We start from the raw sequence: 144,179 nt of genomic DNA, 5'->3' as shown, positions 1-144,179 counted from the left end.
TCCATGCACATAAGCAGCTGGCAACCCCAAAGCATATGGTGCAACTTTCCATGGCTCCGAATTACCTCCGCAGCATTTAGAATCCTGGCCCAGCCTAGCAGCTTCCTTCTGGTCGTCAGAAATGATATAGTCACAGTTATGACAGGTGGGGGTGGGGAGAGCCATATGTTGCCTCCTGATGTATATATATAGAACAGCCGCTACACACAGAGAATGGTGTAGTATTATGCAATGAGATGAAACACAGCACCAACTTGCAGACTGTGGCATTTCCCAGAGACCTGGGAACTGCCATGGTAAGGGGCTTAGGAGGCCTTTCTCAGCCTGGAGTTAGTCCACTTAGAACATGGAGCTGGCCAACTCTTTTTAAGGAGGGAAAGCCTGGAGTGGTCTGCAGGGCTCATTCAGGCTACAGGAGCCCAGCTCTGCCTCAGCCGGCTGATCTCTGTGGCTCAGGGTGCATCTCTGAATCCCCTCAACTCTCCTTCCTTTCACCAGCATCATCCACGGGAATGCTTTTTGTTGTTAGCCAGGAACATCTGAGTCTTCTCAAACAAGATTTTTCTTTGTTGGTGGGGATTTTTTTTCTCAACCTTTTTTTCCCTTGTAGAGAGCCTGAGGGGTGCAGAGCACCCCCTCCAGCTGCCCCTCCCCTGCAGCAGGGCTCTGCTAGCTGCACCGGTGGGCACCAGGGCCTGCAGCCCTGGGAACCAAAGCAGCCATCCTGCAAGTGACAGAGAACATGACTCCAGAGCCTGTGATGTGTTTGGGATACATCCCATTCTGAGCCCTGTTGGTCTCTCTGATACTCAGGTGAATGTGTTTTTTTTTCCCCCACACACAGTCTATATTGGAAGTGGAAGCAAGCCAGAGGGAAGAAGCAGTTTTGGGATTCAAGTTTTGGTCTGGATGATCCTCAAGTTGAAGGACAGTTTCTCCTAAACTCACCCTCTGCCTCACAGGAAGTCATCCACCTGGAGGAAAGCCCAATGCCCAGTCTTCACTGAAGAGATGAAGGTCTCGGACTATAAAGGAACAATCCTCTATCCTCTATGGGCCCATTTTCTCATTTAAAAAGATGACGAGCCAAGGATAAATACCAGAGTCTAGTCAGACACAGTGTGACCCACCAATACATATACAGCTTCTGACAGGAAGTCTTAGAAAAGCACCAGGACACCTCACACCCTCTGCTTGAGAGGCATCAAAAGCCGTGAAATCTCCCTTCTTGGAAATGAAGGAAGCATATGCGCCTGGAACTCTCAAACAACACACACAGCATTAAGAGTCACGCTTGAATGTCAGCCTCCCCTCGCCCCTTACAGTTCATGGCAGGAAGGAAAAGACAAATTCAGATCTGAGCAACTCTCCAGCTACTTTGGGATCATTTCTTTTTTGGGTGGTGAGGGGTCATTTCTAATTTGGATCTGAATTGGCTTTTACACACAGACCCTAATCTGGGGGTGAAGCCAGTGAGGAGCGGTCCTGGACAGAAGTCAATCTTGCCAATTCCTGAAGGGTAGGCTTCCAGAGAGCCAACACTTCCAGGATGCACTGTGACATCAGTTAGGCTGGCTCCATGAGCCACCCTTCCCAACCCCGCCACCCCTTCCTCCATCTGAGCGACAGCTGCAGTCCCACTGAAGGGACCGCATGTTCAGAGGCACACGTGTTTTCAGGGCAGAAGTCCTCTAATGGGACCTAGAAATGAAGTTTCAGGTCTGTCCCTTTAAAAGAAGGAAAGATTAAAAGGCATCCAATTAGAGATGTCACCTAGGCAACGGGAAATAACTTGGGGATCTGAGCCATCCAGAGGGAAAGCAGACATCCCCGTGACAGAGATACCTAGACCACGAGGACTTAACAACAGGCAAAACAGCAGCCTACCCAGAAAGGTGAGCCCCAGGAACAGCACAGAAAACTTAAGACACAGTCATCAAGGCTGCTTGAGCCACGCAGGCTAGAAGGGGTGTCCAGCAATCCTCTGACCGCGAACAGAACCGCACAAAATCCCATCCCCACAAGAGGGAACAGGATCTGCCTCCAGAGAAGAAAAGCTCGCCACCTTCCTTGGCAGTCTTCTCTGTCACCGCTGCTCCCTAACGTCTCTTCTGGGTTGCTCATGCTGCAGCCTTAGCTGTTTTCACTTCTTTTCCTGTGCTTTGGCTTTGGAAGGAGGCAGTTGCAGACAGCTTGAGCACGCTTCTGAGGGAATTGAAAGCATCATTCAAGGGAGCCAGGAAAGGGACCTTTCCTCCTCAGTAACCTCCCAGAGAAACACCAGTCCTCTAGTGTACAGCGGCAGATCAGGGCTCAGTGGTATGCATGTACTTTTGTTCATGTTCCCTTAGTCTACTCCCCACTTCTCAATAAACATTGTCTTTCACCTCAGGCCAAAGGGCTCAGTGCGCCAGATGTCAGGGGCTGCTTCCCTTGGAAAAGCCAAACTCGCAAGGTCAGTGGGATTGTCGGAGCCTAGACCCAGAGCTAAAGGGCTTGTTTTACATCCTGCTTGAGGGCAAGCATCGAGAACTAGACCTGCCTGACAAGCTGGGATGGGTCTTCCTGTCATTTCAGGGTTATAGACATTACTAGGGACCCCTTATTTGGTGCAGGTTTCTGAACCCCTGGCTAAGAAAGTGCTCCATTCTCTTAGATGCTGTGGCCGCTCCCACCACATGGGGGGTCTCTGGTCTGACCCACAGCTGGCAGCTCACAGTGCCCTCAGGCTCCAAGAGTTGCTTCCTAACCTTAGGCCCACACTCACTCCTCTCGTGCTGGGGCTGCAAGGCTCCTGTAAAGACAGCATGGGCTCTAAGAAGCCCTTGTCACCCAGCTGTGGCCACACAGAGGCCAGAATCCTAGACAGGAGCCCAGCCTTCTCAGAGCCGAGCAGGCAAGGGCACGCCTTGGTGCCGTGTTCAGTAAGAAGACCAAGTAGTCTGGCTGGCCCTTGTGTTCTCTGTCTGAAGCTAGTGCTTCTGTCTGGGTCTGGCAGAGGAGGCAGAAGGCTCAGGCAGCCTTAGGCCCTCAGCTTGTGGAAAATGCCAGGCAATCCTGGGCTTTTGCCAGGAGTGTCACATATTGCAGCCTCATGCATGCACACACACACACACACACACACACACACACATACACACACACGTGTCAGCTTTATAAAGAGCTACTAGCCCCTTTCTCTAAAGCAAAAAAAAAAAAAACAAAAAACAAAAAACAAAAAACCCAGTCTGGGCTACCTTAAGAAGGATTTTTGCATTTTTAGCTCCTTGGAAATCTGCAAGGGCCTGGAAAATTCCTCCCTGTCTTGGGGGAGTTTCATGAACACTTTGCACAAATCTGTGTTCTATACAGAAGCCAGCGACCAAACCCAAGCCAAACCCTGGAAAACAGCTGCTGAATGTACTCAGGCTCCTCCATCCCTCAGACAGGCCTCCCAGCAGAGCCCTGCTTCCTGCGCGCCCCCTCCCAGGTGGGTGAGGAGCAACCTGGCACAGCAGGAGCCATGGGCCAGACGGCTCCATCTTACTGTAACTTTTTACATTTTTCACAAACAAAAAGCACAATTGCACGTGCTCACTGTCTGGAAAGCACATTCAGACAGACTGCTTGAGGCACTTCTGAGTCCAGAAGAGGCATTGGCTGGGGCTCATTTCTTTGTTGAAACAGTTGTTAGAAAATGTGCTGCTTGCTGCTGCCAAAGGCTCCCTACTCTGTGGGGTGGGGGAGAGGAGGAGAGGGCTGCTGACAGCACTCCTGACCCCGAGGACAGGGCCCTCAGCATGGACTCTGGCCCCTGGAGCAGCTCTGACACCTCCAGGCACCGTGCCCACCCAGCCAGGCTCCACACTGAAGTGGTGAGATTTCTGCACCAACCTGACCCAAGACCCTTCCCTTCCCCTTGCTGTCAGCCTCCTCCCCTTCCACCCCCAACCCTGTCCCCGCCTTCCACCCTCTCTTCCCTAGGGAAGCTCCCCTCTTGCTTTACAGATCATTTTCTATGCTCCCTGTTCTCTTAGGAGGGACTTAGAGCATGCGGGGCCAGTCTGCAGGATTTCTTAAACAATACATTTATTTTTTCGAGCAGCACTCCAAGAGAGGGTTTGAAGGGTGTTGAAATTAACGATGAATAAAATGCAGCCTGCCACCCCTTTGAGCTGTTTGCTTTCTGTCTGTCAGAGCCGCCTGCCTCTCCACCTCCCTGATCACACCTCCTCTCAGGGGGCCCCAAGAGACATCGGCTCTGAGGACTGGGCCTGGGTGGCAGCGTCCTGGGGGAGTCACTCTGGAAAACAACAGTGACATTCATGTGAGCTAAGGGCACCAACAGACATCTTAGGCAGCTTGGCCAAATGGGCCAAGATAGAACCTGATAGCCAGGCCCAGAAAGAAGGTAGGGGTGTGGAGGAACCAGCACTGGGGAAACAGTCCCAACTGTGCCCAAGGTCCAGTTCTGGCTGTGCATTGGCTTTCCAAAGGGAGCTTTGAAAGATACTGATACCCCAGCCCCATGCCCTGATTCTGATTTCAATGGTTGCAGGAGGGAAGCAGGCAGGCCTTGGAATTTTTTTGGCAGCTGCCCAGGTGATTCTGAAGGGCAACTGTCTTAAACCTTAAACCTTGTCTAAACACAGTGCTCGCATTGTGGTGTGGTGGAAAGGCCACCCATTCAGAAGCTAGGAAGGCTGGATTCTCATTCTGCATCTGGCAGTCAGCTTTCTCAGATCCTCAGTCTCCCCATCTGCAAAATGAGATAATGATCTCACCCCTCCCCACACCTCCTAGGAGGCTTGGAACACCGAAGTGTAAATGCTCCACATATACAATATCACTGTTATAGAAGCATTTCATGATAAGAGACCAGGGAGCTCCTACGGCTTCTGCAGCAGGCCCTCTGTGGTGCCAGCTAGGAAAGAAAGTGCATTAGTCGCTTAGTCACATCCAACTTTTTGCAACCCCGTGGAGTGTAGCCCGCCAGGTTCCTCCATCCTTGGGATTCTCCAGGCAAGAATACTGGAGTGAAGGCTGCAACCAAATGATTTCTTCTGCCCATGATGCCTTTGCAAACCTCTCCTTTTTTACCCTTCTTTAATCACCATCTCCAATTCCACTGAGGCTTCCTCTCTCCTCCTCAGCCTCCTCCCCAGGTTATCTTTATCCTTCAGTTTGCTCTAGAGATGAGAAGTAATTGATAGGTCACTCAAGTACAGGCCCTGCCCGCCTCAATCTACAAAATCACTCCCTGGCTCCCCCGAACCCCAAAGTTCCCTTATAACTGCAATGATACACAGTGTACTATTTTCCATTCTGGTTTGTTTTGTTTTAATGCTATTAAATTGATTTCCTGATCTGCCTAGGAATCATACCCAACTTTGCAAAACTGTAGCCTGTGGTGTTTCTGGAAAGAGGCCTTCCCATTCCCCTGCTTCCAGCAGAGACCTACCAGCTAGCTGTTGCAGTGGAGGAGCCTGCCCCATGGTCACCCATCAGCCTTCCTCTGTCTTTGGGCCTCTTTCCCCAGCTGTATAATCAGCTCAGGTGGGTGTTTCAGCTGCATGAAGTGGTCCTTACCTTCCTTTCAAGCTCTAAGGCCTAAGATTCCTATGATGTTTGATCAATAGATCTCCACCCAGCCATCCCAGATGGATTGCCAACACTTCCCTTCTATGGTCAGTTACCTTTCTGTTTTCCTTATGAAAAGTGAGAGGTGCTCAGTTATGTCAGACTCTTTGTGACCCCACGGACTATACAGTCCATGGAATTCTCCAGGCCAGAATACTGGAGTGGGTAGCTATTCCCCTCTCTAGGGGATCTTCCCAACCCAGGGATCAAACCCAGATCTCCCACATTGCAAGCGGATTCTTTATCAGCTGAACTACTAGGGAAGCCTGATAAGAAAATAACATATTTGCCAAGCCAGGCTCTTGGACAAGGGATTTGTGTGTTTATCTCAATCTCCTACCAACCCTGGGAGTTTGGTACTTTTCCCGTTTAGGTCCCAGATCAGAGGGGATAGGTCATTTGTTTAGTTTGGGGCCAGCAACCTCTTGCCATGCTAGGGCCTGGAGACACAGGCTAAGAAAGACACCACAGCCCTTACTCCAGGCTTGTGGGAGGCCGATAGCAGAGAGGGCCTGGCAGCTCTGCAGGATGAGCATTCCACATCCGTGGGCCGTCTGGGCTGCCGGGAGCACCCACGGAGAGGCAGCCAGCCCACCAGGCAGTTGGGGGAGCCTCCCAGAGGCAGGCTGTCCAAGCTGAGCGCAAGAGGGGCCCAATGAGCTGGCTGCTGAGGGGTAGAGGTGTCCCAGGCAGAAGGAACCGGGTGTGGGAAGAGAGGGAAGGGACCTGTGTGCAGTCCCCTGGGCCTAGAGCTGGCACAGAACTTTCTTGATTGTAAGAAGTGGAGTCTGGGCAAAGAAAAATACATTTGTGGCTCTTTCCGATTCCACTTTAAGAGAAATGTTCACAGAAGAGATGTGGTGGAATCACTAAAGAAAGGTGTAACCATAAGGCAACGAATGCCTGGTGTGAGAGCTCACTTCTGCCTTTCCGGTTTCTATCTCTCTGGCCTGTGGTGAACAGACCTCCCCGCCTTCCTACGGTTCAACTGTCAGCAAAATGAGGGGCTGGCTTTTAGCCTGCAACTCTGAGGATCTGGAGGAGAAATGTCAAAGTGCCACAGGGATTCCTATCAAGAACCATCCTTAGCAAACCTCAGCTGTTTCCCCGACCCAGCTTGGACAGTTTGTCTCAGTTCTTCTTTGTTCATGGACTGCGCTGAGTGGGACCATACATCTGGATGCGGGAAAGAAGGAACTGCGCCCCCACTGAGGTTGGGCCGGCTTCCTGCTGAAAGCTGCAGGCTCAACACACCCCTAACCCTGTGAGAACCTCCATGAGCTCCGGGTCATCCTATTGGTCTGTCCTCTTCTTTACAGCTGTGATGTCCAATGCAGTAGCCTCCAGCCACACACAACTCTTTAATTGTAAATGAATTTAAATTAAATGGAATGAAAACCTCAGCTCTGCAGCTGCATTAACCACACGCACTTGCAGGCAGAAAACAGCAGAAGCATGGGCTCCGCCTCCAATCTGCCTCTCAAATCTGTGCACGTGCATCTAACACGCATTATCCAGACTGGTAGCTGCCCGAGAGTCGGGGATGTGCTGTTTTCAGCCTTCTAGCCTCTGCAGTAAGGACAGCCTGCCACAAGGTGGGTGGGTTAGATGCAAGGGCCTGTCAGCCAGTGACCAAGCCCTTCCTCAGCCGTGTGGAGGGTCTGCCTACAGGAGGGGAGGGAGGCCACTGTGCAGAGGAAGCAGAGGCAGACCGAGGTGCCCACCTGAGCCCGCTGTGCCCCCCGAGGTGCCTACAGGTCTTCCTCCAGATCTTTCTTCACCACTGTGAGCCCATCATTCTGCCTTTGCCTGTGGGCTGACGTTAGGTTACCTTACCCTGCAACTGAAAAAACCTTTCCTGGTGGCTCAAGCAGTAAAAATCTGCCTGCAATGTCAGAGACCTGGGTTCCATCCCTGGGTCGGGAAGATCCTCTGCAGAAGGAAATGGCAACCCCCTCCAGTATTCTTGCCTGGACAGAGGAGCCTTGCCGGCTACAGTCCACAGGGTTGCAAAGAGTCAGACATGACTGAACGACTAACACTAATAGTCTTTTTACCTCAAATAAAATCCTTCCTTGCTCCTTGAGGGGGTCTTTTACAGCAATGGCCACTTTCATAGGAAAGTTCAGTCTTTGCATACATCTCTGGGAGATTGAGTACAGTAACCTTTCACAGTAAAGCATAATGACTGATAGTGGAGCCTGTCTCGGAGACCAGATTCTGATGCAGCAGAGGGAAGGGAAAGCCTTGGCTCCTGGTAGAAGCGATGCAAGATTTACCAAACAGACAAAGGCCACAGAAAGGCCATTGGAGGGCATCAGGGATCAGCCTTGTTGACTCAAGCTGCAGAGAACAGAAGCTGAATAGAAGCCCTAATACTCCTTCTCTTTAAAAACAAATTTCCAGCCATCCCTTGTTTTATTTCTAACAAATGCTCAGTCTCCTGTGTTGACTGAATGTTTATGTGACAGGGTCTCTGCCAGCCCGGCTTCTAATTCTATTAACCAAACACCCCAACATTCACAGGAGTCTCTCAATCTGTCTCCCTCTTCCATGTTCCAACTTCCCCAAATTCTCTCCTGAGCATCCAGAGCTTAGGGCAAGAGGGTGGTGAGAGGGAGATTTCTCCTGGCTAGAGAGCCAGGGAGCATCTCTGTTCCAGAAACTTGTAAGGTCTGCCCCTCCCCAGCCCCTCTAGCCTCACCCCATTCTCCCTAACAAGGAATTTCCCTTTTCATTGGTCAAAGAATCAAAATAGGGCTTCCCTGGTGGCTCAGTGGTAAAGAATTCATCTGCCAATGCAGGAGACACGAGTTTGATCCCTGGTCTGGGAAGATCCCACATGCCGCAGAGCAGCTAAGCCTGTGTACCTCCACTACTGAGCCTGAGCTCTAGAAACCAGGAGCCACAACCACAGAGCCCATGTGCTGCAGTACTGTACCCACATGTGCTGGAGCCCATGCTCTGCAACAAGAGAAGTCACTGCGAGGAGAAGCCTGTGTACCACAACTAAAGAGTCGCCCCTGCTCACCGCGACAGAAAAGCCTGTGCAGCAACAAAGACCTACCCAGCACAGTCAAAAACCAGTCAATCAATCAATAAATTGTTAGCCCATATCCCATATGGTTTTTGCAAGAATAAAAAAGACACAAAGCTTGGAAACAGCACAACTGTTAAGTATAAAATCTCTTTACTCCCCACGTCTCCATCATCAATCCCCACCCACATCTGCCCCAGTGGCCACATCAGGGCCCAGCCCCACCAGTGCTTACCTGCTGCTCCCAGAGAATGAAGGGACCAGCACCCCACCTGAGACATTCAAGAAAACCTGCACCCCCCAGGCAAATCAGCAGCTGCCTCTGGGTTGAGATATCAGGCATCTCTCCTCCAGTTTCACCAATGGTGCCACTTGAAGAAAAAACAATACTTCCCCCCACTCCCAGCTTCCTGATGCTGAAAGTTGGCAAGATCATCTGCTGTAGGATCTTTGAAACAAACATGAGGCTCAGGCCCAGGCACCTTTTGTCAGGGGTCCCCCAGAACCACCCTTAGGATCAATGACTTACTAGAAGAATTCAGAGAACTCAAACAAGCTACTATACTCACAGCTGTGGGTTAGTACAGTGAAAGAATACAGATTACAATCAGCAAAGGACTAAGACTCTGTACTCCCAATGCAAGGGACTCCAGTTTGATCACTGGTCAGGGAACTAGATCCCACATGCCACAACTAAAGATCCCACGTGCTGCAACTAAGACCCAGGGCAGCCAAATAAATAAATAAATCAGTAAAGGACAAAAGCACATAGAACAGAGTCCAGGAAAAACCACGCACAAGCACCCAGGCATCCTTTCCCAGCAGAACCACAGAAACAGCACTTACTTCTCCCAGTAACAACATGTGACAACATGTAATGTATTGCCAATAAGGGCAACTCACTCAAGCTTTGGTGTCCAGGGTTTTCATGGGGGTCAGTCATGCAGGCAGGGAACACCCACAGACGGACCTTAGCTACTCAGTAGTCAGTCTCTCCAGAGAGCAAACCAACACCGCACTGCTCAGGGCCCAGGCGATCACTTTGAACCACATTATTAGGTGCAGCATGGCTCAAGCTCCCAGGTGAACAAAGACGCAGCTATCCAGCAGGATCTTCCCAGGGCTCAGAGGTTATCTCCCAGGAGCAGCTCAAGGGTCAAACCTTTGGAAAGTGCAGGTGTGAGCACCCCAGCCTGCTGAGTCCACCCTTCACTGCACACACCTGCACCCGGCCCCATTCTTCACTGGAAAGCAGCCTCTCCTGCCTGGGTCATTCCAGCAGAGGCCAGTGGCCAAAAGGGAAAGGGGAGCTTGGGAGGGCTTCTCTGGTGGCTCAGTGGTAAAGAATCCACCTGCCAATGCAGGGGACACAGATTCCAATCCTGATGGCAGATCCCACAAGCCACAGAGCAATTAAGCCTGTGTGCCTCAACTACTGAGCCTGTCCTCAGAGCCCGGGAGCCGCAACTACTGAGGCCCATGAGCCCTAGACGAGTAGCCCTGTTCATCACAACTAGAGAAAAACCTGTGCGGCAACGAAGACCCAGCACAGCCAAAAATAAAATACTAAATAAATAAAACAGAAGTGCACGGAAGCACAGCTGGGCTTGGCGTCAGGCCCCGTCCCAGGAGAATCAGCTCCAGATCCCAGCCCCACAGACCCTCTCTTCCTCTAACAAGGACCCAAGGGGATTGATGTGTTCTCTTTGGTGGCCAACCAGGCTTCTGGGAGGACAGGCCCACAACCAAGGTGAAGTAGGCTTCTGAGCCAAACCACAATCATGCTGGGCTGTCACCACCGATCAGTCTCCAGAACCAAATCCAGTCTGGGCTCCCAAACCCCTCTGCCCACTTGCTCCCTGCTGGCTCATCTCCTCTGAGCTCTGCTCCTCTGACACCATCGAGCCCTGGCCTGGGGCTGTTTCCAGGCAGCCCTCAGCTCCTGCCTCTTCTCACTCCTCCTCTGAGGCTTGTCCATTCACTCAACATCTGCTCTCTGCTTTTACACCGTGGGATAAATACTGAGAAGGGGGTGGTCTGCTGCCTGGGGGAAGGCAGGGCTGGAGGACATGGGAGGGAAGGAACAAGCTAGGCAGGGTCAGGTGGCCCAGGCACCCCTTTTTCAGCAAACAGCATTCCAGGACATGCCTGTCAAGGCTGCACCTTTCAGGCTCCTCTCAAACCAAGGAGGGACACAGTCTTCTGAGGCTGATGCAATATGACACCCAGGCCTTTGGGTGGGAAGGGGCAGCTCTTCCCTCAACCCCTACTGCAGACCCTCAGTCAAGCCTGGGCCTACTCCACTTTAAGCCGCATCCTCCTGCTTTCTGAGTCAATGCTCTGAGTAAACAACATCACAAAAGTCAGCTTTTGGTGTCTACTTGGTGCTGGGTTGACTTTTGAGTGTGGTGTCATGTTCTATTCAGACTGACCTAGATGAGGTTCCCATTAAGTGAATTCCTTAACCTCTCTTAGCATCAGTTTCAACATCTTGAAATAGAAAAACAAACCTACCTTACCGCATTGGTGTGAAATGATACTATAAAGTGCCAAACACAGTATTTAGCACAGCTACTCAGTTCCCTTACCACCCTTTATCAATCCACAAATCCTACTTTTCCTATTTCAACCTGTAACTGCAAGAGGCCATCCATCCAACCACTTATCCATTGATGCAGCCATCCACTGCTCCACCCATCTACCTATCCATCTCCCACCCAACTATTCATCTGCTCATCCACGCACCCATCATCTACCCATCCATGAATCCATAGAATATCATTTTTTGAACACCTTCTAAGTACAAGCCACTGTGAGTTGTCCACTGAAGTCGATACAGTAATATACAATCTAGAAGCAAAAATTAAATATTACAACCAAGATATAAATAACTTGGCAGAAAGTGAAAAGTGTCTTCAGGGAAGGACAGAGAAAGTGTTGGGAGATTAAACACTCCCAGACCTCTTTTCAAGCTCCCATAGAAGGCAATTGCCAGGATTATGCCTGATTTGATAAAACATTTCTCTTTCTCTAACGATTGGAGACGACCAGGACTTTTTCCTCCTGCACAAAGAAGACGCCTCAGATTCTCATTATCCTAACCTGGCTCTGGCTTTGTCTCAGCTTTCATTTTACTGTGTTCAGCTCTCAGTTGCTCCACTGAGGACAATGTACAGAGTCCAAATTCCTTCCAAGTTTTTAATTGGACTGTCCATGAGGGATTTTTAAACCAACAAAATAGGCTAAATAAGGAGATGATGGATACATTAAAGACAGCTGCCTCGGGCCAGGCATTCCCTACACAGCAGTCTGCCCGAGAGTCCATTAAGTGAGCGCTCTGCAGCATCAGCAGCCAGCCTCCACCTCCTTAAAAACCTCTCCCCACCACCTGAGTTCTGTCCAGACTTAAGTCAACCCCTGGAAGAATTAGGGGAAAAGTATCTCCCTACGAAAGTGCCAGATTAACAGTGTGGGGCTGTATTTCTCAGCTGATGAAAAGAGGAAAATCTTACAAATTTTGTTGCCGCAGTGAGGCACAAGGACCCATCAACGTGATGAATGCAACACCCCATAATCTCTGCAGGCCACTATCCACCAGAAGTTTGATTGGAAAATTCCTGCAAAGGGGACTTCCCTGGCGGTCCAGTGGTTAAGACTCCTTGCTCCCAAGGCAGGGGGCCTGGGTTTGTTCCCTGGTCAGGGAACTAGATTCCCATATGCAGCAACTAAGAGTCTGAATGCTGAAAGGAAGATGGAGGATCCTGAGGGCCACAAAGAGGACCCAGCGCAGCCAAATAAATAAATACATGAAGTTTTTTTTAAATTCCTGCAAAGACATTGCTGAGTGAATGCTGCCGATGAGGCCAGTGGGGTTGTTTGGTGTTGCAGATTTAAAGACAGAAGACCCAGCTCTGCCACTTACCAGTCCTGCGAGTTTGAGCAAGGCCCTCCAACTCTCCGAATCTGTATTTACTAGCAGGTAAGTCGGGAGAGCACGGGCCTCACCAACCTCTGTCGGCCAGCTTGCTGGTGGCGGTGTGGTCCTCTCCATGAGCCAGCTCACGGGGGAGGAGGCATGGTCACAACCATCACTTGTGAGCTCAGTGGCTGGGACAACCAACGTCCCTTCCCCAAGCCTCCACTTTTGTGTCTGTGTAGGTTACACATTTGCTGCAAGTTAAATGAGATGACATGTGCAGAGTGCGTGGCGCACGCCAGGTTCTCACTGGCCCTCCCCCCACCCTCATCCCTGCAGCCTAGGACAGGAGGCACAGGGCCCCCCAGACACCCAAGCTGAGGTCAACAGAGTACTGTTTAGTGTCTTCTCCTAGGCTGACGTCTACTTGGAAACCAAGCCAGGCTCAGTGGCTTCTTGGTCCTCGAAAATGATTTTCTGAAACCTTTCCTCCTTTCACGCTCCATGCAGCATCATTTACCAGACTTGAGAATTATTTTTCCCAACTCTGGCCATCCTGAGTTCAGGGATTTCAATTCTGTCTCAGCACACAGATCCCCTCCTCCTCAGAGGCCAAGGCTCACTCACGGGGCTCAGGGTACCAGGCACCTCTCTGAGCAGATAAAAGGCCAGAACAGGGTGACTGGTGAAGGCTGCAATGTTGCCCCTTCAGCCACAGGCTGGCCGCCCCCCCGCCGTGCAATGCGCACAGTCGCCACCTCGCTGCTTGTTTCTTCCACTTCCTCCTCCTCTCCCTCCCTCCCCACTCTGCGGACATTATAGCAGCAGCTGACTCTTATTGAGGGCTTGCTAGGAGCCAGAGGCTGTGCCATGTCTCTCTCTTTTTAAATTGGAATATAGTTGTGTTAGTTTCTACTGTATAGCAAAGTGAATCAGTTGTGGGTACATATTTTCCTCCTCATTTTTTGGATTTCTTTCCTATTTAAGTCACCAGAGCATTGAGTCCAGTTCCCTGAGCTATAGTCTGTTCTCTCTAGTTATCTATTATACACTTAGTATCAATAGTGCATATATGTCAATCCCAATCTCCCAGTTCACTTCCCCCGCCTTTTCCCCCTTGGTATCCATACACTGGTTCTCTGTGCCTATTTCTGCTTTGTAAATAAGATTGTCTATACCAATTTTTTCAGATTCCATATACAAGTTAATATATTTTTCTCTTTCTGATTTACTTCACTCTGTATGACAGTCTCCCGAGCCATGCCTCTTTTGATCACACAAGTCTCCATAAAGATGCGGACACATGCCACTTTCCTCAGCCCAACATCCCTTCCTCACTTCCTCGCATCAGGGTACTGCCCCCCATTTCCTCTAGAAAACCCCTCCTCCATGCCACATGGTTCTGGGGGCTGCCCTGGTAGACTTTGCCTCAATCAAAGTGAGTGGAATCCTTCCTGGGACTTTACATGGGGACCCGAAAGAGAGAGATGTTTCTCTGGACTGAGAGATGCAAGGAGATGACCCTGTTACTATTTGTTGGTGGCAGGGTCCTCCTGTCACATGAAGGAACCTGAGGATGAGATCAACACCCAAACAGACAGGGAGGAGGGAGGGAGGGTAGCCAGCCGGCACTGCTCCAGCTTACAGCAGCTCCAACCTCAGATGACTCTTTTTGTATAAGCTGGTATAGGTCGACTTTCTCTTATCTGAAAGCAAAAAAGTTCTGATTATTAGTAGATAGATAGGTACATTAGCTAAATTCTCTTATTATTATCCTCAATTTACAGATGTGGAAGGTGAGGTTAAGATTCTGAGGTCCAGAGGCAGAGCGAAGATGTTTGCATGGATATATTTCATTCTAAATGAGTGCCCAGTGCAGCCATGCGCTGGATACTGTGCAAACACAACAGTGGGGAAACAACTGCTCTCTCAGAAATTACAGCCTGGGAAAGAGGTGCAGTCATGTGTTACTGGTCTAACCCCACTTTATTCAAATCCAAACAGGCAACGCCGTATTTATGGTCTTCAGGATACTGTACAACATCTCACGTCAGAGTTGCCTTAAATAGTGGATGCCTGAATAATTCACAGAAGCACGAGTCTCCTATGTCTCTTTTGAGGCCCATTAGGAGTTGGTTGTCACGGGTTTTCATTTTGGCTCAGAACAAAGTCTGTGCATGAATCATCCAGGGACCCTTTGGTCACAAGCAACAGAAACTGCACTCAAAGTAACTTAGCCAAAGGGAATCGGTTGGCTTGGTGATGCACAGCCCAGGGGTGAAGCTGGCCTTCAGGAAGGAGGGAGGCCAGGGACTCTAACAACATGGTCAGCTTGGTTTTGCACCTTTTCCCCACCACTCTCTAAGAGCTCTCCTCTCTGTTGACTCAAATTTTCCTGCTACTGCTGGGCTCCATGTGATGATGGCTGGTGGGCAAGGAAAGATGAAGGGAGGGGAGGGACATGCCCGTAAACAGTTCCAGGTGAGCACCACCCCAGTGTAAAATCTTGAAGGAGGGAGAGCTGCTCATCTGTGGGAAGCTTGGCTCATTCGCCCACCGCTCTGGCCAGGACAGTGGACCCTGTGACCTGCAGCCCCTTCAGAACTGCATAGAGGGGCTTTGCCAAGAAAGATGCGGAGGGGACAGTGAACACGTATCAGGCATCATCTCACCACTGAAGTGGGTTAGAGTTTGCAAAAGGCTCACTGGAGGACATCCAGTCCAGCCTCCTCCAGCACCCGGGGATGGAGACACACAGGTGTCTTATTAACATGCCCATTCCTGGCAATTCCACTCCATACCGCCCGCATGGCCTTAATTTTCTCAGGTGCTTGAACTTGACAGAGCTGTCTAAAGATCCTCGCAGTCCTGATTATCCAAGGACAGTCCCAGCTATATGAAATGAAATTTCTCTTGGCAAAGGGACCCTTCCCACAGCCTAAGCCTCCACCTGTGCAGGAGTTGGTGAAGTAGCTGAAGTGGGGGCTGGCCAAAGGCAGGGAAAGGGTCAAGGACAGGAGGCGGCCAGCCCTTGGGAAGCCAGATCAGGAAACAGCAGAGCTTCACAATCTTAAAAGATCAAGATGCTTGTGGGTAAGGAAGAACTGCCATCAGATTGTTGAGAGTGGTGAAGGTGCTCCAGGAACTTGGCCCTTAGTCTTCCTGGACTATGGGGGAGAACACGAGGCCAGGATGGCAGGGATCTGGAAGCTCCAGGAAGGAACCAGAGAGGGTGACAGAGCTCCATGTGTAGAAGAAGCAACTCAGCTGCAGGCCGAGGAGGTTGGGCCTTTTCTTACTTGGCTGTTGTGCTGCCCGGGCCCAGGTGGGATGTATCAATACAAGAGAACATCTTCAACCTAGTACGAGTCCCCAGGTCTCCTAGGGGATGGTACCCTCTCTGAGCTGTCACCTGCGACCTCTGGTGACCACAGAATCTAAGCCGGAGTCACCCTGGGACTAGCTCCAGGGGAGATTATGAGGCCTCCGTGTCCCTCACTAGGTAGATAGAATTGCTTGCCAACCCCTGAGACTAGGAAAAAGGGTCTCCATTAAACGCTGTGAAGCCAGCTAAAAACAAATGAGTCGAGGATTCATTTGGAGGAAACGAGATATCTGTGGGTTGATTTCAAGTGATCTGAAAGACAATGTCATTAAGAGAGCTACAAAATCTACTGTGGGAAGTCCGAAGAAAGCAGAAATGGCCTCAAAACACCCTGAGGTGACCCTGGGGCCTCTGTCAGCAAGACTGCTGGAAGGAAGGCGTCTGGCCCATGACTGCAGGTCCTGAACTGGCCTTGTTGCCCCTGGAACCTATCCGCCAGTGACTCTCCTTCAAGCACGATCGGTTCCCCAAAGGGAAGAAGATGGCATTTCCAGCACTGTCCTTCAGAAAGAGAACACAACTCCTAGAAAAATCAAACTATCTTTTTCTCCAGCTTACTTTTCTGGCTTGTCAGTTCTTATACCAAAGGAAAAACCAGGAGAGAGGAGAGAAAAGGATTATCTTAGTAAGTATTACAGTCTCTGAAAAGTCTGCAAACAAGGTACAAGTACAGTAATTATACTTAGATCTGGTGCTCAAAAATCAGTTCAGGTTCATTATTTCCAATGAGTTAGTCAATCCCAAGAGGAGGGGAGGAGAGAAAAAATTTCTGAATACATAAAAATTTATCATCCATTTCCATTGTACTTACTGACCCTGTGCAAAGCGGCTGTCTGAAAATGTCTGATTGAGAAGCTCTATGTCAGAGGTGCTGGACAGTCAGGAGGCTCACCCTCCAGGCCAACTCTGCCACGAACCAGCCATGAGGTCAGTGCCTCCCGCCTCCTGTGGAGGATCATCTTGTTCCACACGTGCCAATGTTCAAGTGCTCCCCTGGCCTTCACAATGACACAGAGAAGCAACCACACTGGGCCCCATTACAGTCCCTGCTCCATGGGTCAGGGACCCATGTCTCCAGGGAGATCACACTGTGCACAAGTCTTTCCTAAGACGCTATGCCTGCTGTGCAGAGAACTGTGGGCAAGACAGACGAGGTCCTGAGTTTTTAGCTTAGTTGGATTCAAGTGGAAACAGGATTACAGAACAGAGTGGAGTCCAAAGAAGCTATTACTCAGGAAAGAGAAAGAACAGAAGCCAAGATATGCTTTGAGAAGAAATAAATCAAATAATACAGGAGTGGCTTGCCATGCCTTCCTACAAAGGATCTTCCAGACCTAGCGATCAAACTTGTGTCTCTTGCATCTCTTGCATTGGCAGGCGGGTTCTTTACCACTAACACCACCTGGGAAGCCCAGTAGTAAAATTAACATTTAGACAAGGTGGGGCTTTGAAGATGGCGGGCAAAGGAAATATCATCATCCCAAAGCACCAAATTAAAAATCCCTTGCCATTCCCAAAACACACTTTTCAAAATGAGTTTGGTCCAAGTGCCCTTATGAGGTAGGGAGGACAGCCAAAAGACTCCATTTCCTGGCTTTCTCAGTGTGGACACATGACTCAATCTAGCCAAGAAGATGTAAGTAGAAGCAATCTGTATAACAATCCAGGATTCCTTAAAGCAAGGAATAGCATCCTTACACAGTCCTCCTTCCTGCTGACTGAAATGTGGGTGCATTGGCTGGAGCCCCAGCAGTCACCTTGGGCCATGAGGGGGTCTTGGGAAGAGAATTTGAGCACAGTGGAGAGACAAACTTGACGAATCGGGGTCCCTGATGCTTGTGGAGCCAACTTACCTAGTCTTCCTCCCTCCAGACTTCCTTTACATGAAAGAAAAATTTGTATCCTAATCTACTCATGTTTGATGATCTTTGGCAAGCCACTTGTCTTCCCTACACCTCAGCTTCCTTGTCTCTAAAATGGAATAATAGTATTTACCTAATACTTTGTGGAGAGTAAACCGTAAACAGAGTAAAATGAGTAAGCCAGACACACAGCCATTATTACATCTTACGCAAGCTATTATTTTTTAACAGCTTTGAGAAAAAAACATACATACTACATAGTTTGCCTAAAGTATACAATTCAGCATATTTATCGTGTCTTTATTATCACCATGATCTCATCTTAGAACATTTTTATCATCCCCCAAAGAAACCTTGTATCCATAATCAGTCACTGCCCATTTTCCCCTCTGCCTCCCAGGCCCTAGGTATGTTTTTTTTCCCAATAGTAAACTCTCTTTAGTCACAATTTCAAGAGTGCTTGAAGATATTTTATAATATTAGATAGTCCTTGATGTAAGATAAGACAGATTTCCCTGTCAACCTTACATTATAAAGCAATTTACTTAGGGCAAAAGTATGAGATTGTGTTTCCTGGGTTTTTCTTAAGAAGTCAACATACGAATTGAATAATATTGTAATTTAAATATACTCTTAGGCAGTTTTCTTTTTCTGTGTTCATTTTCAATTTAATATTGATTTTCTCATTGAAGCAGAAAATACAGTTTTTAAAAAATCAAACTGTAACATCATGAGTTTTGTAATAAAAAATGATAGTCCCTCCCCTCGATGCTGCCCTGGTCACTTTCAGCTCTTAGAATCCTCCAGCATTTATCTCCATGTTTTTTAACATGCTTATTCTACTATTTCTTTATTTTCCAATTTTAGACATTATCTTACAGAAAGAGTGGTAGATTTATTCTCTTAACACTCTTCATTCCAAACATACGTTTTTAAAACTATTTTTCCTTAAATCACTTATTGGTGTTTAACTTATTATAACTAAATGAGGTACATTCACAGTTAAGGGAGGCAGTGTACTATCATGATAGTTTTGATATTTCTGGAGTTAATATTCCCACCCCCTTTCTTCTCAATTGTTTTCCTATCATTAATATTAGCTATTATTAATTCACCCCCACACTCCCTTCATTGCACTCAAACACGACAGGTCCATTTCTTCCTTGCATCCATCCTTCTGGGGATTCCTGTCCTTGATCTGGTTGCTGTCTGGGTTTGCTTCAATCCTGAAAGTTACTTCAGTCATAGTGAATTCTGAAGGAAACAGCCTGCTTTATCTCCTTAGCCCCACTCTCCATAAAACCTAGACATAAGCTCATGGAGCTCAAAGAAGCTTGGAAGTGCCACTTTGGCCTGACCACCTTGCCTTTCCCTTCTCAGATAACCTGACATCCTCACCCCACTCTCTCTGCTTGCAATTCATTGGGCCTTTCCTCTCCATGTCCAATTTGAGTTAAAGGACCACCAAGAAGGTTCAGGGAAAAGCATTATCAATGAATATTTCCAAGCCTCAACAAACTTGGGTGCTAAGATCACAGCTAATAATACAAAATAAAGCAGAAAAGCGCTCTGTTGCTGATTAGAGAATGAGCTAGATTACTGACATGGCCCTCTGAGAAGAAAGGAGGGCAGGTACCACCTCGGGGTGGCTCTCTGGATGCTGGCTTAGACCAAGTGCAACCAAGGCTTATACCCTTTTACAGCACCTATGAAACAAACTATTCATGTAATCAGGAAACATTAGTGGCCACCCAGAGTGCACCAACTGGCAGCCCTAGGGCCAAATCAGGCCTGCACACATATTTTCATGGCCTATAGGGTTTTAAACTTCTCAATGTTTCTAGGTTGGGGCATTCACCTTAACCCTCCTAGTCTCTATATTTTGCATCTGTCTGGCCCTGAAGGTATGGCCTTTGAGACCTGTAACAACCCAACCCCATTAAATTACTGAAGAGGGGAAATCCACAGAGGGGCAGTTTCTAGTCACACAGCTCGGTGGCAAATCAGGGGCTAATCCAGCACAAGCAAGCTTTCTGATGCGTCCCCTGCTGCTCAGTTTAACTCACCCACATCCTGACCTGTGAAGGTCAGCCCTTCACCCACTTACCAACCCTTCACCCACTAAACACGAATTCAGAGCACAGCAATAGAGCAAACTTTCAGGGTTATTCCCCACAAGCTGGATAAAACACTTCTGGCTCAACACAACATATACAACCTCCAAGTCAAGTGATCAAAATATCTGAGTGCACCAGATTGGTGTCCTGCTCCAAACCTGCTGACATTTAACTCCATCTCATTTTGCAAGCTTCTGGCTGACTGTCTCTCTTCTCATTTAAACCTAATCCTGTGTCCAAACAGGGTTCAATGCAACCCCTTGGCTGGATGTCGGCATTTGGTGACTGGTGAACTTGTGAAAGAATGCAGTTGCTGAACTGCTGTTTCCTTTGGGTGATCAAGCCCCAGAGAGCAGCCCAGTAATTTGCCATGAGCCAGATAGACAGCAGTACGCTGGTGGATGCCTCTTGCTGTGTCCACATCACCGAGAGAGAGAAGCCTTCTGTAGGAGAACCAGCTTCCACAAGAGAACTAGAAATAGTACTTCCTAACATCTATACCACATCTCCTATTTTCCTTAACTCCTGCTATGCTGCCTACATCAATCATTCTGACACTAAATAATATTTTCAGTTCAGTTCAATTGCTCAGTCGTGTCCAACTCTTTGCAACCCCATGGACTGCAGCACACCAGGCTTCCCCGTCCATCACCAACTTGCTCAAACTCATGTCCATCGAGTCGGTGATGCCATCCAACCATCTCATCCTCTGTTGTCCCCTTCTCCTCCTGTCTTCGATCTTTCCCAGCATCAGGATTTTTTCCAATGAGTCAGTTCTTCACATCAGGTGGCCAAAGTATTGGAGCTTCAGCTTCAGCATCAGTCCTTCCAATGAATATTCAGGGTTGATTTCCTTTACGATTGACTGGTTTGATCTTCTTGCAGCCCAAGGGACTCTCAAGAGTCTTCTCCAACACTACAGTTCAAAAGCATCACTTCTTTGGTGCTCAATTTTCTTTATGGTCCAACTCTCACATCCATACATGACTAGTGGAAAAACCATAGCTTTGACTAGACAGACCTTTGTCTGTGATGTCTCTGCTTTTTAATATGCTGTCTAGGTTGGTCATAGCTTTCTTTCCACGGAGTAAGCGTCTTTTAATTTCATGGCTGCAGTCACCATCTACAGTGATTTTAGAGCCCAAGAAAATAAAGTCTGTCACTATTTCTATTTTTTCTCCATGAAGTGATGGGATTGGATGCCATGATCTTCATTTTTTGAATTTTGAATGTTGAGTTTTAAGCCAGCTTTTTCACTCTCCTCTTTCACTTTCATCAAGAGGCTCTTTAGTTCCTCTTCACTTTCTGCCATAAGGGTGGTGTCATCTGCATATCTGAGGTTATCAGTATTCCTCCCGGAAATCTTGATTCCAGCTTGTGCTTCATCCAGCCTGGCATTTCGCAAGCTGTATTCTGCATATAAGTTAAATAAGCAAGGTGACAATATACAGCCTTGACATATTCCTTTTCCTATTTGGAAGCAGTCCGTTGTTAAATTTATCACATGTGCACATCTCAGATTCCTAACACTATTTTAAGCCTTTAAAGGGAAGAAAAACAGTACAGATTTTGGAGACATGCTCTTAGGGTTCAGATCCCAGTACTGCCACTGACTGTGTGGCTGGGGCCAGTCACTGAACCTGTGAGCCTCAGTGTTCTGATCTGTGAAGAGAAGGTGACAGAAGTACCCACCTTTCAGTTCTGCTGAAAAGGATGAGTCTTCTGAGGTACCCAGCACCGTACTTTGCCTTCTTCAGATAGCCACAAAGTATTTAATGTTGCCCAATCATTCATCGATGGAAAGCCCTGGTGGCTCAGTGGTAAAGAATCTGCCTGCAATGCAGAAAACTAAGGTTCGATCCCTGGGTTGGGAAGATCCCTGTAGCAGGAAATGGCAATCCACTCCAGTATTCTTGCCGCGAAATCCCAAGGACAGAGGAGCCTGGCAGGTCACAGTTCATGGGGTCGCAAAGGATCTGACACGACTTAGCGACTATACAACATCAATCATTCACCTATTTTGTAATATTAAGGATTCAATGTGAAACTCATTTTCATGGTAGATTTAGCTGAGTCAGACCATGTTTAGCAATAAAACATCACATTAGAATTGATAATAAATATAAAGTCCTGATCATTATGTGAAGAAAAAATTGATAAACCACGTCTTGCTAGATGGGCAGTGCACCATAGAATTTCAGATCAGTGGCTGACCTGAAAGTAGTTCATTGTCTTAGATTTAACTAAACTTTGTTTGGTTTTAAACTATCTCCATTCAAGATTATTCATAAAATTAAACGGACTGCTAATTATAACAGGTAAGTGTCAACAAAATTCTAGGAAATAAATGCAATAGTAATAGTGTGATAACACAGATGTTAATCCCTATAGTCGGTTTCATTTACTGGTTGATTTTAAACACTGAAAAATCCACTGCCATTGTTCTTTTGTTAGAATAAAACATGGTCCAGACAGAATTATCCTTCTTTCTAAATTTAACTTTTAGGGAGTTTATCATTTCTCTTTACCTCTTTGAAGTAAAGCAAGGCAGCAGCAGTCTGGCCCTCTATTTCCCAAGTCTAGAAATAGGATTGTGATGGTCCAGTGAAAGCCGCCTAACACCTTGTAGCGTTCATGCCACTGCTGAGTTGCCCACAAAGCTGGATCAAAGATGTGCGTGGGCACTTCTATTTGGGCAAACCACACGCTGAAGCAAAAATATGCTAACATACTTTGAATTTGGATCACGTTCTGAATGTTGTCTGTCACATGGCACACTGCTGCTTCCAGGAGAGCGGGGAAACTGCTGTGTCAAAGGCAAGACAAGGGCTCCCCAGTTCCCTCCTCAGAGCACAGGAGGCACTGTTACCTACAGTGAGGTGCTCCGCTAGGGACTACTTCCTGTGGAGACCCTGGCTCTCTACCACAATGCTCACAGATACCTGAACGCGGGCCACATAGGTGAATTCCAGAGCAGAACATAAGAGAAACCAGCAGCTCTATCAAGGGAAGGGGAGGGGGGAATGAGCACATCAGGCAGAAAACTACTATTTTAGGGACATCCCTGGTGGTTCAGTGGCTAAGACTCTGCACACAATGCAGAAGGCTGGGATTCCACCCTGGTTAGGGAACTAGATCTTCATGTTGCAATTAAAGATCCCACGTGCTGCAACTAAGACCAGGTGCAGCCAAAGAAATATGTGCAGTATTCTGGGTGCTTTCACCCACCTTCCCTGGCCACACCCTATTCCCTTATCCCAAACACACTGAGCCTAGGAAGGTGATAATAGAAATTTTCTTTGTATATGAAAATTCTCTTTACTCATTTGTTCTTCCCCATAAGCTGATTAACATTAATTTATTTCAGACCAGGCACTGGTTTTCCTTCTGACTATTCTGCACACCATCTTAATCAACAGAATATACTAAGCTTAAAGAGCCACTCAGTACTGAATCAGCAGCTCATACCATATGTTGTGGGTAAAAACATACTTCCCAAAAAAGCTAAATGCAGAAAGACCAAGGATAGAATATATATTTAATACTCATGAAGTCTAACAGGATGTGCTTAGTATGTGGAACACTGAGATTTTACAGGGAAAAAGTTAGTCTTTAAATATATCCTAAAACATCTTTCTTCTGTTCTGTTACAGTTTTTGCCCTCAAAAGAGTATTTTAAGGGAAAAAATCTAATTACAAAAACAATTGCATCTTGGATGGATTCTTGGTGCTAACTTTTTTAAAATGTAAAAAAGCCATGTATTTTCTCAGAAATGTGGTTATGTGGCCAACAGATTTCATGGTAACAGTATGGCTGAGTCCTAAATCTTGGGTAATATTTATAGATTCAGCTTTATTCTGGCATTATCCAAGTTCACATTTGAGTGGAGAAAGAAAACCAAACCACACTGCAATTTGAATTTTAAAATGCCAACTGTCTTTTCTCAGGTCAGAAATTAGTTTATCTTTTGCTTTACATCCACCATTCCAAAAGGAAGGAGACTGGCTGCTTCATTAGCATATTCATGTAATAAGCACAGCTTAAGTCTGAAACATCTTAAACTACAGGTCTATTATGAGCTGCTTCATTTTTCAAAAACATCTTAGAACTAAAACATTAAGTCTCTTTTAGAAAAATGAAAGCACCCTGATTTATCAGAGCTTGAGAGACCACATGTTTTCTTAGAATCAACACCTCACCCCTCGCCCCGTTTCCTGTAGCCCTCACAACTAAAACCATAGGCTGATTTCCATTTTATACATGCTTTTCTGGGCAGCAATCTAAAAACACCTGATCACAGATAACCAAGGGATGAAATATTTCACTGGAATGTAAAAATTGCCTTTTGAATTGTATCAAAAAGTCCTTGTAAGTAGCCACAATATTTTGTAGACCAATAAAAACATACACATCTAAAGCTTTTCTCTGTAAGTCTGCCTTCTCTCCAAGCATTTGATAGCCATAAAAGAAAAACTGATGTCACTCACTCCAAATTATCAATGATGATGAGTAACAGCATGGTAAATTAAGATGAACATTTTAAAGGGCTTATTGGTATTAAATTTTCATGTGTTCTCATATCAAACATAAAGTGCTTAAAACATAATTGCATAGCTTGGTTAATAATCATAAAGCAAGCGCCTGCATAACCACCACTCAAAAAACAGGTCAAAAAACAGAACAAAAAACAGAACACTATAGCACCTCAGAAGTCCTCTAGAAGCCCCTTCCCATCAGCATCCCCAACCACTCTCCAGACTTACACAGTCACATCCTTGCTCTTCTTCGGTCTCACCCCCTTAAGTGCACCATTAAACGGTATTCTATCTATTAATCGTTTTCAACTTCGTATGATTGGGAGAAAAACTGTATTACTTGTTATCTGTCATTTCTTTTGCTTACTGTTTTAAAGATTCCGTTTATTTTATTTTGTGTAGCTGTAGTTTGCTTTCACAGCTGGCTTATTTCCAGTTTGGGTCTATCACAAACATTCTTGTATACCTATCACTGCACAGTATGTACAAGCATCTCTTGTACAGAGTATGCACCGAGGAACAGAACTGCTGGGTCACATGCAAATTTTCTACTTAACTAGATAATTATTCTCACTATCTGTGTTGTGCCACATCCTTATCAATAATTGGTACTGTCACATTTTAAAGGATTATCAGTCTGGTGAGGAGAATGGAGTTGGGAGGGTGTAACCTGGAATAGTCTTTATCTTCATTTTTCTGACTAGTGATAGAAGATTTTTTCATATATATGGATCATTTAAATTTCCTCTTGGGTAAAGTGCCAGAACTTCTTTTAAAATGAGTGTTACTGGAGAAAAGGGTTGTTGGGAATGTAAACTGGTGCACCCATTATGGAAAACAGTATGGATGTTCCTTAAAAAACTAAAAATAGATTTGCCATATGATCCAGCAATCCCACTCCTGGGCACATATCCAGAGAAAACTATAATTTGAAAACTTACATGCACCCAAATGTTCACTGAAGCACTATTTACAATAACCAAGACATGGAAGCAACATGCATCCACCAACAGATGAATGAATAAAGAAAATGTGGTACATATATATACAATGGAATATTACTCAGACATAAAAAACGAAATAATGCCCTTTGCAGCAACATGGATGGACCTAGAGATTATCATACTAAGTGAAGTCAAAGATAAATACCATGACATCATTTATATGTAAAATCTAAAATATAATAAGCTTATATATAAAACAGAAACAGACTCACAGACATAGAAAACAAACATGGTTATCAAAGGAGAAAGGGGACGAGGGAGTGAAAATTACAAGCTGCTATATGTAAAATTGACAAATAAGATCCTACTGTATGTAACAGGGAAGTGAATTAAATACCCTGTAATAAGTCATAATGGAAAAGACTATGAAATAGAACCCACATACATGTATAATGAATCACTATGCTGTACACTAGGAACAAACACAACACTGTAAATCAACTATACTTCAATGCAAGATTTTAAACTTAAAAAAGCTTTTATTGAGATATAATTGACATCATACAATGCACCCATTTAAAGCATATGATTCAATGGTTTTTAGACATATTCACAGATATATGCAACATCACCATTTAGAACATTTTCATCTCAAAAAGAAATCCCATATCTTTAAGCTGTCACCTCCCTAGCCATCCATTCCCAGCCCCCCAGTTCTATGCTGCTGCTGCTAAGTCGCATCAGTCATGTCCGACTCTTTGCGACCCCGTAGACGGAAGCCCACCAGGCTCCTCTGTCCCTGGGATTCTCCAGGCAAGCATACTGGAGTGGGTTGCCATTTCCTTCTGCAATGCATGCATGCATGCATGCATGCTAAGTTGCTTCAGTCGTGTCCGACTCTGTGAGAACCCATAGATGGCAGCCCACCAGGCTCCTCTGTCTCTGGGATTCTCTAGGCAAGAATACTGGAGTGGGTTGCCATTTCCTTCTCCACCAGTTCTATGCTGCTGCTGCTGCTAAGTCGCTTCAGTCATGTCCGATTCTGTGCAACCCCATAGATGGCCTCCCACCAGGCTCCCCGGTCCCTGGGATTCTCCAGGCAAGAACACTGGAGTGGGTTGCCATTTCCTTCTCCAATGCATGAAAGTGAAAAGTGAAAGTGAAGTTGCTCAGTCGTGTCCAACTCTTAGCGACCTCATGGACTGCAGCCTACCAGGCTCCCCGTCCCTGGGATTTTCCAGGCAAGGGTGCTGGAGTGGGGTGCCATTGCCTTCTCCGAGTTCTATGCTAATCTATATTAATACTTTTGTTTCTATAGCTTTCCCTATTCCAGACTTTCACATGAACTGAATCACTTATTACGTAGGCTCTTGAGACTGGCTTCTTCACTAATGTTTCCAAGGCTCATCCTAGCTTTAGCATGTATCAGTCCTTCATTCCTTTTATAGTCAATTAATAGTCTATTGTATGGATATCCTACATTTTGTATATCCATTCATTAATCCGTCCATTAATTGATGGACACTTGCATACTTTCTACTTTTTAGCTATTATAAATAACTCTGCTATTAGCATTTGTGTACAAGTTTTTGTGCAGACATGTTTTTCTTAGATATATACCTAGAAATGGAAATCCTGGGTCATCTGGTAACTTTTAACTGTTAGAGGAAAAATTGTTTTCCAAAAGTGACTACACCATTTTACCCTTTCCCAGCAGTGCAGGAGAGTTCCAATCTCCCCACATCCTCATCAACACTGTTTGTCTGGCTTGATTTTAGCTCTCCTAGTGGTAGCACGACTAAGCGACTTCACTTTCACTTTTCACTTTCATGCATTGGAGAAGGAAATGGCAACCCACTCCAGTGTTCTTGCCTGGAGAATCCCAGGGAAGGGGGAGCCTGGTGGGCTGCCGTCTATGGGGTCGCACAGAGTCAGACACGACTGAAGTGACTTAGAAGCAGCAGTGGTAGCTGACTGGTTTTAGTGTGTACTTCCCTGATAACATTTTGCATCTTTTCATGTGCTTATTGGCCATTTGCATATCTTCCTTGGAAAATTATCTATTCAGACCTTTGCCTTTTAGCTGGGCTGTCTTTTTGTTAATGGGAGGTATTGAGTCATGTCTGTTTAGTGATTTTTATAGTTCTTTATATACTCCGGATACAAATTCTTTGATATTTTATGTGGTACCAATATGTTCTCCATTATGGATCTACAGCTGACCCTTGAACAACACTGATTTGAACTGTGTGGGTCTGTTTATACTTGGATTTTTTTCAATACGTACTGCAATACCATATGAAACACAGTTGGCTGAACCTATGGAGGCACAACTGTGGATATGGAGGGATTGTAAAGTCTTATGTGGATTTTCAACTGCATGGGGGGGGGTGGTCACTGTCTCTAACCCTCACGTTGTTTTTTCACTTTGCGGTATCTTTTAATGAAAATAATTTCCCAATTTCAATATAGCTAAGTGTGTCAAACTTAAGACGGTATTTGACTTAAGAAATCCTTTGCAAAGCCATTTTCATATTTCCCAAATAGTCAAAAAAATATTTCCCTATATCATTTTCAATAGAACTACAACATAAAAAACTTGGTAGTGCTGCTATATACATTTAAGTAGAAAATTCACTGGAGTTGATTTTTATATATGATATGGAATACAGATCCAATTTCATTTTGTTCCCGTATGAATACCCTATCATCATCCTATCACCTTTTATTAAAAAGGCTGTCCTTCCTGCATTCAGCAGGACCAGCCATTAGACTCTTATTAACCTCTCCATTAAATCAGGGTTCAATCTGAAAGAGTTTTTAAATCCAGGTTTCTAAGTCTCATCACAGACTGGGGGTGGGAGAATGCCAGATGGGATGGAGGATCACACCAGGACTCTGGATTTCTAAGTTCCTTAGCTAATGTGCAAGCAGCCAACCTGGCTCCTACCAACAGATGGACACTGCGGAACCCCTGGAAATGAGTCCCATGAGTTCCTTCCAGCTTTAAGATCCCTTACTTTCTTACAAGTCTCTAGGCTACTTGTTTCTTACCATTCAAGAATATGGAAAAATGTGTAAAAGTCTTATTACAAAGAAATACAACACATATCAAATTCTAAAAACTAATACATGATTTTATTTATAATATTCAACATATCGCCTACTATTGCCCATGTCCATTTAGGTATTCCTCAGTTACAGCTTTCATTTTTCAAAATAAAGATTTTTGAAAATATACTCAGGGAGCACAAAGTATACTAAATATTTTACTAATTTGATACCCCATGGGCATCAATTGCCAACAGTATGGAAAAGGGGGTAATATAAAACAATACAAAAGCGTTACAAACAACAGCTTATCAATATTATCTTCAATCCATTAGCAGAATTTACTCACGCAGTTACCTTTATTCGGGAAATGATTTCATTTACAAAACTATTATTCTTTGCGATCACCTCAGCTTTTAGCTGTTTTAACTTTCTTGTGATGCTTTCTTCTGACATTTCAGTAAAGGGCACTTGCTTTACCTTGGATAGAAACTCTTGAATAATTTTTTCACCTTGCTGAAAAAAACACGTGAACATTTCATTAGTCTTTTAAAAATGACTTTTCTAAAAGTCACATTAAATAGTAATGACTTGTTTCATTACAATTTCAATCTAAACATACCACCCAATATTTAAACATTCTTTAAAGTGCACACCATTTAGAATTTATAGCAAAGCCCTCAGTTGACTATTTCTTCATAGCAAGTTATTAAAAGGATATTTTCAGCTGCTAATGACAAAGCGGCTGAATATTTTAGTAGTTTCCAAATCCCTCAGTTTTGTAATTGATACTTAACTTAGCCTTCTGGGGAAAAAAAGAACTCAAGGTTTACGAATACTGTGAGGCATAAACAGTCACTGAAATTTTAGTAATCATACACATACACACGGGATGTTTCTTCTGTATTTTACTGCCTAGTTATTGCCGTTCTAAAGAACATGGTTGTTACTTGCTGTGTGAACCATGGGGAAATTCCTTAACACATATTCCTCATCCATAAAATAGGGACAATAATATTATGAGCAACACAGGGCTGCTGTGAGAATTAGAGTTAGTATGTGCACAGTGCTAAGAACAGTGCCTGGCAAAAGGTATAATGTTCATCACTACGTTTGAAACCGAACTAAAGTCCGCTACCAGGGAGCCAGTTGGCCATATATACCTTAAAGGTGAAAGGCAGATAACCCAAATGAGAAGATAAAGAACTACATCTCTGTTAAATAACCAGTGCCTTTCCCCCCAATAGAGTAAAATCTAGACTGAGTAACATTGATAATTCTATGTTATATGTCTCCCTTAAGAATTTTTTAAAAATTCATTTTAAGTAACGTTATCAAAAGTACATGATTTCTGTTCTAATTGGAACCAATTACATAAAGGAGTCTACCTAATCCTGGATCGTGGATAGCTGTGGTGCTGATGATACTAAGACCATTTCACATCCAGAATGGCAATCTTCCCTAGGTAAAACTATTAACAAGTTATAATACATTTCTCCTGCTTGTACAGACACAACAGATAAAATCTTCAAAAACCATACACATCATCTGTTATTGTAACATCCAGCCAAATAAGAACAAAAATTTCACTGGGTAAAAGCTAACAATGTGCCAAGAAGTTGTCACAATGCATTATCACAGTAAATGCTGCCAGAAGTAAACTAAGATTCTTTTGTTATTATGGAAAACTATGAATAATAATCCTTTAATTTTTTAAAAATACACCGGGAAAATAAATGCTTATACCTTTCTGTGTGAACACCTCAACTTCACCCACCACTCAGAAGGTCCAACTTAAGATCCACTTCTCCCACAAGAACTGAAAAGCCTGCCCACAGACAGCTTTCCTGAGTAAACACCTGTCACATTCTCTATGACATGTTCACTATTACTACGTCCCCAACTAGTTTCTTAACAACTGGAGGGCAGGAGCTGTGTTTATTTATCATCTTTTTTTTTTTTTTTTTTAAACTTTACATAATTGTATTAGTTTTGCCGCATTATTTATCATCTTAACTAGTAAGCATTTGAGTAAATATGTAATTTAACTGGACTTGATCTATTTGTTTATAGGTAATCAAAGATGTGTGTGGACTTTTATAACTCCTCTGAATTACATATTTTAAACCTACACTAATATTCCTATCCTCCTCCTTTTGAAATCTGGTACTTGAAATGATATCTTTTGATTGTGCAGATATGTGTAGTGGTGAAACCAAAATGATACAGATGGATTAGTTGCCATGCAAAGAAATGTTAGTAGAAACCAATAATGAATGATCAATAATTAAATAGAATCATACAGGGGGAAAAATAACTACAAGAACAATCTGACAAACCTCTCTTTCCAGATAGCATCTCTTTGCTGCTGGTTCCATTTCATCACATTCCTGTGGTTTCCCAATATTCTGAAACTCCTCCAACTCCAAGGCTTTCTGTTTAGCACACTCTATTACATGCCTGGGAAAATTAGCAAGCTCAGCAACATGAATCCCAAAACTTTGATCACAGACACCTACAAGAAATTTGGGGAGTAGGAAGAGAGGGCAATGTATGTAAATGGAATTTATTTTTCTCACTGTGTCATCAGGAAACTTAATCTTGCATTTTTCAAATGCATTAGCCAAATGTTTCAGAGTAACTTAAAGAAATTTTAATTAAGCCTCCAATGAAAAGTGATTATGACTTGGCAGTACAGCACTATATTTTATCCTTGACAAATGTAGTAGGAAAAATTATAAAAACAGAGAAAAAAGGCTTGATTTGATAGATAATCCTCAAAGGTCTAGACAAATAACTGAATCTGAAGAAAGATTAATCAACACAATATCTCTGAGGTTTTCTTATTTCAAAAGGGAGGAACTAAAGTACTATGAAAAAAAAAAGAGAGATAAATATAAAGTGTCTCTAATTAGGAGCAACATTTAATTCAAAATATACTTCATATGACAATGAAATTTTTGACCCAAATGTAGACTAGTAAGTTTACCGACTAGGCATGTTATCTTCACCCCTGAGGGTAGAAAATAAACTGACTTAAGATATTCCTTCCAAATGTTTAGTATCAATGATGCTCACAGTGTTATCATAGAGCTCCCATTTTTGACTCAACTGTAAATTTTCTTTTGGCCTAGTAGACATCCCAAGCATTCTGGAGCTGGATATTTTACACATCTTAGAGAAACAAAAATAAAATGGAAGCAAGTGTTTGATAAACATCCACAGTGAAGGACAAACCTGTTCCTATCTTCACCTGATCTTTTTCAATATTTTGAACCCATTTCTTTATCACACAAACACTTTTTAAAACCCAAACCTCAACTTCATTCTATATGCCAGGTCTAACCAAGAGTATCTATATTCTCTATCAACAATAATGATGCAAATAGTAACTCAAAAGGATTCCTACAAACATAAGCAAAAAGAATTAAAAATAGTACCTCATTTATGTGCAACCAACAGATAACAGAAAAAACATGTTTGTGGAAAATAAAAAAGCTATCTAAAAAAGCTATTCTGATGTCTAATGAAATGTTTGAGCAATAAAAACTTTATAATATGTTAATCTCATCAATGCAGTCATCTGATTAGCTGCCAGACCCACTAACAACAAACTTTTCCGAAAGGTTGAAATACCAACAATTTAAGTTGTAACTACCAACAATTTCAAGATCTCTGGAAACCCCAACTTTAAGCTGTTTATATAAAAAGGAGTAGGAAATGGCAACCCACTCCAGCATTCTTGCCTGGGAAATCCCATGGAGAGAGGAGTCTGGCAGGCTACAGGCCATGGGGCTGTAAAAGTTGGACACAACTTAGTGATTAAACCACCACCACAGCTAATTTGACAAGAAAACATGGTGACCTGAGAGGTAGTATAATATCCCTGATGATGTTCAGAGTATAGATCATGCTTTTGGTGACTGTTTAAAATGAATGGTTCTATTATGAGACAGAAATGTAAATAACGTACCCATGTCCCTGTCCCTACACTGTAAAGAGGTAAACGTTTTACAGATCAAACATCAATAATTCACCCTACTGTAGAATAAGGCAATTACTATTGATTCCAAGGGTAGGAACACTGAATTTACTCTACACCAGTGGAATGTGCTCACCTTTCTTCACCTGATAAAGCATAGTTAAAGTCTCTTCAGTAGTTAGTGCTGTGACATGTAGATTATTAACAGTTGGTATCTGATTGGCCAAGGCTGTAAGTTCATGAAAATGGGTTGCAAACATGCAAAAAGCACCGATCTTTGTTGCAATGTATTCTGATATAGCCCACGCTAATCCAAATCCATCATAGGTAGAGGTTCCTCTTCCCAACTCATCTATGATTATTAAGGAATCTTTAGTTGCAGACCTGAAACACATAATTACATGAAAATTTCCCATGACGCAGCATGTGGTAACACAAGAAAAAAAAAAAGGCAATACAATGAGAAAGTGTGCCACAAACATTAACAGATTATAAAAGGAAACAAATGGTGAATAAGTATTTTTTAAATTACCAATCCCACTAGCTTATCTAAGAATTTCCAGATAAAGCATTTCTTGGCAATCAAATCAGTCAAGACTTAAAAAAATAACTACCAAAGAACATGGGACAAGGGTGTGGTGATACTCTCACATACACGGCTGACGGTCACATACATCTCTATGTGCCTGCTACAGCCCTGCCAACACCACTTACTGGCATTTTCTTTTCTCTTTAACCAAATGTAAGAAGGGGAACTTTACCAATTACTCTACAGAACGTCTGTACTGCTTTTATAATTCCCCACAAAGAATAATCAATACATAATTTATTAAGGATCTACTATATGCAGAGTACTTCAGAAGACTCCAAGAAACAGAAGGCATAGCCTCCCTGTCTACAAGGAAGCACCTAAAAATAAAATAAAGACAAGAGATCTCATAACCTCTAAAATAAAAAGCTAATAAATTACAAGCATGTCATAGAGTCTGAAGAAACACTTGTGACCTTAGGCACATGAGACAAAGAAAGTCATCAAAGAAGTAGAATTTCTGTTAAGGGCATGTAAAGACTAGAAAAGGACTTGGTAAACAGCAAGGAAGTGTGTTCAGGCAGTGTGAACAGTGTAAGCAAAAGCATGACAGTGGAGAGACTTATAAGGTGAACAACTACTAGAAACCTTAAGAAGACAACTTTAAAAATCAAAGATGGGCCTTCCCGGGCGGTCTAGAGGTTAAGACTGTGCTTCTACTGCAGGGGGCACAGGTTCAATCCTGGGCTGGGGAACAAAGATCCCGCATGCCACAGGGTATAACCAAAAAATAATAAAAGAAGCTTTCCACAACCATCACCCTTTTATAATATAAAGTGGGACTTCCCTGGTTGCCCAGCAGTAAGGAATCCACCTTGCAATGCAGGGGATGCAGGTTTGATCCCTCATATGGGAAGATTCCTCAAGCCACAGGGCAACTAAGACCCAACACAGAAAAATAAATAAACAAAGAGTTAAAAAAAAATATGACAACATAAAGTACATAAAGCTCACAGGAAAACTATTAAACTAAATAAAAGATTGTAAATGTATCAAAGGACAGAGACATCCATTTCTACTTTCAGGAGATTGGGAACTGTACTCACCTGAGAATAGAAGCAGTTTCTAACATTTCAGCCATAAATGTGGAGACTCCTTTCAACTGACTGTCACCAGCCCCTACCCGGGCCAAGATGCAGTCCACAATGGACACTTCTGCCCACTCACATGGCACAAAACACCCAATCTGGGCCATGAGAACTACCACCCCAGTCTGGCGAATATATGTTGATTTCCCTCCCATATTGGGACCTATAAAACAAATTATATCAATAAGCAAGATTATTAACTTATTTTCGCTAATAGTAATTGACTATTAGTCCCAAGTTGCACATTGATGACTCTCTTGTGATATAACATACGAAAAGCAGACCACAGGCTGCCCAAAGGCATGAACAAAGTTCCTGCCTTACACTAGTCCCTGAAACAATGCCATTTTCTGTTCAGACAAACCTATGCCGTGCCCTTCTTCAAAAGAACCCAAGAAAAATATATCTTACCTGTAATCTGACTATGGTCTAGGAAGACCATATAGGTAACTGCCCCACAGCTCACAAAGCTGCCTGGAGGATAACTTTATGACATTCAGGAAAGCAGTACTGGCCTAATTGATTAATTAACTAAACACTATTAATTCATTAATAATGGATCTAGTAGAGAATGAATCAGTGTGATCAAATCCTTCAAATCACGTAAACTCCACACTAAAACCCAAGGACATGACCCACTTTTGGAAAATGTGAAATTTACCAATTAATGGGTTAGACCATGGGTCCCCAACCTCCGGAAACTAATGCCTGATGATCTGAGGTGGAGCCGATGTAACAACAGAAATAAAGTATACCATAAAGGTACTGGGCTTGAATTGCCCCCAAACCATCCCTTCCCCCACCCTGGTCCGTGGGAAAATCCTCTTCCATGAAACTGGTCCCTGGTGCCAAAAAGGCTGGAGATGATGGGTTAAGTTATATGAACAACTCAAAAATTCAATCAGGGGAATAAAATATAATCACTGACTGTTTCCCAAACACATTTACCCAAAGACTCCTACCACCCCCGACTCTAACACTTTTATTTTCTAGAATCTGGTTAAGATCTCTCAAAATGCTTTAGTCTGAGACCTGCTACATTGGTCTACACACAAATCTACTTTTTTTAGTTTCACATGAATATAGTATTGTGTCTTTAAAAGAACTGCTATCCTGAGCTGAAGTCATTCCAGCAGCTACTTCTGCTTGACCTTCAATGACTTCACTACTGAAAAGGTCTGGCCCAAAGGTGCACTTTGAGGATGAAGAGATGTTTATTTTGAAATGCACTGAACCCCTGGAATAGCAGTTTCATTCTTATTCATTCATATATTCATTCACTCACATGTTATTAATATATTACTAACTAGTATGAAAAAACATTCTTTTTCTACCATCAAAGACTAAGATTTTCTGCATCAACCTAAAATAACCATCTGCTCCAACATAAACAAAGGGAAACACTATTCCCCAAAAGCCCATAAACAAGGTTTCTACCAGTAATGATGTGGAACATCTGTTTGTCTTTTTCAAAGTGAACATCATTAGGAATAAATGCAACTTCATCTTGAACTTCCACACAAGCATGTCTGGATGCTTTCAGTGTAATTCTGCCTCGTCCTTTTTCCAAAATGACTGGCCGTACATATGGAACAGGTGCTGCATTGGACACATGAGCAAAGCTGACAACAGCATCCAGCTGAGCTAACACATCGTTGAGCGTCTGCATCGGTTCTACATAGCCTATGAAAAAACAGAGAGTACACAGGAAGACGGAATAAGAAAAAATGCAGATAAGCAGCTTTAAGAATAAATTCAACCTGATTCCATTTGTGAATTCAAAATCCACTTCCTAATTTATATACTTAAAAAAAATTAACAGAGGTTTCTGCTATAACTAAACGTGAAAGGAACACCTAAAATTCAACAAGAGGTTAAAATGTCTTGTCACATTTTTCTCCCTACTATCAACAGTTTTCAAAAACCCCTTACCAAAATCCATTAAAATACAAAAGCACATGGCTGCTTATATAAAGAAACGAGGCAGAGGTTTAAAAAAAAAATAAGAAAAAGTTTTCATGGGAGCACTTTCATGATATATTGCAAGTAAGAAAAGCAGGGCGAGGCACAGTTCTAAATTTTAAGAGCCTGAAACCAGGATGGCATTTCACAATTATCCTGAGAAACCTGCAAACACCAGGTAATAAGATATAATGGGACTGTCAAGATTGTTACTTGAGGTTTTTTCCTGCCTTGCAATTAAATTTTAGCATAAACTTAGATCCATAATTGTCACTTAAAACACTTTCAACAAGATTCTACTCTGCTACAGCAGTAAAACTAAAAGTTATTACATACATTAAACAGTCCCTCACACATGCTAGAGAAAGCATGATTAGCTAATAAAAATGGGCCAAATTTTTAGAACAGATTCTAAAATTTTAATAGGTTGGAGGGGTTGGTATAACAGGCACCTGGGTCACGTGGAACTATCACATGGATATCAACGTGTCCAAAGCCTTAAGAGACATTCCAGAGAACACCATCTCATTTTAGAAAAATACAACATTATGAGCTTAATCAAATGGCAGGAAATCCGATTCATCTTTGACTCCCCTTATCCCCCATAAAAGTGAGAATATAAAAATTCATGTATAAATGGCCAAATACAAATAATTCTTAATGTTTCACTTTAAAATTTATTCCTGTTTTACCTAACATATAAAACAGGGGGGAAGGGGAGAGTTCTCATTACCCTACCATACAGCAATAGGAACCTTTGAGAATTATTTAAATATCAGTGGAGTACTTATATAATTCTCACAAAACTTCTAACATACTAACATGAATAGGTTTATAATAAAAGAAAACAAGCCTCTCAATCAAGAGTCTGTATTTGGTATCTCACATCAACTGGTTCTTAACAGTATCACCTTTTCTGGTTTAAGAAAAAGACAGAAAATTAGAAAAATGATCTATTATATTTTTAATAAAGATAGTTTACAATGTGTATATTAGACCAAGAAGAGATTTCATTTCAATTCAAGGTGACTCCCAATACAAAACCTTCTTTTCAAATGTTAAAATCTAACAGCTTTAACCTACTAGGTGCTTAACGAATATTAGTTAATATTTATATTTTGGGGGAAGACTTCCAGTTTAAATTTACGCAGTGTATTTTTAGGGTCCTTACAAGTGTCATCTAGGAAGGAACATAATTCAACTAGAAGAAGATCACCATGCTACAGTGAACTGATTAACACCAAACAAAAATGTAATCTACAGATCTCATTCATCTCAACACAAATATAAGGTATAATAAAACCCTTTAAAAGTGTTACGTTTCTTTCTGATTTACTATAAAAATTCATAACAGTAAAACAATTTACAAAATTATACATGCTTATACCTTTTAAATGACTTATTAGTCCTAAATAATTCAGTACCCATATCCTGAGAACAAGTAGGACATCCTCCTACTTAATCACAATACAACCCAAGAAGTATGAAACCAATACCTTATTATCTTATATTAAACTTTGCCAATTTGTCCTAATGGTGTCCTTTATAGCTAGTCCCCAGGTCCAACCCCTAGTCCCAGATTCAATCAAGGATCATCCTCCTGTCTTTGACTGTCCTGTCACTTTAAGTCTCATTTAATCTGGAACACAATCTGCCAATTTCTTCTTTGCTTCCATGAAACTGACATGCTTTTTGTCTGTTGTGTTTTGGCCAAGCTGCATGGCACATGAGATCTTAGTTCCCTGACCAGGGATAGAAACCTTGCCTCCTGCACTGGAAGCTTGGAGCCTTAACCACTGGCAAGTCCTGACACTGACATTTTTAGAGTGTAGGCCTTAAAAAGCTTGTCCCACGATCTAAATTTATCCAACATTTTTCTTCTTGTTACTATTCAGGTTAAACTTTTTTTTGGTCAGGAACACTACAGGCCTATCCTGGAGATATTGCAGGTTCAGTTCCAGACCACCACAATAAAAGGAATATCACAATAAAGCGAGTCACACAAATGTTTTGGTTTCACAGTGCATATAGAAGTTATATTTACACTATACATTGCTAAAGAATGCTAACCATCATCTGACAAGGCAGAGTTGCCATAAACCCTCAATTTGTAAGACAAGACAAAATAAGACATTACCTGTGAGTACAACGAGGTATGTCTGTACACGGGTGATATCATATCTTTTCCTTGACATCACATCAAGAAACACATAATGTCATTTGTCATTGGCAATGTCAACCTTGATCACTTGGCTAAGGTTAATTCTTTGGTGTGTTTTTTTTTAAGGCACAATAAAGGTTATGCTCAATACACACACATGATGATAGGCAAAGACTTCCAGCTTAACACATCACCACCCACCCTGTGCTATATACATTCATTCCATGCTAAGGGCAATATCATAGAGCCAAGTCAGGCTGTCCTTTCAATTATATGACAATCATCTTGGGAGCTCCCTGGCAGTCCAGTGGATGGGATTCAGTACTTCTAACTGCTGTGGCCTTGGTTCAATCCCTTTTCAGGGAATTAAGATGCCACAAGCCATACAACATGGCCAGGAAAAAAAAAAAAAAGACAATCGTTTCTAACAGGTGTCCTCAAGAACAGACTGAAAATCTATGAAATGGCATGCAGAACTCAAAAAAGCTTGCTGCCTATATAATTTCTATTTGCTTTATTTCCATAACCTAGAGCAGGAGCTCCTCGATCTAAGGTATTAGTTCTTTATAGTCCCTAGTGTTTCTTTTCCTTGTTACAACTAAAAGTTTTGTGCTTTTCTGTCTATCTTTGTTTTACAGAATATTACAGAATATTCCCATTCCTTAGCCTGCACTAGCTCATCTTTCTAGGTACGAGAGCAACTTCCAGTTAATTTTCCTAATGCAACACAGCATGCATTCCTTCAGAGGAAGCTTAACACAATAGTCACAGTGTGCAGCAGCTTTAAAAAAACAAAAACAAAAAACCCACTCTTCAAACAGCCCAATATTATTTCTGTTACCAAAATCCAGGTCATTTTCCAAACATCTAATGTATTGGTGCTATTAAATTTACCTGAAGAAATATTGACAATTTCTTTAACAATGGCGTTCTGGGCCTCCTCATATTCAGTTTTATTTTTGGTGTACTCTTCATTGAGAGAAGTCAGTTTACTGCAAATCAAGATAATGGTATTAGAAGTATTAAAACATCCACTGGAGGTAATGTGCACTACCTCTGAAATATATCCGGAGTATTATCCTATAAAGCATCAAAACAATAATTAAAATGGAAACATCAGTAGAAAATGGGCAACTCATTAGGGGTGGATGTGACTGGAATTCAGTGTATTAACATTTATGCTGTTTGGAATGGCCCACTGGCACAATTCTTGCTATAAAAATTATTCCCTTGAGTAAAATTCCGATCTGTAATCTTTTCTAAAATATTTAAAAGAAGTAGTCTTCATCCCTATTAGGACAGAGGCCATCTTCACTTTTAAAATACACACACAAGCAGCACTATTTACAACACCCAAGATATGGAAGCAAATCAACTGCCCATCAACACATGAATGGATAAAGGTGTGGTGTGTGTGTATATTACTCAGCCATTAAAAATAATGAACCACTTGCAGAAATGTGAATGGATCTAAAGAATATTATGCTTAGAGAAATAAGTCAGAGAAAGACAAATAATCAACTACCCCAATTAAAAAACAACACACACACACACTCCACACAGTTTCTCTTATTACCGTAGGAAACTGTCTTTTCATACTGAAAGTTGTCCAAGTAAGGAAAATGTTTTGAAAACAATTCTACTGAGTGCTTTAAAGGGAAAATAAAAATTATAGGCTAAAACAAAAAATGAAGAAGAAAAATGAGAATAGAGAAAAAATATTCACTGATATCAAAGGAAGGGAATTAAGTTAAAACATAAAAAACAAGGTGAGGGGCTTACAGCAGAATCAAGAAAGAGGTGAAGTACATACAAGGAGGAGGAAAATATTAGTCAATCAAGGCAGTAACTGTGAATATGATGCTATCGGCCAATGGCATAACACACATATACAGCTCAAGAGCAGTAGAGGAGCACTAAAAGACTACTTGAAACAGGCAAGTGGAAAGAATTAGAGGAAAAAAGAGAGAAGCAAAGATACTATAAAGGTGAGAGATTGCTGTGTGAAATGAAGAGCTGCCAGAGAGAAAGGTGTGGGCAGGGATCAGATTGTATAGGTTATGGTACAGATTTTATATTTTTCCTGATGACAGACATCAGAGGTTTTTAAGGACAATTATATGATCACAAAGTCAGACCCATGGCAAGCATTCAATTTGCTGACACAAATCAACGAACGAATAAACAAATGAACTTTTCACAACTTTTGGAACCACTGCCGTCATTCAGCTCAACTTCTTGTAGTTCTATTTTGGCTTAGGTAAGACAGAACTTTTGGGGGGTTATATCATCTTCAAATCACTTACTGGTCAGTTATAACGTATAAATTTCTTGAATCAGGGATATAGTGTGATCAAGAAATAGCAACTAATAAATCCAGCAACAGAAGATCTAGGTCTGAGTATCCACTATTACTAGTTGTCCAGTCCTGGGGAACTGGAGTTTCAGTTTCTCCATCTAAAGGTGAGAACTATGACCTGCGCTATTTATCTCAGAGGGTTGTATGAGAAACAAACTAAACAGACACACTGCTTTTCATAACTAGGTTGTCTGAACACCTAGAATAATGTCTGCATATAACAGACACTCAAAAACACTAAATAAATGGATAAAAGATGGGTGCATATACAAAAGCTAACTGGAAATACTAAGAATACCCAAGAAGGGCGGGAGTAAGGCTGGCCATAAGTTCTAAAATAATACAGAAGAGAAAGGATCATGCCCTTACTCTCCCAGTTACTTTATTTTTAAATAATTCTTTTTCACTAGTAAGTAATTTGCCTCAGGAGCTTCCTAACATAAGCAAGAGAAAAAAGCATAAAAAACTACTAAGATTTTTTCCAACATTAACGTTATTTTTTAAAAAAAACTTATAGTCTAAATGAATGGCCTCATTAAAGTTGGTAGCATCTCCCTAAACTAAATGACACATCAATTGATATACCAGAAGAATAACAAAATTTTCTTAGAAAAAATAAACGTGAAAATAACTAATAGAGATACGAAGGGAACTAACTCTAAGAGATACGTAAATACAAAAAAAAAAGTAATATAATCTATTTCATATTGATAAAAAGATAAGAGATATGTGAAAGAATAATCTTAAACCCAAAGTGCCACTTCAGTGAATGAGGAAAAGCTGAATTATTCAACAAGTAGCATTAGGATACCTTCCCCTCATAAGGAAAAAAAAAAAAGGCTTCGATCTTATTTTATGCCTTGTATCAATAAATAAACTTCCTCATCATGCAACATTCACATTTCATCAGAGAATAGTTTATGGAACTAGTAAAGACTTAATTTAACATAGGCTTACAAACCTGTTTGTAAATTTAACACCATTCTTCTGGATATCCACTGTACTGAAATTTTTATTATTACGAAGGACTTTTTCTTCCTTGCATGTTACTCGGAAATAATAGCCAAACTGTGTGCTGGAATCCAGTTTAATCTGTTTGCCAGGATCTAAGCCTTCATGATCAGGAAAAAAAGAAAGAGTATGTCATAGATATGTACAGCCATTTTAAATGTAAGTGTTTAGAATACTTAAATCTAAATAGTGAAAAATATACGTTTATTATTTACATGACAGCATACTGGAAATTATTTATACTATCCGACTGGGGAAGATGCACATCCCACTTTACTCAAAAAACTACATGAATTAAGGATATCTATAAAATATTTAAATCCCCCTTTTAATGTTAGCCTGTGATGTGGAGCCCGTTCTGGGTAAACCCATCCAAGGCTGCAGGGCACCAGCAGTGGGGTAGCTCAGTGTTTCAGATGCTATGGGCACGAGGGTAGGTAGGGTATGGTTGTTACCCTTGAGGAGTTCTGCTGAAGGTTCTTTAGTTAACCAAAGCCTTTCCCTGGAACTAATATAGAATATAATTAAAGAAAACAAATATACTTTGCAAAGAAAAATGTGAGACTCTGAGATCGACAACGAAGCTCTAGAAAACACTAGTCCATGTACTCTGTTAAGCGTAGGGAGTGTCACAAAAAAGGCAGTGATCGATCAGCTAGACTACGCACCTAAGATTTTTTAATTTTTACGCTTGTCCTCTCCTCATTCATTCATCAATGTGATCTTTAGACCCCAAACCAGAAGAGAGAGATAGTACCTTAAAACTTAAGATAAATAAATGTATTTGCTAAAGCATGACTATGGAGTACTAGAAACAGCAAACAACTAAAGACCGATCTCACTTGACCAGGGAGGAGACACATAAAGAGAACATGCAGGGATCTATAAGATGAGGAGGGTAAATTTCAATATCCTTCAAGTCAAAGATTAAATCTAGGATCAAGTTCATATATGAACTCTCCATGGAAACTATTTTTTTTTAATTTTATATATGTTGGTATGGGCATATACAACAGGGGGCTTCCCAGGTGGTGCAGTGGTAAAGAATCTGCCTGCCAACGCAGGGGACTCAAGAGATGCAGGTTTGATCCCTGGGTCAGGAAGATCCTCTGGAGAAGGAAATGGCAACCCCCTCCATTATTTCTGCCTGGAAAATTCCATGGACTGAGGAGCCTGGTGCACTATAGTCCATGGGGTCGCAAAGAGTCAGACATGACTGAGCACACATGGCCATATACTAGTGATACTGCTCTGCGGGACCTTCTAATATGCTAAGATTTACTCATTTAACATAGAAGTCAAAGATGCTCATTACAAAGAGGTTTATAAATTCAGAGCAAGACAGAACAAAACAGTGTGAGACAAATGAGGGAATAAGCTAGGGAATTTAAAACAAGTGATTTTTAAAGTTGATATTAATGAAGTGCTTGGGAACCCCAAAGCCAAATCAATGAACTATTCCTAATAGAATTAGGCTTACAGAAACAGTGTCATTTAAAATAGGTCTTACTTAAAAGATGTTGCAAGGGCAATATGGGGTGATTTGTTTGGCAGGAATGTGCGGTCATCCTGGGATTAGAGAAATTGGTTAAGAGATGAATCTGTAGGGGAGGCCAGGCCCCAGATGTAAAGAATCCTGTATGTAAACTTTATGTGACTGTAATTTTATGCAGTAGAAAACGGGCACTTTAAACAAGGAGGTGGCATGATCAACTGTGTCTTCTAGCTCCGGTGTGGATACTATGTAGACAAAAGAATTATTCAAACCTTCAAGGACCCATTCTTACCTAGATCTCTAGCTGCACTTACTAATGTTGACTGCATCTTCTTTTCTAAGTCATCCATTATTTCTCTTAATTCACTCAAGTTAGGATCAAATGAAGGTTTTACAAGGAATTCATGGTTTTCCACCTATAAACAGAACAAAAAGTAGCCAAATTTTATCCGTGATGGATAAAGACGGAAGTCATGTAATTCTTTGCTTATTTAAAATTCACCAATGTTTTGAGTTAAAATGATTCACTATAAGTTATTCAGTCACAACTGTAAAGGAGTTTTTATTGATTAACAGATGTAAAGAGTTCTACTTATTAGGAGCTGAGACCTCTAGATACGCAAAAATTATTCATGTGAAACAGCTTAGTGCTACTGATGCTTTTAACACTAACAGTATACGTTATTTTTATTTATATTTTTTCCCTAAACAATGTTTAAAGACTGTAACAGAATGGTTTTTGCCCAAACCAAGGATCTACCTTAGGAATTTCATGAAGTTAGCTCTTGCAATCCTTTTTTGAAAGAAAACAAAATGACTAAAACTTGAACAGAAAAAATTCTGAAAGACTATTTTTTAAAAAAAGAATGAAGTCTATCCACACATATAATAAGAACTATTAAAAAGACCTAATTTCATATAAAAATGAGTCAGTTTTCTAAAATGAGGAAATTTTTTAAAAATCAGTATGTGAGATTGATATAAATTCCTAATTACTATCCATTTAATTACAGCATACCTTCTCCACATACCAAAATTGAACACAAGAATGAGGAAATAAAATATTACAGAAAACTATCAAAAACAAGAATAAAACATTTATCAAATAACTTTCTCAATTTAAATCAACAAAATATTTTATCATATACTATAATTTTAAATTTCAAACAAAACTAACTTTTTTTAAAGGCAAAAGATTTGTAAAAATAGCTTTGTAAAATATAAAAATGTAAAAGTTGACATTTTCTTTTTTAAAAAGGTACTCGTTTGCATGTATGAGAAAAACATCATTAACTGGGCAAGTATAAAAATATACAACTCACAGATGAGAAAATAAGTAGTAAACTAAAGTCACAGAAAAGTGCTATAGCTCCATAATAATAAAAGGCATGAATATTTAGGCACCCTTAAGGTATTATTCTACAGCTTTTTTTTTTTTTTTTTTTTTTTTTAAAGAAAAAGAAACCTATTCCCAAATACTAATGAGGCTACAGTGAAATTACTATATTCATTCATTTCTGGTGAGAATCTAAATTGCTATAACCTTAAAAAAACAAAAAAGAGCAATATGCGACAAGACTCAGAGATATTTGTTATACTCTGACATAGCAATTCTACTCCTAGAAATTCAATCTAAGGAAATAATGCAACAGAAGCAAACAACACATGGATGAATAAGATCTCTACAGATTTATCTGTTATAAGGCCTGGAAATAATAGAACATCACAATATTTGCACAGTTCAGTTCAGTTCAGGCACTCAGTCGTGTCCGACTCTTTGCGACCCCATGAGTTGCAGCACACCAGGGCTCCCTGTCCATCACCAACTCCAGGAGTTCACTCAGACTCACGTCCACCGAGTCAGTGATGCCATCCAGCCATCTCATCCTCTGTTGTCCCCTTCTCCTCCTGCACCCAATCCCTCCCAGCATCAGGGTCTTTTCCAATGAGTCAACTCTTCGCATGAGGTGGCCAATGTTCTGGAGTTTCAGCTTTAGCATCATTCCTTCCAAAGAAATCCCAGGGCTGATCTCCTTCAGAATGGACTGGTTGGATCTCCTTGCAGTCCAAGGGACTCTCAAGAGTCTTCTCCAACACCACAGTTCAAAACCATCAATTCTTCGGCGCTCAGCCTTCTTCACAATCCAACTCTCACATCCATACATGACTACTGGAAAAACCATAGCCTTGACTAGACAGACCTTTGTTGGCAAAGTAATGTCTCTGCTTTTGAATATGCGATCTAGGTTGGTCATAACTTTCCTTCCAAGGAGTAAGCGTCTTTGAATTTCATGGCTGCAATCACCATCTGCAGTGATTTTGGAGCCCCCCAAAATAAAGTCTGACACTGTTTCCACTGTTTCCCCATCTACTTGCCATGAAGTGATGGGACCAGATGCCATGATCTTCGTTTTCTGAATGTTGAGCTTTAAGCCAACTTTTTCACTCTCCACTTTCACTTTCATCAAGAGGCTTTTTAGTTCCTCTTCACTTTCTGCCATAAGGGTGGTGTCATCTGCATATCTGAAGTTATTGATATTTCTCCCAGCAATCTTGATGCCAGCTTGTGTTTCTTCCAGTCCAGCGTTTCTCATGATGTACTCTGCATATAAGTTAAATAAACAGGGTGACAATATACAGCCTTGATGAACTCCTTTTCCTATTTGGAACCAGTCTGTTGTTCCATGTCCAGTTCTAACTATTGCTTCCTGACCTGCATACAGATTTCTCAAGGTGGTCAGGTGGTCTGGTATTCCCATCTCTTTCAGAATTTTCCACAGTTTATTGTGATCCACACAGTCAAAGGCTTTGGCATAGTCAATAAAGCAAAAATAGATGTTTTTCTGAAACTCTCTTCCTTTTTCAGTGATCCAGCGGATGTTGGCAATTTGATCTCTGGTTCCTTTGCCTTTTCTAAAACCAGCTTGAACATCAGGAAGTTCACAGTTCACGTATTGCTGAAGCCTGGCTTGGAGAATTTTGAGTATTACTTTACTAGCATGCGAGATGAGTGCAATTGTGCAGTAATTTGAGCATTCTTTGGCATTGCCTTTCTTTGGGATTGGAATGAAAACTGACCTTTTCCAGTCCTGTGGCCACTGCTGAGTTTTCCAAATTTGCTGGCATATGGAGTGCAGCACTTTCACAGCATCATCTTTCAGGTTTTGAAATAGCTCAACTGGAATCCCATCACCTCCACTAGCTTTGTTTGTAGTGATGCTTTCTAAGGCCCACTTGACTTCACATTCCCGGATGTCTGGCTGTAGATGAGTGATCACACCATCATGATTATCTGGGTCATGAAGGTTTTTTTGTACAGTTCTTCTGTGTATTCTTGCCACCTTTTCTTAATATCTTCTGCTTCTGTTAGGTCCATACCATTTCTGTCCTTTATTGAGCCCATCTTTGCATGAAATGTTCCCTTGGTATCTCTAATTTTCTTGAAGAGATCTCTAGTCTTTCCCATTCTGTTGTTTTCCTCTATTTCTTTGCATTGGTCACTGAGGAAGGCTTTCTTATCTCTTCTTGCTATTCTTTGGAACTCTGCATTCAGATGCTTATATCTTTCCTTTTCTCCTTTGCTTTTCACTTGTCTTCTTTTCACAGCTATTTGTAAGGCCTCCCCAGACAACCATTTTGCTTTTTTGCATTTCTTTTCCATGGGGATGGTCTTGATCCCTGTCTCCTGTACAAGGTCACGAACCTCAGGCCATAGTTCATCAGGCACTCTATCGATCAGATCTAGGCCCTTAAATCTATTTCTCACTTCCACTGTATAATCATAAGGGATTTGATTTAGGTCATACCTAAATGGTCTAGTGGTTTTCCCTACTTTCTTCAATTTAAGTCTGAATTTGGCAATAAGGAGTTCATGATCTGAGCCACAGTCAGCTCCTGGTCTTGTTTTTGCTGACTGTATACAGCTTCTCCATCTTTGGCTGCAAAGAATATAATCAGTCTGATTTTGGTGTTGACCATCTGGTGATGTCCATGTGTAGAGTCTTCTCTTGTGTTGTGGAAGAGGGTGTTTGCTATGACCAGTGCATGTTCTTGTGCATAGTTGCACAATGGTACATCAATAGAATATTATACAGCTATTTAAATAGGCAATGAAGATGACTTAGAAACAAGGACTAAGGCTTATGATAACTCCAAGGGAAAAATTAATGCTACAATGGTGGACTGACAGTGTTACAGAACTGCCTTCTTCCAACAAACTTAAGAGAAGTGATGCTGAGCCAGGCTAAATTCCTATCCTCATTCCCACCTTCCAGTAATCCACGGGTGAGTAAAAAAAAACCCTGAAAAAGCTCACTTAATAATCCCAACCTGGAGAGAAGACCCAAATGAAGCAAGGGAAAGTAATGACTGACCTCTAACTTACTAAACAGTCTTAGGCCACACCCCAAATGGAGTGCCCTTTGGTAATGCTGTACTCCTCCCAAACAATGGATAAGAAAATATACCACCCAACTAAGTGTTCTAACTTAGAACTGAAGTATTCCAACAAACATGACACAATGACTTCTATGAGTTGTTTTCCTATCATCAGCCACTTAGCACCAGAAACACACACAGCTACTACCCTAGACTACACAACAGGAAATATTAACAGAACAAAATAAACCCGGGCTTAGAACTCCAAAATGGTATAATAAAATCAGGAAAAAATATTAAAAAAAAAAGAAAAGAAAATCAGATCCTAGCAGTATCACTGAAGTAAAAATAAATACAAATAATACAGAAATAAATATACAAATAAAATACAAATAAAATTTAAAAACTGGCTTAAAACTCAACATTCAAAAAATGAAGATCACGGCATCAGGTCCCATCACTTCATGGCAAGTAGCGGGGGGGGGGGGGGGGGGGGGGGGGGGGCGGAGTGAAAACAGTGGCAGATTTTATTTTCTTGGGCTCCAAAATCACTATAGATGGTGACTGCAGCCATGAAATTAAAAGACGCTTGCTCCTTGGAAGAAAAGCTATGACAAACCCAGACAGCATATTAAAAAACAGACACAACACTTTGCTGACAAAGGTCCATAGGGTCAAAGCTATGGTTTCTCCAGTAGTCATGTATGGATGTGAGAGTTGGACCATAAAGAAGGCTGAGAGCCAAAGAATTGATGCTTTTGAATTGTGGTGCTGGATAAGATTCTTGAGAATCCCTTGGATAGCAAGGAGGTCAAACCAGTCAATTCTAAAGGAAATGAACCCTGAATATTCACTGGAAGGACTGATGCTGAAGCTGAAGTTCCAATACTTTGGCCACCTGATGCAAGGAGCTGACTCAGTGGAAAGACCCTGATACCGGAGATTGAGAGCAACAGGAGAAGGGGGCAACAGAGAATTAGATAGTTGGATGGCACCACTGACTCAATGGACCTGAGTCTGAACAAACTCTGGGAGATAGTGATGGACATGGTAGCCTGGCGTGCTGCAGTCCATGGAGTTGTAAAGAGTTGGACATGACTTAGGGACTTAACAACAAATAAATACAATACAACAACAAAAAGATACTGTTGAATAGAATTACCTGTACTGACATAGAAGAAAAGACTTGATATAATCAGAGACATTTCACAAGACAGAGATTAAAGTAATTAGAGAGAAGAAAAATATAAGGAAGGTACTAGAAATCTTCAAAAACAAAAGCAAAAACTCCACTATCCTAGAAATACTAGATAAAATATTACAAGCATTTTTTTCAAATATGTTTATAGTTAAGAGAAAACTAGATACCTGAGCTCCTACAAAGTGGAGTCAGTCACCAGCATAAAGCAGGCCACAGCGCCATTTTAAAAATCTTACCTCATGAGAAATGGTAACAATTAGAGAAACCTACCTCCAGCAGCTTGGGCCCCGGGAAAGGGAAAGTGGGGGCAGAATCTCCTCTCTGACAATGTGTGACCAAAAGCCTGCCTTTACTATATATAGAATAAGTGAAGTGAAGTCGCTCAGTCATGTCCTACTCATTGTGACCCCATGGACTGTAGCCTACCAGGTCTTCTGTCCGTGGGATTTTCCAGGAAATCAGTTCAGTTCAGTTCAGTGGCTCAGTTGTGTCCGACTCTTTGCAACCCCATGAATCGCAGCACGCCAGGCCTCCCTGTCCATCACCAACTCCTGGAGTTCACCCAGACCCACGTCCATCGAGTCAGTGATGCCATCCAGCCATCTCATCCTGTGTCGTCCCCTTCTCCTCCTGCCCCCAATCCCTCCCAGCATCAGAGTCTTTTCCAATGAGTCAACTCTTCGCATGAAGTGGCCAAAGTTGGAGTTTCAGCTTCAGCATCATTCCCTCCAAAGAAATCCCAGGGCTGATCTCCTTCAGAGTAACTATTAATAGTAAGAATCTAGTGTATACAGCACAGGGAACTCTACTCAAAGCTCTGTAATGAGCTACGTGGGAAAAGAATCTAACGAAGAGTGGATACATGTATGAAGTGAAGTGAAAGTTGCTCAATGGTGTCTGACTCTTTGTGAACCCATGGACTATACATACAGTTCATGGAATTCTCCAGGCCAAAATACTGGAGTGGGTAGCCTTTCCCTTCTCCAGGGGATGTTCCCAAACCAGGGATCGAACTGGGTCTCCCGCACTGCAGGCGGATCCTTTACCAGCTAAGCCACAAGGGAAGCCCAAGAATACTGGAGTGGGGAGCCTATCCCTTTCTCTGGGGGATCTTTCTGACCCAGGAATTGAACCAGGGTCTCCTGCATTGCAGGCAGATTCTTTACCAACTCAGCTATCAGGGAAGCCCAGATACAAGTATATGTAGAACTAATTCACTTTGCTGCACAGCAGAAACTAACACAACACTGTTAATCAACTATACTCCAATACAAACTAATTTAAAATAACCAAATAAATAAACGCCTTCACTTGGATTGGGATTTCAAATGTCTGCTACTTATCTTAGCAATGCAAAAGGCTGTTGGTTTTGGCCATTTCTATTATCCCCTCTTACAGTGATAGAACTGACAATTTTTCAGAAGACATGTTAACTACTAAGAACAAACACTACATTTTCCAGCTTCCCTTGCAGCTGGTGTGAACATACAATTAAATTCTGATCAAAAGACTGTGAGCAGAAATGATGGGTACCATTTCCAGAATGTGACCTCCTCTTCCCTCTTTGTCCTTTGCCATTGGCTGGAATAAAGATAAGGAAGTAAGCTATCCTGGATCTTGAAGGAGAAGTAAAGGAAAAGACGGGCTACAGAGATAGTGAGCCTGCCCTGCCAACCCTGTGTTGCTATGCCCACACAGTCATGATAGAAAATTAAACCCCTATCCTATTTAAGCCATTGTTATTTATTTGCGGTTTCTTTTTCACCAGCTAAGTCTTTGCCAGCAGCCTAATCTTTGCCCAAACGAATGTAGAAAGCTCCAGACTGAGAAATTAACTTAAAAGTGTTCTGGGGTTAATTACATTTGTAAGGTATAAAGCAAAAGCAAATTTTATCTGAGGGGATATATGATTTGCCTGTATAACTTGCACAGGAGGAACACAGATAAATGAGTATTATCTAAACATACATAACAGACAAGGAAACAAGACACCATGAGTAAAAGATTCAAAACAATAACAACAAAAGACAGCAGAAAGAAGACAATGAGCAGATTTAAATCCAAGAAACTTTAAAGATGGAATATTAAATATATTTACAACATTTAAAGAATGAGAATAGAACACGTGAGCAAAGAACAAGATATTACTTAAAAAAGAGTAGACAAAGTGAACCAAACAACTTTTATAAATGAAAAATATAATGATTAATTTTTAAAAAATGGGTTGTTAAACTACACATCAGAGTTGACAAATTAGACTATCTGAAGTAATCACAAAAAAAGCAGCACAGACACATGCAGAAAAAGAATGTAAGAGGCCAACACATGTCTAATCCTAGCATTAGAAAAAGAGAATGAAGAAATACAGTGTTGGAGGAGATAATGACTAATAACTTTTCAGAACCAATAAAAGACAATAATTTTCTGTTTAAGAAAATGCAGTAAATCCAAATAGGAAAAAAGAAAAGAAACCCACTTTTGGACACAGAGTAGTAAAAGGAGCCAATATCTGGAAACAAGATGGGTAAACAACAAAATAGTGCAAGCCAAAGGGCCGTGTGACACAATTTCACAGGCACTGAAGAGAAGCAGCGTCAGTGTGAAACTGTACACGCAGTTAAAACTTACTAGCCCTGTGTTAAAGCAACCCAGCCCTGTGTTTCACCCTTGTTCCTGCACTGTGCTTTGGCTTGCACTTTTTGCTGTTTACCCACCTTGTTTCCAGATACTGGCTCCTTTCACTACTCTGTGTCCAGAAGTGGGTTCCAACAAACAAAATCTGACTAACAGCCCGCCCCCCCCCCCCCCTCAGTAAAGGAACACCTAAAGAATATCCAGGAAGAAGGAATGAATAGCAACGAAAATGATAAGCATAAAGGTAAATCTAAACCGAACACTGACTATAAACAGTGGAAATCTAAGGGGCATAAAGATAGAAATAAAGGATCAGCCAATAATGAAGAAATGTTATCTGATCTAAGGTATTCTAAGGTTCTGATATTTGAGGGGAGATGTAAGAACATGCTGACAGGTTTTTCACTTTGATGAGTTATGTATACACATTTAAAAAAAAAAGTTTGTAACTAACCTCAAACCAGTGCGTGATTGATAGGATGGAGGAGGAGCATGAGGGGAGACAAATGGGGATTTTTAAAATCCAATCAATATAAAAGAAAGAAAGAGTGAGTAAGGGGAACCAGGAAGAATAGGAATCACAAAATAATTTGGTAGAAATAAATCCAAACTTAAAAAAAAGAGATTATCAAATTAAACTTTGAAATAAATAAAATGCATCTATAAGTTTTACCTAAAACAAAAAAACTCACAAAGGATTGAAAAAGATATACTATGTAAAAAACAAAAAATAAGGACTGGCATTGCTTTCTTATTATCAGACAAAATATATCTAAGGCAAAAAACATTACATAATAATAGGATGACTATTATGAAAGTGTCCCTAAAAATTCAACTCACTGCAGAAAAAAATAACAGCTCTGTGCCTTGAAAACATAAGGAGCAAAATTTCTTCACATTTCTGTTAGTAACTCAGCAGATTAAAAGTTAGCAAGTATCCAGATAATGTGAACAAAACAACTAAAGTTTTATTTAATGGACATATAGAGAACTCTGCAACCAAAATTAGGGAGCACTTATAATCCATAAATACATGGAAAATTTTATAAAATTGACACATACCAAGCTTATAAATTTTGGCCACCTCATGTCAAGAGTTGACTCATTGGAAAAGACTCTGATGCTGGGAGGGATTGGGGGCAGGAGGAGAAGGGGACGACAGAGGATGAGATGGCTGGATGGCATCATCGACTTGATGGACATGAGTTTGAGTGAACTCCGGGAGTTGGTGATGTACAGGGAGGCCTGGTGTGCTGCGATTTATGGGGTCGCAAAGAGTCGGACACGACTGAGGAACTGAACTGAACTGAACTGAAGCTTATAAATTTAAAAACTTTCTAAACAAATGACAGATCAAAGAACAAGTGATGATGGGAATAAATAACTCAAAACTGAGTAAGAAATAATACCTCTCAAAACATATGGGATGCATGCTGGTAAAACAACACATAGAAAAGTATAACCTTAATTGCTTACTAAAAAAGGCTGGAAAAAGAAAGGCTGAAAGACATAAAAAATAGATGAAATATATACATAAGACTGGACATTAATGAAAAACAAAGCAACCCAAAGCTACAAGGAGGATTTAAAAGTCAAAAGTTGATCCTCTAAAATAAACAGGCTATGCAAAGGATGGAATATCAGAGGCACATATTATATTAAAAATAAACAGGAACTCTGCCTGCAAATACAATAGTGCTTTTAAAAATAATAAGCAATCACTATGAACAAATTTTGGCAGCTGGAAAACTCAGAAACATGTATTTCCTAGAAAAAGGGTTTAGTATTCAGAATATAAATAGAATTCATAACTCAATGAGCTTCCCTGGTGGCTCAGATGGTAAAGAGTGCGGGATACGCGGGTTCAATCCCTGGGTTGGGAAGATCCCCTGGAGAAGGAAATGGCAACCCACTCCAATATTCTTGCCTGGAAAATTCCATGGATGGAGGAGCCTGGCAGGCTACAGTCCATGGCGTTGCAAAAAGCTGGACACAACTGAGCGAACATGTCCCATCCATAATTCAACAACAGAAAGACAAATAAACCAATTTAAAAATGAGCAAAAAATCTGAATAGACATTTCTCCAAAGATACAAAATGGTCAACAAATATATGAAAAGATTTTACCTTCAGATACTAGGGAAATGCAAATCAAAACCACAATGAAATGTAACTTCATACTAACTAGGATGGCTATTATAACAATGAAGAAAAAACAAAAAACCCACAAGTATTAGCAAGAATGTGCAGAAACTGGAATCCTCATATATTGTCGGTAGGAATTTTAAGTGGTAAAGGGACCAGGCAGAACAGCGCAGTGATTCCTCAAAAAGTTAAACATAAAATTACCATATGACTCAGCAATTTCACTCCTAGCTATATATCTAAAAGAACAGAACAAGAGTTGTACATGACTGTTCAAAGGCGTACTATTCATGCTAGCCAAAAAGTAGAAACAACCTACATGTCCATCTACAAGTGACTATATAAACAAAGCATGGTATACCCATACAATGGCACCTTTCTGATCATAAGAGAAGCCAGTCATCACAAAGGCTACATATTGTATGATTCCATTTATAAATGTCTAGAATCGGCAAGACAGTAGAGATGAAAAATAGGTTAGTGGCTGCCAGCAACTGAGGAAACTGGGAAAGAGAGTAGCTGCTAATGGGTATGGGTTTTCTTTTGGTAGTAATGGAAAATATTTTAGAACGAAGTGGTAGTGGCTGCACAACAATGAAAATGTAGTAAATACCAATGAATAATATGCTTTTAAAATTTTTATGTAAATTACTCTTCAAAAATGTAATCATTGGAAAGAAAAAAAGGAAAAAATATAATATTCATGCATAGAAAGACTCAATGTTGTAATGATGTTGATTCTCCCCTAAGTTAATCACTAAATAAAATGCAATTTCAATCAAAATATTGATGACAATATTATTCATAAAGTTTAGAAATAACCAATAGTACCTATTATAGTAACGAAATGCATGAAAACTATAACAATAAACACCGGTTGCAGGATAGCAGGTAATTCTGTGGAGGGATGTATGAAATAGGACTTTGTAGTGAGCATACTATTAGTATGACAAGTATTTCCTAATTAAATGTTAAGATTTTTAAACACCTCAAAAAGGAGGAAAGTGAATGGAAAAATTAACAGGAGAAAGGATGTGGACAGAAAGAGGGGGAAGGAAGGACAGGGGTTGGAAAAGAAAAGGAAGGAAACAGGGGTCGAGGCACCGGAGGTCAGACAAAGGAAAGGGGGAAGGTAAAAGCAGGGAAAGTTAAGGGGTGAAGAAAAGAGAAGAGGAATGAGGAATTTTTCAGACATCTAGGCAGGAAGAGCAGATCACCTGAAATGTGGGGATGGAGAGGTGGGTGGGGAGGAAGGGGCAGTTGTAAATCAAAATGGTAACAGACATTTCATTAGTACTGAATGTCAGAAGATAGTGATGCACCCTGGAAGTTTTAAGAAAGCACTAATTATAATAAAGATTTGTTTGAGAATAAAGCTAAAAGACAGATATGTTTATCAAGCATGAAGTAATTCAAGGCCTATAATAATATTCGTCAACCTTAAAAAAAAAAAAAAAAACCTGAAAAACAAATCTGGCCAAATAAAAGTCGAATTAAGCACTTTAAAACCCAGGAATGAAGAAGCCATGGTAAAAGAACATGATGAGCACTGAATTCATTTACAAATAAAAATGAACGTTAAGTAGCCTGGAAATTGGAATTAAGGCTACAGACATATGCATATTTTAGACCTGGCCAGTGCAAAAATAGAACTATTAGAAACCAAGAGGTATAAAGGGAGTTCTGTAGAAGCACATATGAGGGAGTGGTTAACTGCTCAACTTTCAGAGCAGGTAATTAATACTCCAAAACTGAAACATGTTTGTCAAAGAAACTTCCATCTTTTCATATTTTTCTAACTTAAGTTTCTTTAACCTATGTTTTAGATTATTTTCCCTCTCTTATGGTGAAAAATCATTCAACTGAAGTTAAACAATTCCCTCCAGTAATTTTTTTTTTTGTTATTACACTGAAAACCATTAGGTTAGACCCTTTTAAAATTAAAAGTTACATCTACAGTATGAGTTTCCTGCTCTAATTTATCTATGCATCTGTCTGCACATAACCATAAAAAGACCATTAGCTATGTCTCGATGGGGGCACTACTAGGATAGAATAGACAGTACTTTATTGTAAGGGACTAAAATGCAAAATTTCAACATCTGTTCTCTAAAACTTCAATCCTGCTCATACTTGAGAACAGACTAATTTTAGTAACAGTCATCTCTGGGTGATAGATGTGGCGGATATTTTAACTTCCATCTCTCTTCCTTTCTGCATTGTGTGAATGCTTTATATAGGTATCGGTTTTACATAAACAGTGTTTTATTTTTATTTTTTGGCCATGAAGCATGAGGGATGTTAGTTCCCTGACCAGGAATCAAACCTGCGCCCCCAGCATTGGAAACAGGGAGTCTTAACCACTGGACCAAGGACAACCCCTAGTCCTGTGTTTTTTAAAGCAGAACTATAAGAAAAAATGCCAGTAGGTTCTGACAGTTAATTCTAGGTGGGAGAATAGGAATACTTCGCTTTTTTGTATTTCTTTTTCATTTCCAGGTATAAAAACTTTAAAGTATACTGCATATAAATGCAGCATCTTTAAAACTTCTATATACTCTACAATGATATAGTTGTATCAGAACTATTCAACTGTGGCTTATTAAAAACAATTTCAATTTTTTGTCCCAGTATTTTCAATAAAAATTTACCTAAAGTCATTACTTTTCCAAGATGAAATATCAGTAAGGAGTATATGTGAAAACTAAGATTCAAAGATAAAATGGTCCAAATACGTACAGAAAGGTTTAAAAATTTCATACATCCCACTGAATCACACAATAAACTAAAATTGTTTACTTTTTGTGAAAAATCATTGTTATTTTTGAACCCTGCTTTATGGTAGTTCTGCTCTACATTCACTTCAAAAACAGAAAATCATTCCATAAAATTTATGGAAAGCAGCCACAAAAACAACTGATGCATTTATATAAAAAGCTAAGCCTCTAGGAAAAGATAAAAAGTAACCCAACCATTCACATAAATGACTGCTCCCCTCATCACATGAATTCCTAAGTGCACAGCTAGAAAATATGAAATCATACATAAAACGACTGATATTCTCTTGAGGTTTTCTCAAAGTGGTTCTGAGTCATGTAATTGAAATGCCTAAACTCATCACAAATATCTACAATGACAGTGAAGGGTTGGAATCACCTTATAACCCAAGCTAAGTTTAAAAGTTTGTAACTGAGAATAGAGAAGATATTATAGTAAGTCACCTCCCTAGAGACTCTAGACAGGTTTTAACTAGGAATCTGATTTATTTAAAAGACAATATCATACTATAAAACATGAAAGTCTACAGTTACAGGGCAGAATCCTAGCAGACACTCCTGGTGGTCTTACAACAGTTACTCCCCCACCTTCCCCCCTCCCAGTAGTGCTCTTACTTTGTGTGCCTCCAGTTAGAGAAATAATGTACCCTTGGTTATCTTAGGCCCATAACCACATTCTACTTCTCTGGCCACACTCACTGCTTAAATAGTCCCATCAAGGCAAACTGCAGGAATCGTTCTTGGAATATGGCATGAACTTCTATTGGTAGGTAGCCATCTTAGAGCCAAAAGAGAAACCAGCCTTAGGTTAAAATTTAAATCATAAAAAAGTAGAAAAGATCAAGAAATGAAGTTCTCTGATGGGCTCACAGAGCTTCTGAATAAAAGCAACCCTTTGAGCCAAGATGTACTGAGTTTAGATTACCTGCAAAAAAATATGAGTCCTAACTGATACTAAGTTTAACCTCAAATAATCTACTCAGAAAAAAAAAAAAAAAAAGGAAATCCACAACTCACATCTTACTGGCAAAGAACTTAATGTCGAAGGGGTCCACAATGTATCACTGTGGCATAAAAATTATACTGAGACAAAAGTATGAGAGTAGACTTTGTTTCTGAGCCCCATTATTTCCATAACAGCAGAGCACCCCCAAAGAACTCAATTGTTAAGTCCTCTCTTAGAGAGTTTCACAACCAGGGAAGTCAAAACTATCATCTTCCATCTGTTCTCCAAAGAGCTCACTCATCTGCCTTAAAAGCCATTTGCTTTCCAGTAAGTGCCTTTTCTCCCTCTCCCCCTTCCCTACTAAGATACGATACACATCCCAAATCCTAACAGCTTCCTTGATTAATGTTTTTCTGTGAACTCAAAATCTGTGCTCTTGCTCATCTGGTTTTGCAGTCTTTGGGTGCAAACTCAAAACCGACAGAATGATCTTGGTTCCCTTCCAAGGCACACAATTCAATATCACAGTAATCCAAGTCTATGCCCAAACCACTAATGCTGAAGAAGCTGAAGTTGAACAGTTCTATGAAGACCTACAAGACCTTCTAGAAGTAATACCAAAAAATGATGTCCTTTTCATCACAGGGGACTGGAATGCAAAAGTAGGAAGTCAAGAAATACCTGGAGTAACAGACAAGTTTGGCCTTGGAGTACAAAATGAAGTAGGGCATGGGCTAACAGAGTTTTGCCAAGAGAACACACTGGTCATAGTAAACACCCTCTTCCAACAATACAAGAGTCGACTCTACACGTGGACATGACCAAATGGTCAATACCGAAATCAGACTGATTCTTTGCAGCCAAAGATGGAGAAGCTCTATATAGTCAGGGGAGAAGGCAATGGCAATCCACTCCAGTGTTCTTGCCTGGAGAATCCCAGGGATGGCGGAGCCTGGTGGGCTGCCATCTATGGGGTTGCACAGAATCGGACACGACTGAAGCGACTTAGCAGCAGCAGCAGCATACAGTCAGGAAAAACAAGACTGGGAGCTGACTGTGGCTCAGATCATGAACTCCTTATTGCAAAATCCAGACTTAAATTGAAGAAAGTAGGGAAAACCACCAGACCATTCAGGTATGACCTAAATCTAATCCTTTACAATTGATTATACAGTGGAAGTGACAAATAGATTCAAGGGACTGGATCCGATAGACAGAGTCCCTGAAGAATTATGGACAGAGGTTTGTAATACTATATAGGATATGGTGATCAAAACCATCCCAAAGAAAAAGAAATGCAAAAAGGCAAAATGGTTGTCTGAGAAGGCCTTACAAATAGCTGAGAAAAGAAGAGAAGCGAAAGGCAAAGGAGAAAAGGAAAGATATCCATCTGAATGCAGAGTTCCAAAGAACAGCAAATAGAGATAAGAAAGCCTTTCTAAGTGAACAATGCTAAGAAATAGAGGAAAACAATAGAATGGGAAAGACTAGAGATCGCTTCGAGAAAATTAGAGATACCAAGGGAACATTTCATGCAGAGATGGGCACAATTAAGGAAAGAAACGGTATGGACTTAGAAGCAGAAGATATTAAGAAGAGGTGGCAAGATACACAGAACCATACAAAAAAGATCTGAATGACCCAGATAACCACGATGGTGCGCTCACTCACTTGAGCCAGACATCCCGGAATACGAAGTCAGGTGGGCCTTAGAAAGAAGCATCACTACAAACAAAGCTAGTGGAGGTGATGAAATCCCAGCTATTTCAAATTATAAAAGATGACGCTGTTAAAGTGCTTCATTCAATATGCCAAAAATTTAGAAAACTCAGCAGTGGCCACAGGACTGGAAAAGGACAGACTTTATTTTGAGGGGACTGCAACCATGAAATTAAAAGACGCTTGCTCCTTGGAAGAAAAGTTATGACTAACCTAGACAGTATATTAAAAAGCAGAGACATTACTTTGCCAATAAAGGACCATCTAGTCAAAGCTATGGTTTTTCCAGTAGTCATGTATGGATGTGAGAGTTGGACTGTGAAGAAGGCTGAGCGCCAAAGAATTGATGCTTTTGAACTGTGGTGTTGGAGAAGACTCTTGGGAGTCCCATGGATAGCAATGAGATCCAACCAGTCCATCCTAAAGGAAATCAGTCCCAAATATTCATTGGAAAGACTGATGCTGAAGCTCCAACACTTTGGCCACCTGATGCCAAGAACTGACTCATTAGAAAAGACCCTGATGCTGGGAAAGATTGAAAGCAGGAGGAGAGGGGGACGACAGAGGATGAGATGGTTAAATGGCATCACTGACTCAATGCACATGAGTTTGAGTAAATTCCAGGAGTTGGTGATGGACAGAGAGGCCTGGTGTGCTACAGCCCATGGGGTCGCAAAGAATAGGACACGACTGAGCGACTAAACTGAACCAAGAACTTCCAGATGTTTAAGCTGGATTTAGAAAAGGCAGAGGAACCAGAGATGAAACTGCCAATATCCCCTGGATCACAGAAAAAAGAATTTCAGAAAAACACCCACTTCTGCTTCACTGACTATGCTAAAGCTTTTGACAGTGTGGATCACAACAAACTATGGAAAATTCTGAAAGAGATGGGAATACCAGAGCACCTTATCTGCCTCCTGCAAAACCTGTGTGCAGGTCAAGAAGCAACAGACAAAACCAGACATGGAACAACGGACTGGTTCAACTTACGTATAGAGTACATCATGCAAAATGCCAGGCTGGATGAAGCACAAGCTGGAATCAAGACTGCCGGGAGAAAAATCAGTAACTTCAGATATGCAGGTGACACCACCTTTATGGCAGAAAGCAAAGAAGAACTAAAGAGCCTCCTGATGAAAGTTAAAGAGGTGAGTGAAAAAGCTGGCTTAATACCCAACATTCAAAAACTAAGATCATGGCATCCGGTCCCATCACTTCATGGCAAATAGATGGGAAGACAATGGAAACAATGACAGACTTTATTTTCTTGGGCTCCAAAATTACTGCAGATGGTGACTGCAGCCATGAAATTAAAAGACACTTGCTCCTTGGAAGAAAAGCTATGACAAACCTAGACAATGTATTAAAAAGCAAAGACAATACTTTGCCAAGATATTCTTATAGTCAAAGCTATGGTTTTACCAGTAGTCATGTACGGATGTGAGAGTTGGAACATAAAGAAGGCTGAGCGCTAAATAACTGATGCTTTTGAATTTCTGAACTGTGGTGCTGGAGAAGACTCTTAGTCCCTTGGACTGCAAGGAGATTCAACCAGTCAATCCTAAAGGAAATCAGTCCTGAATATTCATTGGAAGGACTGATGCTGAGGCTGAAGTTCCAATACTTTAGCCACCTGATGTGAAGAGCTGACTCAATGGAAAACACCCTGATGCTGGGAAAGAGTGAAGGCAGGAGGAGAAGGGGAAGACAGAGGACAAGATGGCTGGATGGCATCACCGACTCGATGGACATGAATTTGAGCAGGCTCCAGGAGTTGGTGATGGACAGGAAAGCCTGGCGTGCTGCAGTCCATGTTGCTGCAAAGAGTCGGATACGACGGAGAGACTGAATGACAATAACAAACAGTGATCCTAAAAGAAGACAAGTTTTTCTTCCCCTACAAAGTTAACGACTTAATATTCCATCTTCAGATCTAAAAACTGGGACTTGTCATATCTAAAGTGATAGCAATGAAATCAGGAAAAATGACCTCTCTTTTTCCAGTCTATATCCAATTATTGCACTGTTTTCCTTTCTGACTCACTCCGTCCAGACATTTATAAAATCTTTAAATGCTCTTCTGGCAGCATCATTCAAGAACTGACACTGAATACTATTTTACAGTCACAGCAAATTCAAGTTTAACAGATATGTGTCAAGTATTTCAGATCAAAGTAAAAATCCTTAATCCACAATAAGGAAAATATAATGGAGCCGAAGAAAGAACACCAGCTATTAACACTGTTCATCTGAGAAGAGGGAAGGAAAAAGATCAAAGACGGTAATTTTTGCCTTTGTATTTCCCTGTATCATTTTGTTTCTCTTGTTCTAATATTATGTGTTCCATTTATAAGGAGAAAAACATCAAATAAAGAAAAGCACTTTACAAATTTGTATCCTGGTACTTTAAATATCTTTCTGGAAAACTATCCTCAAGAACACTAACCCCCATATAAATGGAAAAGATTCCCCTGTCACTAAGAAATCATTCCAGAAAAGAAGCATTTATGCCTACACAGACACATATACAAACACACACAGTCTCATACACTCACATGCTCCTAAAATCCAAAGATTGTAGACATCTGGATACTGATGCTCCCTTTTCCCCCACAGCTAAGGATGTGGCCTCACCTGTGACTGGGGAGAGTTCGATATTTGTAAACATTCCTTAAAATGAAAGAAAATAAATGTGTAGATCTAGATGATCAACAACACTCTGACTAAAACAGACAGATGGGAAAGCAAGATTTGAGCTTTTCCATGTCATTATAGATGTTTCCACACTTGAAAAAACCCGGAGGTTAGGCAAAGCTCTGCTGAAATACTACAATTGATTCTGTCCTTTGTGGCCACCTTAAGTTGGACTGTGAAGAAAGCTGAGGGCCGAAGAATTGATGCTTTTGAACTGTGGTGTTGGAGAAGACTCTTGAGAGTCCCTTGGACTGCAAGGAGATCCAACCAGTCCATTCTAAAGGAGATCAGCCCTGGGTGTTCTTCAGAAGGAATGATGCTAAAGCTGAAACTCTAGTACTTTGGCCGCCTCATGCGAAGAGTTGACTCATTGGAAAAGACTCTGATGCTGGGAGGGATTGGGGACAGGAGGAAAACGGGACGACAGAGGATAGATGGCTGGATGGCACCACTGACTTGATGGACGTGAATTTGCGTGAACTCCGGGAGTTGGTGATGGACAGGGAGGCCTGGCGTGCTGCGATTCATGGGGTCAAAAAGAGTCAGACACGACTGAGTGATTGAACCGAACTGAACTGAAGCCACTATCTCCATGCATTAAAAATATGTGGGTCTCAAACTTAAGCATGTATCAGAATCACCCCGTGGGCTTGTTAAAACATAAAACAGACTGCTAGGCTCCCAATGATCTAAAAATTGTGTACCTAAAATCATTTCACTAAAAGTGATATTACAGAGGAAAACAAGAACTAAAACACAAGTCTTCCTAAACAAGGGATGAAAATGATGCAAGTTTTCTAATTGCTTAACCTACAAGTAAATGGAAAAGACTGCCCTATTACTGACAAAATAATACCAGAAAAGAAGCATTTATACCTATACACACACACACTCCTTCTCTTTCACTTCTAAAATCTAAAAAGCATAGAGTAAATGTGGTTTAGTATTTTAAATCTCAGTTAATTATCCAACAAAAAATTAAATCAGCATCACATATGTCATGTGTTAACTCCAATTAATCTAGTTATTAAGAAGAATGCAAAGAATCTAACTATCATTTAATAAGAATAATGTAAGCACATATTCTTTACCAACTGAGCTCTTCAAGCTCCTTGCAGTTCCTTGGACTGCAAGGATATCGAACCAGTTAATCCTAAAGGAAATCAGGCCTGAATATTCATTGGAAGGACTGATGCTGAAGCTCCAATACTTTGGCCACCTGATGTGAAGAACTGACTCATTTGAAAAGACACTGATGCTGGGAAAGACTGGAGGCGGGAAGAGGAGGGGACGACAGAGGATGAGATGGTTGGATGGCATCACCAACTCGATGGACATGAGCTTGAGTAAGCTCCGGGAGTTGGTGATGGAAAGGGAAGCCTGGCGTACTGCCGTCCATGGGGTTCCAAGGAATTGGACATGACTGAGCGACTGAACTGAACTGAAGCATGTATTCCTTGCATGATCATGTTTAACAGAAAATTCAGCGTAGAAAAATTTCACAGTATTAGTATGCAGAGTCATGGTTAACTTTTCAGTATATAATGATTACTAGAGATACACTCACTCTCACCTCCTCCCCCAAAGACCTTCCCTACGTGGAAATAAACAAGAGAAGCTGACATCTCTTATTTTCCATATTTACCTCTATACCCTGTCCCTTTTCAATGACTATAACTTTGGTTCTTTCTTAGAATTAAAACTCGGCTTGCAAATGTGAAATCTTTTATTTATGAAATTTTCTTTAAACAGGGCACTTATCCCCAATATTCACTTCCTTTGTTAACCTTTCTTAATTTTTATCCGCTGAAATGATTTTTATTACAAAAATAAATTTTAAAAACCTTTTCTCATCACTCATTCTTACATCCACTGTCTCAAAAGTGCCCTCCAAGTGCTACAATTCAACACTAATAAGAGAAATCTGGAGAAGTTTTCTGATGTGCCTTTGCTTTTCAAAATTATTTTGGTGCCTGTTTTAAAGAGTATATTGCATACCTGATCCATATCTAAAGTTGTTTCTATCATTTCCTGAAACTTGGAGAAGTCAGAACGAAGATCAATAAGAGGAGTCACAAAAACTGCCAGAAACAATGCCTGATGTTTTCCTAAAAGAAAGAAAAAGAAGAGTAAATAAGTAGGTCCTATTTTTAAGAATACAAAACTACAAATCATAAAAATCTAATTATAATGAGCAGCATTTGATCCCCAAAAGTACAAACTGCAGCAGATCTCTGAAGTTACTTAGTAGGATACCTTAATTCAAACGTGTTTAGGACTTATATGGAAAGGGAAATGATCTGGCATTCAAAACTCCCTACTAATAAAACAGTGCCCTCCCCCACAAGTCTGTGAGAGAGTGAGTCAAAGTCGCTCAGTCGTGTTCGACCCTTTGAGACCCCAGGGACTATATAGTCCATGGGATTCTCTAGGCCAGAATACTGGAGTGGATAGCCTTTCCCTTCTCCGGGAAATCTTCCCAACCCAGGGATCGAACCCAGGTCTCCTGCATTGGACGTGGATTCTTTATCAACTAAGCCACAAGGGAAGCCCCCACAAGCCTGTAATCTCCTTCATAAGCAGTGCTATATACAGAAACATGACATTAATTACAACCAAATGAACTGTGTTTCCTTGCAGATTTAACAATCCCAAGTCAACGTTATTAAAATAAAGTATCTCTAACTTACCTTATAAATTCCTAATTTCCATTAGTAATACAGTGTTCCAATTAACAGAGGCTAAATCAAGTCACGTATTTACACTAGAACTTTGCTTGATGTTGTTTAAAAGCACATGCTGGGAAATCACGTGAGGAGGAGTAAGTGAAGCAACAGAATCTACAGCTTGAAAGGCCTGAGTAGAGAGCTGGGAACCAATCCCTGCTCTCATACTTACTGGCTCTGTGATCTGAAGCCGCATTTTCCTTGTCTATTGCAATGGAAGTAGTAACAACAGCTACCCAGAAGATGAAAGAGTAGACCACCATACACAACACTTAGTATATATAGTACTTGAGACTTAATAGAAGCTCAGCAATGGTTATCATGTATTATTATTGGTTGTAACACAGAATTTTTTTTTCTAATATCCAATAAATTCCTTTAGAAGAACTCTGCAAGTGATCTCTGCTGCTGCTGCTAAGTCGCTTCAGTCGTGTCTGACTCTGAGCGACTCCATAGACGGCAGCCCACCAGGCTCCCCTGTCCCTGGGATTCTCCAGGCAAGAACACTGGAGTGGGTTGCCATGTCCTTCTCCAATGCATGAAAGTGAAAAGTGAAAGTGAAGTCGCTCAGTCGTGTCCGACTCTAGCGACCCCATGGACTGCAGCCCATCAGGCTCCTCCATCCATGGGATTTTCCAGGCCAGAGTACTAGAGTGGGGTGCCACTGCCTTCTCCAAAGTGATCAGTAGCATACTGCATTTTACTCCAAAGCAGCAGTTACCAGCCTTTACAGAAGCAGGGGAAGCTCTTGGGAAGATGATGAAAAAGCTACGATGGCAGTCAAACAATTATGAGAATTCATTTATTATTATTAATCACAACAGTCTCTAGACATATTTAGAAAATAGTACACATGTGTGAAACATTATTTAGACAGTCCGTAAACAACACTTTGCCCACATAATGTCTGTTGTGCTACAATGTCTGGTTCTTTAGTCTGAATTAGCTCACATGCAATCGGTTAAGAGGGGAATGATAGCAGCAAAACAGGGTGCTAGCTCAGATTCACAAATGATTTCTCCTCCAGACCACTAAAGTTTTGAAGAGATCAAGGCCAAGCTTTCCCACAATTAAAGAGTAAGCTTGGCAACAGCTACTTGACCTCACGGTAGCTGGCTTAACCATTATACTTTCCACTATGAAAAGTAGATATGTATATCTACATTCTTATAAGATATGTAGAAAGGCTGAATATAGATGAAGAGTACAAAAACATCTGCCAGTGTTTAAAAAAAATTTTTTTTCTAACTGAATTGCATTTTCCCTGGTACAGATTTTTAACTTTGTTGAAACTGACCTTTATTTGAAGTAAATGCCCCTGAAGGGCACCTCAAAGGAGGGAAAAAAAAAAGAGTCCCAAACTTAAAAGTTTCAAATCACTTGATGCTGATATTGGGTACAAATCCAATGGAGATTTATGTAGGCTACTATTTTTGTTTTAATTAATTTTTCTTGGAGTATAGTTTTTTTACAGTAGGCTTCATTAAAATTTGTTAATGCTTTTGTTAGCAATCATTTAACATTTTTCATATATTTTGAGGTCTACCTTATCACTATTTTTTCTGTTAAGTTCTCTTCTACCACATGACTTTGAAGAAGGCTAAGGTTTCCCGAAAAAACACAAGCAGTATCACTGTAGCAACACCTGTACAAACTTCAGAATATTTCCTCTAGTCCCTCACACACAGGCCCACTTGCTGGAGCTGTTCTCAGAGTTAATGTTCCTTCTCTGCTCACTTGCTCCCTATCCTGCAAGCCTTAACTAGCATCTTTTTAAATAAATTAATTGATATCAGAGTATAATTGCTTTACAATGTTAAGTTAGTTTCTGTTGTACAGCAAAATGAATCAGTTACACACACGTATATATCCCCTCTTTTTTGGATTTCCTCCCCATTTAGTTCATCCCTGAGCACTAAGTAGAGTTCCCTGTGCTATACAATAGATTCTCGTTAGTTATCTACTTTAAATATAGTTGTGTATATATGTCAATCCCAATCTACCAACTCATCCCACCCTGCCCTGTTCCTCCTTGATAACCACTAGTTTGTTTTCTACATTTGTGACTCTACTTCTGCTCTGCAAGTAAGTTCATCAGTACCACTTTTCTAGATTTCACATATAAGTGATATTATACAGTATTTTTCTTTCTCTTTCTGACTTACTTTACTCTATATGACAATCTCGAGGTCCATCTATATCACTGCAAATGGAATTATTTTATTCCTTTTCATGGCTGAGTAATACTCCACCATGTCTAAGTACCACATCTTCTTCTCTATTGGTTTTTCTATCTATTGGCTGCACCACGTAGCTAAGGAGACATTAGTTCCCTGACCAGTGATCAAACCTGGGCCCTCAGCAGTAAAAAGCTCAGAGTCCTAACCAATGGACTGCCAAGGAATTCCCTAGCATCTTGAATTCCTTTCCCTATTTGCAATTTGTACTGAGCCTAGTTGCCAATTTCAGCTGGTTCCCCCGCCCCAACTGGTTATGGTTTTAATTAAAAAATAACAGCTCTATTGAGATACGATTCATATACCAATTCTTCATTTTAAAGTATACAATTCAATGGTTTTCAGTATATTCACAGATCTAGGCAATAACAACCACAATCAATTTTCAAACTGTCACTGCTCTCAAAAGAAACAAGGAACCCTGTACCCATTAGCAATAACTTACAGTTTTCCTCCAACCCCCTGCCACCCCTTCAAGCCTAGGCAACCACTACTCCTCCACTCCATGGATTTGCTTTTTCTGGTCTTTTCATATAAAAGGATATTACACTGTGACTGCCTTTTTTCACTTAGCATAATGCTTTCAAGGTTCACGCATGTTGTATCATGCATCAGTACTTCATTCCTTTTGACTGAGGAACAATATTCCATTGTATGGATATGCCACATTTTATTTATTCATTCACCAACTGATGAGCACCATTGAGTTTTTCCATATACTCCATTTTCAACTAGCTACCACAATCTGAAAAGCTCTCCATGATCTATCCTAGGGTGTTAAACAAAGGTCCACAGATCCTTGAATTCAAGGTAGTACATACACAAAGAGAAATTAATCTCATCTTCATTTTCTATAACCTCTAACTGGAACCAAGCATTTTCTTCCAATGTTAATGTAAGTAATAAATCACAGTAGTATTATCAGCACCTTCCAATGTTAATATAAGTAATAAATCACATAGTATTATTGTCTTTGTAATCAACTTTATTTTGGGGGGGCTCCAAAATCACTGCAGATGGTGACTGCAGCCCTGAAATTAAAAGACGCTTACTCCTTGGAAGGAAAGTTATGACCAACCTGCTGCTGCTAAGTCACTTCAGTCGTGTCTGACTAAAAAGCAGAGACATTACTTTGCCAACAAAGGTCCATCTAGTCAGGGCTATGGTTTTTCCAGTAGTCATATATGGATGTGAGAGTTGGACTGTGAAGAAAGCTGAGCGCCAAAGAACTGATGCTTTTGAACTGTGGTGTTGGAGAAGACTCTTGAGAGTCCCATGGACTGCAAGGAAATCCAACCAGTCCATTCTAAAGGAGATCAGTCCTGGGTGTTCTTTGGAAGGAATGATGCTAAAGCTGAAACTCCAGTACTTTGGCCACCTCATGTGAAGAGCTGACTCATTGGAAAAGACTCTGATTCCAGGAGGGATTGGGGGCAGGAGGAAAAGGGGACGACAGAGGATGAGATGGCTGGATGGCATCACCGACTTGATGGACTTAAGTTTTCGTGAACTCTGGGAGTTGGTGATGGACAGGGAGGCCTGGCGTGCTGCAATTCATAGGGTCGCAAAGAGTCGGACACGACTGAGCAACTGAACTGAATCAACTACAATTCCAAACATTTTCATATCACCGTTTTTGGAGATAACTAGATAACTTTAAGTAACATTTAAACTCATTAGTTCAAAGTTAAAGTAGAACTTCACCCAAACCACATTTTTTAATGCATTAATAAAAAGCACATATTTCTCAAGAATATTTTATATTTTGATAAGTGTGTTTCAATATAAATGGCTTCCTATTTAACTCTATGTGCTTTATTTTATGCATTTAAAAACATTATTCTGAGAAGTGGTTCACAGGCTTTATTGGAAGTCAAAAGGGTCCAAGCATAAAAATGTTAAGAACCTCAGAAAGACCTCACCTCCTAACAGTGCCCTTATTCTCCACCTCTAAGGTTGACAACCCTAGCTTCTCTTCACTCCTTCAACAAGTTGAGCTGTAGGCACTTATACTAGCTACCCCCACTAGCCTCCCCTATATCTTAACAGTCGGCTCTCTGTCATCATTTGAGATTTACCTGAAACAGCAATTCCATGGAGAGGCCATCTTCAACCACCGTATCTAGTGTCTTCCTGGCCTAGCCAAGTTATTCTATCACATGAAAACATTATGCTTTCTTTGTTGCACTTATGACTATTTGAAGTTCTTGCTCATTTATTTATCTGTCTTTACTCTTCCCCAATTACAGAACCTCCATAAAGAGACACTTTATCTGTCATATCTGCCACTGTACTTCCCAGAACAATGCCCAGCACAAAGCAGGCAACTGACAACCATCTGCTCAATGAATGACTTTATGAAGGCAGCAAAGGAGTGAAGAAGCAGTCAGTCACTGGTCATTAGTTCTGATACACGCAATACTCGTCTAGCAAGGATAACAAAGATCAAGCAGGGAAATAATTGTTAGCTCTTAATTTATCAAAATGTGGAATGTCTTAAGTAATCAAATTCAATAATGTCTCTAAGAACTCCAGATTCATTGTCAGGCCCTAAAAATTCATTTATGATTCCTTGAAGATTTCATTTTCAAGAATGCAGCTACATATTCAATGGAGAAAAGACAGCCTTCAATAAACAATCCTGGGGAGACTGGATATTCACACATAAAAGAATGAAACTAGACCCTTAAGTGCACCACTCACAAAAGTGAATTCAAAATGGATTAAATACTTAAATAGGATAAGACCTGAAAACACGAAACTTCTAAAAGAAAACATGGGGGGGACCTCCTTGACATGGGTCTTGGCAATGATTTTTTTGGATAGAACACTCAAAGCACAAGTAATAAAATTAAAAATAAACTAGAGGGACTACATCAAACCAAAAAGCTTCTGCATAATAAAAGAAACAATCAACAAATGAAAAGGCAACCTATGGAAGGAGAGAAAATATCTGTAAACCATTTATCTGATAAGGTGTTAATATCCAAAGTAGATAAAGAACTAACACAACTCAATAGCAAAAAGAAAACCCAATTAATCCAATTTTAAAATGGGCAAAAGTCATGAATAGACATTTCACTAAAGTAGATATATGAATGGCCAATAGATACATGAAGAGAAGCTCAAAATTAGGGAAATGAAAATTAAAACCACAATAACACTTCAGGCTCATTAAAATGGCCATCATCAAAAAGACAAGAGATAATAAAGAACAAAGGTAAGGATGAGAGAAAAGGAAACACTTTGAGTACTCTTGGTGAGATTGTAAACTGGTGCAGCCACTATGTAAAACAGTATGGAGGAGCCTCAAAAATTAAAAACAGAACTACCATGGGACTTCCCTCATGGCCCAGTGGCTAAGACTCCGAGCTCCTAATGCAGTGGGTCCTGGGTTTGATCCTTGGTCAGGGAATAAGATCCCACATGTCTCAAATAAGACACAGTGCAGCCAAATAAATAAAAATAAAATAAAAAAAAAAAATAAAACTACCATATGATCTAGCAATTTCACTCCTGGGAATATAACCAAAGCAAACAAAAACACTGATTGGAAAAGATAAGTGCACCTCCATGTTTGTAGCGGCATTATTCACAATAGACAAAATATGGGAACAACCTAAGTATCTGCCAATGGGTAAAGGGTTAGAGAAAATGTGATTACATATACACACACATACAGATACACACACAGACTATTATTCTACCATTAAAAAAACAAAACAAGGAAATACTGCCATTTGTGACATGAGGGCATTATGCTAAGTGAAATGAGTCAGAAAAAGACAAATACTCAGTGATCTCACTTATCTGTGAAACCTTAAAACAACAAAAACAACAACAAAAATAATGCATAGATAAAGGGATCAGATTTGTGGCTGGGAGGAGAGGAGAGCTGGAGGAAGGAGGTCCAAAGGCACAAACTTCTAGATACAAGATAATTAAAAATATAATGTACAGCATGACGACTACAGTTAACACTGCTATATGATGTATATGAAAACTATTGAGCAGTACTTTGGCCACCTCATGCAAAGAGTTGACTCATTGGAAAAGACTCTGATGCTGGGAGGGATTGGGGGCAGGAGGAGAAGGGGACAACAGAGGATGAGACGGCTGGATGGCATCGCTGACTTGATGGATGTGAGTCTGAGTGAACTCCGGGAGTTGGTGATGGACAGGGAGGCCTGGCGTGCTGCGATTCATGGGGTCGCAAAGAGCCGGACACGACTTGAGCAACTGAACTGAACTGAAATCCTAAGAGTTCTCATCACAAGGAAAAATTTTAGAAGAGTGTGGTTGTGTGCCTCAGAAACTGCTGCAATGCCACCAGAAAATTACTAGAACTAATCAATGACTATAGTAAAGTTGCAGGATATAAAATCAACACACAGAAATCCCTTGCATTCCTATACACTAACAATGAGAAAACAGAGAAATTAAGGAAACAATTCCATTCACCATTGCAACGGAAAGAATAAAATACTTAGGAATATATCTACCTAAAGAAACTAAAGACCTATATATAGAAAACTATAAAACACTGGTGAAAGAAATCAAAGAGGACACTAACAGATGGAGAAATATATCATGTTCATGGATTGGAAGAATCAATATAGTGAAAATGAGTATACTACCCAAAGCAATTTATAGATTCAATGCAATCCCTATCAAGCTACCAACAGTATTCTTCACAGAGCTAGAACAAATAATTTCACAATTTGTATGGAAATACAAAAAACCTCGAATAGCCAAAGCGATCTTGAGAAAGAAGAATGGAACTAGAGGAATCAACTTACCTGATTCAGGCTCTACTACAAAGCCACAGTTATCAAGACAGTATGGTACTGGCACAAAGACAGAAATATAGATCAATGGAACAAAATAGAAAGCCCAGAGATAAATCCACGCACATATGGACACCTTATCTTTGACAAAGGAGGCAAGAATATACAATAGATTAAAGACAATTTCTTTAACAAGTGGTGCTGGGAAATCTGGTCAACCACTTGTAAAAGAATGAAACTAGAACACTTTCTAACACCATACACAAAAATAAACTCAAAATGGATTAAAGATCTAAACGTAAGACCAGAAACTATAAAACTCCTAGAGGAGAACATAGGCAAAACACTCTATGACATACATCACAGCAGGATCCTCTATGACCCACCTCCCAGAATATTGGAAATAAAAGCAAAAATAAACAAATGGGACCTAATTAACCTTAAAAGCTTCTGCACATCAAAGGAAACTATTAGCAAGGTGAAAAGACAGCCTTCAGAATGGGAGAAGATAATAGCAAATGAAGCAACTGACAAACAACTAATCTCAAAAATACACAAGCAACTCCTACAGCTCAACTCCAGAAAAATAAATGACCCAATCAAAAAGTGGGCCAAAGAACTAAATAGACATTTCTCCAAAGAAGACATACAGATGGCTAACAAACACATGAAAAGATGCTCAACATCACTCATTATCAGAGAAATGCAAATCAAAACCACTATGAAGTACCATTTCACACCAGTCAGAATGGCTGCGATCCAAAAGTCTACAAGTAATAAATGCTGGAGAGGGTGCAGAGAAAAGGGAACCCTCTTACACTGTTGGTGGGAATGCAAACTAGTACAGCCACTATGGAGAACAGTGTGGAGATTCCTTAAAAAACTGGGAATAGAACTGCCTTATGATCCAGCAATCCCACTGCTGGGCATACACACTGAGGAAACCAGAAGGGAAAGAGACACGTGTACCCCAATGTTCATCGCAGCACTGTTTATAATAGCCAGGACATGGAAGCAACCTAGATGTCCATCAGCAGGTGAATGGATAAGAAAGCTATGGTACATATACACAATGGAGAATTACTCAGCCATTAAAAAGAAAACATTTGAATCAGTTCTAATGAGGTGGATGAAACTGGAGCCTATTATACAGAGTGAAGTAAGCCAGAAAGAAAAACACCAATACAGTATACTAACACATACATATGGAATTTAGAAAGATGGTAACAGTAACCCTGTGTACGAGACAGCAAAAGAGACACTGATGTATAGAACAGTCTTATGGACTCTGTGGGAGAGGGAGAGGGTGGGAAGATTTGGGAGAATGGCATTGAAACATGTAAAATATCATGTATGAAACGAGTTGCCAGTCCAGGTTCGATGCACAATACTGGATGCTTGGGGCTGGTGCACTGGGACGACCCAGAGGGAGGGTATGGGGAGGAAGGAGGGAGGAGGGTTCAGGATGGGGAACACATGTATACCTGTGGCAGATTCATTTTGATATTTGGCAAAACCAATACAATTATGTAAAGTTTAAAAATAAAATAAAATTAAAAATAAATAAATAAATAAATAGGCTTCTGGTAGAAGTATAAGTAGAAACTGACTGATTAGTTTTGATGAAAATGAGAATTGTGTGTAACTAGTAGTAATTTTTTGGCATCCACATAGCAATCTATTTGCTCTCTTTAGGCAAGCTCACCATCTTTTTTTAATTTAAGAAAAAAATTTCCCCTTACAGATGTAATAACTGCTCTTATTGAAAATTTAAAAATAAAATAGAAGGAAAAAGTAAAAAAAAAAAAAAAAAAGAAAAAGAAACTGCTGCAATGTTTAGGTCAATAAGCCTAAATACTTACATTTCTGTAACAACCCAAACAAAGCATAATTTAATCTCTATCAAACATTTTATCATTTACTATGATAAAAATTAGAACAAATTTCAGGATAGACTGAAAGCTCCTAAGTTTATCAAGAGAAACTGGTTCATTAAGATGTACTCTGGAATCATACCCAAGCCAGCTTCTAAATCTAAACCTTAACTGGTGTATTAACACCAGTTCTGGGACTTTTCTCCATCTCGCCTATGTTCACGCCACTGACTGAGAGAAATACTAAGGAAACAATCCTTTAGAGAAGTTAATTTTCAGGGGACTTCCCTGGGGCTTCAGTGGTTAGACTCAGGGCTTTCATTGAACCCAGGGCCTGGGTCAATCCCTGTCCAGGATCAAGGATCTCATAAGTCAGATGGCATGGCCAAAACAAAAAAAAGTTAATTTTCTACTGGCAAAAACACTAATGAAAACTACTTTGACATGTGCATTGCCCCAAAATAAAATGTTGGTACTTTTCTGATAAACTCATTACAAAGGAAGACAAGCAAGGATAACAACAACAGGGAAATACAGGAAGGTCTTGGAAACAAAACCAGGACAGGAGTGTACCCAAAGGTAGGAACAAGGTCGGCTTAGCCAAAGAAATGACTGTAAAGGTGAAAATCAAAGATGAAGAGAACAGGGCTTCCCTGGCGGTTCAGTGATAAAAGAGTCCACCTGCCAATGCAGGAGATACACAGGTTCGATCCCTGATCTGGGAGGAGCCCACATGACAGGGAGCAACTAAGCCTGTGTGCCACAACTACTGAGCCTGTGCTCTAGAGCCCAAGGAGCAGAAACTACTGAAGACCTCTCGTTCTAGAGGCCGTTCTGCACAATATGAGAAGCCATGCACCAAAATGAAGAGTAGGCCCCATTGCCACAACTAGAGAAAAGACGCCACCACAGCAACGAAGACCTAGCACAGCCAAAAGCAAAAAACTTATATTTTAAAAAAAGGTTTAAAGTACATTAAAAAAAAAAAGATGAAGAGAACAAAGCCAAGTGAGACGGGAAGGGGAAAATGTCTGAATCTAAAGGAATAGCACAAAGGCTGATGATTGTGCAGTATATGTGAGGTCCAGAGGATGTTCAAGTTCACATGAATGGACAAAAAACAAATGCAATTTGTGTTTTCAAACTGCAGACCTTTCTCCAACATAAAATTTAAAAATCTTAGAATTTTTGACAGGAAAAAAAAAAGTCAAAGTACATTGTATTTGTTTCAAGCTTTATATATTATTTCAGTTAATACTATTTATTACATAATAATTTCAGTTTTTATAGACACTGCATACAGTGTCTGTGTTGTTAAAAACAAGACAACAGGCCCCAAATGGAGCTGCTTATACTAAGTCCCAGGTCATCAAATCAAGGTTTACCTTAATTATAGTTTTGTCTCTCCCAGAAACGGAATTTTAAGCCAGTCAATCGGGAATCACCTGATCAGCACCAGTTAGATAATGTGCTTGATTGATAGGCCCCTACAATCTCCCTAAAAGAAAGAAACCTTACCATAACCAGCTAGCTGTTTTGTCAAAATTAACTTGTTTCTGCTCCCTTCTGCCTATGAAAGTCGTTCATTTTGTCAGATAGAGGTCTTTTCTATCTCCTGCCCCGTTTCTGAATTGTTGAATAAAGCCAGTAAGATCTTTAAAATTTACTCAGTTGAATTTTGTTTCTTAACAGCGCATAGACGCACCCACGGGAGTGCACTGAGTCAAATGAAAACGTGTATCTTACTGTGAAAAGTGGAAGTGTTAGTTGCTCAGTTGTGTCCAACTCTTTGCAACCCCATGGACTGTAGCCCACCAGGCTCCTCTGTCCATGGGATTTCCCAAGCAAGAATACTGGAGTGGGTTGCCATTTCCTTCTCCAATCTTACTTTGAGTCAAAGTCAAAAAGTGTAAGAAACACTGGCAATGAGTACTAGCAGAGAAAGCAAAGACAGAGATAGGCAGAGCCTATCTATGAGGGGCCTTTCAAACCAGCTCATACTCTAATCCTAAAGGCAGTGAAAAACCCCTGAAGGGCTAATGACATTTATACTTTTACATATAAATATATTTACATATTAAGAAAGACAACTGGCTGAAGCAGATAATGGATTAAAGAGTTAAGGCAAAAGACAGCAAAACATTAGGAGGCTGACAGTAGCTCAGATAAGAAAGGATTACAGCCTGGGCTAGGGAGCTGGCAGTGGGATGGAAAGGTGTCTGAGGTGAAGAATACATATGATGCGATACCAACAGGACCTGGTAACTGAGTGAATGCAAGAAGAGAGGGGCAAGAGGCAAGGCTGATTCCCAAGGCTTAGGCTACTGGGCAGATGACTGGGGCCATTTTACAGAGAGAACACCAAAGGAGAGTTTAGAGAGGAGAATTCACAGTAGACACTGAAACATGGGCCTTTATGGGAAATCCTCAGTCAGAATTCGCATTCAGTGATAATCAGTGGTCTGACTACCAGTGGTCCACTTTAGTCAGACCATGACTTCCCCAGCTCATCAGCTGATCAGCCCATCATTCTGCACTATTTATCTGTCACCTGCCTGGTCTTATCCACTACAGGCAGATGGCAACTACACCACAGGCCCCCAACTTACCACCACAAGAAGACTTTCCTAGATCAGCGTGTGGCAAAGTTGAGGCTGCTAGGTAAATTGGCTGCAGTTGCACCAAAATTATTGGTAAACATATTTCTCAAATCATTTACGTCTTATTTAATATAACTAAGAAATAACTGGAAATGGCTGGCAAAATGATCAAGAAAAAGACACTAAGATGTTCTAATCAAGTTAAATGAGTAAGTAACACTAAAATCAAAATGAACTATAGGGAAGTTCTGGATAACATATGAGATGCTTCTTTACACGTGTCCTCCTGACACTAACTCAGGTCCAAGACCTGCCACTGGTCATAGATCTGCTCAGTCAGACTTTCCAAAATAGTTTAAGACCAGAAAAACCAACCTAAAGTCTAAATTAATTATAAAGTTAGTATTAGGGACTTCCCTGCTGGTCCAGTGGATACGAATCTACCTGCCAACACAGGGAACATGGGTTCAATCCCTTTCCTGGAAGATCCCACGTGCTGTGGAGCAACTAGGTCCGCGTGCCGTGACCACTGAGCCCACGTGCTACAAGCACTGACGCCTCCACACCTCGAGCCTATGCTCAGCAACAGGGGAAGCCACTCACGAGAAGCCCACTGCATGGCCATGAAGAGTAGCCCCCACTCGCAGCAACTAGAGAAAGCCCAGCGACAGAAACAAAGATCAGCCAAAAAGACAATTAAATAAATTAAGAAAAATAATAATAAAGTTAGTTTAGCATTCTTGTTCCAGTAAATATTTTGGTATATGGTAATAAAAAGACATGAGTTTCAACTAATAAAGATTTAAAAATTTATTCTATCCCCACCTTCCCATGACTAATTTAACATAGTTTTCTCGTGTTTTTAATTCCAGGCTAGAAGTTTTATTACGTACAATTAAACTTTATCTCACCCTTAAATATATTTATGAAATGGATTTAAAAATTCATGTAAGTGGAAAAAAGGTTGGCAAGATGCTGCTAATTAAAGTTTACAGTATTCACACAAATATGAGGTTGGAGTCAAAATATTACCAAATTAGTAAAGAAACCAAGAGCTGAAGTGCAGTGAATCACAGTAAACAAAATAATTCAATCACTGTGAGGAACAGCCTTCAACACAAGGGCATCTCTGTTATTCCTTCACTGCCAACAGTCACCCTATTAGTTTTTGTTTAATTTCTGCTGGACAGCAAAGTGACTCAGTCATACATATATATACTTTTCCTCATATTCTTTCCCATTATGGTTTATCACAAGACATTTTTGACCTCTTTTCCTCCCTCATCACCCTTGCCCTCTCTTATTTTTCAGATCCTCTGGTCATGTCAATCCCTTTGCTAATCACAGCCACCTGTCCCCATTCCTTTATTTGCAAGTAATACTTTCTCTGACAACATACCTTGTTTCCCTTTATTACTACTGTCATTTTGACAAAATAGTAATTTTCTTTCCTATGCAGACTTTCTCTTCTGATTTCACTGATTAGTTATGAGTATCATTTTACACTGTGCTAGTCTCTGTAACAGAAAATATATGCTGGACTCTGCCCCTGGTTCCTGGTAGAGTTCCTAAAACCCTTGTAATTTCCTAGTGAGAAGAGCAATAGGAGCATCTCATATTCTAATAAGGTGACCTGAGGTGGGCTGCTCACCAGAAAGACCAAGCCATGATTAGGAGTTTGGAATGTTTAGCTCTAATCCCAACTCCTGTCATCCAAGGAAAGGAGAGCAGCTGGAAATGGAGTTAATAATTGATTGTGGCTACATGAGGAGGCCTCCCAAATCCCAATAGTGGGGGGAAGGGGTCAGAGAACTTTCAGGTGGGCAAACACATCTATACCAGAATGACATGTTCCCACCTCAAAGGACAAGCGCCTATGTTTAGGAACCTCCCAGACTTGTCATATCTCTTCATTTGGCTGTTCATCTGCATCCTTTATCAGTACATATAACCAAGTGTTTCCCTGAGTTCTGTGAGCTGCTCAAGCAAATTAACCCCCAAGGGAGGGGTGGTCACTGGGACCAGTTGGTCAGAAGCACAGGTGATACATGGGTTTTAGACTGGGTGGAAAGGTTGGAGGCTGTCTTGTGGGATTGAGCCCTTAACCTGTGGGATCTGATGCTATCTCTAGGGGATTGTGTCAGGATTGAGTCAAATTGTAGTTAATTGTAGTCAATCAGTGTCACAGAAGTTACTTGGTGTTGGGGGGGGCGGGGGGGAACCTCCACACATTTGATGACCAGAGTGTCACTAATGAAGTTTCTGAGTGTTGCATCTTGACCTCTTTTATCTTGTAAACTGGTTTTAATTAAAGTTTTGCATAGGGATGCATATGTCACATTATAACAAAACTGGCTATATGAAAAAGTGTAACAATATATTGGTGGGATAAAAATGTACTAATTGTACACCTAATTAAAAAAATAGTACCAATTTTACAATAGTAAAAATAGTACCAACTGTCAGTTGCTGTAAGTTAACCTCTACTGTTTGATATTATAAATATTAAAAGTTAATTTTTATTATTTTAAAATATTTATAATGTATAAATTATATTTAGCTAACATCTACTATTAAAGTTCTAGGAAATTATTATGCATAAACTTAAAGGTTTGAGTATCTCTCTGGTATTCCCCCCACCCCACCTCTGGTGTTTTGTTTTTCTATTAGTAAATTCCTGAAACTATTTTTGGACTAGGCTCTGCATTTTTTTAAATAATAAAAGTAATAATGTAAAAATGTCAACTTCCAATCTAACTCTAGAAGAAAAACCTCTGTTAATTTTTTTTATCCCTCTAGACTTTTGCCCTCTTGTCTGCATTTGAATAGCAAATAATTATACCTTGACAAGTTATTTTTCCAGGAAGGCTTTACTGATTTATAGTTTTAGTCACAAGGTCTACAAGAAAATTTCTCTGCATCCTCACCAACATTGTTTGCTTTTTATTATGGTGATCAGGTAGTGTATTTTGGTGACTGAAAGAACAGAAATGCAGAGATAATATGAATATTGACTCAAGAACGTGAAAGCTTTTATCATTGAAGATAAGACTGAAGATAGTCAAGGTAGTGATCTAAGCAGCAATGGGAAGACAAGAAAGAAGACATTTAAATTATCCTCTAATAAAAGATAAGATGAGAAAATTGCTATAGAAATTGATGTGTGAGAGGAAGGAAAAAATAAGGGGTTACGACTGTAAAGGAAAACTCAGTTTTCCCCGTTTTCCTTCCCATCTGTGAGTCTTCCTCCTCTGTCTCCTTTACACACACCAGTTCATTTCTGGTCACCAACTGTGTGGAGGTTCCCGCCGTACCAAGTGATTTTCTCTGACACTAACTGGGTAAGTCAACTATATTTCCATAAAGAAATAGAGAAAAAATACATTAAAAAATTTTTTTCTTAATGATAGGAACAATTGTACAGTTTTGATAGGAACTATATAAATACTACAATAAATAATGCATTTCACCTCACAAAAGACAAAGTCTGCTTCTTGAGATGGACTTCAAAAGGCTGCAGCTCGTGAGTTACTGTGAAATGGTGAGGCATCTAAACTGGAGTGCAAAGTTGTAACACCAGACACGAAAAAGTGTGGCTCACGACACATATGGGGAACTGAGGTCACAGACGTCTGAGGGGTGCAAGTGTGTGTGAGTGTACGTTCTGTGTATTCCTACACTGCTCAGTTCAGCTGGGTGCAATTTTTTGCATTCACCTAGTGTTTCCCATAGACAAAAATGTATATAAGCAACATAAAATTCACATTATGCTCCATTATTCCCTAATACATGAACTACATTAGAACCATTCTTCACTGTCAAAGCACGTGTTAAACAGAACTAACCTTCTATAATTTTGTTTAAAGAATGAAACAACATATACCAAAATATTAATAATTTTTACCTCTGGATGGTAGAATAATTACCACAGAGTTTACCTTGCTTTGAAAAACTGATAAAAACCACATTTAAAGAAAATATCTCCAAAACACAAAAACCAGCCAGATCTTAAACTATAGCTTTATATAAGCCTAAGGTTTAAAAAGTGCTACATTAGTAAACCAGATTCCTTTTCAGAAATGCCAAATAAATTGCTTTCATATTCTTATCTCCCATTTAGAAGGAAGCTAAGCAATCAGGTTAAAAGGAGGGATTATTATTAAACTAACTTAATATGCCTCCTGAGAAATCTGTATGCAGGTCAAGAAACAACAGTTAGAACTGGACATGGAACAATAGACTGGTTCCAAACTGGGAAAGGATTATGTCAAGGCTGTGTATCGTCACCCTGCTTATTTAACTTATACGCAGAGCACCTCATGAGGAATGCTGAGCTGGATGAACCATAAACTGGAATCAAGATTTCTGGGAGAAATATCAATAACCTCAGATACACAGATGACACCACCTTTGTGCCAGAAAGTGAGGAGGGACTAAAGAGCCTCTTGATGAAGGTGAAAGAGGAGAGTGAAAAAGCTGGCTTAAAACTCAACATTCAGAAAACTAAGATCATGGAATCTGGTCCCATCACTTCATCGCAAATAGATGGGGAAAAAATGGAAACAGTGAGACTTTATTTTCTTGGGCCCCAAAATCACTGCAGATGGTGACTGCAGCCACGAAATTAAAGACGCTTGCTCCTTGGAAGAAAAGCCATGACCAACCTAGACAGCATATTAAAAAGCAGAGACATTACTTTGCCAACAAAGGTCCATCTAGTCAAAGTTATGGTTTGTCCAATAGTCATGTATGGATGTGAGAGTTGGACTATAAAGAAAGCTGAGCATGAAGAATTGATGCTTTTGAGCTGTGGTGTTGGAGAAGATTCTTGAGAGTTCCGTGGACAGCAAAGAGATCAGTCCTGAATATTCATTGGAAGGACTGATGCTGAAGCTGAAATTCCAATACTTTGGCTACCTGATGCGAAGAACTGATGCTGGGAAAGATTGAAGGCGGGAGAAGGGGATGACAGAGGATGAGATGGTTGGGTGGCATCACTGACTCAATGGACATGAGTTTGAGTAAACTCCGGGAGTTGGTGATGGACAGGGAGGCCTGGCGTGCTGCAGTCCATGGGGTCGCCATGAGTCAGACACAAATGAGCAACTGAACTGAACTATGTCATTTAGGGTTAAAAAGCAATGGAGATAAGCAGAAGGTGCTATGGAAATCAGAAAAATGAGGAGGGCAGAGGAGGCTTCATAGAAAGAGTGAGGCTTGAGCTCAATCTTAAATATTAGTGGCGTCCATCACATAGACAAGGTAGTAAAGTGCAATAAAGACAAAGTAAAAACGTGCAGAAAAGCATGTGTCACCAGAGCAGTCTGGAGAAACAATCCAGTGAGCAGAGCTGTGATGTCAGGGAGAATGAGGGAGCCTGACTGAGAAACAGCAGCCAGGCCAGGCGCAGGCACGGGGGCTGCTTCTGGAAGGCTACAGGGAGCAAAGTAACGTGTTCAGAACCAAAAGGGAAGAAATGACACGACCAGACAGGCTAAGAAAAGATTACTATGGGTTCACTGAGGAGGACGTACAGACCAGGGGAAAGAAAATAGCACATGTAAGGTTTTTAATTTGGACATGGATGGGGGAAGGGTCACATACCTCAGTATGATAGCTGTTACAATAAAGTTCATCAACAAAGTAATCTTGATACTTACAGTTGTTTTAAGCACTGTCAGAAATTTGCTCCAAATGCAGAATACCAGTTTTAGGTTGTGCCTCAGCTTTTTAAAAAAATTTTATTCAAGTTTAGTTGATTTAGAGTATTGTGCTAATTTCTGTTATACAACCAAATGGCTCAGTTATACATATTTTTTCACATCCCTTTGCATTCTGGTTTACCACAAGATACTGAATATACTTCCCTGTACTGTACAGTAGGATCTTGTTTTTTATCTGTTCCATATATACTTTGCATCTGCTATCCCCAAACGCCCGATCCTTCCCTCCCCCTCCCCCTCCTGGCAACCCCAGGCCTGTTGTCTATGAGCCTGCTTCTGTTTCCCAGCTATGATCATTTGTGTCGTACTTTAGATTCCATATATAAATGATATCATAAGGTATTTGTCTTTCTCTTCTGACTTTATTTAGTATGATAATCTCTGGATCCATCCATGTTGTAAATGTGTACCTCAACTTTTTAATTTTAAAAGATACGAGGAATAACGGAGGCCAAGTATACTTTTAAAATAGCCTTTTCTTTTTTAAAGAGGAGGAAGATAATTTAGAGTAGAGCTTTCATCACTCAATGCAAATCTACTTTCTAAACTGTTGCTGCCCTCTGCTGTCTCTGAGTTTATTTTCATTTTCTCCAGGAATAACATTAAAATAACATTAAACCTAGAGTTAGTCAAAACTAAAACATCACACGATGGCAGAACATACTCAATTTCTAGTAATATACAAATATATCTTTTTAAAACTTTTAATGATTTTACTTTTAAAGAGCATATTTGATTTTTCCTCATAAATCAGCCTGTTTTGGCTTTCTCCATGAAATCAGTAGGCTAACAAGCTATCTCTGCAAAATGCCATTCTACTGTGTTTTTTAAAAAACTCAAGAGAGGCACATGAAAGGATGCTCAACACTGCTAATCATCAGAAAAATGCAAATCAAAACCACAATGAGACATCACCTCACACCTGTCAGAATGGCTATCATCAAAAAGACCACAAATAAGAAATTGTTGGTGAGGCTGTAGAGAAAAGGGAATCCTTGTATTGTGGGAATGTAAACTGGTATAGCCACTGTGAAAAATACTATGATCAGAGAACTAAACCCACATGCCACTGAGCATCAAAAGATCCTCTTGACACAGCAAAGATCCCGTACGCTGCAACCAAGACCTGATGCAGCCAAATAAACATATTTAACAACAACAAAACAGAAGTCAGAGAAAGCCAACTACTGTATGTTATTACTCATATGTAGAATCCAAAAAATAGAACGAATATAACAAAAAAGAAACAGACTCAGATACAGAGAACACTGTTCTCTACATGCTGTTGTTCAGTCGCTCAACCAGCAGGGAGAATGAGGAGAGGCAATTGAAGGATAGGAAATTAAGAGGCACAAACTACAATAGGTAAAATAAGTAAGCTATAAGGATAATCTGTACAGCAGAGGAATATAGCCAATATTCTACAATAAACTTAAATGGAGTATAGTCTATAAAAATATTGAATCACTATGCTGTACATCTGAAACTAACACAATATTGTAAATCAACTATACTTCAATTAAAATAAACTCCAGACAGGTCAGTTAGTCTCTCAGTGACTAGGATACGCCTAAATTCTCCAACATTCCATATTATAGAAAGAGAAAAGCGTAGCTCTTAGCCATCACAAAACTTGGAACCGTCTTCCTCCTCTAATACTTTCTATGCTGGGTGATTTCAAATATTTTAACTGGACATCAGTTAACAAACTGACAATATGAAGCATTAAATTTTCATAATGTTATGATCTCATAACCGACTTGTTGAAAACCCTCAAGTACATTTTATTGTTGTTGTTCAGTTGCATTAAGCTACACATATGCAGGAAGGTTGTTAAAGAGTGCCACTTTCAAGTCAAATTTCTAACTTCTGTGCACATACCAAGGAATGAGAAAGAGTCCCCAAATAATGTGCAAATCAGTATTTCTTACATTTTTTTGAGGGGGGGGCTACATATGCTTTTGAATATCTGATGAAAATTACAGATACTCCCTCCCCCTCAAAATACATATACATAAAGTTTTGCATGAAATATCAGGATACTTTCAAGAATGCATTCAAGAATCCCAGCTTTAAAGTTTCAGGTACTGAGTGAAAAGAGGGTCAAAAATAGAACTGGGTTCAGGGGTGGTTACACTTAAGGGGAAGGCAAAAAAATAGAAGGATTCAGCAATTTCAGTTCTAGGTATATATTTAAAGAAAACTAAATCATTATATTTAAGAAATATCTGCACTCCCGCGTGCACTGCAGCATTATTTACAGCAGCCAAGACATGGCCACTCTAGTACTCTTGCCTGGAAAGTCCCATGGACGGAGAAGCCTGCAGTCCATGGGGTCATGAAGAGTCGGACACGACTGAGCGACTTCACTTTCACTTTTCACTTTCATGCATTGGAGAAGGAAATGGCAACCCACTCCAGTGTTCTTGCCTGGAGAATCCCAGGGACAGGGGAGCCTGATGGGCTGCCGTCTATGGGGTCGCACAGAGTCAGACACGACTGAAGCGACTTAGCAGCAGCAGCAGCAGTCCAAGGAGATTCAAGGTGATTCATTCAGCTTAGTAGCATTGTGATTGATGATTTGTACCTGGTCTTAGTGAGGCCCCAAGAGGGCTCTGCTGTGGAATCAGAACAGGAAACCTTCCACAAGACCAGCAAAATATTAAAAAGTCCAACAAAACTGTTTAAAGCTCCCTGGTTCCAGGGTGTTCTCCTTACATTAGTGGTCCCTGATCTGAGAAGGTGCACCTCATCAAGGACCTTTCCATAGGTACCAGAACCTAAGCTCCCTGGCCCCACTGCTCTGACAGCTTCTGGCTCTGACACATTATCCTTACTCTAGTGTGGCTGCCAGACTGCATCCTTTCCCTGTAAGAAACCAAACATTCATAAGCACTGTTATTTTTGGTCTTGTTAATCATCTTCATCAATCAAATCCTGATTAGCCACCCCTGTTAGTGTAAGAGACCTATTAATAAACCTCGCAATCCTAATATTCATTTCTAAAAAACAAAAATTCTAAACTGTCTCACAACTTCTGGCTTCTGCAATGTAGCCAGAGGGCAATACCAACCTATTATTAGGAAAACTTAAAGAGGAGTTACCAGAACCAACTTTAAAAAGGACAGCACATTTGCTAAGTATATCTGGAGTGAAGGAAAACAAAAACAAAATAATTTTTTACCTTCATATTTTTCCAAAGCCTGAATAACATTAGGGAGTTGATTTATACCCTGATAGAGTCGGTAACAATCTTGTAAATTTGCCGCTTGTCTTTGAAATTTCTTGGCAAGTCGGTTAAGATCTGGAAATCGACGAAGTAAATCTTCTTGTAAATTCTGCCTCAATTCTGCATCTTCTACAAACGCTTCTACCAAATTTAATCTAAAATAAATATTATAATTAATCTTTTAATATTTTGGTTTAGTTGTATATTACTTAATCTTTAACATTTTATTTAATTCTAATAAATTACATTTGAATTCATCTTTAATATTTTAATCTTAAGGATTAATCTTTAATATGAAATTAAAATTTGTCAACTAGGTGTGTGTCTCAACTCAAAAACTCTATGCAAGAAGTCTGAATTTATTTTGAAATGTTAGCTTTTTGTAGACGATGGAAAAGTTCCATGACACTGTGATATAAGCAGTATCTAATCAGTTAATATCCAAATCTCATTATTGGGACTCCATTGATATTGACACATTACTGCACATGTAAACAATGATCTTTAATGAAACACAATTACAATTCAAGAATGCTGCCAATTTATCAGAAAATCTTATAAATTCAAAATGCAGTCTAAAGTTACCATATGACAGTACAAAGCCAAGATTTTCTAATTAAAAACTGAACTAAGTTTACTGCTTCCCAAAATCAATAAATTAAATCTTAGTTTCCAGAACTATAAAACATGCAGCTAATATTGCTTTTATAATTAATTGGAGTTTGTGGCTTTCCATTTTTTTCCCTGTAATCCACAGCCAGAAATATACTTTTACACCATGACCCAGAACACCCATGCACAGATGCTGTAGTGGGCAAAACACGCTACCTCAAAACATGCCATGCTAGTGTCTGTAAGGACTACTTTGGTCCGTAAGGACTATTTTAAGTTAAGAACAACTGAGAAGAAGCAAAAACAAAGAAGCTCTTTGCCTGTTCTTATATGCCCAAAAGCAGGACATGGATTTACACAGGTGCCCCTCCCTGACACTTCTTCTTTCCCAGGAAGGACAACAATTAAACTCAAATTTAGACCCTTGTCACCGTGGCGATGGCACCAGAGGAACCTACATAACCCTACCAACTATCTTTTATTGACCATTAGCTTCCCATACATTTACCTTCCCAGTTTGTAGCCCTAGAAACTCAAAGTCCTTTTCCTTTGTCTTGTCACTTCTTTGAAAATTTATTGTTCCTTTGCTAAGGTGCTATATAAGCCCAAGTTCTAGCTAACCCTAGAGTTACTCATCCTTGAGTGCTCCCAAGTGTAAGCATAAACTTCTGTTTGTTTTCTTATTAATCTGTCTTTTGTCAGTCTAATTCATAAGGTCACAGCCGAAGAATTAGGAGAGTAGGAAATTAGGAAAGAGAATAATTATTTAGGAAGAATTAGGAAAAAGGAATCTTCCTCCCTGACAACATATAATTAAAATAGGTTTCACAAGACAAAACCTACTCTTACTAGATGTGGTGCACTCTTTTATTTTGTATTTAACTTTTCAAAAATGCTGTTTATCACCTGCTACACTAATTTCACAACCTACCAGTGGGTCACAATATACAGTCTGAAAAACTATATTGTAGATAGTATTGAAGTATTAATAACAGCTAAAAGGTAAACTTCAAAAGGTAGGCCGTGGGCACAGCCAATGATCCTAGGTTTAGAACATTATCAGATGAATAACCATTTTCCTTTAATCCTCAAATTACACACAAACAGGAAAAGGAATCAAATGAGTTTTCTAAATTTCTTTTTTCTGATCTCTCCATCAACATTTACAATTTCTGCATCATCATGTTCATCTACCATGTCATATAAAGGAAAAAATACACTGCTTCTGGAGTAGCCATATAATGACAACAGATATTAAAGCAAGACTTCACAACCTTGGTGATGTTGACATTTAAGCTGGATAACCCCTCTGTACTCGATGGACGTGGGTTTGAGTGAACTCCAGGAGTTGGTGATGGACAGGGAGGCCTGGCATGCTGCTATTCATGGGGTCGCAAAGAGTCGGACACAACTGAGCGACTGAACTGAACTGAACTGAACCCCTCTGTTGTGAGGTGTTGTTATTCTGTGCAGTTTAACAGCATCCCTGAATTTTACCCACTACCCTCTTCCCAGATTAGCAATTCAAAGACGTCTCCAGACACTGCTAAATGTCCCAGAGGAGGCAGGGCGGGGGAGGGGGATAGCCCCTAGCTAAGAGTCACAGGATTAAAAGATCTTGAAGTAAAAAAATAAAAAATCAGCTTTTAAAAGATGAAAATAAAGAGAAAAACAACAAACTCTATAGAATGTCAAGATAGTTGCGAGGGAGTTGGTAGTAGATATATTCACTGTAGCAAATGCCAAATTAGTGGGAACATGATTGCTACCAAACTTGTATTGTGAACAAGTCACAGCCTGTATGTACAAAAAGAATAATTCGGGCACTTACTGCTCCAGAAAAGATTTCTCTGGCTTGTTTATACTCTAGATTTTAACAAATAAAACTGAGTTAAGGGATGCAACCAGATCACACAGCCCAATAAGGCAAACTTGGGCCTTCGCAGCTAGTTCTCTGGCTCTAGCTGGGCTTCTCTGAGTTTGGTCCAAGATCACACACATCAAAATCACTTGGAGGTGGGCCCAAGGTGGGACTCACCTGTGACACTGCAATGAATGAGTTTCTCGGGTGGTTCTTCTGCAGGCAACTGTTTGAAAAAAAGTCTGAGTCCTAAAAGTCACAAGAAATTTCTGAGTTGTCATGATAAAGCAGGAAGAGAAGTTTAAGGGGGTCAGGAAAAGGATGAAAGTAACCTGATGCTGGATGACCTACCCCATGTTTCTTTTTTTCTTCTCTTTCTAAACCTCGTGTATCCTTAGGCTACTCTCCGTAAATGGTAAGAATACTCTTGGAGAGAAGATATTTCCTTTCTTTTTTTTTATTTAACTTTTTTTGCCACACCACACAGCATGTGGGATCTTACTTCCCCAACCAGGGGTCCCCAGTCCACACCCCCTGAAGTGGAAGCATGGAGTTTTAACCCCTAGATTACCACGGAAGTCCTATATAGAGAAGATATTTCTGATCAAGACTCTCCCTTTGATTCTTTCCTGTTCTATGAAATATCTTATCACTGTTTCCTCTAAACCTGATCACAGAATCTTCAGTAACCAACACTGCTCAAGAGCATAAAACCCCATAGACTAGAGAGCCCAGAAATAAACCCACACACCTGCGGTCAATTAATCTTCAACAAAGAAGCAAGAATATACAATGGGAAAAAGAAAGTCTCCTAAGCAAGTGGTGCTGGGCAAGTTGGACAGCTGCATGTAAATCAATGAAATTAGAACACACTGTCACACCACACACAAAAATAAACTCAAAATAGCTTAAAGACTCAAATATATGACATGAACCATTAAACTCCTACAGGAGACTGTAAGCAATAACATTCTCTGACATAAATCCTACCAATGTTTTCTTAGGTCAGTCTCCCAAGGCAGCAAAAATAAAAATTAACAAATGGGACCTAATCAATCCTATAAACTTTTGTGTGGCAAAGGAAACCATAAACAAAATGAAAAGACAACCACAGACTGGGTGAAAACTTTGCAAACACTGTGACCAAGTGCTTAATTTTCAAGATTTACAAACAGCTCATATAGAATTAAATAACAAAAAACCAAACAACCCAATCGAAAAATGAGCAGAAGACCTAAGTGGACATTTCTCCAAAGAAGACATATAGACAGATGTCCAACAGGGATATGAAAAGATGCTCAACATCACCAATTATTAGAGAAATGCAAATCAAAACTACAGTGAGGTACTACCTCACACACTGGTCAGAATGTCCATCACTAAAAAGTCTACAAACAAATGCTGGAGAGAAAAGGGAACCCTTCTACACCGTTGGTGGGGATACAAGTTGGTACAGCCACTTGGAAAACAGTATGGAGGTTCCCCAGAAAACAAAAAATAGAATTACCATATGATTCAGCAATCCCATTCCTGGGCATATACCCAGACAGAACTAAATAATTCAAAAAGACCCACGCACCCTTGTGTTCACAGCAGCACTATTCTCAATAGCCAAGACATGGACCTAAAGGTCCATCCACAGATGAATGGATAAAGATGTGGTGTGTACATACGTGTACACACACACACACACACACACACACACACACACACACAATGGAATACTACTCAGGCATTAAAAAAGAACAAAATAATGCCATTTGCAGCAACATGGATGCAACTAGAAATTAACATACTAAGTCAGTCAGAAAGAGAAAGACAAATACCATATGATATCACTTATATGTAGAGTCTAAAATATTACACAAACAAACCTATCTACCAAACATAAACAGACTCACGGACATAGAGAACTGACTTGTGGTGGCCAAGGGGAAGAGGTGTTAGCAGATGTAAGCTACTACATATAAAACAAGGTCCTATTGTATAGCAAAGGGAACTGTATTCACTGTCTGATAATAAACCATCATGGAAAAGAATATAAAGAAATATAAAACTGAATCACCTTGCTGTACAGTAGAAATGAACACATCATAAATCAACTGTACTGCAATTAAAAAAAAAAAAAGGAGCATAAAGTTCCAGTAAGAGCATTAAGAAGTAAAACAGCAAGAGAATGAAAAAGCTTCTAAAACACATAGCACAAGGCAAGATACACAGTCCCCTCAGTCTTTGGTCTGGGTCTCATTAAAAGTCTAATAAATTGCTAGTTTCACAAGTCTATTCAATAAGCCATTTCAGAAATAATTATAGTATTAGTTTATGTTCTGGCTAACAGGTTTTTTTTTAAAAAGACTGCTCTACTGTTTCCATGACAATGCCATTTTCAAATCACAATTTCAGAAGTACCGAAGTTCCTGTTGGCAAAACAAGGTATACTTGTCAATCCTACTCAAAATTACTTAGCTGTCACAATCTGATACATTAATTTTCAAACTGACTAGAATATAAGATCATTTTGGGGGTCAGTTCATCTCTAAAATTTCAAAAGAATTATAAAATTAGTCATGAAATTTTTGACATTTTAAATTCACCATTCTTTCCATTCTTTAAAACCACCATTTCTGATCTCACTGTAAGAATAATTGGCTGGAATTTCACAACAGTATATTTATATGGCTGAGAATAAATTTGGTACCTAAAGAACTACAAGATTTTGAGTCTCTTCTTTATCTGTTCTTCACATGGTTTAATACAGACAGCACCACTCATCTGACACATTAAATAGATAATCTGTGAGGTAGGGTTGAGAAAATTTAAAAAGAAAAAAAAAAAAAAAATGGCCAAACATACGAGAGGAATATGCTTTCAAAGAACATTGACTCTAGTGAAGAAGGACATGTCTGTTCTTACAGTTAGTGCTGAATAACAAAAGAGATGTAAAATGCAACAAAATGTGATATAAGAAAGCAGAGAACTCCCATTGGAGCTTGGGAACCACATTTTGATCTCCACTATCTCCCAGAGTTTGCTCAAATTCATGTCCATTGAGGTAGTGAAGCTGTCTTATCTCATCCTCTGCCGCCCCCTTCTCCTTTTGCCTTAAATCTTTCACAGCATCAGGGTCTTTTCCAATATTCTGAACAGTCAGGATTTAAAGAGATAGGATTTTGAGGAAAATACCTGGGAAGGAATGGTGGAGCAGCAACAGCAGAGACTTGGTGGGAGAAGAATACAGGACGCAATAGAAGAAAACTGAAGGAGAGAATAGGAAAAAAAAAAACTAACCAGAAGCAAAATGAAAATGTTGCCTTTGGAAAGGAAAGAGTACTATTTCCTCTTGTGAGACAGAACCAGGGACTAGAAAACTGAAAATATAGATACATTTTGAGACTGTAAGAATCAGGGAGGAGATCATCTGTGTAAGTGTAGGAGAATACATAATGCTGCACTGGTCACTGTAATAAGTCATGTAACAAAAGTAACACCAGGTAGCAGTGAAGCTAGATAGCTTGAAAAGTACAGTGGATTCAATCTGCATTGTGTGACCTCTCCAGCAACTTTTAATAGAGAAAAAGAGGCCAGTTTGACAACAGGCCAATGGCAAGAAATTCTATGTCCCCCATGAAAGCACTGGAAAAAGGGTTGCCTTTGTGGTACAGACTGGATAGGAAGGCAAATAAAATTCAAAGGGACTAGCAGATCAGTCCAGAAACCAGAATAAGGGGTTTCACTAAACCTGATCTGGAAGCAGAGAAAACACTGGTGGAAAGGCAGTGGAGCGACAGCCCTCCTGTTTGTCCTGAGGCCAGAGCAAAGCTCTGCTGCTTCAAAGAAACTGCACTCACTGTATGACCTCCAGACCTCTGTTTCCCCAGAACACTCACTACTAACTAAAGACATCCTTGCACAAAAGGATACTTAACATAACCTGGAAAGAAATGTAGGTCTAAGTCTGAATACAACCCCGGAAGTACACTGCCTCAAGAAGCAAGATATGCTATCATATAAGCACCACCACTATTTCTACATTTACAGGAACTACTTTTACTTGGAGACATATTTCAAATAAAACTGCTATTAAATGTCATATAAAAATATTTTTAAACTAGAAGGCAACAAGAATACCATATTCAACATGTGCAAATGGTATCATCAGCAACTTCATGAGTGAACTATATCATATGCTAACATATATTCAATGTTCTTTAAAGAAGTTTAACAACAACAAAAAAGGATAACTCATTAAGGCTTCACATAAATCTATGGAAAGGCAAAAAGCAAAAAAAGTCCTAAAAAATTAAAACTAATGGTAACAGTCCTAGTGCCACGTGAAAATTCGAGGACTCTTAATAGTAATACGGACAGTATTCTTGCTATACTTCCTAATTTGACTGTTAGGAAGAAATACCCAGAAACTCACTTCTTAAAGGTAGTAACATATCAATTCTCACTGGAGATTAAAGTACTTAAGCCATTAGCTAGCTATAAAGTATTGCCAGTGCAAATAGGTTCTAATGAATGGAAAAATGAGCATTACCACACATAAAGCGATTCCACAGGTTTAACTTAAAAGCCAAAATAGTACATTTCATTTCTGATGTTAAAATTCAACTTGGATCAAATTAAACACAATTGATAGAAGCAAGAAATACAGTACAGCGATGAAAGGCCTGGGCTCTGGAGTCAGGCCAGACAGGAGCCAGTCTCCACCACCTCTCAGCTAATGAACGTGAGATACTTAGCAAAGTGCCAGGCAACCAGTCTTCTCTTCCTCCTAAGAGCCTGACAATGACTTAAAAGCAATCCTATTTTCATTGTTATTTCTGAAACTATCACTGGGCTATAGCTCTGGAATAGATGTATCCATCAAACTCAAAGATCTAGTCACAACTATTCCTCTGTCTGCTCTAGTAAAAATAGAAAACAGAGAAATCTTTGCTTTCCTTAACAGAATTCCCTGCACAACCACACACTTTAACTCCGCACTTAGTTTTAAAAGGGTGGAGTGGAGATTTCCACCACCTCTCTGCTAGAAAAAATCACTGCAAAACAGTGACAGTAAGAACAAAAGCTTGATTTGATATGCAGCTCTGAAGAAAAATCCATCTTAATCTTAAATGCTTACAGAGGGAGACAATGAGAACCCCAGCAAGGCATAAACTAGAAGCATGAGGTATCACAGCAGGTGGAACTGAGAAAGGCTATTTAAAAAAAAGGAGACTGTCCCAACAGAAGTCTGCCTTAAGGAGTATAACTTTGTCTTCCTGCTCTGTAGAATTTCAGCATTGGGCCTTGAAAACCACAGACCTTCCTAACTGCTGGTTAAAAAAAAAAAAATCTCCCCAAGATAAAAAGGAGAAAATATTTCCTTATCCTACAGGTGCAGAAAAGCAAATCATGATCTGACTCAGAAAGCCATTCTTGCAAATCGTTTTCCTAATTAGTCAGTCTTATAAGGGCATCAGATTTTGGAAATTATTGCTATGTCCTATGAAAATAACCCTGGGATTTCTTTGGAAGGAATGATGCTAAAGCTGAAACTCCAGTACTTTGGCCACCTCATGCAAAGAGTTGACTCATTGGAAAAGACTCTGATGCTGGGAGGGATTGGGGGCAGGAGGAGAAGGGGACGACAGAGGATGAGATGGCTGGATGGCATCACCGACTCGATGGACGTGAGTCTCAGTGAACTCTGGGAGTTGGTGATGGACAGGGAGGCCTGGCGTGCTGCGATTCACGGGGTTGCAAAGAGTCGGACACGACTGAGCGACTGATCTGATCTGATGAAAATAACCTTTATTTATAGTCAAAAAATTAATTTTGGTATCTTGCCTTCTAAATAACTTGTTACTCTGGTAACAGTAAGTGATGTCTCAGGTTTTTGAAGGGTCCAAAAACAAGCACGCCTAGCTGTTAAACCAGAAGAGGACCACTGACATGTGCTCTGTCCCTACAAGCCCAAAGTTAAAATGCAACCAATGACCTAGAACATGGGAATTAAACTACCTATCATTTCAGAAACAACAAAAAGATGAGGGAGAATGGATATAAACTTCTACTTGTGCAGGCACAGACTTTCCATGGAAGGATACTCAAGAACCTGATTAAGACCAGTTGCTCCCAGGGCAAGTGTTGGCAATTCACACAGAGTACAATAAGAAATGTGTCCCTGCTGCTGTGCAGAGGCCCTGAGGAAGGGAGTCCTGGGAAACCGGGAGATAAGTGCAAGAAACTCAGCACTGTATATCCTTCTGTTCCGTTTGACATTTGACTTATGTAAATGCAGTCAGTCACAAATAATTAAAATAAAAACCTGTAAACTGCTTTAATTACTTGCAAATATCCAATCCTTCCTATTTCTTATTTTGTTACTAAATCCCACTCTTCTTCTCCAGCAAGCCTGGCTTCAGGAAGTTACCTTAGCATTTCAACTTCCCTGTTTTCAATGATATATCAACATACCCACAATTTGCTGACTTCATGAGTTGTTTTTATTGTAACACCCTTTAGAATCCACAGGATCAATGCTTAGCTTGGTAATTATCTGCAGGGTGTCTTATGATACTGATTTATGTTTGCCTGGCATATATATAGTCCCAAATAGTCAAGGGATCATCACGCTTTTTGTATACCATCAGAATCAGTAGGTAGTCAACAAATTCTTGAACAATTTGACAATATCAAATCCATAAAATTATTGACTCTCTTTTGCCTATTCTGACAATATATCTTAATTTACCAAACTGAAAATGTTAGGTATACAATAAGGTCATTGAAATAACCTAATTATTGAAAAAGGTAAAATATATCCAGTCAATAAAATATTATTGGGTATTATTGAACCTCTGGATGGCAGTTTCTTCCCTTTTAAAATGACAGTGATAACACACCTCCTTCTTAGCGCTGCTATGAGGATTAGATGATTTAATGTATTTAAAGTACTTTGAACAAGGTCTGGCATAAAGGAAGCACTTACTCTTTATTCTAGAAAAAATTTAAGGCAGCATAAACATAGGCTGCCTTAAATTTATAAAAAATGCTGAATATGAACATAAATTCATAAATATGAATTTATAAATTCATATTTATAAATTCATAAATATGAATTTATAAAAAATGCTGAATATGAACATAAAACAGCAACACTAAAAACTGCTTATGTTAAAAGCAGAAGTAGAAAAAACTAGGACACAAAACTATATTAGGATCACAACTGTGTTTTTAAAAACTATCAAACATTAAGAGTAAATTATAGAAAACTATTTTACTTATATGCAGTTCAAAAACAGGTACAACTAATTAATCTATGAGGCTAGAAAGACACTTATTACCCTTGAAGTGAGGAGAGGCAGTAACTGTAAGGATAACTGAGAAGGGTTTTGGGGATGCTAGTTATGTTGTTTCCTGACTTTTGTGTTGTTACCAAGGTATTCACTTTCTGAAAACCCATCAAACTGCACCTTTAGGATTTGCGCTTTTATGTGTATTACACTTATTTAAGTGTTAAAACTTATATCTAAAACAAAAGATAAAAATAAAGCATACTCCAATGCTACTCACATTATATGCAACAGCATTATATGGTTTTTTATTTCCTCAATTTTAAAGATTTTCTGAAATATGTTTAGGCTGCCTTAAATTTTTTCTAGAATAAAGAGTAAGTGCTTCCTTTGTGCTAGACCTTGTTCAAAGTACTTTAAATACATTAAATCAGCTAATCCTCATAGAGGCCTAAGAAGGAGGTATGTTAATCACTGTCATTTTAAAAGGGAAGAAACTGCCATCCAGAGGTTCAATAATACCCAATGTAACACAGCATCTAGGTGGAAGAGCTCAATATGAACCAAGGTAAACTAGCTCCAAAGCTCAAATGCTCTGGACATTATACCTACACCACCTCTCTAATAGAAGTTTACCTTGTTATAGTGAAGGGTAAAAAAACATTATGAAGAAAATAAGTTAATCAATCTAAATCACCACTACTCTACTACTTTATTAACTTTCTATGCAGTTATATGCTAAAATATAGGTGTAAAAATTGCATGTTGTAATAAGTGGTATAAGCATATGGAGTGACTGGAAGTTACTTAGAGTTTACAAAAGTGTACACTTTTTTTTTTTAAATATACCTCTCTTCTATTCTGTTCTTGTCCATAAGAGGCTGCTTAATCCACTGGTTAACCAGTCTTTGTCCTTGAGGGGTTTTGCATTTATTGAGCAATGCAGCCAGAGACTGAGAGCCAGAAGTATCTTCAACAGAACCCTAGTAAACAAAAATAAAATAGGAAAGTGGTAGGCTCATTAGTGACCTTACTATGCCATGAAAAAGGATTACTTAATTTTGGAATAAGAACACTTAACACTGGGTACTCCCGGGTAGTCCAGTGATTACAAGTCTAAGCTCTCAGTGCCAAAGGCCTGGGTTCAATCCTTGCTTGGGGAATTAAAATCCCACAAGCCTCATGGGGAAGAAAAAAAAAAACCCCTTCACTCCCCAAACTTGTGACAACACCACAAAACTTAACATTCTTCAAATATTAAACTGAAATGTACACAGAAGCTCCTTATCTGAAAATCAGACTTTTAATGTATTAATCTGATTTTTTGCTGTATATGTTTCTCCAAAACAATACTTTATAATTACTGCAATTTTAGACATAAAACTTCTTAAAATATAATTTTTAAAAACTGCTGTTAATACACAATTTACTCATAAAGTCAGGACAAATTATATTTATATACTTTGCAATTAGAAAAATACAGTAATTCAAATCTATTTAAGTATAATATTTCAAAATATTTAAGCTCCTTATTAAAAGTCTTATATTCTATATATAAAAGCAAATATTTTTAACTGGAAATATTTATTTTTTTTTTACCTGGAAAAGGTTAAGGGCTCTCACTGCTGCAATATCCAATTTCATGTACTGGCTGAAGTCAAAAGTAGTCAGTTCAAACTGTCCAAAGTTTGAGTCATCTGATAAGAGCTCTAAAAATTTGATTACTGCAGACAAGGAAGAAACTGCAACCTAAGATTAAGAATTTAAAACAAAAGATGGCTATCACTAGAGTTCTAGAGATTAAAAAAAAAAAAATGGTAATATGAAAATAAATTTCAAACATTATCATTTTTCCTGGTATTTTTTTCCCAATTCAAACCAAGAAAATCAGACAAAGTTTAAATAAACCTTTTTAAGGCTAGAAAATGATTTTTAGGAAGTGAAAACTTACTGTAATAGCAACACTATTTATAATAGCCAAAAGAAGAAATTATGCTATTGTCCACCAAGAGTAAAAAGGGTAAAGCTGGCATGTTCACACTGTGGAATACTACATACAACAATAGATATAAGCACAAACAATCCACTACAACACGTCACAGTGCAGATTATCTCACAAACATGATGCTGAATAAGGAAAATCACAAGAGCACGATCTTTATGAGTCCATTTATATAAACTACAAAAATAGACCAAACTAATTCATACTGTCAGAGGTACTAAAGAAGGTTAACAAGCGGAAGAAAACATAAAGAGAGTCTTATGATCCCGGTACTATTCTGTTTCATGGGTGCTGGTTATGTGGGTATTTATAATTCATAAAAATTTAGTTATACACTTATGATACATATACTTCCTTGTATATATATTTAAATAAGAAATAACTGTCTATATTACTACTATAACATAACATAAAGAAGCTAAGGACATTAAACTGATAGCCCGATGAAAATTCTACTTATATTTGGTACCAAATTCATTGTGAAGGTGCATATGTTTCCTAATTGATAACACAGTCATCTATCTGCCTCTGCCAAATACATAAGAATCTCCTGTTATGTCACCGTCAGGGACAAATGGTAACAATTTTTAGTAGCCATAAGACGCTTGTATGCATGGTCAGTTGCTTAGTCATGTCTGACTCTTTGCAACCCCACAGACTGTAGCCCACCAGGCTCCTTTGGCCATGGGATTATCCTGGCAAGAATACTGCAGTGGGTTGCCCTTTCCTCCTCCAGGGGCTCTTCCCACCCAGGGATCAAACCTGAGTTCTCCTGCATTAGCAAATGGATTCTTTACCACTGAGCCACCTGGGAAGCCCTCAGTAGCGTCTTCCAACTTTCAACACTACAGTAATTTTCTCTAATACAGCTTTTCCTTGACTTACGAGGTTACATGCCAATAAGCCTTTCATAAGTAGAAAATGCATTTAGTATCGTTAACCTACTGAACATCATAGCTTAGCCTCATCTGCCTTAAATGTGCTCAGAACACATTAGCCTATAGTTGGGCAAAATCATCTAATACAAAGCCTACTTTATAATATAGTTTAATAACTCAAAATTTATAGAACACTGTACTGAAAGCAAAAAATAGAATGGTTCTATGGGTACGGGTTCGTGACATTGTACAGGAGACAGGGATCAAGACCATCCCCATGGAAAAGAAATGCAAAAAAGCAAAATGGCTATCTGGGGAGGCCTTACAAATAGCTGTGAAAAGAAGAGAAGCGAAAAGCAAAGGAGAAAAGGAAAGATATACACATCTGAATGCAGAGTTCCAAAGAATAGCAAGAAGAGATAAGAAAGCCTTCCTCAGAGATCAATGCAAAGAAATAGAGGAAAACAACAGAATGGGAAAGACTAGAGATCTCTTCAAGAAAATCAGAGATACCAAAGGAACATTTCATGCAAAGATGGGCTCGATAAAGGACAGAAGTGGTATGGACCTAACAGAAGCAGAAGATATTAAGAAGAGATGGCAAGAATACACAGAAGAACTGTACAAAAAATTCTTCACGACCAAGATAATCACGATGGTGTGATCACTGACCTAGAGCCAGACATCCTGGAATGTGAAATCAAGTGGGCCTTAGAAAGCATCACCATGAACAAAGCTAGTGGAGGTGATAGAATTCCAGTTGAGCTATTTCAAATCCTGAAATATGATGCTGTGAAAGTGCTGCACTCCATATGCCAGCAAACTTGGAAAACTCAGCAGTGGCCACAGGGCTGGAAAAGGTCAGTTTTCATTCCAATCCCAAAGAAAGGCAATGCCAAAGAATGCTCAAACTACCACACAATTGCACTCATCTCACACGCTAGTAAAGTAATGCTCAAAATTCTCCAAGCCAGGCTTCAGCAATATGTGAACCGTGAACTTCCTGATGTTCAAGCTGGTTTTAGAAAAGGCAGAGGAACTAGAGATCAAATTGCCAACATCCGCTGGATCATCGAAAAAGCAAGAGAGTTCCAGAAAAGCATCTATTTCTGCTTTATTGATTATGCCAAAGCCTTTGACTGTGTGGATCACTATAAACTGTGGAAAATTCTGAAAGAGATGGGAATACCAGACCACCTGACCTGCCTCTTGAGAAATCTGTATGCAGGTCAGGAAGCAACAGTTAGAAATGGACATGGAACAACAGACTGGTTCCAAATAGGAAAAGGAGTTCGTCAAGGCTGTATATTGTCACCCTGCTTATCTAACTTATATGCAGAGTACATCATGAGAAACGCTGGGCTGGAAGAAACACAAGCTGGAATCAAGATTGCCGGGAGAAATATCAATAACAGATATGCAGATGACACCACCCTTATGGCAGAAAGTGAAGAGGAACTCAAAAGCCTCTTGAGGAAAGTGAAAGTGGAGAGTGAAAAAGTTGGCTTAAAGCTCAACATTCAGAAAATAAAGATCATGGCATCCGGTCCCATCACTTCATGGGAAATAGATGGGGAAACAGTGGAAACAGTGTCAGACTTTATTTTTCTGGGCTCCAAAATCACTGCAGATGGTGACTGCAGCCGTGAAATTCAAAGACGCTTACTCCTTGGAAGGAAAGTTATGACCAACCTAGATAGCATATTCAAAAGCAGAGACATTACCTTTCCAACAAAGGTGCGTCTAGTCAAGGCTATGGTTTTTCCTGGGGTCATGTATGGATGTGAGAGTTGGACTGTGAAGAAGGCTGAGCCCCCAAGAATTGATGCTTTTGAACTGTGGTGTTGGAGAAGACTCTTGAGAGTCCCTTGGACTGCAAGGAGATCCAACCAGTCCATTCTGAAGGAGATCGGCCCTGGGATTTCTTTGGAAGGAATGATGCTAAAGCTGAAACTCCAATACTTTGGCCACCTCATGCGAAGAGCTGACTCATTGGAAAAGACTCTGATGCTGGGAGGGATTGGGGGCAGGAGGAGAAGGGGACGACAGAGGATGAGATGGCTGGATGGCATCACTGACTTGATGGACAGGAGTCTGAGTGAACTCCGGGAGCTGGCGATGGACAGGGAGGTCTGGCGTGCTGCGATTCATGGGGTCGCAAAGAGTCGGACACGACTGAGCGACTGATCTGATTTGATCTGATGGGTACAGCATGGTTGTAAGTATATCAGCTATTAAACCCTGTGATCCCACGGCTGACAGAGCTGTGGCTCGCTGCCCAGCAGCACAAGAAAGCCACACCAAATATCGCTAGTCCAGGAAAAGGCCAAAATTCAAAGTATAGTTTCTACTGAATAAATATCACTTTTGCAGCACTGTAAAGTTAAAAAAAAAATCGATAGTTGAACCATAAGTCAGGGAATGTCTGTACTGGGATTATTACTCATACACAATGGCTTTTCATTCTGTCACACAAAGAAAGTAAAACAGATAAACTTAGTTTATAAGGTTCAAACTATTATGTGATAAGTAATCACTGTAAAATCATGATATAATAATAGTCTCAGTTTATTCTGGTTTGAAGTCAATTTTGAAAATTATAAGCAGCTATAACTTGCTCTTATTTAAATATACAAATTTCTATTTTACTTGTCAGTGATCCACTGACATAACCATTTGAAATAACCATTCAAAAAAGTTTCTAATATTTTACATAAAAATATAACTCCCAAACCATACTTTCTTCAAAGATTTGAAAAATTGAAAATAAACTTCAACCGTTGTGTGCATGTTCATATCTAACACTGAACACAAGCAGTGCCAATTTTTGAGCCAAACTGTTTAAATGTAACATTTATTTTGCAATTATTATGCACTGTGTATATTTCCATCCTTATTACTTTCTAATCTCCGCAACAATCCTTTAAGACATAATGAAGCTGAAGTAATTTATTAAAAACCTCACAGATCCTATATTATAAAACTTGAATAGTACCAACTATCTCACCAACCTACCTACGTGACTGTCTCACCTACTTAGCTGACAGTAATCAGGCTCTTTCTGGTGAAAGCAGTAAAACAATAATCTCTTCCTCTCCCCAAGGATATATGTTGCGTAAATATAATGAAGTTATATTTAAGATTATGTTTGAATTTTTCTAGTCATTTTCACAAACTTCATCACAGATTAAAATAAGCTTAAAAATCAGCGATCCATTTTAGTCTTTGAAATACAGATGACAGAAGCAGCCTTCTAAAACATCACTATTTAGGGGTAAATTCACATTTGTAATCCACATACCTGGTTCTCCATTTCTGGCAACACAGCACTATTCATCTGTTCTCCCTTCTTGCCTTTCAACAACCGGTTGAGGTCCTGATAAATATCTTTTGTGGAAAAGTCAGCTCTTTTTCTTTCTGTGATCAAAATTCCTCCTCTCTGAATAACCTATTTTACAGGAAATATTTTAAATTACTAGGAGAACAGCAATACAGAAAGTTGTGCCACTGACAAATATAAAGTAACAACAGTTTAACAAACAGCTTATTAACCCACATTATATTGTTACACAACAATACATGAAGAAAATGTTGATAACATGTATTTTAAAAATCTATAAATAAAATTTTCGTGGAAATTCAAAATTAGGCTTACATGAAGCTTTCAAAAAATAGTCTCAGTAGTAAAAACTATCAACAGAATGATACTTGGGGAAAGTTGCCTAGATACTATTTATGCTAAAAATGCCCATCACAGATTTGCTAATTCTCAAGTAGTTCTTATCGTATTGGTGGCTCACAAGAAGAAAATAATTCTTAAAAATCTAAAATAATAAACCAGATACGTATACAAACAACAAAATCAGAACTTTGCTAAAATAGAAGAATCAGAAAAATAAAAGAGGCTAAAGTTCTACTCAAACTATTAAGAAATAAATAATCCTGAAGAACTGGATCTTATTTGTTACATCCATGCTAAATATGGGCATAGTTTTTTATTTTTAAAGGCCCTACATCACCTCTTCCCGACCCTGCATCCCTCAACTGTGAAAGCACTTCTTTTATTAACTGTGATCCCTTTAAGATGACATTCAGTTCAGAAGGAAAGAGAGGAAGCGGGGAGGGGGAAATTATCTGAGGGAGAACAAGTCTTAAGGAAGAGCTGGAAAGTCCTAATAAAGATACAAAGTTTCTGTCAAAATATATTGAAATGGTTCTGACTTTTAAATTTTTCTTAAATAAAACAGTATCATGTTACTTTAGAGGCATTCCCAGCCTTGGATTCTCTATCATAGACTCCATTCCCTTACCTGCCTCAGTTTTCCCATGTCTCCAGCAGTCTCCCCTCCTGGCATAACACACTCCTTTGGTCCAATCTGAATCAGGAGAGCCTCCAGATTGGAGAACTGATCATTATCGGGGAACTCACACAGTCCCAGCTTCCTCTGTGTGGAGTCAACATACCCAACTCCGACCTGTCTTTGACCATCGACTGTAGACATTTTAACACCCACAACACCAATGGAAGCAGACATATCGTTGTTACCAAAGAGAATATCTTCAAACTGAGAAAGATTACCTGGAGAGGCCTAAGCAAAAATAAAGAGAAATTTTAAGAAACTGTTCAATGTACTTTAATATTTCACTAGCTCCCCACTCCAGTACTCTTGCCTGGAAAATCCCATGGATGGAGGAGCCTGGTGGGCTGCAGTCCATGGGGTCGCTAAGAGTCGGACACGACTGAGCAACTTCACTTTCACTTTCATGCATTGGAGAAGGAAATGGCAACCCACTCCAGTGTTCTTACCTGGAGAATCCCAGAGACGGGGGAGCCTGGTGGGCTGCCGTCTATGGGGTCGCACAGAGCCGGACACAACTGAAGTGACTTAGCAGCAGCAGCAAACAAAAATTACCCAACCTAGATGAATTTTATTAACATTTTCTTACCAAACAAAAAAATACTTATAACCATGTACTCCAATTAATATTACCATACTTTCTATAAAGTATCCTCCCTAATTTTCCATAAGAACACTTGGGCAAATCTCAAAACAGCAGTATCAAAAGTGATTTTTAAAAAAAAAGTGCTTTTCAGTTTGAAATGTGGCAGCTAGGTTTACACTCACTCATTCATCAAGGAACCCAAAAGGATAACCCTCTCAATGGTATGCTTACATTTCTACAGTCTGCCAAACTACCTATTGGTTACACGTATTAGAATTTTCAGAGTAGTTATATCACATATCGCATTATTAGCTTAAATATTAACCTTGGATAGTCATGTCTCTATATCAATATATTTGTAAAACACATATTGTTCTAGATCAATGATTTCCAAATAAAGGGTCTTTGACCTATTTTCAATATTTCAAAAAGATGAGAAATCTCTTTAAGAATATACAAGGCAACTAAAGGGCTTTTTTCTTTGCTTTTGGCTCTACTTGTGTCAAGTCGGTGGGTTACAGCAGTTCAACATGATCAGAAGCTGACAGCTGCCTGTTAACATGAGGCATTTCTGGGGCAACTGACGGACCACAGTATGAAAACTGGCATAGTCAGAAATAGTACAAATGAGCAGTGACCGCCAAACTTAGGCAACCCATAGCCATCAATAGTTCTTGGATGTCTTTAGCATCATAACGGTATCTTTTCACAATACGGTTCTGAATATACTGTAACTCTGTATGAATCGATTAAAATCTGGATCAAAAATGAAATGGAGGGACTTCCCCCAGTAGTCCAGTGGTTAAGACTCTGAGCTTCCACCACAGAGGGCTTGGGTTCAGTCCCTAGCTAGGGATCCTGAATGTCTCACTGCTACTGCTGCTGCTAAGTCACTTCAGTCGTGTCCGACTCTGTGTGACCCCATAGACGGCAGCCCACCAGGCTCCCCCGTCCCTGGGATTCTCCAGGCAAGAACACTGGAGTGGGTTGCCATTTCCCTCTCCAATGCATGAAAGTGAAAAAATGAAAGTGAAGTCGCTCAGTCGTGTCCGACTCTTAGCGACCCCATGGACTGCAGCCCACCAGGCTCCTCCATCCATGGGATTTTCCAGGCAAGAGTACTGGAGTGGGGAATGTCTCACAGCTCAGCACAAAAAAAGAAAATGTTATGGAAAACTGTTATCTGATACTCAAATTAAAAAGCACTGATTTACGTTTAAAAGCACAATTGTAAACACCATATTTTCACATACATACTTCAGATTTACACACAGGTTATGAAGCATATCTTTAAAAAACCTTCAAAAGTGAACCAACAGCTAATAAAAATTGAGTTTCTGACAGTCCTTGAAAATGGTAAGACTGGTAATCCCTGAACTAGATGGTACTAAGGTCCCTTCCTGCTCTGAACATACTACCGAGAACACAGGGAAAAAAGTCATTCACAGGAACTTCCCTGATGATCCAGTGGTTAAGACTCCAAGCTTCCACTGCGGATGACACCGGTCTGATCCCTAGTCAGGGAAATAAGGTCACACATGCCACTTGGTGTGGCCAAAAGTTAAAAAAAATAAGTCATAGAAGTCAAGTACCCTAAATATCACTAATACTTCACAACAGAATCAATAAGCTAACAATTAAGATATATCAACTTTAGCAGCTTGTAAATCTGAACTTTTTAAAATGTCAGAATGAAGATACTACATTTTAACCTGATCAAGATACACACTTAATGCTTTCCCCCCCTGATCTAAAAGCTAGGAGTTAAAAACAATTCATCTAAAAGGATTCTGATGACACAAAGGAGTGAGGTGTGATGAGCTGATAAAACAGTTAATCACCTAAATTCATGATTCCACATTTTGGTGTTGTTACTAACTGAGCTCTGTGAAGAGTGAGATAGAAAAACATCATGTTTTGGTACCCTCAATTTTCTATTAAAATCTTTCAAGATGTAGGATAATACTTTTAAGTCCCACTTTTCTCAGTAAAGTAGCAATGAGAATTCTAAGGAAACTCCATCATAACGTGTGCGCGCACCCATCCTCAGTCATGCTCAACTCCTGGTGACACTATGGACTCTAGCCCACCAGGCTCCTCATCCACGGGCTTTTCCAGGCAAGAATACTGGACTAGGTTGCAATTTCCTCCTCCAGGGGACCTTCCTGACCCAGGGATCAAACCTAATTCTCCCGCATTGGCAGCAGATTCTTTACTGCTGAGCCATTGAGGATAATACTCTCAGTCCCACTTTTCTCAGTAAAGTATCACTGAAAATTTTGAGGAAACTCCATAACACAGGATGCTAAATTCTCTCAGATGTAATCTTCAGGAAATGTCTACATTTTCAAAGGGGGGGGGTTGGGGAACGGTGGTGGGAGGCAACATGGAAGGGATATTGAAGAATATTATTCTTGGGGCAGCACCAACATCACATGTTTAAATACTGCATACACAAAAACTTTCATAGGCCTTTCAGGTCAGAAAACATCTTGAAAACCTTCTCATTTTATGTTTATAAACAGACAGATACAGGAGAGGGCTGGGAAATTTGCCAAGATCACCCAGAAGAGAAAAGAAATGAGATGCACCAACTACAAGCCCAGAGCAATGTCCCCCGCTTACCATGTTTATTCCTTTGCAAGGATAAATCTCAGTTCCCCAACATTTTAAGCTTTATCCTGTATTTATGTGCATGTAATTGCTTTAGTCACCAAGTTGTGTCCTACTCTTGCAACCTCATGGACTGTAGCCCGAACGCCTCCTCTGTCCATGGAATTCTCCAGGCAAGAATACTGGAGTGGGTTGCCATTTCCTTCTCCAGGGTATCTTCCTGACCCAGGAAGTGAACCAGGGTCTCCTGCATTGCAGGCAGATCCTTTACTGACTGAGCTACAAGAGAATGTACTGTGTGTGAACAAAAACATGGCTTTACAGACTAAAAATACAGTCTTTAAGTAAAACAAGCTAGCACAATCATCTCCATGAAAGCATTAGAAGCACATCAACAAGCCCTTCTAGACACACCTAGGAATATGATCAGCATTAAACAAAGGTCCAGGCTTTTAAAAATTACAGTCTAATGAAAGAGAAAGGAATACACAAAGAGCAAATACATTACCAATGTGTATAAATGAGTTTCCCAGAACATGCTAATTTTGTGTGATATTACTTCAAAAACAGTAAAAATCACATTTTCTTTAATGCTGGCATTCAACTTTACGTAAAAGCTATTAATTACTTGGGTGTCAGTGACAGTGACAAAGCTCAGGGTAATCGTAAGAATTTACTGAATTTCTGAATTGCTATTAAACTGTGATTTTTAAAAACCACATGCCAAAGAATATTAAAGTCTCTCAAAGGATTTTACTATCACAACCTGGCTAAAATATTAAAGCAACACAGAATTCTCTTGCATTTTTATTTTTTCTATTCTTAAAAACACAACTAAATTTAAAAGGAAGATAATTACCTTAAATGCCAAATACCAATCATTCTCCTTGGAGGCCTTATTTCCAGCTCGGTTCTTATAAACTTCAACTCTGTACTGACGAACTAGAAGAAGATCTTTTACAAAAGACTCAAAATTCATTTTACTAAGCACAACACTCTCCAGAGTCTTTGCTCCTAAATAAAAATATTAAAAATACAGGTCAGATTTCAGGATTTAAAGTCATAAGTGTTCAAGACCTAACACAAAGCCTCCCCCCAAGCTATGTTGTTTTCCCAGTAATTCATTCACTCAATAAACTATCAACCACCTATTTCATGTCCCAGGGATTCTAGTAGATGAACGGTATAATACAGTGGATAAATATAGCCACCTACATATCAAAATAAGAAATTAAGATTAAAAAAAAGAATAAAATATATATACAGCTGATGCTACTTATCCTTTTTCATCATCTGTTTTTAACAAGTTTGGATAAAAGTCTTATATAATAACTATTACAATAGTTATATATATAATAATAATACAATAGTATTTATATAACTTTTTCAGAAGGTCCATAAAATAAATTACTAATTATGATAAAATGTTCTAGGTAACAAAGTTCAAAAATTGAAGGTTCAAAAGGTACATCATAAAGGAGACTTTCCTTTTCACTACTGTCCCCTACACATTCCGTTTACCACCCAAGTGTTACCAGTTCATAGAATATATTTCCAAACGCACACACACACAGGCAAATACAAAGCACTGCTTTTTTTTCTTTTCTATAACTCCACACTATACATACTGTTCTATATCTTTTTTAACTTTGATATAGTGTTCTAAAAGACTGTTCCACCAATACATAATCAGATTCTTTGTTACAGCTGCAACATTTCAATGACACTCAGGAAGTTCTATAATTAATCTCTTAGTGATAGACATATAGGTTTTTCCAATTTTTGTTATTACAACAGGTTACCTGAATAATCTTGCATGTGCTTCATTCTCTAAACATTAGAGTGTAACTCTGAGATAAAGTCCTAAAACTGGATTTTTTTCAAAGGATGATACATGTGATTTTTATAAATATTGCCAGACTATCCCCCTTGGTTGCTTGTACCAATTAACACCACCATCTGTAAAGTATTAATGCCATTTATTTTCACTATCCAGTCAACAGAGTTTTAAAACTTACTGGTCTTCATCTCATATCACCTGTTCTCAACTGGGGAAGATCTTGCTCCCCTAGTGGACACTATCACTGTCTGGGGGCATCTAAGTTGTCACAACTGGGGCAAGGGAGTAATAATGGAATCTAGTAGAGAGAGGAGGGGATGCTGTTAACCATGCACAGGCTAGCCCCTCACAGCAACAGATTAACTCTTTGGTCAAAAATATCAATAGTGCCAAAGTGAAGTGAAAGTGAAAATCGCTCAGTCGTGTCTGACTCTTTGCAACCCCATGGACTGTATGTCCATAGAATTCTCCAGGCCCGAATACTGGAGTGGGTAGCTGTTCCCTTCTCCAGGGGTTATTGCCAACCTAGGGATCGAACCCAGGTCTCCCACATTGCAGGTGGATTCTTTACCAGCTGAGCCTTAGTCTTAGATGTATAGTCTTAGACTATAGGGTCTCATCTTAGTTTTGATTCATAAATAACAATTTCTTTACAAAATAAATAAAATCACCTACACCATCAAATGGAATTATAACTCAATTTTCAAATAATACAAGTATTACCAATTATTCACTTAAAGGTAATTCAGAATATACTTGTAGGGACTTCCCTGGTGGTCCACTGGCTAAAACTCCACGTTCCCAATGCAGAGGGCCCGAGTTCACTCCCTGGTCAGGTAATTAGATCCCACATGCTGCAACTAAAAAAATCCCACATGCTGCAATAAAAATCACCATTAAAACCCAGCACAGTCAAATAAATTTCAAAAATAAAACTACAGAATATACATGCAGGTGCATATACACAATGGAGTATTACTCAGCCATTAAAAAGAATACATTTGAGTCAGTTCTAATGAGGTGGATGAAACTGGAACCTATAATACAGAGTGAAGTAAGCCAGAAAGAAAAACACCAATACAGTATGCTGCTGCTGCTGCTAAGTCGCAGCGGTCATGTCCGACTCTGTGAGACCCCACAGACCGCAGCCCAACAGGCTCCCCCGTCCCTGGGATTCTCCAGGAAAGAACACTGGAATGGGTTGCCATTTCCTTCTTCAATGCATGAAAGTGAAAAGTCAAAGTGAAGTCGCTCAGTCGTGTCCGACTCTTAGCAACCCCATGGACTATAGCCTACCAGGCTCCTCCGTCTATGCGATTTTCCAAGCAAGAGTACTGGAATGGGGTGCCATTGCCTTTCTAATGCATATATATGGAATTTAGAAAGATGGTAATGATAACCTTACAAATAGCTGTGAAAAGAAGAGAAGCGAAAAGCAAAGGAGAAAAGGAAAGATATAAACATCTGAATGCAGAGTTCCAAAGAATAGCAAGAAGAGATAAGAAAGCCTTCTTCAGGGATCAATGCAAAGAAATAGAGGAAAACAACAGAATGGGAAAGACTAGAGATCTCTTCAAGAAAATTAGAGACTCTAAGGGAACATTTCATGCAAGGATGGGCTCGATAAAGGACAGAAATGGTATGGACCTAACAGAAGCAGAAGACATTAAGAAGAGGTGGCAAGAATACACAGAAGAACTATACAACAAAGATCTTCACGACCCAGATAATCATGATGGTGTGATCACTGACCTAGAGCCAGACATCCTGGAATGTGAAGTCAAGTGGGCCTTAGAAAGCATCACCATGAACAAAGCTAGTGGAGGTGATAGACTTCCAGTTGAGCTATTCCAAATCCTGGAAGATGATGCTGTGAAAGTGCTGCACTCCATACGCCAGCAAACTTGGAAAACTCAGCAGTGGCCACAGGGCTGGAAAAGGTCCATTTTCATTCCAATCCCAAAGGCAATGCCAAAGAATGCTCAAACTACCGCACAATTGCACTCATCTCACACGTAGTAAAGTAATGCTCAAAATTCTCCAAGCCAGGCTTCAGCAATATGTGAACCGTGAACTTCCTGATGTTCAAGCTGGTTTTAGAAAAGGCAGAGGAACCAGAGATCAAATTGCCAACATCCGCTGGATCATGGAAAAAGCAAGAGAGTTCCAGAAAGCATCTATTTCTGCTTTATTGACTATGCCAAAGCCTTTGACTGTGTGGATCATAATAAACTATGGAAAATTCTGAAAGAGATGGGAATACCAGACCACCTGATCTGCCTCTTGAGAAATTTGTATGCAGGTCAGGAAGCAACAGTTAGAACTGGACATGGAACAACAGACTGGTTCCAAATAGGAAAAGTAGTACGTCAAGGCTGTATATTGTCACCCTGTTTATTTAACCTATATGCAGAGTACATCATGAGAAACGCTGGACTGGAAGAAACACAAGCTGGAATCAAGATTGCCGGGAGAAATATCAATAACCTCAGATATGCAGATGACACCACCCTTATGGCAGAAAGTGAAGAACTCAAAAGCCTCTTGAGGAAAGTGAAAGTGGAGAGTGAAAAAGTTGGCTTAAAGCTCAACATTCAGAAAACGAAGATCATGGCATCTGGTCCCACCACTTCATGGGAACTAGATGGGGAAACAGTGGAAACAGTGTCAGACTTTATTTTTCTGGGCTCCAAAATCACTACAGATGGTGACTGCAGCCATGAAATTCAAAGACGCTTACTCCTTGGAAGGAAAGTTATGACCAACTTAGATAGCATATTCAAAAGCAGAGACATCACTTTGCCAACAAAGCTTCGTCTAGTCAAGGCTATGGTTTTTCCAGTGGTCATGTATGGATGTGAGAGTTGGACTGTGAAGCAGGCTGAGCACCGAAGAATTGATGCTTTTGAACTGTGGTGTTGGAGAAGAGTCTTGAGAGTCCCTTGGACTGCAAGGAGATCCAACCAGTCCATTCTGAAGGAGATCAGCCCTGGGATTTCTTTGGAAGGAATGATGCTAAAGCTGAAACTCCAGTACTTTGGCCACCTCATGCGAAGAGTTGACTCATTGGAAAAGACTCTGATGCTGGGAGGGATTGGGGGCAAGAGGAGAAGGGGACGACAGAGGATGAGATGGCTGGATGGCATCACTGACTCGATGGACATGAGTCTGAGTGAACTCCGGGAGTTGGTGATGGACAGGGAGGCCTGGCGTGCTGGGATTCATGGGGTCACAAGAGTTGGACATGACTGAGCGACTGATCTGATCTGATCTGAACGATAACCCTGTATGTGAGACAGCAAAAGAGACACAGATGTATAGAACAGTCTTTTGGACTCTGTAGGAGAGGAAGAAGGTGGGATGATTTGGGAGAATGGCATTGAAACATGTATAATATCATATGTGAAATGAATCACCAGGTCCAGGTTCGATGCAGGATACAGGATGCTCGGGGCTGGTGCACGGGATGACCCAGAGGAGTGGTAAGGGGAGGGACCTGGGAGGGGAGTTCAGGATGGGGAGCACGTGTACACCTGTGGTGGATTCATGATGATGTATAGCAAAACCAGTACAATATTGTAAAGTAATTAGCCTCCAATTAAAATAAATAAATTTAAATTTAAAAAAAGAATATACATGCAGATTATTCTGACAACTCTAAATCTTATGAGAGACTTAACCTAAATTTAACAATAGACTGTATCAAGCACAAATATTAAATACAAATACAAATTAATTAAATGACATAATACAATTATTTTTTACAAAAAGACAGAGCTGATACTTTCAATATCATTTTACTAGTTACATAAGCAGTGGACAAGCACCTCCGCTGCCACAGACACCCTGAAAACGGGCTCAAATCTTGCCTCTCTAAAGTTATTCCCTAGAACATTTCTTATGATCTAATCCAGGACCAGGTACAGGGACCAGGCGGGTATCAAATGAGCAGAGAAAGCCAAAGGAAGAACACAACTGACAGATGACAAATGACTTCAAATGTGGGAACTGTGACAAAATGAGGAAAGCACAAGGTAAAAGGAAAAGCTAGACTCGCTAGGTCAGAGGGAGCAGCCACTGGACTCAAGCCACTGCTAATCTGCCCAGTTTCCAACTACCCAGAATTTTCAAAAGAAGCTCAAAATCTGAATGTTTTCATGAAACCACCCAATCTTTAAAATATAGGCAATTAATTCAAACTTTTAAGAAAACATTATTTAGGTTGCCAGTTTTCAACTCAGTAAGTAAAACACAGCCACATTTTTACAGACTTGAATCGACTACCTTTCTTTACCTTGCATGTAGAAAGCAAGCTGCATGAAAATTACGTCTACTCTGAATGTTACTCCTTCAGCAAAGCCTATACTCACATTCTCAAGAGGCATATGAGAGATATAAGATCTACCCAGGCTGCAACAGTCTCACTTCTCCCAATTAAGACTCACTCAGGACCAGAACCTCAGTGGAATGGTAGGCCCCATTTAAACTATTTCCTGTTTTTGCCTAGCACATAGGGTGATTAGGTAGTCACCTATCCCACCTATCCCACTTTGCCCAAGACTCGCCAACTTTTACCACTGAAAGTCCAGCACCCCAGGAGCCCTCTTAGTCCCCATGCAAAGCAGAACTATTGGACAACCTACTGGCTCATCCAGTTGAATACATAAGAAACATTATTTATGGACTTCCCAGGGGTGGCAAACAGGAGGAGCTACCCCACCCCCCTAAGCCCAAGGCCAGGGGCAGCGGCCGGGAGGAGCAACCCCATGCCCGAGGCCAGGGGTGGTGGCCGGGAGGACCAACCCAACACCTTGGCTTTGAGGGCACAGGAGGGCCTAGAGGAGCTATCCCACGTTGAAGGTCAGGAAGGGCGGTGGTGAGGAGATACCCCTCGTCCAAGGTAAGGAGCATTGGCTGCGCTTTGCTGGAGCAGCCATGAAGAGATACCCCACGACCAAGGTAAGAGAAACCCAAATAAGACGGTAGGTGTTGCAAGAGGGCATCAGAGGACAAACACACTGAAACCATACTCACAGAAAACTAGTCAATCTAATCACACTAGGACCACAGCCTTGTCTAACTCAATGAAACTAAGCCATGCCCGTGGGGCAACCCAAGACGGGCGGGTCATGGTGGAGAGATCTGACAGAATGTGGTCCACTGGAGAAGGGAATGGCAAACCACCTTCAGTATTCTTGCCTTGAGAACCCCATGAACAGTATGAAAAGGCAAAATGATAGGATACTGAAAGAGAAACTCCCCAGGTCAGTAGGTGCCCAATATGCTACTGGAGATCAGTGGAGAAATAACTCCAGAAAGAATGAAGGGATGGAGCCAAAGCAAAAAGAATACCCAGCTGTGGATGTGACTGGTGATAGAAGCAAGGTCCGAAGCTGTAAAGAGCAAAACTGCATAGGAATCTGGAATGTCAGGTCCATGAATCAAGGCAAATTGGAAGTGGTCAAATAAGAGATGGCAAAAGTGAGTGTCGACATTCTAGGAATCAGCGAACTGAAATGGACTGGAATGGGTGAATTTAACTCAGATGACCATTATATCTACTACTGCGGGCAGGAATCCCTCAGAAGAAATGGAGTGGCCATCAGGGTCAACAAAAGAGTCCGAAATACAGTACTTGGATGCAATCTCAAAAACGACAGGATGATCTCTGTTTATTTCCAACCCATTCAATATCACAGTAATCCAAGTCTATGCCCCAACCAGTAAAGCTGAAGAAGCTGAAGTTGAACGGTTCTATGAAGACCTACAAGACCTTTTAGAACTAACACCCAAAAAAGATGTCCTTTTCATTATAGGGGACTGGAACGCAAAAGTAGGAAGAAACACCTGAAGTAACAGGCAAATTTGGCCTTGGAATACGGAATGAAGCAGGGCAAAGACTAATAGAGTTTCGCCAAGAAAATGCACTGGTCATAACAAACACCCTCTTCCAACAACACAAGAGAAGACTCTATACATGGACTTCACCAGATGGTCGTCACCGAAATCAGATTATATTCTTTGCAGCCAAAGATGGAGAAGCTCTATATAGTCAGCAAAAACAAGACCAGGAGCTGACTGTGGCTCAGACCATGAACTCCTTATTGCCAAATTCAGACTTAAATTGAAGAAAGTAGGGAAAACCACTAGACCATTCAGGTATGACCTAAATCAAATCCCTTATGATTATACAGTGGAAGTGAGAAATAGATTTAAGGGCCTAGATCTGATAGATAGAGTGCCTGATGAACTATGGAATGAGGTTCGTGACCTTGTACAGGAAACAGGGATCAAGACCATCCCCATGGAAAAGAAATGCAAAAAAGCAAAATGGCTGTCTGGGGAGGCCTTACAAATAGCTGTGAAAAGAAGAGAAGCGAAAAGCAAAGGAGAAAAGGAAAGATATAAACATCTGAATGCAGAGTTCCAAAGAATAGCAAGAAGAGACAAGAAAGCCTTCTTCAGCTATCAATGCAAAGAAATAGAGGAAAACAACAGAATGGGAAAGACTAGAGATCTCTTCAAGAAAATCAGAGATACCAAAGGAACATTTCATGCAAAGATGGGCTCGATAAAGGACAGAAATGGTATGGACCTAACAGAAGCAGAAGATATTAAGAAGAGATGGCAAGAATACACAGAAGAACTGTACAAAAAAGATCTTCACGACCCAGATAATCATGATGGTGTGATCACTGACCTAGAGCCAGACATCCTGGAATGTGAAGTCAAGTGGGCCTTAGAAAGCATCACCATGAACAAAGCTAGTGGAGGTGATAGACTTCCAGTTGAGCTATTCCAAATCCTGGAAGATGATGCTGTGAAAGTGCTGCACTCAATATGCCAGCAAACTTGGAAAACTCAGCAGTGGCCACAGGACTGGAAAAGGTCAGTTTTCATTCCAATCCCAAAGAAAGGCAATGCCAAAGAATGCTCAAACTACCGCACAATTGCACTCATCTCACACGCTAGTAAAGTAATGCTCAAAATTCTCCAAGCCAGGCTTCAGCAATATGTGAACCGTGAACTTCCTGATGTTCAAGCTGGTTTTAGAAAAGGCAGAGGAACCAGAGATCAAATTGCCAACATCCGCTGGATCATGGAAAAAGCAAGAGAGTTCCAGAAAGCATCTATTTCTGCTTTATTGACTATGCCAAAGCTTTTGACTGTGTGGATCACAATAAACTGTGGAAAATTCTGAAAGAGATGGGAATACCAGACCACCTGATCTGCCTCTTGAGAAATTTGTATGCAGGTCAGGAAGCAACAGTTAGAACTGGACATGGAACAACAGACTGGTTCCAAATAGGAAAAGGAGTACGTCAAGGCTGTATATTGTCACTCTGTTTATTTAACCTATATGCAGAGTACATCATGAGAAACGCTGGACTGGAAGAAACACAAGCTGGAATCAAGATTGCCGGGAGAAATATCAATAACCTCAGATATGCAGATGACACCACCCTATGGCAGAAAGTGAAGAGGAACTCAAAAGCCTCTTGAGGAAGGTTAAAGTGGAGAGTGAAAAAGTTGGCTTAAAGCTCAACATTCAGAAAACGAAGATCATGGCCATCTGGTCCCATCACTTCATGGGAAATAGATGGGGAAACAGTGGAAACAGTGTCAGACCTTATTTTTCTGGGCTCCAATATCACTACAGATGGTGACTGCAGCCATGAAATTCAAAGACGCTTACTCCTTGGAAGGAAAGTTATGACCAACCTAGACAGCATATTCAAAAGCAGAGACATTACTTTGCCAACAAAGCTTCGTCTAGTCAAGGCTATGGTTTTTCCTGGGGTCATGTATGGATGTGAGAGTTGGACTGTGAAGAAGGCTGAGCACCGAAGAATTGATGCTTTTGAACTGTGGTGTTGGAGAAGAGTCTTGAGAGTCCCTTGGACTGCAAGGAGATCCAACCAGTCCATTCTGAAGGAGATCAGCCCTGGGATTTCTTTGGAAGGGATGATGCTAAAGCTGAAACTCCAGTACTTTGGCCACCTCATGCGTTGACTCACTGGAAAAGACTCTGATGCTGGGAGGGATTGGGGGCAAGAGGAGAAGGGGACAACGGTGGATGAGATGGCTGGATGGCATCACTGACTCGATGGACGTGAGTCTGAGTGAACTCCGGGAGTTGGTGATGGACAGGGAGGCCTGGCGTGCTACGATTCATGGTGTCGCAAAGAGTCGGACATGACTGAGCGACTGATCTGATCTGATGGCTCAGATGATAAAGAATCTGCCTGCAAAGCAGGACACATGGGTTTGATCCCTGGGTCGGGAAGATTCCCCTGGAGAAGGGAATGGGTAACCACTCCAGTATTTGTGCCTGAAGAATTCCATGGACAGAGGAGCCTGGTGGGTTACAGTCTATGGGGTGGCAAAGAGCTGGATATGACTGAGCAACTAAACTACACTGAATATTATTCATATGATGAATTATTATCATAAAATTTGCTCGTGGAAAGCACTGAACCACAGTCAATACAAAATTAGAGAGGAATTTCTCCCAGAGATGTTTATAAACGCACTGTAGTTATCGGTCAACGACTTGCAATAAATAGAGCAATGAGCTTCAAAACACTGTTATATCATCCTTTAATTTAGAAGGGAAAACATAAAGTCCAACTCAGCAAAAAATTTCTGGGGAGAGAGGAAAAAAAACACTGGTCTGGCACATAATTCCGAAACAATTCTTAAATCAGCCTAGTGGGATGTGCCAGCATACTTGTCTGGCCAGCACTGATTTGGAATTTGAATGCTTAGCACACATGAACAAGCACTCTCGGATCCACAAGCCCCAACACTCTCTATTATTACATCTATTTGCACATCAAAGTTAGCTGCCTGGCCAAGGGCGGAGGCAGAGCAATCCTGTCTTTCTATAGACACACTCAACAGGAAAACACGTTCACGACAGCACTGCCTTATTTTGGCTGTCTATCAAGCAGCATGAGGGATCTTAGTTCCCTGACCAGGGGTCAAACCTGTGTCCTCTGCAGTGGAAGCACAGAGTTCTAACCACTGGACAACCAGGAAAGTCCCCAGGGCAGATTTCTTAAAAGTGGGGTCAAGAGGCAAATGAGGTGATTCCCCTCCCCCCAAGGCCTCTCACACTTCCTCTACTACTAATCTCCAGATAGGTTGTCAAACCATCTCCAAAGATACTGTTATCCTCCAAAGATACTACTTCTCTCAAACAAGTGACACACTGATGTGGCAATGCATTTTAAGTCTTGTTTACAGATAAGCACCAGATGTATGGTTACTCTGTTTCTGGTGAAGAGTTTAGCTGTATGCTTTAAGTCTGAAAGCCAGGAAGAAAAACTGAAGGGGAGCTGGAAGAGAAAGCTACCCAGCCTCCATCTGGGACAGAAGAAAAAACTTCAGGTTGGTACAAGATTCTCCGCCTCAAGAATAACTTGGAACCCCCATCTTCATTCAGCTGATGATGTGTCTGCTACCGCCTGCAATGTGGGAGACCTGGGTTCAATCCCTGGCTTGGGAAGATCCCCTGGAGAAGGGAAAGGCTACCCAATCCAGTATTCTGGCTTGGAGAATTCCATGGACTGTACAGTCCATGGGGTCGCAAAGAGTTGGACATGACTGAGTGACTTTCACTCACATGTGGGCACCGTACCAGGGACTGGAATTCAGAGGCAGAGACTGGTAAGAAGGTCCTAAGGCAGGGAACACCTAAGAGGGGCAGCTAACCAGGCAGCCTTAAAATGGGAGTCAAGAAAGGTTTCCAGGAGATGCCTTCTAAGCTGAGTTCTGACAGCAAAAGAGACAAAGGATAAGGAACTTTGTTTTCTAAGGACTCAGATTTCTCATCAATAAATTGAAGCTAGGTACTAACCCAACTAGCAGGGCTTTATTATAATAATGTATCACTAGTTGTTTTAGAGTCAGAGAAAAGCAGCCAAAAGGATATGAAGACTAAATGCCAATAGAATGAACCAAAGAGAAGAAATGATCAACAGAAAGCCATCTGTGAGAAGAGGAGATGGGATCCAGACCACAGCAAAAGGCTCCTCTCTTCACTGGCACAACAGGGAAGGAGAGAATGGATATAGATGACATTAAAAATATAGGTTCAAAAAATAATCCAAATATGGATCAACTAAAAAATGGATTAAATGAAGTATGGTACATCCATACAACTGGAATATTTGGCAATAAAAAGTAATGAAGGATTGATAACACAGATGAAACTTGAAAATGTTAAGTGAGAGAAGTCACTCAACACCAGTGTTTCTAGAGAGAGAGAAAGCAGATTTGTGGCTGCCTGTGTTTCGGAAAACTGTGGGGAAAGGAAGTTCCTGCTGACAGGTACAGGGTTTCTCAAGACTCAAGTGAAATTTAGCTTCTTGTAATGCCTCTTCTGCCAGGTACAGTCTTTGGCAACCCTGTCTCCGCCTCGTCTGTAACTTGTTCTGCAGCATCTTCCACAGGTCTTCAACTGGAATGAGATTTCTGCCTTGCTCTCCACTAAAGGGGGCTTCCCTGGGAGCTCAGAGGAATCCGCCTGCAATGTGGGAGACCTGGGTTCGATCTCTGGATTGGGAAGATCCCCTGGGAGGGCATGGCAACCCACTCCAGTACTCTTGCCTGGACAATCCCCATGGACAGAGGAGATTGTTGGGCTTCAGTCCATGGGGTCGCAAAGAGTTCTCAACAGGACTGAGCGACAAAGCCTAGCACATCCAGAGACTAAGCACACAAACATCCACTAGAGGGAGCTCTGTGAAGGTGGCGATACTGCCTTTTGATCTATGTACTCCCAGTGTCCAGAACCCTGCCTGACAAGGTGTCTATCTGCTGAATTAAACATCTTTCGTCAGTAACATCCCATCTGCACATGGCAAAGGCAGGTCTAAAGCCTGCAACTCCTTACTCCTCCTAGAATGTTCATTCACAAAAGAGTCAGGGATAAAAGATTAAAATAAAACAAGATGTTTAGAACATCTAACTCACAAGAGGGTGAGAAGTTTGTAGTAGCTTTCCAGGGAGAGAGAATGCTAGAGAAATGGGGGTGGGTTACCGAGGGCGCTGAATTCCGAGCGGAGTCACAGACATCCAAGACTAACTCAAGGACACACAGCTGGTAAAAGGAGGGGCTAAGACTTGAATCCAGGCAATCTGGCTCCAGAGTTCAAGGTCCCGACCACCAATACTGCCTAGCAACTGTAGACATTATAAGTCCCTGCGCTGAACAGCGATATAAATCACGTTCGGCCAACAGGTAAAAACACACTGGTGACATAAAACGGTCTCCCTAAATCCTTTCTATTCTAAATTTCAATCCTGGACTGACATTTGTGATAACGAGGATTGGCAGCGTTTGTGATGAGATCCACAGCGCCAAGGCGGGGGCTGAGAAGCAGACACCCACGCGGACTGCAAAAAAAAAAAAAAAAATAGAACAATGTGTTCAAACGCCTCGCATGAAGCCAGGCACACAGCGATCGCTATTAGTTCTGATCCGGGGCAACTGCCGAGGGGCAGACTTAGGGCGGAGGCAGGGCAGGGGGCGGGTGGCGCCCCTCTGGGCCACGCAGGGACCGGAGCACGCGCAGTGCCCCCACGAAACACCAGAGTCCCCGCCCCCGGGCCTCCCGGCCTGACACCGTACCACTTCCTGAGAGGAGCCACTCTGCGGGGTTCCCCCCGACCCGAGCCCGCGCCATTCCCGCCCTCACCTGTCGGCCCCATATACTTGACCACCCCCTGGGTCTTGAACACTTCGCGGGCGGCCAGCAGCGCGTCCTCCCGGTGCGCGGTGTAGAAGTCACCCCGGTCAAAAAGGCGCACTGTGGTGGTCGGCTTCTCCGGCATGCCTTGGAAGAAGCGCACAAAGCCGACCTCGGCCGCGCTATCCAGCTGCAGCGTGTCCTTCGGCTGCACCGCCATTTCGAAACCTCTCCACCAGCCGCCCGAGAGAACTGCACGACCCCGCACCCACCAAGATGTTTCCCGCCTCCCCTCCCTCGCCCCCCAAGCGCGTCCGGCCTCTGCGGAGGCACCCAATCAGCATCCAGCACTGCGACTCTGTGGGTGGGAGTGCGCCCCGACAGCCAATCATAATCGGACGCGGCCCAGCTTCCCGCGCACGCTGGTGACTCTGTATAATGCGCATGCGTGAGCCTAGGTCGCGCGCCGACCGTGGCAGACGCCCATCGTTGAAAGGGTTAGGTCTCCGGGTTTTCTGGGCTGCACAGGCGTGGGTACCAGGTGGAGGAAGAGCTAGATTAAGAGGTCAGATGGGAGGTTCCGGCTGGTTTTGAGTTTATTATGTACCCGTAAGCAAGAGAGTGAAATCAAAAAGAAACTTGAAAGCAAGGAAAAACTAGCCTTCGTATCACAGTATTTTTTTTTAACCTATGCCCCTCTCCTTCCAGCTGCCTCCGTTTTCTTTTTTAAGCAAACTCCATCCTAGCCAAGACTTCACTCTTTGATTGATTCATTCATTCAAAAACAGAAAACTTAATATGCTCCAGACATAGGATCTGAGGATTAGTAAAGATAAGAGAAAAATCACAGTCTTTATTGAGCTTATATTCTAATGAATGTATTCAGATAATGGTAAAAGAATCTGCCTGGTGATGTAGGAGACGTTGGTTCGATCCGTGGGTGGGGAAGATCTCTTGGACAAGGAAATGGAAACCCACTCCGGTATTCTTGCTTGGGAAATCCAGTGACAGAGGATCCATGGGGTCGTAAAAGAGTTGCACACGATTTAGCAACTAAAACAGCAGCAAACTTATAGTAAGTAAACTGTTAGAAGTAAGTGTTTAGGTATAAAGGACAGGGTGGGGAGGGTTGGATTTTTTTTTTTTTTTTTTTTTACTGCTGAGCAAAGACTTGAAGGAAGGAGGTCAGGATACATCCTGCACAGTTACCTGCCTAACAAAAGGTATTGCACTCACCTGTTTGATCACCCTTCCCCCCATGAAATCTGTCCCAAACCCTGTTTCAAAGGTGCATAATTACCCCCAGGAGCTTTTCGAAGTTGTTCCTGGGCCCCACCCCCACCTAATGGGTTGGAATTTCTGAAGGTGGGTTTTTGGGATCTTTTAAGAAAGCTCCCTGGAAATTCTTGACAGTCAGCTCGGTTTAGAAACCACTGACCTAAATGTTAAAATTCAAATAGTTTCAGAAGTAGAGAAAGTTTGAGCTATCAGACTGCTGACTACATCTCCTACTAGTGTTCCCTCCTTTCACACCAGCTCTTCCAGCTGCAGTAATAAACTTCCCCTTACCTTTCAATACCTAACACAAACTTGTCCCTCTGCTCTGGAATGGTCCTTCCCTGCCCTTTGTGTAGCAAACTCCTGGTCATTCTTCAGTGCCCAGACCTGAAAGAAGTCCATTCCCTCCAGGTGTAATTAGTTGAGTTATCTTCTGAAGTACCATCTTATTCAACAGTTCAGTTCAGTCCCTCAGTCGTGTCCGACTCTGCAACCCAATGGACTGCAGCATGCCAGGCTTCCCTGTCCATCACCAACTCCCAGAGCTTGCTCAAACTCATGTCCATCCAGTTGGTGATGCCATCCAACCATCTCATCTCTCGTCCCCTTCTCTTCCTGCCTTCAATCTTTCCCTTACTCATATTCATACCCATATTATATTTGCTACATTGTTTTAGAAATATCTGTTTACCTGTTTCTCTTACCAAACACTTGGAAAGAACACAGGTGAGTATTATATTTATTTAATGATAAAGGCCAATGTTATCAGCATTTTATTAACTTTTATTTTTACGTTTTAATTTTTGCAACTCTAAGCGTTAAGAACTATTGTTATTCTTATTTTACAATGAGGAAACTGAAACTAAGAAATGTGAGGTAGCTTACCCCAAAATCCAGAACTAATAGTAAGTGATTGAGCTAGAGTTCAGGCTCCAGATTCTGTAAGTTTAACTATCTGTGTGCCAGAGAACCTGGCACATATGAGGAACACAGGAGATGTCTGTAAATGAATGAACTGTGTATCACAACAACCACTCCTTTTTGATAACCTTAGCCTAAGTGCCATCCATCTCTCCCCTTTCCCCATACACATTATAAATAGTGAGTGCAGAGGAAGGCAACACGATAATAATAACACCAAGGGTGATGTCAGGATTAAATGAAATAGCTTTGAAAATATTTTATGTTTTTTTTAAAAGCCTTTATACTCATCTCACATGCTAGTAAAGTAATGCTCAAAATTCTCCAAGCCAGGCTTCAGCAATATGTGAACCGTGAACTTCCTGATGTTCAAGCTGGTTTTAGAAAAGGCAGAGGAACCAGAGATCAAATTGCCAACATCCGCTGGATCATGGAAAAAGCAAGAGAGTTCCAGAAAAGCATCTATTTCTGCTTTATTGATTATGCCAAAGCCTTTGACTGTGTGGATCACAATAAACTGTGGAAAATTCTGAAAGAGATGGGAATACCAGACCACCTGACCTGCCTCTTGAGAAATCTGTATGCAGGTCAGGAAGCAACAGTTAGAAATGGACATGGAACAACAGACTGGTTCCAAATAGGAAAAGGAGTATGTCAAGGCTGTATATTGTCACCCTGCTTATTTAACTTATATGCAGAGTACATCATGAGAAATGCTGGGCTGGAAGAAGCACAAGCTGGAATCAAGATTGCCGGGAGAAATATCAATAACCTCAGATATGCAGATGACACCACCCTATGGCAGAAAGTGAAGAGGAACTCAAAAGCCTCTTGATGAAGGTGAAAGAGGAGAGTGAAAAAGTTGGCTTAAAGCTCAACATTCAGAAAACGAAGATCATGGCATCTGGTCCCATCACTTCATGGGAAATAGATGGGGAAACAGTGGAAACAGTGTCAGACTTTTTCTGGGCTCCAAAATCACTGCAGATGGTGACTGCAGCCGTGAAATTCAAAGACGCTTACTCCTTGGAAGGAAAGTTATGACCAACCTAGACAGCATATTCAAAAGCAGAGACATTACTTTGCCAACAAAGCTTCGTCTAGTCAAGGCTATGGTTTTTCCTGGGGTCATGTATGGATGTGAGAGTTGGACTGTGAAGAAGGCTGAGCCCCGAAGAATTGATGCTTTTGAACTGTGGTGTTGGAGAAGTCTTGAGAGTCCCTTGGACTGCAAGGAGATCCAACCAGTCCATTCTGAAGGAGATCAGCCCTGGGATTTCTTTGGAAGGAATGATGCTAAAGCTGAAACCCCAGTACTTTGGCCACCTCTTGCGAAGAGTTGACTCATTGGAAAAGACTCTGATGCTGGGAGGGATTGGGGGCAGGAAGAGAAGGGGACGACAGAGGATGAGATGGCTGGATGGCATCACTGACTCGATGGACGTGAGTCTCAGTGAACTCCAGGAGTTGGTGATGGACAGGGAGGCCTGGCGTGCTGCGATTCATGGGGTCGCAAAGAGTCGGATGTGACTGATCGACTGATCTGATCTGATCTGATCTGATACTGTTTATCATCGCGTTTCCCCCCACCCAGACTATGTCTTTCACTTATTCATTGAATTAGGTATTTGTTTATCAGTTGAGGGCTTCCCTTGTAGCTCAGTCAGTAAAGAATCTGCCTGCAGTGCAGGAGACTGGGGTTCGATCCCTGGGTTGGGAAGATCTCCTGGAGAAGGAAATGGCAACCCATTCCAGTATCCTTGCCTGGAAAATCTTACGGACAGAGGAGCCTGGTGGGCTGCAGTCCATGAGGTTGCAAAGAGTTGGGCACGACTGAGCAACTGACACTTCCTTACTTACTGGTTGACTTTAATGGGCATAAAGTCTAGAAATTCATCACAAGGCTATCAGCCTTGGCAGAGGATGATAACCTTTCACCAGACTTTAAAGATAGGTAATGATTTCAGAGACTCTTTGTATCCAGACTAATAACAATGATCCAGAGGACTTTTTTCCCTCCCAAATGTCTGCAAGAAGAGGGACCTTTAAATTACGCTGCCTGGAGACAGGCTTGAAGTAAAACATTGAAATGTGTTTGTAATCAATTTGCCTAATAAATTGTTTTTTTTTTGTTTTGGTTTGTTGGGGTTTTTTGGTTTGTTTTTTATGGCATGCCATGTGGCTTGCGGGATTTCAGTTACCTGCTGCTGCTAAGTCACTTCAATCGTGTCCGACTCTGTGCGACCCCATAGACGGCAGCCCACCAGGCTCCCCCGTCCCTGGGATTCTCCACGCAAGAACACTGGAGTGGGTTGCCATTTCCTTCTCCAGTGCATGAAAGTGAAAAGTGAAAGTGAAGTTGCTCAGTCGTGTAGGACTTTTAGCGATCCCATGGACTGCAGCCCACCAGGCTCCTCCATCCAGGGGATTCTCCAGGCAAGAGTACCGGAGTGGGGTGCCATTGCCTTCTCCGTCAGTTACCTGACCAGGGACTAAACCCCAGGCCATGGCAGTGAAAGCCCAGAGTTCTAACCATTAGGCTACCCGCAAACTCTCTAAGAGATTGTTTTAACAGTATCTTTTCTTTAAAGCCATGTGCACAGATTAAATATTTATGATAAGTTTGAAAGGTGAAAGTATCTTTTCTTTAAAGCAATGTGCACAGATTAAATATTTATGATAATTTTGAAAGGTGAAAGTATCTTTTCTTTAAAGCCATGTGCACAGATTAAATATTTATGATAATTTTGAAAAGTGAAAGTCGCTCAGTCGTGTCCGACTCTTTGCAACCCCATGGGTTATACAGTCCATGGAATTCTCCAGGCCAGAATACTAGAGTGAGTAGCCTTTCCCTTCTCCAGGGGATCTTCCCAACCCAGGGATCGAAGCCAGGTCTCCTGAATTGCAGGCACATTCTTGACCAGCTGAGCCACAGGGAAGCCCAAGAATACTGTAGTGGGTAGCCTATCCCTTTTCCAGGGAATCTTCCTGACCCAGGAATTGAACCAGGGTCTCCTGCACTGCAGGCCAATTCTTTACCAACTGAGCTGTGAGGGAAGCTGATAATTTTGAAAGTTATGTGAAATAGTGTATCTTACAGAAATTTTATATATTTTCTAGACCCACTTAGGAAACTATGAGATTCTGAAAATAACAGATGAGGGATTTTGCAAAATCCCTTTGTAACTGGAAGACACCATATGCTTGATGGGGTGCAGCACTGGTGGCTGGGGGTGAAGAACCCGCCTGCAGGAGACCTGGATTTGATCCCTGGGTCGAGAAGATCCCCTGGAGAAGGGAATGGCAACCTACTCCAGTATTTTTGCCTGGAAAACTCCATGGATAGAGGAGCCGGCAGGGTACAGTCCATGGGGTCACATAGTGTCAGACATGACTAAGCAACTAACATACACAATAAAACCATTACCCCCAAATGGTTTTTACTTTTCTCATATTTATCAAATTTATAATAACACTTATTTATAATCAGAATAAGTGTTGGGCAAAAAAGCACACACACCTAACAAAGAGGCTCTTCAAAGAAGTAGTAAGATTTTTAAACAACCAAAAATAGAGAAATGTTTAGTAAATTTTGACGTGTTTAATTTAATCTTAAAAGTAAATTATTGTCAGTTCAGTTTTCTATGATAGTATGCCCATGAGAAATTCAACACCAATTTTGCCACCACTCTAGTTTCTAAAATTTTTATAATTTGGTTGTATTATCCCATTATTAAAAAGAGACAGTAAGTGAAGTGCTGTCAACCATGTCACTGCAGTTTCAGAGAAAGGAGGATTTAAAAGGGCCCTTGGAGCTGAGTAAGACATCTTTTTCTTTTTTAAACAGCTTTATGAAAACATAATTTACATACTGCACAATTCATGTAAAGTATTTAACTCAATGAAAGTATTAGTCACTCAGTTGTGTTCGACTCTTTGCAACTCCATGGACTATAGCCCTTGAGGCTCCTCTGTCCATGGAATTCTCGAGGCAAGAGTACTAGAGTGGGTCGTCATTCCCTTCTCCAGGGGATCATCCTGACCCAGGAATTGAACCAGGATCTCCTGCATTGCAGGCAGATTCTTTACCATCCAAGCCACCAGGGAACCCCTGCCCTGGTGGCTCAGTGATTTGGGGTATACTAACAGGGTTGTATAACCATAACTGGACTTCCCAGGTGGTGCTAGTGGCAAAGAACCCGCCTGCCAATGCAGGAGACACAGGAAATGCGGGTTCAATCCCTGGGTAGGGAAGATCCCTTGGAGGAGGGCATGGCAACCTACTCCAGAATTCTTGTCTGGAGAACTCCATAGACAGAGGAGCCGGATAGGCTATAGTCCATAGGGTCACAAAGAGTTGGACACAACTGAAGCAACTTAGCACACAGGCAGGCATAACCATAATTACAATCTAATTTTAGAATATTTTGTCCCTCCAAAAAGGAACTGCACACCAATTAGCAGTCACTCCCTATTGCCCTTCCTAGCTCCTGGCAACCACAGATCAACTTTCTGTCCCTATAATTTTACCTTTTCTGGGCATTGCATGTAAATGGAATCATACAAGACAGGATGTTTAGTGACTGGCTCCTTTCACTGAGCATAATGTTTGAAGTTCATTCACATCGTATGTGTCACTCCTTTTTATTACCAAATAATATATCATTGTATGACTACACCACATTTTTTCTATTTATTCATCAGTCAGTGGACATTTGGATTGTTTCCACATTTTGGCCATCACGAATAATGCTGCTATGAATGTTCATTTATAAGTTCTTATGTGGACATATGTCTGTTTTTATTTCTATTGGATATATACCTAGAAGTGGGATTGCTGGATCACACCTTTTAATGTATGTTTAATTGTAGTCCTCATGGTAAACTATAACCCATATGTTTAACCTGCTATGTTTTACATCTTGAGGAATTGCAAAACTGTTTTCCAAAATGCCTGAAACATTTTACATTCTCTTCAGCAATGTATAAGGGTTCTAACTTTACCACATCCTCACCCACACTTGTTCCTGTCTTTTTGATTCTAGCCATCCTAGTGGGTATGAATGGTATCTTATTGTGATTTGATTTTCATTTCCTTAATGACTAATGATATTGAGCATCTTTTCATGTGCTCTGTATCTTCTTCTGAGAAAATATTTGGAAATTATATATATGACAAAGGATTTGTATCCAGAATATATAGAGAAATCTTACATCTCAATAATAGATAAATAAACCAATGTAAATGTAGGCAAAGAATCTGAAGAAGTCTGTTTTTCAGAAAGCTCTTTGGTTGGTTGATATAGGCAACACAGACTCTGTGATTTGAAAACACAATGTACTATTTCTATTTAAGAAGCTTGATAAAAAAAGGAAAAGAGATAGGAATGGCAGCTTCAGGGTCAGTGGGAATTGTTAGCAGGCGGGGGCATGTTTTAGGATGATCGGAAATAACAAATTATGTTGTATCTACAGAATGTGTTGTGTTTATTGAGGAGGGAAAACTTTCTCTTTACTCTCAAGTTCAGTGACTGGGAGAATGTGAGTTTGAGTTAAACTAACAATAGACAGATTAACAGGGGAAAAGGCACACTTTTTATTAATGTATACATGCACAGCAGTTCACAGAAATGCAAATATCAAAGAATCGGTTGTATATATATATATATATATATATATATATATATATCTCCTCAAGGTCTTATATATTCTTTTAACAAAGGATAGAGGATTTGTCCTTCCAGAGATGATACATTTTCAGGAAGTAACCACGAAATATATGGGAGAACTAATGGAGAATAGGGGTACTGTAGTAGGGTCTGGTTATGCAAACTCATCTCAGTGTCAACTCTCCATCTCTGGTTCAAAGGATGATTCAAGGGGAAGCACCTTCACAAAGGGAAATTTATGCCCTGATTTCAGGCAGATAAGAGGTGGGTGAAGAATTTTTTCTGCATCTGTTGATTGTCATTTGCCTTTGGCAAAAAGAACCCTTACACCAAAGTGGCATATTTAGGGGTAGCCTATCCTAACCTCCTTTGTGTTGAAAGAAGTAGAAAGAGCGGAGGCTAAAGTGCTAAGAAAGCCGTCATGAAAGGGGATCTTAAGCTGGGCCTTGACTAAGTAGAGGATACTGCAGATGTAAGAAACAACATAAGACTGTGGTACACCCGAAACTTAGGTAACATTGTATATCAGCTATACCTCAATTAAAAAAAAAAAGGAAAAAAAGATATGGTCAAGCCCAAGAAAAGTATAAAAGGACCTGGGAACAGGAACATTTGAGGAATGGAAAGAAAAATTTTGCATATAGCAAAGTTGGATATATTGGAGTATAATGGGAAATAAAATATATTTTGACTGTGTTGTTCTGGGATAATACACAAGAAAGACTGGGAGTGAAGAGAGCTTGGTATTAAGTAAAATTACATCTAGGCAAGTGGTAAAGTTGTGGAATGGAGACAAAGGAAGAACCAAGGGAGGCCAGGCAGAGTGACCATAGCTAGAGGACTGGATGCCATTCAGGGACCACTCCTGTGTATGCCATTGGTCTCACCCCACCACTGCCCATGAGAGTCTTCTCAACTGTTCTCCCTTTTTGTCACAAGATCTCAAGTCCTAGGTAGGGATGCCTGTGCCTTAGATGCTCAGGGCAGAGGGAACATGACTGCTTTTAAACTTCTGCAGAGGGAGGTGAAGAATTGGCTCCCACCAATACCATCCACAGGAGAATTCTCCCCAAATGGAAGAGGGGATGGGATGCTGGGCAGCCAAAAGGGGAAGGAGTGCCCAGTGCAGGTCCAGACTGGAGGAGGAAGGGGTAGAAAAATGCTGTGATCAACTTTAGGCAAATCGTTCTGGGAGCAATTTAGCATTTGGGCTAGAGAAGGAATAGATTGGGGGCAAAGTGTGTGTGTGTTAGTCACTCAGTCATGTCCGACTCTTTGTGACCCCACGGATTGGGGCCTGACAGGCTCCTCCATCTATGTGATTTTCCAGACAAGCATACTGGAGTGGGTTGCCATTCCATTCTCCAGGGGGATATTCCTGACCCAGGGATCAAATCTGGGTCTCCCACATTGCAGGCAGACTCTTTACCATCTGAGCCACTGATCTGGGCTAGAGAGGGAATAGACTGGTGGCAAAGAGATCAGTATAAATGTGTTAAGGGAAGGCAGATTGGAGGTAGACTTATTCCTGAGGGAGAATCTCAGGGACTGATGACCAAAACGATGGAGAAGGTAAGAGAGAAAAAAGAATTTAGGACTTGTTACATGGTGACAATGTCACTAGCTGATTCTGAGGATATAAGTGATGGACTAAGTTTTTGGAGGGTGATGAGGTCATTGGGCGCTCCAAGTGGCGCTAGTGGAAAAGAATCTGCCTGCCAATGCAGGTGATACAAGAGACCTGGGATCCATCCCTGAGTTGGGAAGATCCCCTGGAGAAGGAAATGGCAACCCATTCCAGCATTCTTGCCTGGGAAATCCCATGGACAGAGGAGCCTGGTGGGCTACAGTCCATGGGGTTGCAAAAGAGTTGGACACGACTTAGCAACTAAACCTCAATTCACCCTTTGTGCCTGCTCTGAAGCTTTGTCAGAAGAGGGCGCTGGAGCAACACTGCAAGAGGAAAGGGTATTGTTTCCCTTGTGGCACCGGCAACTTCCCCCAGGTGCTCAGCTGTGCAGGGATTCTGCAGCCCTGGGCAGCTGATGGCAGCTTCCCTGAGCACAGCACCCCCCCCCCCCCGCCCCCAACTGTAAAAAGCAGCTTTGTACAGTGCCTTAGGTGTCAGATCTTTCCCTTAGCACCCTAGAACAGGGGTCAACAAACTTCTGTAAAGGGCCAGAGTAGTGAGGCTTTACTTCCCATTACGTCTGCTGCTGCTGCTGCTAAGTCGCTTCAGTTGTGTCCGACTCTGTGCGACCCCATAGACGGCAGCCCAACAGGCTCCTCCGTGCCTGGAATTCTCCAGGCAAGAACACGAGTGGGTTGCCATTTCCTTCTCCAAAGCGTGAAAAGTGAAAATGAAGTCGCTCAATCATGTCCGACTCTGTGCGACCCCATGGACTGCAGCCTACCAGGCTCCTCCATCCATGGGATTTTCCAGGCAAGAGTACTGGAGTGGGTGCCATTGCCTTCTCCTCCCATTAGGTCAGTCTGTCACAATTAGCTGCCCTTGTAGTGAAAAACAGCCACACTCAACACATGAACGAGTGTAGCAGTGCTCCAGTAAAACTTTGTGGACACTGAAATTTTTATTCCGTGTAATATTTTGCATTATTTTACATATACTGAAATATCCTATTTTTTTTCAACTGGTTAAAAATGCAAAAACCATTCTAGCTCCCAGTTTTGAAAACAGGTGGTAGACCAGGCTGCAGGCTATAGTTTGATGACTCCTGTTCTTGAGGGCAAATTTTCCCAGTAAATTCCAAAAGAGCACCACAGGAACTTCTCTGCTCTTCGTCGAGCCACAGGTCTCTTCATCAGCCCTCTCCCAGGTCTGAACTCCAGCCCAGGGTGTATACAGTTTCTTTGGGTGCTGTCTCAGGCCTAAGGTAATGGCTATTTTCATATTTGTCTATTTGTCTTTAAAGTTCTCATTACTTTCGAGGACTGATTTTTGTTGCTGCATAACAAATTATGACAAATTTAGCATCTTAATAAACATTTATCACTTCACTTTCTGAGAAAGGAGTCCAAGTACAGGATCTTTTCATCAGGGTCTCAAGACTGCAGTGAAAATGCCACCGGGGTGCAATCTCATCAAGAACTGTAGTCCTCTTCTGAGCTCATTTGTTGAGAATTCACTCCCATGGTTGAGTGACTGGGCCCTCGGTTGCCCAGCCATTTCCTGATGGGTGACTCTCTCCAAAACATGGCAGTCTGCTTTACAGTTAACAAGAGAGTACATCTATTTCCGCTTTTTGTCTCCTACTTTTAGGCAGTCTTTTGTAATCTCCCTTTTGAGTCAAGTGAAGAGGGATCATAATTGCATCTGGAAAATCCCTTCGCTTTTCCCATGTAACTGAATCTCAGGAGTTATCACCTTATCATATTCACAGATCCTGCCCACACTCTAAGGGAAGGAATTATATAGAGCATATATATCATGGGTAAGAAATCTTAAGGGCCATCCTAGAATTCTGCCTACTACAGAAGGGATAAAAATCATAGGTAAATGCTTAAATACAGCTTTTAAAATTTTCTTTAACATTCTTTTTATAGTATTTTTTAAAGTTTCTTATCAAAAGCAAAATATTTCAGGATACTTTAACTTCATATAAAATGTGTTTGTACCATAATAATTCAGTTGAAAAACTGATGCTTCTAATACAACCAACCATGGAATTCACGTTCCACAACACTGTCCATCAATTCAGCCTTAAGGTATTAGTCTGCCAAATGCCACTTTGTCTGAAATAGAATCTTAGATGGATTCAGAATAAAATTGCTTGTTTTTTCTGTGTAGAAGTTATACATTACATTATTAATTTTATATTGAGTATACATGATTATGTGGAGGAGGAAATGGCAACCCACTTAGCACGCATACATGCACACATACATGATTACAAAGACTCATGCAAATTCTAATTTGTAGCTAGCATTCAGAGCATTTCTTAACCTATTATCTTATGTGTATACTATGAAATTTGATTCAATGTGATTCAAAAGTTAGGAAACTTTTTTAATGTTTATTTCATAGTTCATAAAAAAAGTTTATATGTACAAGACTCAAAGTAAATAGGAAAGCAGCTATTTAATCACAAATGGACAAGCCAGTAGTCATTTCAGACTACCGTGGAAGCGTATTTAATGCGTGCCCTTCAATGTTAGGCATAAGTAATTCAAACTATCAGTCCAAATTCTGGGTTTTAGATCTGTATCTATAGGACACTTGTAGTCAAATTTTACGATTGGTAAAGTCAATTTCAGACTGTTTATATTTTGAGTACAGGTTTAACTAGTACAAACATATGATGTTAACTAACAACACAACAGTGGTCTTCAAAGATCTTCTCTTCGCCCCATGCGCATGTTTATAATCTGAGTCTGTTTACTCATTTCCCTTCTTGTAGTTATTCTTCAAACTAGTGTTATGCATTGAGTTCCCTATGCATCTCACCCATCTCCTTTATCTGAAATAGAGGGGAAAAGATAAAAAAAATTTTAATAATTTTTCAATTTTTTGTTCATCCTGAAAATAGCTTAAAAAACAAAAAGCAAGAAAATTCTCTTCCACATTTATGACATTTAAATTTTTTTGAAGTGTATTACAAGGAAATATACATTGAATACATGATCCAAATTGCTTTTTAGTGATAAGATGGCCAGTGACAGAAGTAGAAGGTAAGCTAAATATTTAAGGAAGAACCATTTTCTATTATCAGTCTTTTTTATGGGTGAGGGAATTGAAGTTTAAAATTAAATGATTTTTGTCTCAGGTTGCAAAATTAATTGCAGACAGAACCAAGACAAGGTAATGACAACTACTCCAGATGGCAAACATCTTGCTGTGTGGCAAGCACGGGACTGACACTTTACATAGATTACTCTCTTTAATCCTTACAAAGGGTCTGTACTATCATCCCCATCTTACAGATAAAGGAAACATGGAGGCTTAAAGGAAGTTAAACAACTCACTCAGCTATTAAGTGGTCAGAATTCAATATAATCTGGTCTGTACTGTGAGACTCTCCCTAAGATCCTAAGGTCTACACTGTAAAGGGACTCCAGTGTAGTTGAGATCCATTAGTGTCTGGAAGGTATAGTGATTATGAGGAATAAGAGATTAAACAAGGGCCTTTTAATTAAATAACCCACTTACCTCAGCTTTCTCATACTTTGTCATGCTTTTCTTTCTGGAAACAACCTAAGTGGAAGAAAAATGATTACTATTTGAGGACTGCTACCCAAACAAAAAACTAGTCTAAATTGACATACATATTTTTAATGAACACAATTCTGATCTGAACAAATTTAATTTTAAAATCCATAGATATTGTTTTTAAAAGCATCAAGAAAACAATGAACAATCTTCAGTGAAATTTAACAGCCTAGTGTTCATTCTTCCACATCTTGTTCCACCCTAATAAGAATATAACATGTATGGGGGTCTAAAAATGGGATCATGCAATATAATTTCCCTCTTTACACAGCCTGCATCCGCATCACAGGAATTCTTCCAGATCGAAAGCTATGGGTAGAACTCTTTCTCTTTAGTATGCCATTTTATTCCACAGCATGGATGCCCCAGAGTTTACTTATCCATTCTCCCCTGGACATACACTCAGGCTGTGTCCAGATTCATCCTTACTAGCAACACAATACATGACCTTGACCATACTTCCTTATTACTTGTGCTTTTATTTCTGTAGGACAATTAGATTCCTATGATCAACCTTTCATGTATTTATTTGCCGTCTGGAATTCCTTTTCTGTAAGTTGTCTGCTGCTGCTGCTGCTAATTCGCATCAGTCGTGTCCGACTCTGTGCAACCCCATAGACGGCAGCCCACCAGGCTCGCCCATCCCTGGGATTCTCCAGACAAGAACACTGGAGTGGGTTGCCATTTCCTTCTCCAATGCATGAAAGTGAAAAGTCTACTCACACCTATTACCATTTCTTTCTTTAGTTTCATCAGTTTGTAAGAACTCTTTATATATTATGCATAATAACTTTTTTGTTTTATTCATAGTGAATATTTTCCCTGAGCCTATCATTGATACACATATATATATATTTTCACTTTACAGCATCTCTGCCATACAAAATACTTAATTTCAATGAAGTCAAATATATGACTTCCTTCATGGACTCCAGATTTCCCACCTTACTTGGTTTCTTTTACTACAAGGTTGTACAAACATTTCATAAATTAATTTTGAGACTTATTTTACTCTTTAACATTTTGAACTATAACCCATCCAGAATTTGTGTTTGAACACGGGTGAACTGGCCCACTCCTCGCGTGCTGCTGTGCTTCAGAAGGTGCTATTCACACACAGCTGAGCAATGTGGCCAGCTCTGGTGGGGTGAAATAGGAATCCATCTTTTGTTTTCTTCCAGATGGATAGCAAAAAAATGTAAGCTGCCGTATACCCTCAAATCTATGTCTTTATTCTGTCACGTTGGTAAGATTTCCTTATGTATCTACAACAAGCCCTGCTTCTCAGGTGATATGGTCTTCTTCTGAAGCACTGCTAAGTTCAATTTACTACTCTTTTATTTAAACTGTGGCTTCATGTTTCTCTCTTTTAACTCTTTTTTATGCTAACATTGTGTTTCAGTGTTAACATGTGTTCACAACGTGTTCAAAAAAATGCAGTTTCATCTCACTGAGTGGTTTGGAAATTCAGATTATTTCGCACTTAACCTGGCAAGAGTGTTAAACCGCACTCCTGTGTGCAGTGCGGACAGCTAAAGGACACTGGCTACTCAATGGCCACACAACCGGCCTGTGAAGTGCTCAGCTACAAGCTTCTCTCAGATCAGCATCCTTTCTTCATAAGGCTGACTATTTTACAAAAAGGGGCCAGAAATGCAATAGATTCATTCAGCATAAAGGAGTACAACAAATGAAGATTTTGTTTCATTAACTTATTTTGGAACATGGTTGGGGCTCTTTCATATTATCACCATTTCTTGAAAGAAAAGATCCTTAAATGAAATTTTACTTGTTCCAAACTCACCAGCACAATGATTCCAGCAATAATTGCTACTACCACAACCACAATGACGGCAATAATACCAGCTTGTAGACCCTGCATTGAAAATTCAGGTGGTTTTTCATCAACATAGTAAATTGAAGTTCGACCAGGATCCAGATCCAGTAGTTCCCCATTTACTCTCAGGTCCATCCTTTTGGAATGGAACAAGGATTCATCTTTAACCTATATTGAAGAGAAAAGCAATTTAAAATAGTTAAGAAAAATCCACCACAGCCATGAATTATGTGCCAATTATGTACCAAAAGAACTGCTGCCAAGAATCTTTATGGTTTTGGTGATAACAGTCTCATCCATTGAAATAAAAAAAAAAAAAACTTTATGACAGGAAATTTCCAAACATATATAAAAGTAAAAACTGTAGTATAATAAGGTCCATATACCTATTACTCAGGTTCAATAATATAAACACAGGGCCAATCTTATCTATTCTTCCTTCTCTCCCAACCCCATAGCCTCCCCTTGGCCTGGGTACTTTTTTGGTTTTTTTGGCTACACTGCACAGTTTGTGAGATCTTAGTTCCATGACCAGAGATTGAACTTGGGCCCTTGGCAGTGAAAGCACAGAGTCCTAACCACTGGATAGCCAGGTAATTCCCTAGCCTGGTTATTTTGAAGTGAATCCCAAATTTCATCAGAAAATAGCTCACTTTAGTATATTAAACACACATTTTAATCCCACCAGTTAAACAGCAATTTTTACAGAGTCTCTTGTTCATAGAAATTATAGTAGGGAAGACTAGACTCACAAGCTAAATAACTGCCAAGGAGGTAACAAGAATCATAAGAGAGAAGATATTCTAGGCATAACAATTTGATAAAAAGGCATAAATATACGAACAAGTAAAAAAGTGTATAAGAAAGGTGCATGTGAACGAAAAGGAGGACAAAATTAACTGCCACATGAGAACCACTGGAGAATATTTATTCATAATAGTTGATCTAAAAGTAGAGAAATAGATGAAAGACATTTCTAAAACAGAGATAAAATAAGAAAGATTATACTCACATCTTTTTCAAAATAATAAGCCACATCAGCAATATCCACATCATTCTGAGTTTTCTGAGAAGAATTTTGTACCAGATCAATAGTGATAACATCATTCTCATACTGGGGCAGGGTGGGGGTGGGGGGGAGGGAATAAAAAATACAAATTAATATTACTATAATAAAAACTGTATGAAAATATGAAAATATCATTGTTCAACAATCAGAATATTCAGTGTTTGATTGTCTGTAACCTGCATGTGCTGGTGTTTCTTGTCATTAGTGGATAATTTGGTTTATCATTAACAATAACATCAAAATCTTTGGAAGGTTAAATCAATCCAAGGGATAGAAAAAATAGCAATGCAAACAAAGATAATTATATTTTTTTTTCCAAAAGAGAATTTTCTTTTCCTGAAAAGATTTTGAACAAGATATTAAAGTACCTCATTTACTAAAATGCTAAAGAAATGCAATCCAAAACCATTTACCATGTTCTGCTTTTAGGAAGGAAAAAAGCATATCCCTACCAAAGTCTTTTAAAAAATGATGTCAATTTTTTGCCTTGAAAGAATTCCATCACACTATTCGAGCATTTTTCAAGCAGAGTTGAAAGAGTTAAGGAAGGGCTAACTGGTTAAAGACTAGCTCCTGAAACCAAAGACAATAGGACTAAGTAGCATCCTGAAGTAAGTAGTCAATCCTAAAGCAACCAGTCAGTCCTAAAGGAAATAAACCCTGAATATTCATTGGAAGGACTGATGCTGAAGCTGAAGCTCCAATACTTTGGCCACTTGATGTGAAGAGCGACTCACTGGAGAAGACCCTGATGCTGGGAAAGATTGAGGGCAGGAGAAGGGGGTGACAGAGGATGAGATGATTGGATGGCATCACTGACTCAGCAGACATGAGTGTGAGAAGACTCCAGTCAATAATGAAGGACAGGGAAGCCTGGCCTGCTGCAGTCCATGGGGTCGCAGAGTCAGACACAACTGAGCAACTGAACAACAACAAAAGTAAATATTGCCAAAAGCAACCAGAGAGCGAGATTTTCCAAGGTAAAAAGACTGGCATGTGCTGGGGAAACTAAGAGACACTACCTTTTCTGTAAGGGTAAACTGAGGTTTTTCACGAGTATGGAGGGAAAGCAATAACAGGGGATTCTTTAGATTAAGAGCCCAGGGCTTACAGTGTTATTCAAATACAGTTCAACCACTATCAAAAATCATACCCAAACCAAACTGTCCAACCAACTCTCTGTTAAAGCCCATCTGCTTCAAAAAAAAGAAACTTACCAGAATATTTGTGATATATTTTGGATCCAGTTGATAACGATTTGTGATTACCTCCTTGAATGCACTGTAAATAGAAAAAAAATTATGCCATTTTGCAACTATCATCAAAATAATTCATATTCCAAAAATAATAATTCATATTGATGCAAAAACTGTTGAGTTCTAGTTTTAATAGAAACAGGACATTTACACAGTATCCAAGTACCTGCCCACAGATTATATTAATTACAAAGAGAAAAGTGGTATCCACAGTGGAGAAACCTGGTGGATCCCGACCACAGTTAACATCACTAGTGAAGGCACGAGCTGACCTTGTGTGCCTCCCAGTGTGAAGTACTGAGAGGGACACAGGTCATTGTAAGTAGTTTTTTTGTCAAAAATGCATTACTTGTATTTAATTATGAGGAAACATGAGACCAATCCAAAATTGAAGGACAGTCTATAAAATAATTTGGCCATACTCTTCAAAAATATCAATGTCATGGTTTATAATTTAATTAAAATTTTCAATTTTATTGGAAAGACAAAGAAAGGCCAAAGCAGTGTTCCATATTTAAAGAGACTGAACAGTCATAACAACTAAATGCATGATCATAGATTGGGTTCTGAGTTAGAGGGGAAAAATTTGCCACAAAAAATATTGGGAAAACTGGAACAATATGGTTTAATGATAAATTTCCTGAATTTGATAACTGTACAGTGATTATGTAAGAGAATGCCTTCTTTTTTTCTAGGAAAAGATACACTATAGTATTTAGGGATCAGGATGCATGTTATCTAGAATTTGCTCTCAAATGGTTCTGCAGAAATAATATTTATACATGCTCAGATAGATAACAGAAAGTACACACACACACATGCATACTCATATAAAATATGGCAAAATCTTCACTGGTGAATCTGAGCAAAGGTTACTGTATAAGAATCTGTACAATTCTTGTAACTCTATCTTTTAAAGTTAAAAAATATTATTTATATTATCCTATTTTTCAGAAATATGAAAAAGTAATGAGACTTTAATTTATCTAACGGTGTAAGATGAAAGATTTGAGTGTCAACTGTACAAATATAATGTATTTAATAGCACTTACGACTGCAAACTTTGAAGATCATAAGGTTTTTCCCTTGTTTTGTGTTTTAGTTCAATGATGATCCAGCTATAAAGAAACAGTATTGATTAAACATAACAACTCTGCCTTTTATATTATTTTCTTAATAAGCTAATATCAAAATTCCCACATGGAATTACAAGGAAATTAACAGAAAAAGGATCTATACTATAGATATGCCCTTCATTTCTTCCTTGGCCCTCAGACATTGTTTATAAAGAACTCAGCCATTCTAACATAGACCTTCTGGCCACCACAGTCAAGATCACATAAAGCCAAGGCTTAGCTGGTCATGGTGGGCCACATTCAAGTGAAAAGAAAAAAGGCACTGAGAGAAAACAGAAAAGTGGCCACAGGCCTCCAGAAGACAGAAGTGGAGAGAGTGCCTGCCTTGGCTGTGATAACTTTCCAGTCTGTCTCTTCCAATAAAATCTTTTTGGCTTAAACTAGCTGGAGTGTGTTTCCATTCCTCTTCATTATATAATCCCTAAAACAATCATATCTCACTTTAAAATACAATAAATAAACAAATACATGAGTAGCGTAAATTGTTCATGTACACTGAACACCAATCCAACTTAAAATACTGAACAGTGTTAAGTAAAAATATATAAGCAAAAGGAAAAACATTTAAAAATAAGATATAATACATTGCTAGTAAATTCACAGAAGATCTCTGGAAGGTTATGGCATGTGACATCAATTCTACAGAAGTAAACTGAGTAACCAGGGGGTTGAGATGGGATAGGATTGAGATGGGATTGTCACTGTCCACTCTTTTTTCTCTTTTGAATTCTAAATCACAAAATCACGTTACATGTTCAAAAGTACATTTAATTAAATGAATTCAAAAAGCATGAAAACAAGTAATATAAAGGCAGCCCAACTCACTAGGTCCTCACTGGCTCGGAGCAGGAGATTTCACTGTCCTTATCGGTTCTTCTGACCCCAGCAGTGTTCACACACCAGCACGTGGAGGTGCCGTTGCACTGCTTGGCTTTAAAGAGCCCCTTGTCGTCACACTCGGGATCATAAAGCCCGTCATTATTCTGGATGGCGCCCTCTGGTTTCCCTCTTCTCCCGGACTTTGAGTAATTCATTTCTGCCTTCATCACCAAGCATTTAGTAGCCACTGAAAGGAAAGTGTCATTACAAACTGAAAAATAACTGCAGTTTTGTGTTTAAAGAAAAAATTTAATTCACTCCAAATTCCCACGGCCAAAGATTATTACAGATTTTACAAGTTTTCATGTTCACTTTCTAAATCATAAGAAACTTCAAAGATGAGATAATGTTGACAAAATAGCATGATTCAGATTTGAGCCAATTAAACACTTCCAACTCAAGACATATCAATTAAAGAAGTATACATCAAATAAAACTTAAAGGCAATGAGGATATTCTACTCACATTTTGTGCAAATGACGGAATGCTGTGTCCCAACTGAGGTGCACTGGCACTGACCGAGCGCGTTCACAGAGCAGTTTGTGGTCAGTTTGTAGTTTTCACACACACATCCTGGGGAGGGGAAAATCCACTTTAAAAAGGAGGATGCAACTATCAACTCTGATGTTGAATCAGCTAAAGTATGTTCTGACAATAATCCCCAAGTTACGGGACATGTCACAGCCTTAAAGAGTGGTCCTGAATGTTTAACTTTTCAGCTACAATTGAAGTGGCTGACACAATGCTAAATAGGCAGTCTAATTTGCATACTTTCCTACTTTTCTTTTTTAAACCAAGAATAAACCCTCCAAACACCAGATTCAGCTTTGCCTTCATGATACTCCCAGACTCAGCTTCTTCCCTCCTGTCCTGCTAAACACTCGCTGCCGGTCATGACTCTTCCTCAAAATCAACAACACACTACTATATATAAAATAATCAATAAGGACCTACTGTATAGCACAGGAACTCTACTCAGTATTTTTTGATAACCTATATGGGAAAAGAATTTGAAAAAATGGATATATGTACCTGTATAACTGAACCACTTTGCTATATACCTGAAACTAGTATGTTATAAATCAACTAGATCCCAATATAGAATAAAAATCAAGTTTAAAATGCCAATTCTAGGATCTGTGAATAACTCACATTACTTCCCTCTTCCCACCCTTTAATTAATAAGAGATACTTCTTCTGAGACTTAATGGAAATGTACTCAATCCCTGGACAATTTTGTGTCTTGGAAAAATTTTATTTTCAATTGAATTGGGAGGTACCTCTTTTCTAACTAAATTAAATCCTAGTACCTGATTTTGAAAGTGCTATTAAGTAGCCCATCCTGGATATTGATGTCAGTTTAATATTTATATTTTTGACTATCTCAAAAGCTCATTTTAACTTCAAACTGACAAGTCCATTTCTTTTATTAGTCTAGATAAGAGAGTGCAAGATTATAAACAAACACTAACTTTAACAGGCTGAAGAACTGATATATTGAAACTTCATATCTCAAGTTGTCTTTAATTTTTCCCTATTTAAATTTTAATCAATATGAACCACCTATATAATCTGTTCATCACTAAACTCAGTATTAGGGTCACAAAAAGAAAGTCTAGTGGCTGTCCTCAAGGAGTTACACTGCATTACACTGCATTATGCTATATACCTGCTCAGAGAACAAAGTTATGCCTAAACACCGTGAAATTTTAAAGTGACAATCAGGCACACACTTTCTGAACGTACTCCTACAGCAGCCGTTATCACTTTAAAGCAATTTGTTTTGGTCCTGCCGCAGGGCATGCGGAAACTTAGTCCCCCAACCAGAGGTCCTACCAGTGCCTCCGGTAGTGGAAGCATTGAGTCTTAATCGCCGGACCGCCAGGGATTCCCACTTTAAAGCAATTTAAAATTAAGTATTTAGCCTCAGGCTGAACTTGAAATAACGTGAGTTGATTAAACTGCATTATTCTGAAAGTGTAATGAATTAGGCCGAACCCTGTTGGTGAGACTATAAATATAAAAGCCTTTCCAGAAATCTGGTTAAACGACACCTCACTGCTAGCCACCACCTTACAAATAAATCAAGAGATGGAGGCCAAGATGTTTATTCCAGAGTAAGGAAACCTGGAATCAAATTACACGTCCAAGTTTAGGATAATGATGCAACCTTCCCGGCTACAGATTGTTTTATATCATTTAAACCGTGTTTTTCAAGACTAAAGGAAAGGGAAAACTGAATACAATGTGGGGAGTGAGGACGGAGGGGATCAAGACCTAAAACAATGTGTTTAGGTTTTGGGTAATATTTAGAGCAAAGTCTGAAAGAAAAATATATCTAATTATTAATTACAGGATTCTTTTAAAATGGTGGCATTATTGTTTTAACTCTTAACGATTACCGATATAGCTGGATTTCCTACAATAAACTTGGCATTACGTATATAATCCTTAAAGAGAAAATATCCATACACCGGGTAGTCAAGGCCCAGGAGGACGCCCCGTCCCCCGCCTCTCCGCACAGGTGCACAGCGGCCCCAGAGGCCTCGCCGCAGTCACCGGCCCCCGCCTGAGACACATCCGGGGCCCGCCGCAGGTGCCCTGGGAGGGGCGGGGCCGAAGGTCGCCGTCGCAGAGTCCCCTCCCGGCCCGGGCAGGTTTCCGCCTCGACAAAACCTCAAGTGCGCAGGGGCCGGAGGAGGTGGGCGCGCCGAGGCAGCGGCGAACGCGGCCGCTGAGTTCCCTACCGGCCCCTCCGCCCCTGCCCTGGGCCATTTTCCCAGAGAGGCGAGCAGAGCGCCAAGCGAGGCTGCTCCCTCCCGCCTCGAGAGTGGGCGCCTTCCCGCCACCTCCCACCCTCAGGGGGCCTGGGCAGCCCCGCGCCGTCCATCTCCAGGCGGGAAACCGCGGCCCCTTCCCCGCAGTCTACATCTAGGGCACCGAGGACCGCCACCACCACCGCCCCCGCCCCGCCCCCCGGTCCTCCTATCCCCACGACTCCGCTCCTTACCTTCCTGGGCTGCGGCCACCGCCGCCGTCGCCGCGGCGACCAAGAGCCCGAAAGCGAGGACCTGGGGGGGCGCCATGCTGCGCGCGCCGAGGACCAGGGCGCTAGAGCGCGAGGGCGCCAGGCGGGTCGAGGGCTGCCGCGAGAACGAGCGGACAGAGTAGGTCGTCGCAAGCCCACTGGCCGGCCGAACGGCGTGAGGCGTGGGACGCGCGGGTCCGCGTCGAGAGGACTGCAGCGAGGAGTTCGGGAATCAGACGACGGTGCTAGCTGGCCGACGGACTGCGCGACTTGGGCGCGCGGTAGAGCGGAGCAGACCTGTTTGACCTGGCAGCCCCGCCCCCGGCCCCGCCCCGGTCTCTGCCCGCGGCGGCTCACCTCCGCAGGCCGGTTCTCCGCGTTGTTACCGCCGGGGGGCGGGGGCAGGGAACAGGATCCCCTCCCCTCCCCCACCCGGGACGCGGCCGTTGGGATATCACCCTCTTCCCAGGTGTGCGCCCGGTCTGCCCGGTCCCCGCCGCCTCCAGGTGCCTCCTCCCGCGGCGGCCGGTGAGGTGGGAAGGGTGGGACCCTGGAGAAAGTTGGAAAATACCGACACTTCTTTTTCACCAGTGAGAGCACCACTCTGAAACCTCGAAGAAATGGGGTCTGGAGGAAAGAGTGAGGGGGCAGGGAGGTGGAAGGTGGACGGTGAAACGGAATACAAAGAGAGGCGGAAGAACCGTCCCAACCTCCGTAAAAACAGGCCTCTGACTTTACCTGGCGGTTTAACTGTAGGCCTGTGAAACGAAAAAAAGAAAAATAAATCTCTCTAGCTCTCAGGATGACAAACTCTTGTTCCTTATTATTCTCAATGTCTTTTCCATTTCTTATAAGCCTTTTTTAGCATTGGAAGGTTTAAGAGAAGGTGTTCCCATTTCTCTACTTTAAAAAAAAAAAAAAAAGAGGTGTTCCCATAGAGGGGAATGCTGGAAACTGAATTTATCTGGGTTGATTAATATTAGAGAACAATGCTGGTAAGTACTGCAAAAATATAAAGAAGTAGAAACAAAGGACAATTATTTCAGCGCAAATGAATTCAAATTACAAGCTGTTGTTACACTCAAAATAATTGTGACGTGAAACTTTTAATAACTATTAAAGTATTAAGTGTATTTAATGTTATTTTTGTTAGCTGCAATATCATTATGACCTATTTTTAAGTCTTTTTTCCAGCTTAAATTATCAAAGAGTTCAAAAGAGGAAAAGTGAAAAGGCAATTTAAAGATTCAACTAATTTTGATTAATTTTTACAAATATATATAAAATCATGGATTATGCTTTTATTGAGCAATAATTTAAGTGTGTTGTGAACCTGGTGGGCTACACTCCTTAGGGTCACAAAAGAGTTGGACAAGGCTTAGGGACTAAACAACAACTCTACTGACTCTCCTAATGTAAATAATTACATTGTTGAAGTAAATACTAATATAATGTGAATTTTACTGGGACATTAAGTTATTTAATTATTTGATTATTGACATCTTAAGGAAATCCTATCAGTGTTTTAAATCTGAAAATCTGGACTAGACCTGAGTTCTGGAACTTTGTGATCTTTTCAAAAATTTCTTCAAATGAAAAGACTGTTACTATCAAATCAGGAACAACTATCAACCAGATTTTTGTTATCTTCTGCATTTGGGCTGTTTCAGGAAGTTACACACCGCCAGCCCCCAAACTACGCACGCTTTTCCCAAGAATAACTGGTTATTGTGGCTTTGTTTGCAAAATACTCCATTGCCAAATCTGAATCTGTTATCTACCTAATCCAGAAAAATCAAATCTTTTAAAAGCTTGACAGCTCTTTATTAAACGTGCGTTTCATTAAAGTGAATTGAGTAAACATGACTATTAAATAAATGACAAAATACCACAGTAATCTGACTTGTAATATATGAATATACATCCAAGATATTGTTTCTTTTTATGGCTCTTAACTCATTCTCAATTTGTCACTGCTCAAAATTGCTCTCATTTTATACTTTGTGAATCTTTTGTAGGTTCAGTGCTGTATTTAAGAACGTTTCTTAATAGTTTCATACACAAGTATACTGTTTAAATTGTTCTTAAGTTTTACAGGTGTTGCTTTTTAATTTTCACAGTAGTCAGTTTGATATCTAATATTTGACTAAGAAAAATATGACTTAAAATTTGTATCTAAACTTCTTTGACAAAACTCACAGCCCATCAGTTAAGAATCCAATTGAAAAACCAATGTCAAAGAAAAGGATGGATAGAAAAGGAAACTGGTTAAGAAAGATATAATGGGTAGTGCAAAACATTGCTATCATAGGGATTTGGGTTGTGACTTTCCCTTGAAATCAAAAAGATAATGTTAAATATAGTTTTGGAGAAAAGTTAGTATCCTGTTCTTTAAAAAAAGTGCTGTTTAAGAAAATTACTCATTTTATACTCAATATTCTATAGTACAGTTTCTTCACAGAGATTTTAGAGTGTGTGTGTGTGTAAAATTTAATGAAACCTAAAATGGGATGAATGTTTTCCTTGTAGATGGCTAGTGCAGGGGTCGCCAAGCTCCAGGATCTCATGCCTGGTGATCTAAGGTAGAGCTGATGTATTAATAATAGAAATAAAGTGCACAATAAATGTAACGAACTTGAATCATCGCCAAACTACACCCCCACCCCTGTCAGTGGAAAAGTTGTCTTTCATAAAACCAGTGTCTGGTGCCAAAGAGGTTGGGGACTGCTGAGCTAGAGGAAAGTGTAATGTGTAGATATTTGCTATAAAGGGCTATTAATTCTTAAAATTTTAGTTATTTCATGAGCAATACATTAGTAGAAAGCAAAAATACATGACGTAGAATGAAGAATGAAAGCTCTTTCTGACCACTCATCAGCAAATCCCTCTCTCTCCTAGATAATACTCATTAACAGTCTGGTAGTCATACAACTGAACACAGCAATTCATACAACTGTATTCTTCATACATTACTTCTCACATATACTAAAGAACCTGGTTTCATAGAATGTACTATGCAGAATAGAGGATATTACTTAGTTTGGTTTAGGTTTATAAAAATTGTATAATTCAGAGTCCACCTTAATACATATACATAATTATTTGTGTATAATTTTGATCAAGCATCACTATATTTGTCATTTAAAAAGTAGACTTTGTCTCCAAAGCAGAATGCTTGACCCCTAGTCATAAAGCCCTTTCCATATCTTTCTACCCTTGAAATCATATTATAAAATATAAAACACTACATAATAAGTACTGAGAAGGCAATGGCACCCCACTCCAGTACTCTTTTTTTTTTTTAAAGATAATTTATTATTAAATGAAGAAGTCATAAAGCAAAATGGAGGGGAACAGATGTCA

At 40.4% G+C, this 144,179-nt stretch overlaps 2 protein-coding genes and 1 long non-coding RNA gene across 3 annotated transcripts; 1 reads left to right on the top strand and 2 right to left on the bottom strand.

Annotated features, from left to right (window-relative positions):
- Window positions 1-28,532: 28,532 nt before the first annotated feature.
- Window positions 28,533-118,800, bottom strand: MSH2 (mutS homolog 2). Its single transcript, XM_055540026.1, has 16 exons — window positions 118,526-118,800; window positions 105,840-105,994; window positions 101,734-102,012; window positions 100,725-100,871; window positions 96,143-96,292; window positions 95,393-95,526; window positions 84,743-84,942; window positions 63,610-63,719; window positions 43,407-43,530; window positions 41,570-41,720; window positions 39,144-39,241; window positions 35,564-35,809; window positions 34,085-34,289; window positions 32,586-32,833; window positions 30,807-30,982; window positions 28,533-28,983 (listed from the first exon to the last, which is right to left on the bottom strand). Exons 1-16 carry the CDS (start codon window positions 118,734-118,736, stop codon window positions 28,813-28,815), a joined length of 2,805 nt encoding a protein of 934 aa, XP_055396001.1. The 5' UTR covers window positions 118,737-118,800; the 3' UTR covers window positions 28,533-28,812.
- An 867-nt stretch (window positions 118,801-119,667) lies between these two features.
- On the top strand, window positions 119,668-121,215 carry LOC129623038 (uncharacterized). Its single transcript, XR_008700265.1, has 3 exons — window positions 119,668-119,739; window positions 120,472-120,520; window positions 121,049-121,215. It is a non-coding gene; the product is annotated as an uncharacterized LOC129623038 (long non-coding RNA).
- A 9,170-nt stretch (window positions 121,216-130,385) lies between these two features.
- Window positions 130,386-141,162, bottom strand: EPCAM (epithelial cell adhesion molecule). Its single transcript, XM_055540025.1, has 9 exons — window positions 140,799-141,162; window positions 138,254-138,361; window positions 137,735-137,975; window positions 136,826-136,891; window positions 135,735-135,798; window positions 134,461-134,562; window positions 133,416-133,616; window positions 131,552-131,596; window positions 130,386-130,862 (listed from the first exon to the last, which is right to left on the bottom strand). Exons 1-9 carry the CDS (start codon window positions 140,872-140,874, stop codon window positions 130,821-130,823), a joined length of 945 nt encoding a protein of 314 aa, XP_055396000.1. The 5' UTR covers window positions 140,875-141,162; the 3' UTR covers window positions 130,386-130,820.
- Window positions 141,163-144,179: the final 3,017 nt, after the last annotated feature.

Source organism: Bubalus kerabau, chromosome 11 (genome assembly GCF_029407905.1).
Source record: "Bubalus kerabau isolate K-KA32 ecotype Philippines breed swamp buffalo chromosome 11, PCC_UOA_SB_1v2, whole genome shotgun sequence".
Taxonomy (NCBI): Eukaryota; Metazoa; Chordata; class Mammalia; order Artiodactyla; family Bovidae; genus Bubalus; species Bubalus kerabau.
Note: the sequence above shows the minus strand (reverse complement) of the source record. Positions and strands in the feature narration are given on the sequence as shown.

Bases quoted from the DNA above. Each gene is read 5' to 3' on its own strand.
- MSH2 (XM_055540026.1), bottom strand. From the start codon at position 118,736: ATGGCGGTGCAGCCGAAGGACACGCTGCAGCTGGATAGCGCGGCCGAG. The intron at 95,527-96,142 runs GTAAAAAAAAAA...TTTGTTTACTAG, and splicing joins GAGCCCTTAACCTTTTCCAG to GGTTCTGTTGAAGATACTTC. The intron at 35,810-39,143 runs GTAAATTTAATA...GTTTTTTCATAG, and splicing joins AATTGTCAATATTTCTTCAG to GCTATGTAGAACCGATGCAG.
- EPCAM (XM_055540025.1), bottom strand. From the start codon at position 140,874: ATGGCGCCCCCCCAGGTCCTCGCTTTCGGGCTCTTGGTCGCCGCGGCG. The intron at 136,892-137,734 runs GTGAGTTGGGCT...GTTTCTTTATAG, and splicing joins TCCGAGCCAGTGAGGACCTA to CTGGATCATCATTGAACTAA. The intron at 134,563-135,734 runs GTAAGTTTCTTT...ACCCTGCCCCAG, and splicing joins AATATATCACAAATATTCTG to TATGAGAATGATGTTATCAC.